The sequence below is a fragment of the Nyctibius grandis genome, chromosome 12 (assembly GCF_013368605.1).
Source record: "Nyctibius grandis isolate bNycGra1 chromosome 12, bNycGra1.pri, whole genome shotgun sequence".
NCBI classification, from domain to species: domain Eukaryota; kingdom Metazoa; phylum Chordata; class Aves; order Nyctibiiformes; family Nyctibiidae; genus Nyctibius; species Nyctibius grandis.
Window position 1 is genome coordinate 23,347,949 of NC_090669.1, and position 116,464 is coordinate 23,464,412.

At 46.6% G+C, this 116,464-nt stretch overlaps 8 protein-coding genes and 1 long non-coding RNA gene across 16 annotated transcripts; 7 read left to right on the top strand and 2 right to left on the bottom strand.

Moving 5' to 3' along the window:
• Window positions 1–3,930: 3,930 nt before the first annotated feature.
• TAT (tyrosine aminotransferase) lies at window positions 3,931–15,401 on the top strand. 2 transcript variants are annotated; one of them, XM_068411393.1, is made up of 12 exons: window positions 3,931–3,990; window positions 8,054–8,296; window positions 8,475–8,579; window positions 9,314–9,381; window positions 9,722–9,880; window positions 10,056–10,194; window positions 10,680–10,732; window positions 11,106–11,258; window positions 12,176–12,304; window positions 12,744–12,827; window positions 14,310–14,408; window positions 14,755–15,401. In XM_068411393.1, the coding sequence occupies exons 2-12, from the start codon at window positions 8,062–8,064 to the stop codon at window positions 14,896–14,898; spliced, it is 1,368 nt and encodes a 455-aa protein (XP_068267494.1). In that variant the 5' UTR covers window positions 3,931–3,990; window positions 8,054–8,061; the 3' UTR covers window positions 14,899–15,401. The 2 variants fall into 2 exon arrangements, with proteins under 2 accessions (XP_068267494.1, XP_068267495.1); XM_068411394.1 differs by lacking the exon at window positions 3,931–3,990 and adding an exon at window positions 5,924–5,962.
• Window positions 15,402–26,873: 11,472 nt separating this feature from the next.
• CHST4 (carbohydrate sulfotransferase 4) lies at window positions 26,874–31,991 on the top strand. Its single transcript, XM_068411509.1, has 2 exons — window positions 26,874–26,923; window positions 30,839–31,991. The coding sequence occupies exon 2, from the start codon at window positions 30,852–30,854 to the stop codon at window positions 31,989–31,991; it is 1,140 nt and encodes a 379-aa protein (XP_068267610.1). The 5' UTR covers window positions 26,874–26,923; window positions 30,839–30,851.
• A 4,396-nt stretch (window positions 31,992–36,387) lies between these two features.
• TERF2IP (TERF2 interacting protein) lies at window positions 36,388–38,040 on the bottom strand. Its single transcript, XM_068411619.1, has 2 exons — window positions 37,346–38,040; window positions 36,388–36,661 (listed from the first exon to the last, which is right to left on the bottom strand). Exons 1-2 carry the CDS (start codon window positions 38,038–38,040, stop codon window positions 36,388–36,390), a joined length of 969 nt encoding a protein of 322 aa, XP_068267720.1.
• Window positions 38,041–38,047: 7 nt separating this feature from the next.
• On the top strand, window positions 38,048–48,609 carry KARS1 (lysyl-tRNA synthetase 1). Of its 2 annotated transcripts, none has more exons than XM_068411208.1 (14): window positions 38,048–38,156; window positions 38,824–38,974; window positions 39,175–39,340; window positions 39,755–39,848; window positions 40,116–40,302; window positions 40,477–40,602; window positions 43,559–43,678; window positions 43,921–44,083; window positions 44,181–44,354; window positions 45,063–45,148; window positions 45,837–45,922; window positions 46,216–46,342; window positions 48,000–48,143; window positions 48,483–48,609. In XM_068411208.1, exons 1-14 carry the CDS (start codon window positions 38,098–38,100, stop codon window positions 48,567–48,569), a joined length of 1,770 nt encoding a protein of 589 aa, XP_068267309.1. In that variant the 5' UTR covers window positions 38,048–38,097; the 3' UTR covers window positions 48,570–48,609. The 2 variants fall into 2 exon arrangements, with proteins under 2 accessions (XP_068267309.1, XP_068267308.1); XM_068411207.1 differs by having other exon boundaries at window positions 38,076–38,352.
• Window positions 48,610–48,947: 338 nt separating this feature from the next.
• Window positions 48,948–75,103, top strand: ADAT1 (adenosine deaminase tRNA specific 1). 2 transcript variants are annotated; one of them, XM_068411316.1, is made up of 10 exons: window positions 48,948–49,081; window positions 49,322–49,443; window positions 49,983–50,051; window positions 51,770–51,824; window positions 52,592–52,722; window positions 54,038–54,656; window positions 57,400–57,545; window positions 60,005–60,104; window positions 62,770–62,856; window positions 70,725–75,103. In XM_068411316.1, the coding sequence occupies exons 3-10, from the start codon at window positions 49,985–49,987 to the stop codon at window positions 70,855–70,857; spliced, it is 1,338 nt and encodes a 445-aa protein (XP_068267417.1). In that variant the 5' UTR covers window positions 48,948–49,081; window positions 49,322–49,443; window positions 49,983–49,984; the 3' UTR covers window positions 70,858–75,103. The 2 variants fall into 2 exon arrangements, with proteins under 2 accessions (XP_068267417.1, XP_068267416.1); XM_068411315.1 differs by having other exon boundaries at window positions 48,948–49,443.
• A 1,602-nt stretch (window positions 75,104–76,705) lies between these two features.
• Window positions 76,706–85,462, bottom strand: GABARAPL2 (GABA type A receptor associated protein like 2). The gene is made up of 4 exons (XM_068411693.1): window positions 85,306–85,462; window positions 84,915–84,970; window positions 79,343–79,515; window positions 76,706–77,286 (listed from the first exon to the last, which is right to left on the bottom strand). The coding sequence occupies exons 1-4, from the start codon at window positions 85,337–85,339 to the stop codon at window positions 77,196–77,198; spliced, it is 354 nt and encodes a 117-aa protein (XP_068267794.1). The 5' UTR covers window positions 85,340–85,462; the 3' UTR covers window positions 76,706–77,195.
• A 97-nt stretch (window positions 85,463–85,559) lies between these two features.
• Window positions 85,560–90,630, top strand: TMEM231 (transmembrane protein 231). 2 transcript variants are annotated; one of them, XM_068411691.1, is made up of 7 exons: window positions 85,562–85,979; window positions 86,054–86,223; window positions 87,270–87,398; window positions 88,780–88,923; window positions 89,216–89,297; window positions 89,431–89,536; window positions 90,418–90,607. In XM_068411691.1, exons 1-7 carry the CDS (start codon window positions 85,838–85,840, stop codon window positions 90,605–90,607), a joined length of 963 nt encoding a protein of 320 aa, XP_068267792.1. In that variant the 5' UTR covers window positions 85,562–85,837. The 2 variants fall into 2 exon arrangements, with proteins under 2 accessions (XP_068267793.1, XP_068267792.1); XM_068411692.1 differs by lacking the exon at window positions 89,431–89,536 and having other exon boundaries at window positions 85,560–85,979; window positions 90,527–90,630.
• Window positions 86,154–100,892, top strand: LOC137669547 (carbohydrate sulfotransferase 5-like). 3 transcript variants are annotated; one of them, XM_068411690.1, is made up of 2 exons: window positions 86,154–86,223; window positions 99,477–100,892. In XM_068411690.1, exon 2 carries the CDS (start codon window positions 99,505–99,507, stop codon window positions 100,720–100,722), a length of 1,218 nt encoding a protein of 405 aa, XP_068267791.1. In that variant the 5' UTR covers window positions 86,154–86,223; window positions 99,477–99,504; the 3' UTR covers window positions 100,723–100,892. The 3 variants fall into 3 exon arrangements, with proteins under 3 accessions (XP_068267791.1, XP_068267789.1, XP_068267790.1); XM_068411688.1 differs by lacking the exon at window positions 86,154–86,223 and adding an exon at window positions 90,620–90,702; XM_068411689.1 differs by lacking the exon at window positions 86,154–86,223 and adding an exon at window positions 93,788–93,976.
• A 3,618-nt stretch (window positions 100,893–104,510) lies between these two features.
• LOC137669550 (uncharacterized) lies at window positions 104,511–108,763 on the top strand. Of its 2 annotated transcripts, none has more exons than XR_011049114.1 (4): window positions 104,511–104,553; window positions 105,902–106,067; window positions 106,795–106,933; window positions 107,030–108,763. It is a non-coding gene; the product is annotated as an uncharacterized lncRNA (long non-coding RNA). The 2 variants fall into 2 exon arrangements; XR_011049113.1 differs by having other exon boundaries at window positions 104,514–104,564.
• The last annotated feature ends 7,701 nt before the right edge of the window (window positions 108,764–116,464 follow it).

Consider the following 116,464-nt stretch of genomic DNA (forward strand, 5'->3'; position numbering starts at 1 on the left):
AATACTTTTGTTGCATTTAGGAAAACAGAGACTTTTACGGAAACAGGGTTACACCATGAGGTCTCAGACACAGTGTTCGAATATGTGCCTCGAGAGGTCCAAATTTGTCACTAAGACGCAGAAATACATTTCCTCCATCGGTAGGATTGGTGGCAACAGTAAGACTGCTTCACCCTTCTGTCCTTCCAGGAGCAACAGCAACAGCCCTATAGATTGATACTGTGAGAAGCCTATAAACTGTAGTACTTCTGCACCTCAGCACTGTAGGAAAACACTCTCCTCAACGTTTCTCCTGGCTCCACGAAGGACAGGAGATCTGAAAACTCATCTTCGAATTTACTTAGTTTGGGGATAAGAGAGAAGCAGAACAAAAGAACTCTTTGTTCAACCCCCAGTTCAGACAGAGGGGACAGGAGTTGTGTGACGGTGATAAGTTAGGAAATGTGGAGACCATAGGGAGCTTAGGACGAGGGCTCTGGAGACAGTGCCGATGCTCAGCAGTGAGGCTGTTGCACACACCTTTCGGTGTGCGTATGTTGCACCACTCATGTTCACGTGCCAGAACCCAGACCTCCTTGCTGCCATGCACAGCATGAGCGTGAAAGCTTTAGCAACCCTTTGTATAACGTTAGGATCATGGGCAGTGCCGTTTTGCTTAGCAGAGCTTTTAACTGCCGTGAGAGGGACACGAACAACTAAGCTGAATAATCATGAGTCACAAGAAGGGATGAAATAAGTGTTTCTTATGCCGTGTTGCTGCTGGTCATCCAGCAGCCTGAACTGAAGCTTTCTTTGGAACTTGTGCTGGAATTGCTTGTTCAAAGACAGAGCTGGGAAGCACTGCTCTGTTGATTTGGTGATGTGTTCAGTGTTTTACTAGAGTGTTTGCTGCTAACAAGTGAGGTATAAACTTCAAAATATTGTAGAACTGAGTCAATCTTATTCCATTTCTGTTGCTATATTGAGAATTGCTAAAAAAGTGCTTTGTGTCACTTCACTCCTGCCTAAAGTACCACAGCTGAGCTTGGTCAGCGTCGTCTTCGGAGTTCTATTCTCACTGCAACAAGCAGCAGTCGGCAGAAGAGAGCCATAGGAAGCTGAGGACACCAATATTAATCTTCACCTCTGCTTTGGTTTCCTTTTTTATTTTTTTTTTTTGCTTTGGATCTTCTATTTCTGGCTGCTCCTGATGTCACTGCTGCACTAAGGGGAGGGAAGGGCCTGGCCTGGCTTGCCATGGGCCCAGAGCTCTGACCCGGTTCAGTGCCCTCCCTGGGAACTTGGAGAGTGAAGTGGAAGGAGCAAGTCATGAACTGCCTCATATTTCTCCAGTGTGAGGCAGATGGGAGCTGCAGCACAGCCACTGCTGAACACCACAGCCAGATTTATTGACTGTCCCACATAAATAAATAATCACGGGAACAATGAGCGCAGAACGATGACGATGCAGCAGTGCCGCAGAAAAGAACTGGAGGTTATTGTGAACGACAAACTGAACTCAAGTCCACAATGTCATCCTGTTGCGAAAAAAACTAACATTGCTAGGGTGTATAAACAGGAGTGTCACAGGTAGGACACATGAAGAAACTCTTCTGCTGCCCCTTCAGCACTGGTTAGGCCTCCAGCCTTGCACACTGTGTTTCCAGAGGCAAGTGGATCAGCTGGCGGAGATCCAGAGGAAAGCAAAAGAAAACTCTAGAAATAGAACCTATGAGGAAAAGATTAATCCCAGTCCTCTAATTTGACAGAACAGGTGTCTGTCAACAACTTGCAAGCTTGTTAATAGGGAGGTGTCTTAAGAAGTTGCAAACTTGTAAAAAGCCGCTGTCAAGAGAAGGGGAATATTTTGTTGTCCCTATCTGCTGTTGGCATGGTCAGGAAGCAGTGAGCTTAGCTTGAAGCAAAAGGGATGTGATTTAGGCACCCCCACAAAAAGACAACACTTCTCCCACACACACCGACCCCACCACTTTGTAAGGAGACGAGCAGTTGTTGCTGGAGCAGATTGGTTGGGCAGGTGGTGGGTTTCCATCACTGGGGCTCAGATTCAGTCATGAGACGAGCTGTCCTGTCTGTGCTCTGAGAAGGAGGTGCCTCGTGCTGCACACCCCACTCGCTGCACGCTCATGGTGTTGCCTTGCCCTGCAAAGCCACCATGCCCCTTTCCATCCCATCCCCATCGGCTGGTCACTGGCCCTGTGGCTTCAAGGCCACCAAGGGGGCAGCGGGCACAACAAAGCACGCAACAGCTCAAGTCTCTGAAGTCATGACTCAAAACACCGGGTATGCACTCACGAACGTTTACCTGGATGTAAGCAAAACACAAGGCCGGACAAGGTGTTTCCCTTCACTGTGCCTGCGCCCCAGAGCCACTAAAGCTCACACTTTGTGGAGCATTCCTCTGAGCACCCGTAACAGGGCTTGCGAGGCCTTCACTGTGGCTGTTGGGCCTGTAGCTCACCCGTGCTTCCAACGCTCCACGAGCCCTGAGTGCGCTCCGTGTCTCAGCATGCCCAGGCTGGGCGTGCGGGGCCCTCGCAGTGCGGGACCCCTTCCCCTTGCACTGCCGCGGTGCCTGTGGCTGGGCAGAGCTGTCTGCACTGCCCGGCAGAGCTGGTCCCAGGCGGCAGCGCTGCGTTTGCAGTCGCTGGTGCTGTGGGAGGCCCACAAGATGCCATGGTCATGAAAGCATTTGGGTTTTACGTTCTCTAGTTTGCTTGACAGAGGGAAATTGCAATTGTAGGAGATAGATAGACAGTGCTGGCTAAGGCAGGTGTATTAATGCAGCTGTTCTCAGCCTGGCCCAGGGCCTGCAGGAGAGAGCTCTACAGGAGCCTAGACAGAGCACCGCTGTCCCTGCTGCAACGCCCCACATTCCTGCGCGCTGTGAGCCGCCTTGTTCCGCGTTCAGAAGTGCAGAGATCAGAGAGGCCCCAGGTGCTGTGCTCCCCTTTCCAAAGCCCAGCTCACACGGGCAGCAAGAGCACCCTGCAAACCACCTCCTGTACGCAGGCGATTTCTCCAGAACAAGGCATCTCTTCCTAGACTGTGTAAATTGCCTTTTAATGTCTTTCAGATTTTTATTTCTGAGATCAAATCAAAATTGATCCTAAGTACAGGCAGATAGGTAAAATAGCTACTGTATATTTTTGAGTTACTTGGTTACGGGCTTTGAGTCACTCTGCGTGGATTGTGCCATCTTTCTGGCTCTTAAATATAACGTTTGCACAGCTTTGTAGAACCTAGCTGAGGGGGGGAATTGAGCTGATTTTCCTGCTCTGATTATGCAAAGAGATAACAGGTGCTGTGCTCCATTTCAGGTGAATGCTGGGCAATGAAGATTGCTGGAGGCACAACCGTCATCAGGGTTTGATCAGAGACTCATGCAGATGTATGTAAGTTTGGCACAGCATCCCTGAACACACCACAGGGCAGATTTCACTGTGAATATGTGCATTTTCAGAGTGCCCAAGTGACCTGACCTGTAACAGACAAGGTTTGTCCCTTGGATTTCAGGAAACTTGCCACAGTATTATAAAGATAAATATGCTGTGGGAATTGATAAACAGTCACAAAATTCATGAGAGCCAAGGAAGTTTCATGGCTGTTTGCTCATCTAAATGAGAGATTAACAAAAAATTGATTTTAAAAAAAAAAAAAGAAAAAGGAAAAATCACATATTTGGTTATTAAAAGCTGATTCAACTGGAAATGCAGAGACCAAACAGAGATTAGGCTACACAGATATTTGTGGATACTAGCCCTGAACTGGTTGGGGTTGTACCAGTGTCAGAAAGGAGCAGACAGAAACTGCTGAAAATAAAAGCAAAATGTGAGGAGGTAACAAGTAAAGTGATTTGTTATTGACCATGGTGGGTTTTTGTGCAGAGTACCAGTTGGGTGTCTGTCCCTGGAGTGGTGCAGCCTGAGTGGAGGTGCTGGGCAAAACTCTACTGGTGCACGTCCTGCCTGCAGCCTGACGGGGACACAGGTTTGTCAGCGCAGCGATGCTCGAGCCTGTGCTCCACTCATGCAGCCGTTTGTCTGTCCTGCTGCGTAACCGTGGCTGGTCCTGGGAGAGGGAACTGCTCGCTCTTGCTGGCTTGGCCTCTGCTCACGGAAATGGGACTCTGGGCAGTCCCAGTACCAGAGCAAGGCAGCACCAAAAAACACTGAACCCATCACCGGTTTCTCCTTCCACTGGGAAGAGACAAAAATCAATTCCTCAAGCTACACAGGAAAGAGGGAGCTGAAGAGGTGTGCAACAAGGTACCTGTGGGGAAGAGCTGCCGAGACAGAGGAGCAAATTGGAGCGGGGAGGCTAGTCAGGGCTGGCGGGGTACAGAGGCCCTGACAGCCCAGAGAGCCATCTGCCGTGCTGGCAGGAGTGCATCCTGCAGGGTATGGCCGCCTCTGTCCCCGCAGCATCAAGGTGGGGCTTGGCCATATTTGTAGAATACGAAGTGCTGAGCTGTTTGCTCGTGCTTCAGCCCTGGGAGGCTCTGTGCACCACAAGGTGTTGAGGGGGGCTGCAGACCCCACGGGAGAGCATCCAGAGAAGGACTGGAGTCGTGCAGAGAGAGGAGAAAGGCATAGTAATAGCAGGAGAAACCCACTGACCGTGTTGTACACCACTGTCCTCCCCCCGCTTCTGGCCAGGTTCTCAGCCTTACGTAACTGGGTCTACCTGTGTCTCCAGAGCCACATTTTTTCCCTTCTTGGCAGCAGCTTCCCCCATGCCCTCCCCTGAACGCCACTGCTGCGTGCCGTATTACGGAGAGAGCTCTGGTTGCGTCAGCTTCTGGGTTGTTGCTAGGCAGAACATGCAGCATCGTCCTTGAGGCCTCTCAGTGCCACATTTAACCCTGGCAGGGCTGCAGCATGGCAAGAGATAGGGCCAGCTGGGGGAAGTGAGAAGATAACCTGTAGATGCTTAGAGAGGGCCTGCACGAGCCCTCATGTCACTCATGTCAGGCTTCAGTAAAAAGAGGAAAGAAAAGAGACAGGAACTGTGCAGCTCTCGGCGGGAGAGAGTCCAAGCAGCTTCAATACAAGACGTTTCTCTGCGAAGTGTTTTTGGAAGGTGCTATTCCTTGTCCAAAGCCCCCAGGGGTGGCTGCTGTGGGAGGCCTGCCAGCCAGTCTGGGGTGGGGGACCCTGGCCGGACCCGCTGGCTGCACCCCACCACCTCCCAACCTGCCTCCATCCCCAAGTCTCTGGCCCCCATCGCGGCCCCAACAGTGCCCATTGTGGCACTGTGGCCAACGGCAGGTCATCGCTGCCCAGCCCCAGCGCCGAGGGAAGGGGCCACTGCTGGCACCTGCGGAGGTGCAGCCTTATTGCTGGTGGCGTAGAGAGCAGGAGTTGAGCGTAAGTGGTCCTTCCTCCTCCCGCGCAGGAGCAGGACCGCAGTGGCCACTGGCCTCTGCAGTGAGGGTGTCAGCAGTCTGTTTGCAAGAAGATTAGCAGGATCCCTCTTGTCCCTGAGCAACTCTTTGATCTCCGGCCATTTGCTGCCAAGGCAGTAAGGGAAGACTTGGAGAAGCCCTTGGAAGGCAGGGAGGGTGCAGATGCCTCTCTTATTTATCCCAGGCCAGCAGGAGTTGAGGGACAGGAAGGTATAGATTTCATATTACTTAACCAAAAAGGCCCTTCTGGGAATGGTGTCATCTGTGCTTTGCAGTACCATCAGAGAGGGAAGAATTGCATCATTTCTGTTAGCTGCCAAAATTACGAGTTTGCTTGGGCCTTGCAGCAACCCAAAAAAAAAAGAAAAAAGAAAAAAGAAAGAAACCCATGGCAGCTTGAGCTTCCTTTAACCCTTCAGGTCCTGGTGCTGCCAAGACACTGGCTAGAGAAGTGCCTGCCTCCCTTCTGCCTATGGAGGAAGATGTCTCCTGATTGTAATGGTGCCACAAACTGTCCTTTCTCAGCTGGTGCACTGGGAGCCCAGAGCCTTCGAGGTCAGGACAGACTGATGCTTTCCGCAGGCTTTGGGGTCCATCAATCCGCTCTTGGTGCGTTACAAGGTGCTAGGGCTGGAATACGGGGACGCTGTGCGGATTCGCCCCCTCACAGTCTTTGGGGGCTGAGGGAAGTGGTGCAAAAGGGTGGCAGCCCAGGGCCTCTGTAGGCTGCCCCCAGAAAGAGTTAATGTGCAGGCATGTTCCAGGTGTTTGAAGTGACCACAGTTGCAATGGGGAGGAGAGGGCATTTTTGGGTGGGGAGGGCAGCCCTCTCTGTGAGCCAATGGCTAAATGATTCAGCACCAACGCCCAGTTTGGGGGCTTATTTAATGGGCAAGAATTTGCAGGAATTTCTTCTTAAGGGGATTTGTCCTGGATGAAGAGTAGGGACTGGACCCCCAAGCTTGTTGGTGTCTCCCTCTCTGTGCTGTAGAAGGTAAAGTACTATGCTCTGGTACCTTGCTTCTTTCAGGGGGCAAAGTGGGGAGATCTTCCCTGGCTGCCTACACTGAAGGCATCCATTGTGCCTGTCTCTGCAGCTCCCCTTCGCATGAGATCTGTGTTGCAGGGTGGTGTGAAGGCTCTGCTGGGATAGACTCTGCACTGTGCATTTGGGACTCAGCCCTGCTGTTGAACTGAGATATATGGCTCATTTTTCTGCTCAGTTTTTATGCAGCCCTGCTGCATATTTCTTCAGCTGCCTTTCTTCTGGTAGAAAAGAGACCCAGAAGGTATTAGCATCAGAGAAGCTGTCTTGCTTTGTGACCCTGTTAGATCAGCCTGAGTTGCTATAAACAGGCTGAGGCAGAGTAACTGCAGCAGCATGGGGCATCTCTGGGTGAAAACTTCGCTGAAGCAGTGAGAAATTTGTTCAGATAGCAAATTCTGCCTGAACCAGGCAACACTACAACCCTTCCAGCTCAGTCTCTGCAGCAAGGAGGGGGCGGTAAGCTGTGTTGTGAGTATCTGCGAGCATGGGGCTAAATAACTACCATCAGGAAGGGGCCGCTGTTCACTGAATTGCCTTTCGGTGGAGCAGAGATATGGGGCAGTAGAGAGAGCACAAGCAGTATATGGCAGAATTACAAGATAGTGTGCCAGTATCAGCAAGAATGGGCTTGGTGGCTCAGAAGGTCTCTGCCCGCCCTGTGCCCTGTCCCTAACCTTCTGCAAGTGGAAAGCCCAGAGTCAGCAGCAGTTCGTAAGTAAGGCTTTTGCTGGCTGGGTCTGGCTTGTGCTCTGGGTATACATGCTGGGGTGTTTAAGTCCCTTTGTGTGTGTTTTGGGGCCTAGAAGGCACCTGTTCCTCTGCTGTGCCCTGCTTGTTACCCAGCCTCGGGCAGGACTACAGGCCCTTTGCTTGGGGCAGTGCCACCTCCCTGATTGCCCTCTTGGCCGTACCAGTCTTGCTCCATTTTCTAAGCACTGCCTTTTGATCCAGGATCTCTGGGCTGAGCTGTTGCTCCCTGTTGCTCTGCTGACCGAGGCAAATGTCTGTAACCTACACCCTGCCACTGCCCAGTGGATCTTGATAACATTGGACCAGAACTACCTTTTTGGCATCTGAGATTTGATTTATACAGTGCTGCATTTCTGTCTGCAGACTGGAGGGACGTCCTGGATGTGAACACACATAGTAGGCTGATCCTTGTGGTTGCAGCTTGAGGTGCACAAGTTCATAGCTGGGGAGGAGGAGGGCGGTCACCTGACCCTTCTGTCAGTGGAATATTGAATCTGCAGTGAAGCAGTGACTACAACATGCTGCAAACTCTTGGCTGCTGGCTTTAGCAGAGCCTGTTCCTCCTCAGCAAAGTAAGTCCATGCTAGGCAGTGGTGCAGCTAGCACAGAGAGGTGCCTTTATCTTTCCCATGCATTGTGCTTTCACTTATGTGTGGGGTTTCACTCCATCCTGGATGCAAATACAGCCCTACTTGCTGCTGCTGACTGAGTTGTCCATAGACAGTAGGTAGGATCTACAGCTTTCAGAAGGTTTACTTTTGGAAAGTCATGGGCTGTGTCCCCAAATGGGCAGATCCCTTGTTTGGCATGTGTTAACTAAGCCCTGGCAACCCACTTCACACTGACAGGTCTCAGGATGGACTCGTACCTGATCCAAGTGAATGGCCATGGAGATCATGCCCCTATGCTGGATGTTCATCTCAAGACCAATGGAAACAGCATATCGCTGGGGAAGGTGAAGGGCCGAAAGCCAAGATGGGCTGTCAGGGCTTCTGAAATGTCAAAGAAGACTTTCAATCCTGTCCGAGCCATCGTAGACAGCATGAAGGTGGAGCCCAACCCAAAGAAAGCTATGATCTCCTTGTCCTTAGGTGAGCACAGTGTTGTGGCTGAAGCCTCTGGGCAGTGGGGTTGACTGTGTGGCTGGCAGATTGCAGGGCTCTGAAGCACAAATCTTGTGTGAACACCCTGGGATAGGCCAGACAACCACACAGCTCTGTGCCTGCCACAGATCAGTGAGAACTTTACTATTTTTTAATCTTCAAAAAGGAGACCCCACGGTCTTTGGAAACCTTCCCACAAATGATGAGGTCACACGGGCTGTGAAGGAGGTTTTGGACTCCGGACGTTACAATGGTTATGCTCCATCTGTTGGTAAGTTGACAAAGCTCTTCCTGTGAGAGTAGGATGAAGGCATGTGCCAACTCCTACCCCACAGCAGGTACACAGAGCCCACGGACATCTTTCCAGTAGCCCCCTGCAGTTGCCCTCACCAGTAGTCCCATGAGCACACAAGCATGTGTATCCCCCAGATACACCTGAGTGCCCTTCCCTGTGTGATCTGTTTGAGGCCCAGAGCCGCTGCAGAAGCTGTTTGCGCCCCACTCCCAGCCGTTAGAGCAGGCAGGGTTTCGGCAGGGACTGCTCTAATGTGGCTGCAGCCTAATTCCTTTCTGATCTGCCTTGACCAGGACTCCCCTTGGGCTCCCTGACTTCACAGGCAACGCGAGCCTTTTTTGCGGTTAGTGCAAAAAGCAGGCACAGAGCATAGATCGTGCCTGCCTCACAGGACACTCCGTGCGGTGACAGGGAGGGCTGCCCCTGACCTGTGCTGGGTCAGAGCGGCTCCCTGGCTACCCTGCACCCTGCTCCTGTCCGTCCTGTGCTCAGGACACGCTGGGGCCAGAGCCTGCCTCCCTGCCCAGGGCTGTCCCTGCTCCTGCCCAGCCCAGGGCTGCACCATGCTTGGCCTGAGGCAGGACAGTCTCGGCCACCCTAGGACAGATGGGCTTCCCCCAGCTGGGTGGCGGCTGTGAGCCTTGTGCTGGCAAGAAAAAGGGAACGGTCTGTAAAAGCCTGCCTTCCACGTTTGGCCTCTCTTCCCTCAGGCTACCAGTCCTGCCGGGAAGCGGTGGCCGCACACTACAGCTGCCCCGAGGCTCCGCTGGAGGCCCAGGTACTGGTGCCAGCTGAGGTACCCTGCTGCTGCCCACGCCCAGGCCCCGTGGTGTGGGGGCCTGCCCCAGCTCGCTCCCCCCGCCCCACTGTGGGACTGAAGGCTGGCCCGTGGCCTTGTCCCACAGCAGCCCTGCCCTGAGCCCTTCTCCTCCACCCTCCTCAGGCGGAGGCTGAGCTCTCCAGCCCTCTGAGGTTCCCTGCTTTCAGCCAGGCTCTGGACGTGTCTGTTTGGCTGAGAAGCTGCCACCTGATAGAGCCGGGGCATTAAGTCACTGCCACGTGGCTGAGGCGCTTCAGAGTGTCTGAGCTTCCCGCTGACTCCTGTGTGCTCTCTGCAGGACGTCATTTTAACGAGCGGCTGCAGCCAGGCCATAGAGCTCGCCTTGGCAGTGCTGGCCAACCCAGGCCAGAACATCCTGGTGCCACGGCCCGGCTTCTCCCTCTACAAGACTCTGGCACTGTCTATGGGGATTGAGGTCAAACTCTACAACCTCTTGGTAAGTGGTGGCAGGCCTGGAAGGGGCAGCCGTGACATTTCTGCCTCTCAGACATACGCTGGCCCTGCCTGGGAAGTGTGTGAAGATGACCTGAGCAACCCTGGGGACCCTGTCACACCTCACCCTGTATGGCAAGTCCAGTTCCTCAGCTGTTACTTCCCCTTCACTTCACTAGCCAGAGAAAGCCTGGGAAATTGATTTGAAGCACTTGGAGTCTCTGGTGGATGACAAGACAGCTTGCCTCATTGTGAACAACCCATCAAACCCCTGTGGCTCTGTGTTCAGCAAGAGCCACCTCCAGAAGATCCTGGCAGGTGAGCATGCCTCTGTTGTGTGTGTGTGCACCATGGCCCAGGGCTTTGCTTCTCTCCCCATGAGTGACTCCAGGTCAGGAAGCAGGGCTTGCTCAGTGTGAAGGTGTTGCCTTGTCTGGGCAAGAACATGCAGAGTGTGTGTCTTGCTCTTTCTCAAACGCTCTGTGTGGCTTGGACTGCTCACTTCTCTACTCTGGCTCTGCAGAGGGAGAGTGTTCACAGGGCGCCCGATGCTTCCTGAGCCCTGGCCTGTCAGTGGGAGGGCTGTGCTGCCTGCCCCTACACGTGAGAGCAGAACTAGGCTCAGCCAGGGCAGGGATCTTCAGTGCTTGGGCTCTCTGAATGAACAGTCTGTAGGAGGAAGATAGGGACCCTCTGCCATGGGACAGAGCTTCCCTCAGAGCCCTGCCAGGCTCTGCAGCAAAGGGCAAGTTGCTCCCGTGGAGGATGCAGGGTGGCCAGGCTGAATGCCCTCTCTCCAACAGTGGCATCAAGACAGTGCGTGCCCATCCTTGCTGACGAGATCTATGGAGACATGGTGAGTGTCAGTTGCAGTACTTTGCACCCCCATGCTGCCTGTCCTTTCTGATGCACTTGCCCTTTGGCCACAGCAGCCAGGTCTCCAGAGGTGAGCAACAGCTTCACTCCCCTGTACTGTGCCTGGGTCTATGCCTGGAGCTCACAGTCCTCTGGTGTGCAGTCCTGGGGGTACTTCTCATGTCCAGTTCCTTTCCTCTTCCCAAATGGCTCACTTTCATGGGAGTGCACTTACCATGTTCGTACCTTGAAGTTGGGAGCTTTTACCATCAATTTCCGACCACTTCCCTGCCACTCTTCTTGTGCCTCATGCACGCCCCCACAGTTCTCACAATAGGAGGCAGGGACAGCCCTAACACAGACTCCTGTCACAGGTTTTTGCAGACTGCAAATATGAACCCATTGCAAATCTCAGCACCAACGTGCCAATCTTGTCCTGTGGTGGCTTGGCAAAGCGGTGGCTAGTCCCTGGCTGGCGGATGGGCTGGATCCTAATTCATGACAGGAGAGACATCTTTGGAAATGAGGTGAGAACTGCTGAGTGTCGCTGTCACGGCAACAGACCTGCAGTGTCTTCAGTGTTTGGATCACTGGGGCTTTAACTAATGCAGGCATGTACTGCTCTTTTGCTCTCACATGGGTGTCACCCAATTGCTTACATGCTTTTCTGCACCTCCAAGCTTTTCATGTCCCTTCCTTACTCCATCTGCTCTCATACATGGCCTTCTACCCACATCTACACTGTAACACACTCCTTGTCTCTGCTGCTACTTCATATATGCCCTGTCCTTTTTGTGTGCTTCTAGTTCCTTCTCTTCTCAAATAGCTCCCATGTGCACTGAAGGTATTGCATGGCTTATCCAGCGTGTGGAGTCCATGTGTGGTCTCTATGTGCATTTATATGGTTTCTCTTAAAAGGAAGTACAAAGCACCTTGCAGTGCTGCCAGTGCTTTATCTGGCCATTTGTTCAGCTGTATTACAAGGAGAACCATCTACTGCAGCGACCTTTCCACCTAGCGGGCTTTTTGCAGAGGAAGAGGGAGAAGAGAGGACTGAGTGAGCAAAAGAGCTAATGTTGGTTGTCCTGCCTGGCTTTGAAAGTGTGGATTGTGGGCCCAAACATAAGGGAAATGCAAAATGGTATTTGGAACAGCTCTGGCTTTATTTGTATTAGCTATATTCCAGCCTGGTTTGAGTCAAATTGGGAGGCTCCAAAGGTTGTCTCTGTTGGCATTACAATCTGCAGCTGAGGAACAGAGAACGACACTGTAAATAGTCTGCAAATACCTGGCATATAGTCAAGCAAATGTTCTCTAGTACTCTGTAAGCTCACTGAAGAGAGGGGTGTGAACAGCGGTAGAAATACAGAGAGTAGGCCTTGGAGCTGTCCCTTTTCTTCAGGGAAGCACAGTGTGAGCTGCAAAAATCACCATGGTTTTTCAGATCAGGGATGGCCTTCTAAGACTGAGTCAAAGGATCCTAGGACCCTGTACAATTGTCCAAGGAGCACTGGAACGTATCTTGCATCGAACACCCTCTGAGTTCTACCACAACACCCTCAGCATCCTCAAGGTAAACAGGCTGTAACAGGTCAGCACAGTTTGTTCATGGATTGTTTGGAGGCAGTCACATCCCTCTAGCTCATCATCCCTCCCCACCCCACTTCAAGATGCAGTTCTATCTGTGACCAGGAGAGCCCAACAAATCCAATTCCAGCGGGAGACATGGTAACTGGGGCAGAAATATTGGCTGTGATAAGTTTCAGGCAGCCCAGCCATGCAGCTGGAGCTGGTGACCCAGGGGATGGGATGCGTGGCACTGACTTGCTGAGCTCAGCTCAGTCACGCCTGCTGTACTCAAGGCCATGATCACCCATGCTGTTTGCATTCGCTGTCCCTTTATTTGCAGTGGGCAAACCTGTTTATAGTCCTGGTCCAGAGGTTGGGTTCCATTTGCTGAGCTGCTTCCTGGAATTTCTCCTGTTTTGAAATTTCTCCTTTCTGCTTTTCAGTCCAATGCTGACCTTTGTTACGCTGCCTTATCAGCTATCCCTGGCCTCCAGCCTGTCCGGCCCGCCGGAGCCATGTACCTCATGGTAAGCGAGGAGAGTGACATGCCATTTCCAGATCACAAACACTCACACTAGGTCTCATTGCCTGTGCTTGTCGATGGTTTCAGACTGGTGCGTGGCACCAGGGCTCCGTTACCATGCATTTTCGCGTGACCCTGTGCAGTAGGCACATCCCTTGGTTGCTTTAGAAGGCCAGAATATGTTGTTCGCCTCTCATCTAGTAGAGGCTGGTACATTTCACCCACTTGCTCCTCCACAGAACTCAATCACTTGTACTTTGCAAGGCAATGTTGTTTTACCTGGATTTTGAAGCCTGCTCACAATGGGAAGCCCCTACACCACAAGTCAGATTATTGTACCTCCTGTTGAAGACGTAGCCTTCTTCCTACTAGCATGCCTGCCTTCTGCCTATGCTGTTGCCTCTTTTCCTGCCTTTTTCCATACCTGCTTTTCTTTTTTTAACTTCTTATGGTGTGGTGAAACTTCCTTTTTCATCTCAACAAGGTCAATTGAGACATTTAAGTCTCATTAACACATTTTTTAATCTTTTTTTTTGTTTATCTCAGTGTCTCCAGTTTTTCATCAGCTTTTAAAAATGTGGACCCAGAACTGGAGAATACTGCAATATCAGTCTCAGTCATGTTCTATAGATAAGTCTTTATCAGTTGACCCTGTTTCTGTTTTACCCAGAGCCACACAGGTCATTCTGATTATGCTCTTTGTGTAGAGGCACAGCTCTAAAATTCTTTCACACCTATTGTATTTCTGCAGTTTATCTGAACATTTATTTCAAATTAAATAATCTGGTAGAATTTTTCTTCCACTTGCTCTTTCAGAACTTCTGCATGCAAATTATCTCTCACCTGGTTTGTTTAAGAATATTTTTATGAGATGTTTAAAATAATCTTTGGTTATAAACAAATGGCCAGGATATCACTGTTCTTATGTGATAAAGGGACAGCCTCCTTCTTTCCAAATACAGAACAGAAATATTGATCAAACATTTCAGCATTTCCGAGTCATTTTACCAATTATATCATCCTGCAAGTATTTATTTTGTTTGTGATATTCTAGACCTTGCTATCTTTCTTTTTTTAAAAAAACCCAAAACATTAGTTTGTCTTTTTCTTACCATATGGGTTTCTTGCATGACAGAATTATTAATGCATATTGACTAGAGTTCTCTCCCAAGCTCTTTTTCACTATAACTTATTTATTCCTTTTCACTTCTAATTCATTACTGTATCTTTGCCATCAGATTTTTTACTAAAGTTGTCCTTAACTGAAATTCCAGCTTTAGGTAGTTAATGAATACTTCTTAAAGAAGCCCCAGTTTTCATTTATATGTTTTTGTTTGTCTCACATTCTAGTCAGCCCAAATCATGAACAAAAGTTGAGGGCAGACAGCTGCACTTGACTGGGAAGTTGTTGGGCCATGTGGGTAAGCAGGGACACTGCAGATAGTTTTGGTGCCCTTGGTTGCCATGTCACATCCCTCTGCTGCAGGTTGAGATTGAGATGGAGCATTTCCCTGAGTTTGAAAATGACGTGGAGTTCACTGAGCGACTTATCTCGGAGCAGTCTGTATTCTGCTTGCCAGCCACGGTAAGCCTAACACTGGGAGCCCCAGGGAGCTGTGGGGCCAAAGCACGGGGAGAGAAGCAATAAGGGTTTGCAGCCCTGAGCTCTGAGGACAGGTTGGGAGTTGTGTGTGCAGGGTCCATGGTCTGTAACGGTGTGTATGTGCTGGCTGTGAGCTCCAAGTGCAGTATGTAGGGATGGGGACTGGCAGCCTCTGGCTCACTAACAGCCCCCAGTCAGGCTGCCAGGACCTTCCCAGCTCCACACTTGCTCGGTTCTTTCTCAGGTTGGCAGAGCTGTATCCCTGAACCCTGTGTACCCACACACACACCCCTCCTTGCTGAAGCTGCTTCATCCTTTTTCATTTCAGTGCTTTGAGTACCCAAACTTCTTCCGTGTGGTGATCACTGTGCCTGAGGAGATGATCTTGGAGGCCTGCAGTCGCATTCAGGAGTTCTGTGAGATGCACTACCAGGGTGCTGAGGGGGCCCAGGATCTGGAGTGTGACAAGTAGCCATAGCTGGCCTCCTGCCTCTGCCAGGCTAGACCTTGTGTGAGGAAGCAGCCAGGCAGGCAGGGCTGCTTCCAGCCAGCCCCACGTGCCCCTGCCTGCAAGCAGCTGCTGTCCAGCTGCTTCACTTTTTGTGCACCACAGACCCCTCAGCACGAGGGGAAGAAGCAGCCACTTCTCTCTCCTCCTCCACTGCAGCTTGCACACCCTCTGGCAGCCAGTGCCCGTGGTCTCCATATACTCTGCATTTGTGCCCTGTGTTGGTCTGTGCTGCCTGCAAACCAGCTGCAGGAGGGGGCACGTGGCTGCTCCTGTGCCAAGCCCCACGGCCCAGGCCCCACGGGGCCAGTAGCTCCTGCACTGGCTGTGCTTCCCCTTGGGGACAGGAGATGGCCACTGTCTCGTAGGACAAGAGAAAAGTACCCACCTCTTGCTTACCTGTGTTACCTTAGGAGGCCAGAGCTCTTTATACCAAGCCCTTTGTGTGACAAAGGGAGTAAGTTATTGTGACTTTTTTTTTTTTTATTAATAAACATTCTGACATGCGAGTCTCTGCGCTGTGCTCCTCTTGTGCCAGGTCTGGCTTGGCCACTGTGTGGGTCACCCTTGCTCAGCCCATGGTGCTGCATCTGCTGTGCAGCTGGCTGGCCAGGGCCTGCCCTGTCACCCGCAGGGCCACAGTGGGAGCGCCCCAGACCCCCCAGGCACCCACCAGGCCCTGAGGGCAGGATGGGCCCTGCGAGCCTGGTGTAGACCAGAGCCGGCTGCTCCTGCCTCACTGATGCTGGAGGCTGGCTGTGGCTGTGGCAGCCTGGCCTGTCCCCACAGAATAGCCCTGTCTGCACCTGCCCCTTGGCCCTCACAGCCCCTCCCCGCCCGTAGCCCCTGATGGAGTAGCGGGAGCCGGTGCCCACTGCTGCGGGGAGCCGGTGCCCCTGGAGCGGAGCCAGCCATGACAGGTGCTGGAGCCCAAGCAGTCAAGGCAGGGGCAGCCAGGCTTTTCCTGCTGCAGCAGTGAAGAAGGGGGTGGCACCCCATGAAACACTCATACTGTATGGGGTGTCTGTGATGTGCCAGCAGTACCAAGGTTACTGATTGCTGAACACGTCAGCTCCATAAAGTAATAAGGAACTGGTGGCCTGGTGTCTGTTCATTCCATGGGAACAGGAGTGCCTGTGCAGTGAAGAGGAGCCAACGCCCATTGGGCCATCTGTTCTGGTGAGCTGCTCAGGGGCTCGAGGAGCCCTTTCTGAAACTGACAGAGGGGCAACTTGCGGAGTGCCTCACGTCATCACCTACAGCTCTGTTCACCTGTCCTCCTGCAGAATCGGGATCCACGGGTCAGCCCTGCCTCCCCAATGATGGGAAAAGTGAGCTAGCTCTAGATTACACACTGCCAGCTCTCCTGCCAGGTTCTGAGACATCTCACTGCCTCCCCTTCCCCTGCCCAGGACAAAATCTGGGTACCAGTACTCCATTAGAGGGGAGGTATCTATGTGAGAAAGATAGCAGTGTATGAAAAGGTCATTGACACAATAGCTGAGTGTCCTTGCTACATCCTTTCCCTTCAAAGAAAGCAATCCCAGAACAAAAAGAAAGAGAGGCAAGCTGGGGCTATGGGTGAATGTTAGACAGCTTCAGAGATTTTGTGCCATTAGACCTCCAATTAGAGCCAAATAACTGAAGCTGCTTAAGATAAAACATTGACCAATAATAAGTGGGGTGGTGCGTGAGGGGTCTGTTGGGCCAGAAGACCTTTAGAGCATGACATTGCTGCATTGTTATGCTGTCTTGCATCTACTACAGCTGTCAAATTTCATCTGTCTCCTTGAACTCTTCTCCACATATCTTGGATTCTGTGGATTTAATTCCCATTACTAATGAACAGTTCCTGTTTTTAGAGACAGCTGCTCCTATCAGACCGCTCTCCCTTCATGGACCCTGTATTGAGTTTGCATGGCAAGGTTTTGGTAGTGGTGGGGGGGCTACAGGGTTGGCTTCTATGAGAAGCTGCTAGAAGCTTCCCTTATGTCCTACAGAGCCAATGCCAGCTGGCTCCAAGATGGACCCGCCACTGAACAAGGCCGAGCCCATCAGTGACAGTGGCAGCGTCTCTGTGATAATGTATTTAAGAAGGGGGGAGTGAAAAAAAAAAACAACACACCACCCTATGCAACAGCAATTGCAGCTGGAGAAAGGAGTGAGAACACCTGAGAGAAACAGCCCTGCAGACACCAAGGTCAGTAAAGAAAGAGGAGGTGCTCCAGGCGCTGGAGCAGAGATTCCTCTGCAGCGCAGGATGAAGACCATGGTGAGGCAGGCTGTCCCCCTCCAGCCTGGGGACGACCCCACACGGAACAGGGGGACGCACCCAAAGGAGGCTGTGACCCCGTGGGAAGCCTGTGCTGGAGCAGGCTCCTGGCAGGACCTGTGGCCCCACGGAGAGAGAAGCCCATGCTGGAGCAGGTTTGCTGGCAGGACTTGTGACCCCATGGGGGACCCACGCTGGAGCAGTCCATTCCCAAAGGACTGCACCCTGTGGGGGACCCTTGCTGGAGCAGTTCGTGAAGAACTGCAGCCCGTGGGAAGGACTCACATTGGAGAAGTTCGTGGAACAGTGCCTCCTGTAGGAGGGACCCCATGGTGGAGCAGGGGAAGAGTGTGAGGAGTTCTCCCCTGAGGAGGAAGGAGCAGCAGAAACAAGTGTGATGAACTCACCACAACCCCCATTCCCCTTTCCCCTGCACTGCTGAGGGGAAGGAGGTAGAGAAAATCGGGAGTAAAGTTAAGCCTGGGAAGGAGGGAGGGGTGGGGAGAAGGTCTTTTTAAGATTTGGCTTTATTTCTCATTATCCTACTCTGATTTGATTGGTAATAAATTAAATTAATTTTCCTCAAGTCGAGTCTGGTTTGCCTGTGACAGTAATTGCTGAGTGATGTCTCCCTGTCCTTATCTTGACCCACGAGCCTTTTGTTATATTTTCTCTCCCCTGTTCAGCTGACGAGGGGAGTGACAGAGCAGCTTTGGTGGGCACCTGGCATCCGGCCAGGGTCAACCCACCACAGACCCCTTTCCTTTCAGAGTCGCCTCAGAGATGTCTGTTAACATGCAAATATTCTTCAATGATTAATACCGGTCTGTTTCTTCTTAGCCCAGCAGCATTTGGCCAGGGACGCTGCAAGAGCCAGAGATATAGGCATATGTATGGCTCATAAATCTCAAGATATTTAGATTTCTGCAGGCCACATCCTTTATTGCCATCTTTCGCAAACATAACACTGCCTTTTGACCACACCTAGGTTTTCCCTGCTGCCATAGCAAACTAGCATTACACCACAAATGTGCTAGTCTCATTTTTCAGGCATTATACTCACAGATGCTTTGCGTCACAGTGCGGGTGTAGCCTAGAGCACCCTGCCAGCCATACAAACTAGCCTAAGCTGGTGTTTGGAGGTGCTTTGTGCTAAAGAAAGCCCCTGCAGCACTGAGACCAAGGAAGGAGCCAAGACACACATCTGGAGCTGCTCTTCCTCAGGCGCTCGGACAAGGTCTGCAGTGCTCTGGTAGAACTCCCTCGGTGCCCCTATGGCTGATCCGCAGCCGTCCTCCCTGTCTTGGCTGGGAGCACCAGCTGTATCCCCTGGAGCAGGCTTGCAACGTGCTTCTGCTCTTCTCAGCACTGTCTGGACTGGCCGTGTTTAGGAGGAGGGTGACCTACCCCAGACATGGGGACCTAGGCAGTGAGGCAAACAAGTGCTTTCCTTGGGAAAGGAGGGAACTTCTCAGCTCCTGGGCAAATGAAGGTGAAATGTGCAAGTCCTCAGCTTCCAAAGGGGCTGGCAGCTCTGCGGGTGGGCTGGGCCAGAGCACACCTGTGAGCAGTGAGGCCATCAGGTCCCCCAGGTGCCTCAGGAACCTGGATGCAGCCCAGCCCCTGGCCCTGCCCTCGCCCACTCTCTCCTCCAGCAGTCCTGGCTGCCCTCAGTGGGGCTGCAGCCTGGAACAGCCTCCAAGAGTCTCTCTGCTATGGGGCCATGGCCCTTGGCCATGAGAGCCTGTCTGCACTGGCCTGCTTTCCACCAGCATGTCGCCGCCCTGGGCACCTGCAACGGGAAGATGCGGTCTGCGCCGAGCTGGACCCAGGACGGCTGCAGGGAGGCTGTCTGAGGATGACTGGGGAGGCCCTGGGGAGCCAGGGCCCAGCCTGCCAGGGAGCTCAGGTGAGGCTCGAGCACCGGTTGGAGTGGGAGGAGGACCCCAGGGGAAGGTGTCCATGCAAAGCTTCTTTGTATGTGAAGGCTGGCACATAACCTCCTTTTCCCAGGCTGCGCAGGCCTGTCAGAGGCCAGGTGAGCTGACCTGCTCTGGTGGCATTACCTGTGAGGGCTGGAGGAAGGAATTATCCAGCGCATGGCAAAGGGAGGCACAGATGGGTTTCCACAAGGAGGAGGAGAAGTGGACAGGGAGAGACTGTGGGTATAAGAGGAGGAGGCAGCAGTGGGCTGGGAGACAAACCTTTTTGAGGTGAGTGGGAGAGATTGTGCAAACCAGACTGTGAGAGGGTGGAGGAGAAGGAAGGCTCAGCATGGGCAAAGTATTGCTATTGCCAGGACAGCCACGAAAGACACAGTTGGCAGGGTTCCGGTAGCTGGAAGGCGCCTAAAAGCTGGCTAGCTAAGATTAAGAGCTGGTCAGAACAAGGTTGGGGTTATATCCTCTGTATCCCAGCACTGGGGAAGCCTTTTCGGGGGCAGAAGCCCTGTATCTCCCTCATGGTTTGGCTGTCTGGCACGGGCTCTCTCACAGTGCTGGGAGCCCAGACCTATACCAGCCCTTTGCTTTGTCATGTATTGTCTTCCATTAGCTTATTTGACTTGGGTCAGTGTTGCCTGAAGCCTTGCCAGAGCAAACAGGTGCTATCAATAGGACTGAACTCCTTATTTCCTGGATGCCTGATGGAAGTATCCAGTGCTAGCACAGGGTCTTCTGCATTCTAGTGCGTTGTGCGGACTATGCATGCTTCAGCTCTGCTTATTGCTGTTGTTCCTCTCAACTAATCCCTAACTCTAGACTAGCTGTTCTGGTCCAAGCTGCAGTGCATGTGCTAATTTCTGGTTTTAGACTGCCTATGTACATATAGAAGATAGAAGCTGATCAGTGAAATGAATTAAAAAGCTGAATAAATACATTTTTTTCCTTACTATTTTTCTCTTTTCTGAAATGTGTTAGTAAATTATTGTGAGACCTCATTCTTAGAGCCTTAGTTACATAAGCTTCTTTCGTTCTCTCCTGTTTTCACATTTTCTCATTCCCCCACCCCTTAAGGTATTAGAGTGCTATAGTACAATGAAGCCAATAAATGAGCGTTGCCATTGCATTATTTGGTAAGACACAGGAACATGGTCCAGTAAGGTTCTTCCTGGGTTCCAGATCCCTACTTCCTGCTGTTGAACAGACAGCTCTAGGGCAGAGCTGTCTTACTTGTCCAGGCATGGCAGAATACCTTTTTATGTCATTCTGTAAGAAAATGAAAAGGCAATAAAGGAAAAAAAATCAGTTAGTACACGGGTTGGTAGTAAGGAGAAAATAGTAATATTAACTCAGGTAATGGAAAGGTAGGTGATACTGGACACCAGCCAGGAAATGGAATAATGTCAGATGGATATGGCCAAGATGTTTGTTTACTAATGCAAGGAATCAGCAGTAAAATAGAGGAACTACAACTCCTGATACTGGTCATAGAGTGGGTGAAACTTACAGACTGCCATAGATTGGCAATCACAAATGGAACATACGTATTCAAGGACATGCATTGGTCATGAAGGGTAGAAACACAAGTAAAAGTCATGTGACAAGTAAGTAATGATGGGGTAAAAAACACAATTGCTTGTCTGAAAATCTCGTTGTAGAGAACTTAGAAGAAAGCATGATGGAAGGGGTCTTATTGTCCCTGTGTGATTACATACACAAATCTCCATGTTATTACAATGATAAATACAGTGAGGGACTGTGTGATTATGGAAGACTTTCAGCTTTTCAGGTAGAGACTGGAAAACAAATGTTACTGCTAATAATAAGAATCAATTGTTCCTGATGTGATGGGGAGATTTGTTCACTGAATTAGTGAGCTAATAGGAAGTGACACTACTTGAAAATTGTTTTGGCAAGCAGTCATCGTCTTGTAGAAGAGAGTCATGGAAAATAACCTCCAGTCATGTGAACACAAACTGGATCAGTTTAAATTACAGAGAGAGAAATAAAGGTCAGGTGAAGTGAGGAGCACAGATACCAGCATGTGGATAAGGCTTGTGACTTTCCTAGACTATAATGTATCTTCATGTTCAGCTCCATAGTTTGGAGCAAGGGTAATAGTTGTTTGCCCTCAGCAATGGTGATTTCATGGTACTTGCCAATGGCTTGTGATCTACCTTTTTTCCACTGGTCCAAACTGCTACATCCTCAACAGCAACATACATTGCTTCTATTTTCTTTCTTTTCTTTCTACAGAACTAGGGCAAAATTGTTCAGTTAAAAACTATGCTCTGTTGCCTGGAGGTTGAGCATATTTCATTATGACTTTCCTGCTGCCTACCACATATCACTCTCTAGTTCCTGATGGCTGCATTTATAATCATTTCTCTTTGCTGCATACTGGAGCCCTCAAGTCTGCGTACATGTTTTGCAGTGTTTTGTTCCTTTCCCAAACTGTTCAGCTACCCTTCTCTTTGGATGCATCTCTCTAAGGCAAGACCCATTTCACTTAAGTGTTCCTACTGCCATCTGAAATCATAAAATCATGGAGTAATTTTGGTTGAAAGGGGCCTCTGGAGCTTTATGGTCCAACCCCCTATTTACAATAGGGTTGATTAGAGCAGGGGCCTTGTCCAGCTGAGTTTTAATATCTCCAAGAATGGAGATCCTACAGCCTGTCTGGTCTCCTGTTCCAGGGTCTGACCCCCCCTCATTGTGAAAAATTTTTCTTCTTATATTGAGTCTCTCGTCATGTGCCTGTGCTCCTCTGAGCAGCCTCTCTGCACCCTCCTGTTAGGTAGTGTGAAACAGCAATAAGGCCTTCCTTTTGTGTGCCTTTCTCCCAGTTAAACAGACCACACCTCCTCAGCCTCTCCTTGTGCATCTTGTGTGCCTACCCCTGACCAGTTTTGTGGCCTCTTATGGGCTCACTCCACTAAACCAACGTCTGTCGTTCACCAGACCTAGTATTCCAGATGCAGTCTCCCCTAGGAGAGGGGAAGGCAATCCTCTGTTGTCTGTGAACTTGTTGAGAGAGGGTTCTGTCATACCACCCATGTCATTGATAAAGGGATTAAACAGTATGTGCACAAAGATATCTCTAATTTGGAATGCTGTATCACCTCCAGACTGATACATAAATGCTGTCTTTAACAGAGGCATTAATTACCACTTCTGCTTCTTGTTTTTTGTGAAAACGATAATATTTTTATCTTTCTGCACCTTCATTTTTTGCAGGGACACTTGGGAAACAAACATTTTCATTTGCTTTGATATTCTAGGCTCCACTGTTTCTTATTTGTTTCTTTTTTTTTTCCTCCTTTCCCACAGTTAAAGTGGAAAAAATAGTTTCTTCATCCAAAGCATCTTTTTAACCTATTTCTGTGCATAACCTCGGGTTTTGTTTCCATACGTGTAAAGGTTTTCACGTAGAAATTCAGTTACCCAGTTTCTCTATAACGTGTTTTCCAAATTTGCCGTTTCTAGCTATTGGTTTTATGTGTTAATCACGCTTTCTTCTTTGCTGTTGGTCTTACCTATCTCTCTGCTCCAGTGTGTTTCATTCAGCATTTGCTGAATGACAATAGAAAAGTTCCTTGCTTGCAAGGGTAACTCAGCTCTTCTGTAAAAGAATTGTTCGCAGAGAGCCTGCAACTGCAAGCAGGGTGGGGAGGGAGGCAGTCGGCCACCATCCGTACTCTTGCATGCTGCAACTTTGGGTCCTCCTGTGCCAAGTCTAGTTATCTCAAACTGTTTCTACATCAAAATATAACTTTAAAACTTACCTATCTCAAACACAAGGGAAAGGCCATAGCAACATGAGTGCAGGAGCACACCAGCCTGCCCTGGGAGAGATGTCTCATATAGGACAACATATTTGTCTCATCTTTCCTTGTTCTGGAAGCCACGTGGGGTAAGTTTTGCGCTGGCTCGGGAGGAACTTGCTCTGACTGGAATTTAGCACAGGCATTGCACCTCTGCTCCTGTGCATTGTGGTGCTTCCCTAACTGCTGCACTTCCTTTCCATCCTCTATGAGTGATGATTTCTAAAGCAAACAGAGTGACTGTATATGGCATCCCTGATAAAAAAGCTCTTTCCAAAAGCCAGAGTTCTGCTCTGCTGCCTTCATCCCTTTGAAAGTGATAAGCAATTGACATACAGACTTTTTTTTTCTTTTTGAAATTACTGCCAAGTTTCTTTTCTGCAAGGAGCAGGGTTTTCCCTGTGCATCTCAAAACACAAAAATGCAGCAGTACTCAAAATACAGTGATCAGTACAGGAGATCATACGTAGCCCTTGTGTGAGTAGCCACATCGTAGCTTTCTGTCACACTCAATCTTGCAGAGCCATAAACTTCCATCTTTCCTCTACAGCTTTAGTGGTGGCAGATAGAAACACCTAAATTCCCTCTGCTTTGAAAGGGAGATTTCTTTCTGTGGCAAGGCTTCGCCGGTGCGTAGCCACAGCGTTGACTCCTACGGCAGCTCCCTGATGTCACACCTTTGGGATGCAGGAAATGGGAGCCAGCCCATCACACCCCTCTTTCAGGTGTATTGTGACACCAGGAACTAACTGATCCCTCTAAATAAATATTAACAAACACATGAGAGAGACTCGTAGTCTCCTAAAGCTGCCTTTCTGCCAGGAAGGCAAGAAAAAGTGGCAGCCTATCAGTCCTTGTGTTTGAGAGTCTAAATGTTTTTCTAAGGTCAACATTGTGATCTGAGCCAGACAGGATGTTGCCAGATAGCAAACTTTCCTTCACATTTTAGAAGAGAATGGCCCTCTCATCTCTGCCTGGAATCCTGTCACTGAATAAACATTGCTGCCTCCAAAGGAGGGTGTTCCCAAGGGCAGGGCTCATGAGACAGAGGAGCTGATGTACTGAAGAGGGGAGAAGGATGCAGAACGTATGAAGGCCTTTCACCAGTCTGCGTCCCCTTGTATGTTGCACAGGGTAGTGATCTATCGTGCATGCGACAGACGGCTCCAGGGTTAATGTTCCTCCTCTGACTTAGTCGTGCGGGCTCCTTTTGCGTTCAGTGGCAAGAGACAGAGACTTCCACAGCAGGATTCCCATGAGCTGCTTTAGGTATCAACCTGGTATAAGACGAGTTGTGTTGTACAGGGCATATAAGAGCAGATGCTAAAATCCTGTGTTGTCTCTCTTGATTAAAAGATATGGTATTACCAAATACAGTTTTTATATTCTAGGTTCAAAACAGAGGGAAGTAGTTCTCACAACATGCAGCCGAACATATTCTCATTGCCAGGGGATACTCTCAATGCCAAAAGTATCTGTGAGTTCAAAACCTGATTGGACAAGTGAACAGAAAAAAATCTAGGCACTGTGAAATGCAAAGACAAGCTTGACCTCAACTGATTTTAGACAGCTTCAGTGCAGATGTCTACTTACAAACATCACCACTCACTCTTGTCACAGCCAACAGAAAAAAACAGGAACTTCCAGGGCATCGCTCACTAGCTTATTTTGGACACCTATGTTCAGAGAGGTGAATAGTACTCCAGAGCGTGCTGCAGGCCAGGCGAGCACCTAGGGAGGAAACATTCTGCTTGTTCTCTTCCCTCGGCATCTGCTCTTGATGTTGGTAGAAGACAGGGCATGGGATTGGCCAAACCTTTCAGCTGAGCTGGTTCCACTGCTCTAGGTATGCCTGTTTCTCTCATCAGACTGCCAAAGAGATGCCCTTAGGGAGGGAGGAGTCTTCTCTAGTGTCAGCACTGATGAGTTACCTCTAGTCCATACCTCTGACACTACTCCTCAGCCTACTCCCACTGCTACTGCACTGGGTCAGGTGTGCTCTGTGTACGTGTGCTGAGGAGCACAGCACACATTTCTTGCTTCTTCAGGGTATAAGAAATTGAAGGTCTGGCTGCATGAGCAGTTCACAGGGATCACTAGTCTCCAAGTCCCCAGAAAACACCTTTGATCATGGAAGGAGGATAGAAAGCAGCAATGTGATCAGCCATCGTGTGAGGTGGAAGCAAGGTGTAGAAGGCCAGGTGATATGGGGCTGACTGCCATATGCTTCTGCTTTGCTTCATAAAGTTTATGAGTCAGATGTACAGGGAGAATGATGTCCCTTGTTCAGGAACCAGAGGATTCCTCCTCTGCTTTCCACAAGGTGCAGGCCTCAGGAAATGCAGCGTGCCAGAACAGTAGGCCCTCCCGAGCCTCGTCTCCAAAGAAGAGTACGTTCTCCTCCTCTGTGCAACTGCTCATGCCACAGCGGCTGCCTTCTGGAAAGTTCAGCCAAGTAGTCAGAACTTGTGATCTGTGCAACTGAAAAGATCTGTTTGGCCCTGTGAGTAGAGGACTGTACGGCCATGATCAGTGCTGTCGTGAAGCCCGGATGTCGGTCCCAAACTACTAGCATGTCTTGGGCAAACTACATGCAGGTGGCAGAGGAGTTTTGATACATCTCTGTTCATGCAGCTGTTGGTCAGGGAGGAATAAGGCTCCAGGTAGAGCCACTCAAGTGGTGTGACCTTTACAAAGCAGCTTTCTAACACTTAACGACATACAGGTAAATCCTTCCCACAAATGGTGTCAGTGCAGGGCATAGGAACACGTAGCTGAAATCCGGATTGTACAGAATTGCCTGTTTCTCTCTGCAGGGGCCTACCTGGACCACTTCCAGCTTCTCACCTCGTTTCCCAGTCCAGGGTTACCAGGGCTTGACCATCTGTGTTTGCAATGCAGCAAGTGAACGGGAGCATGACCTGTTCCATTCAGCTTGTCTCTCCTGCTGGAAGGACCAGCCTTGCCCAGGCTTTTTGCTTCTGCTGTCTCCTATACTCCGCTTGCCCTCAGGGCAGCTCAGTGAGATTCTTGGGGACAGGGGACACCATCAAGAGAAGGTCTATGCCTCTCCAGACGGTGTGACAGAAACGATGAGACCTGGAATAGGAATGACCCAAAGCGATTGTCTCTGCACGGCTGCAGAATATCACGCGTTTTTCTTGAGCCCAGCGGTGCCCTGCTTCACTACCTTACCTGGCACAGCCCCACTGCAGCTCCAGCACCCTTGTGAATCATTAACAGGCCAAGTCCAGCTGCTCCTTTCACAGCTTCTCCTTTCACACAATTTTCTTTCCCAGCCCCCAAATGTTTAACTCGAGCAAGGCAGCGACAGAAAAGGGTCAAAAAGACTTTATGTGAATCTGCATCTGCCAGCAACGCGGCAAGCAGCCAGAGCAATGGTGGGTGAATACGCCCTACCTCTGCCCTCCTGGTGGGCAAGCTGGTCCTCCTCGCAACCAGGGTTCCTGCTTGTCCTTTGCTCTGACACTCTGCAGACATCCCTGTTCCTCCTTTTACGGAAAGCAGTCTCTTTTGGGGCTTGCAGTGGGACTTAACATAAAAGCAGCTCTCAGTCTCCTGGCCCTTCTCCTTTACTAGCCGTGTTTGGTCATTTGTGCCCCTGCAAGAAACAGCCATTGCCATGCTTTGCTGCTTAGCGCAGGGTGGAGTTTTCTAGTTTAAGGCTGGTCAAAGTAGGCGGGCACTGTAGAGTAGTCAGCCTTAGAGCTGGGACATACACAAATGAAGGAGACGGGAGGGAGCCGGCACAGGTGTAGGTGAGAGCTGAGTACCTGTGTACATGGGAGCCTGGCATGAAGGCGGAGTGCCCATACGTGAGTGCACAGCTGGTCGCAGGGCTGCCTGGAGGAGTGTGGACCACAGCAGTGTATGTGTGTGAGGGCAGCTTTGCTTGAAGCAGGTCTGGTGGTGCTTCAAGAGGACTTGTTAAGGTGAGATTTTCAACCATTTCTTGGTATCTGGTGTGGCTGCTCTGGTGCCCAGAACTGTATTCACTGCTTATGCTCAGCAGCCTGAACTGGGAGACAATTTTTGTAAAACACTGTAAACATACGGATGCCAGTAAACTTCTACCTGATTCCTCCTGCAGACAGAAGCTGTTGGTCTGGCTTAGAGGGTATTTCCTGCTTCTCCAGACTGTCTTCTAAGTGCCCGTTTCTCAGCTTTTCCCATTAGTGACAGTCATGCCATCTGTTGTCCTCTGAATGGGCAGATGGTACTTCCAATTCTGCAGATGCTGATCAGGCCAAATTGAAGAAGGATTTGATAAAACTATGAGCAACCATCAGTGCCATCAAAGACCAGGTCTGGGGCTTCCCTGGCACCAGATCCTCTTTGCTATGCTACTGCCACTACAGCAGTGAGGGATCTGTACCGGTCCGGAAAGCTGCCCCAGACTTGCAGAGCACTCAGCCACAGTCTGCACAGCGCGAGGTATTTTGGGCTCCACTGTCACCCCCCACTTCAGACACGCACAGGTTCAACACCCCTGTATGTTGTGGACATGCCGCCCGTGCTCAGGGTCTGTTTAGAGGGTACGTCACCCTGGGGCTGTTTGCTGCTTTCTGTAATGCTCTTTCTTTGCCAGGATCAAGCTTTTCCAAGGCCCCTACGTGTTTCTGGAAAAGCTTAAAACTATGTTCATTTTTTTAGAGACTCCAGCTGCTCAGGCAGGCAGGTCCCAGTTCTTTGCGTTCTTGTACATGTGCTGTGGGAGACTCTAACATGGTGACACTGGTTTGTCATATTTTTCAGTAGTTTCTGTTCTTCATTCTTACTGCATTGAGATTCTTCCCGTTCTTCCTGCTCTCAACTGAATACTGGCTCATCTCTGTGCCAGCAGACAGCAGCAGTGTGCCTTTTTTTTGTTCTGCAGCTGAGATTGTCTTAGTCATTCTGGGCTGATCTTTACTCTCCAGCTCTGTGAGGCCTTCATATTTCACTTTTGCAATATGAAACGAACTGAATCACTTGTGACGCTGGATGTTTGCTGTAGGAAAAATGTGGTTAAGCTTAAGACCTTAGTTTAGAAACATTCCAGCTGCCATGATCGAGAGATACAGTGGTGAAAAATAAGATTATGTAATTAGTATTTCTTTCATATTAGGAAATGTCTCATAGAACCTCCACCGCTCTTTGCTGCTCCTCTGTTCCACTTCACCAGGCACACGCAACTCATTTCAGTCCTTCTCCCCTCCCTGTGGGACAGACTGGTCAGGGCAACAATCATCACTACTTCTTGTATACGAGTGAGGAAGCTGTTGAGGCTGTGGCCTTACATTAGGCCATTTCTTGGCGAACACCAAGAGCAGTCACAGGGATGGGCTGCATATTCTGTGAAATGTCTAAAACATCCAGCTGTGCCACCCTGGTTTCATTCAAGAAAAAAAGCACACCCTTGCTTCCCCAAAAATCTGAATCCATTCCCTTTGACTCATATTCGGACTATTCACACACAGGTTTCCAGAGAAATAATGATTTCTGTGGTTTTAAATCTACCTGGGTATCTTAATGCCAGTGTTCATGTCTGCTCAACAGAGGTTTTCTCAATTAAGAGCTTCTGGAACTGGACAGAGTTCCAGGAACTCTGTCAGGAGTTAGAATAAGGACATTAATGGTGCCAGATGGAAGTGATATCATCAAAGTTCATGTGGAAGCCAGGACTTCTGGTAAACACTGCTGTATTCATTTGCAAGGAGGAAGCTGATGTATGACTTATTTTTACAACAGTCTTTGTTTGCAGCTCTTCCTAGGCTGGGTCCAAATGTTGACCTGAATTATCTTCTTGTCAGACCTGAACACTACAGTCCATTTGTATAACCAAAAAAATCAGTGGGCTTCTCGTCCAGGAGACCAGAAGCCTGGGGTTGCTTGCTAAATGCATAGCCCCATCCTTGTAAGACATTACTAAAATAAAGTTCATATTGTGGTAGTGCTTACTGGCAAAAACGAGGCTTACTGATTGGGCTGGGTATTGTCCTGGCTCTGAGAAATTATAATTGCCGCCTTATAAACACTAAGCTCAAAACGTGCACAGCAGGCAGATTAGATAAGCCAATTTATGAAAAGATGCTGGAGAGCTAGATGAGTACTGTTGCTAGTTAGTTAGCAGCAGTGGCTGTACCTGGAAATTGAAACATCAGTGCTACAGGAACTGAAATCATGGGAGGAGGCACCTCCCTGCAAGTTAGTCTGAAAGCTTCGCTGTAGAGGGAAACTGAGGCAGGGGGTAAGGAGGAGGTTAGGGAAATTCTGGCTGGGAACATTCCTGCGTTACCATGGACCCAGAAGGTGACATGGTGAGCACATAGTGGGGAAGCAGTGTCTGTGTTGTGGCCAGCTGAGCACACTTTATACCCCTGCTGCCTTAGGAGGGAGGCAGCTGCTCTACATGGGCACGGCTGCCTGCATTCAGCGCAGTCGTGGGCCGCACAAAAGCAGTGCGCAAAGCTGTAAGGAGCGCCGGTGCCGGTGCTGCTCTGTCCAGGAGTGCTTCCAGCTTGTCCTGCAGCCCTGAAGGCCCTGCTCTCTCTGTCCTGCCTGGCTATGGAGCACCTGGAAGGACTGACCATGACTGAGAACTAGTGAGGTTTTTAAATTTTAGTTCACCTTGGGAAATGCAAAGCAGTTGCACTGGCCAGAGAGGCCTGTCTCCAGTGCAGCACAGCTGAGCTGCCAGCCTGGCACACGGTGATGGGAGCACACCATGCGGCATGGGCTCCTGTGCCATGCGAGGAGCCTGTACCAGGGCAGCCAGTGCTGCACGCACCGTCAGGCATGGCTGGGCGAGGGGAGGAGAGCGCACAGAAGAGGAGCAGGTGGCAGACTATGCTTTAATGTACTCTTTTAAGACTAAGTGAACACTTTCTGCCTCGGATCCCATCCCTGATGTGTACTTCCTGCAGATTCCTGTGCCAGCCAGTACCAAGGCTATGAGTTGTCCCCAGGCAGCACAATGGATGTTTTCCAATAATGAAGTAATCCTCAACAGGCAGAATAGAGGTTTAGTGCGAGAAACGAGGAGCCAGCTTTGGCCAGACCTCTCTGTTGGACTGACGTGTTGTACCTCTTCGCATAAAAGACCTACAGGATTAGTGGTGTTATTGGGAGGGGTATCAGAAGACAGTCTTTGAAAAGGGGTTAGCTGTAGGTAAGCCTGCCTACAAAAAGATGGATGAGATAAACCCTCGTGGGCCTTTCTAGCAAAATTGCCTACGGTGCTCTGATTGCGGAGGAGATACTGTTGTGCTTGGGTTCATTAGAGTGCGAAATGACTTCCTTTGGTATGTGAGTTTTTGCCTGTGATAACAATAAACGTCGCCTGAAATTCCAAAAAAATATAAGCAAAACAAATGGAAACCTACATTGTATTTTTACAGCATTCTGGCATAAAAATAATTGTAAACAGTGGTCAGAGCAGGAGCTTAAAAGTAACAATGTGGAACTATTGAATTCTCCACAAAAACTGTTTGTTCCATCTTTCCTCCATAAAACCTGCTGGGATCATGTCTGCAGGGATTGTGTACACTAAGTGCACATTTGTGTGTACTGACATATTTCAATACACTGAACTAAAACTTTGATAAAAGTGCAGGCAAGCTTTTCAGTGATCTAAGACTGCATGAGAATGGCTTACTGACAAACAGTGTTTTTGTTACAGAAAACTTTGAGCCCTACAGTATTTTTGTCCTTTCCAAAGACACCTTGTGCTGTGGTTGTCACAGTAGCACTCGTAGTGTGGCAGCTTTCCAAAACCCTGAGCCTGCAGAGGGATGGGCAGGAGCCTGATGGACCACATCCTGCTGCCTTCATCACCCTGTGGTGCTGAACTTCCTCTGTCTCTGCAGGTCCCTTGCAACCATGATGAAGTCTAGAAGGGTACAGTTACTCCTGATTCTGGCAGTTCTGTCCTTCCTTGTGATCCACCTCTGCTTCCTACCCTGCAGCAACAATGCCCCCATGGAAGAAAAACCTTCTCCAGTCCACATCCTCATTCTCTCCTCGTGGCGGTCAGGATCTTCCTTCACTGGACAAATCTTCAGCCAGCACCCCAGCGTCTTCTACCTGATGGAGCCCGCATGGCACGTGTGGGTTAAGATGTACCAGAACAGTGCTGAAGTCTTACACATGGCAGTGCGGGACCTAGTCAGGTCGGTCTTTCTGTGTGACATGTCTGTGTTTGATGCTTACATGTCTAGCCAGAAGAAAAAGTCTGATTTATTTCAGTGGGAGACAAGCCGAGCCTTGTGCTCCCCCCCTGCCTGTGACTCATTCAGTCGCAGTGACATAATCACTGCAGGCAACTGCAAAACAATCTGTGGGAAGTACCCATTCAGCAAGGTGGAGGAGGCCTGTAAAACATACAGCCATGTTGCCATCAAGGAGGTTCGGTTCTTTGACCTGAAAGTTCTCTACCCCCTTCTCACTGATCCATCCCTGAACCTCAAAATCATTCACTTGGTCCGTGATCCTCGGGCTGTGTTCAGGTCCCGAGAGAATACAGTGGCAGAGCTGAAACGTGACAGTAACATTGTTGTGGGGTCTCAGAGGACAAAGGGAGAAATGGCACCCTACCACGCAATGCAAGTGATCTGCAAAAGCCACGTTGAGATTTACAAGGCAGGCAGTCAGGCCATTCCCAGCTTCCTGAAGGACCGCTACCTGCTGGTTCGCTATGAAGACATTGTCAGAGACCCGCTAGCAAGGGCTGCCCAGATGTACAGGTTTGCTGAACTCCATTTCACACCAGAACTTCAGAAGTGGGTGCACAACATCACCCACGGGAAGGGGCAAGGAGCACAGGCCTTTGTTATTGGGTCCAGAGATGCGCTGAGAGTATCCCAGGCCTGGAGGAAGACCCTTCCCTTCCAGAAAATAGAAAAAGTGCAAAATGTGTGCAAGGATGCAATGGACTTGCTGGGCTACCGGCTTGTTCAGTCTGAAGAAGAGCAAAAAAATATGTCGCTGGACCTTTTGTTTGCCCAGAACTCCTCTGAGTAACAAATTCTGAAGGCAGAAAAGCTGCTCTCTGAAGGCTGCAGAGTGGAGAACTGTTTACTAGAGCAAAAGAGGACAGAGGTGCACGCGCGTGTGTGTGAGCGTGAGTGCATGGATGCGTCGTGCAAGGACAAGTAACACGGGAACCCCGACTGCACTCCTGAGAGCTCTCTCAGCAGCACAGGGTCACTCTCCAAGGCCCCTGGAGACGCAGCCACAACACAGGCTGAAGAAATGCAAGTCTGTTTTCCAAACTAAGTCCATGGTTTATGCGAAAGAGGAAGTATGTGTAGGTTGGAGCAAACAGAATGCCAAAGGAATGGGACCAGATAGCAGAGCTCAAACCCCCCACAGACCACAGCTAAATACCAGTGAAACCACATGGAGCAACTACGCTGCAAAGAAAGAGGAGACATAAATGGAAGCTGAATAAAGAGAACATTATTTGTTGTGGTGCTACCCAGGATACGTAATGCCAGAAGAGACGCAAGGATGGCCAGGCATTGGTTTCTGGAAAGTTCCTTTTTTCAAAACGGTTGAGTTTACAAGCCTAGTTTTTCTTTTGCTCCATTCCTGTGTCTGGGCATCCAGCCTTGCTGGCAATGTTGGGGAAATGTTTGTGTTCACTTACTATATAATGGGAAAACAGAATAAATGAGCTATAGTTGAAAATAAAAAGTCCTCGTTTTGCATATGGGGATCCATTTCTGGCACTATGTGAATCCATTTATTTTTTCAGCTGAAATAATTGTGTCTTCTAGCTTTCAAAACTAAGAACAGTTGTTCCCCTGGGAGTTCTCACAGACCACATGTGTGACTGAGAAGAACTCATGCTAAGGTTGAGACTGTAAAGACAAGGTAAGGACACAGGTTCCATTGTTGTAAATACTGGAACTGGGAAGATAGGTTTATGGCAGTGGACTGAAGAAGCTGAGAGGAGAAAGGGAAGTTATCCTGTTGAATTATCTGGTGAGAGTATTTCCTGCCTTAGAGCACAACAAAATTATGTTTAGTAGACTATGCTGTTCTCCACCATCTCCTTTGGAGATGCCATTCTCCCACCTCCAATGGGAATATGTAGCTCAGACCTGAACAACAGAATTATTTTTACCCCTTTTTTAACAGTGTTCCATAAGACAAGGAGAAAAGCTTGTTACCAGACTTGGGGAGTGAAATGCCTACAAATACCTCCTTCCAAACATCCTCTTTCATGGGTGAATTGCAGAGTCCCTTTAACATGCATCTATTTAACAAGTGCATTCAGATACTGCTCCAGAGCTGGAATATTTCCACTACCCTGCAGACAAGAAGGCAGCTGTCCTAAGGCAGGGTCACAAGCATCAACAAGGGATGAGGCTCAATTCTGAGGAGACGCATCCTTGGGAGAAGGTGATCAAGGCAAGGCTGGGCGTTGGAGGTGATCTGAGGAGGCTCCAGGCAGGATCAGGGTGTTCAGGGCCATTGGAAGCTGTGTTCCCCTTCCCTCTCCGCCAACACTGCCCCTGCCATCCCCTGTTCACTGCTCCTGCTCCTGGTGCTCCTCGTCCCTACCTGCCCTGGCTGCAGCCCCTTGCCCCAGGCCCTGTTCGCTTTGTCCCTCGGCTGCTCTCCTCCTGCCAGTGCAGCTCTGGTGAGGTGCTCATACTAAACCTGCCAGAAGGCATTTGGTGCCTTCTACAGAGAAGTGACAATGGCTACCTGGAGGACTAGATCTCCTTTGCATGTTATTAAAAAGTTGCAGTATCTTCTTAAAAAGAGAAACATATACTGCTGAATTTTAAAATCAGGGGATATAGTGACTATGTTCATGTTTGAAGGTGTATAGGCAAGAAACAGTGTCCAGCCTCTATCTGTTGTGTGTGTTTGAAGGGTAACAGAGAAGGCTTCACCTTGACTGAATAGCAATCTCTAAGAGTAGGAAGGTGGCTCTCCTGACAAAATCACAGCAGCTGGGTTGGTTGGGGTTTTGTTTGTACCAGAGAATGAGGGGCTTGTTATGTGCTGATTCTGTTGAGGAAAGTAAGGAAAGTAACCTTACAGACAGGCACTGAGCAGTTATGTTGGGTAGCAAGAGAAGGTAGCTGCTAGCTGAAGAGTGGACCTGTGGAAGGAACCCATGAGCCATCCCGTTAGCAGTCAGCTGTCGGACCACGAAGAGGAGCAGCCTAGAGAAGCGGGAGAGCTTCCCAGCGCAGAAGCAGCTCTGTAGTCACCTCCACTGGGGTAGGCACCAGCATTCCAGATCCTGTGTGTCCCTTTTGGGTAAGAGACCATCCTGCAGCAGTTAGGAGGAGAGATGCAGGATGAAGCATGCAGCAGCAAGCGGTGAGTAGGGGGGTTAGCTGCTCCACACGGCAGCGCTAGAAGCAGAACTGGTCAGCGGTGGGAAAGGCGATGTAGGCAGGAGCCTTTCTTTCAATTTCTACTATGTTCAATATTATTGTTAATTTAGATTTCACAAGCCGGTGTTTTGTTGCATTTCTCTTACCCATGAAATTCTGTTTCTTCAAATGCCCTGTGTACACTCGTGCCCTGTACGGGGTGGGCGGGCAGGGGCAGACCTGTTACCCAGCTAGCAGGGTTTTCCTGGTTTCTGGGTGCAGGATGAGATGAATGTCAGTGTTTCTGAAGGAGCCCTTTGAAATTGTATCCAGACATCTCTTACTACTAAACAGGGCCTAGCACATTGAATTATTCAGATGCAGGAGGTGATGCATCTCCTGTTCAAGAACCTGGTCATCAGCAGTCCTTGGATTTCAAATCCAGCTGGTAAAGTTTCTAATTCTTAAAAGATGTTACTACTTTATTTGCTATGTTGTCTTGCGCTCTCTCATTAAGTGCTTGTCTGGTCTTCCACACGAGTCTCAAGTAACCAGTCTGAGCAGCATGCACGTACCAAATAATTCCCACTTTTTCAGCAGGAATGACTGTCCAGTGAGACGCTGCATAGTCTAAAACAGAGTTTTGGCATTTATTTGGTTACATTGGTTAACTCCCCAAATAATCAGCTGGTGTTTCAGGACAGTGGTTTTCTGAAGTAGCAGTCTCATTATATCAAGTTATTATTGACTTTCAATATAATTTGAATTTGGCTTAAAATTGGCAATTTCCTAATTCACCTTAATTTTTTGAGTGCCACAGTGCAATAGGGAAAGAAAAATAAAAATCAATCTTTGCTTTTACAAGCCCATTTTATTTCACCAAAGAATGAATTCCAGATTTACAGGACTGACTTCAAATAATATTAAAATAGTGACCAGAGCACACTTTCAGGCTGAAAGCGCTGAGTTATTCAGATTGTGACTGTGTACTAGCAATGGTGTTCTCTCTCTCTCTCAAACATGACTTAGGTGACAGATATCTAAATAAACTCTGGGCACTCTTTCTTAGCATGTATCTCCTACTTGAACTATTGCACGTGGCCCTGAAAGCTGGTCTACTTTTTCCAACTAGACTATATGGTCTGGTACAAGTGTTACTTTGCCTGGATTAAAGAACCTGAGACTCTTCAATCTATAGAGGTGCAAGCTGGGGCAGAGCTATTAATTGTTTTTAAAATAATGAAGCAAGATGGTAAAGTTAATGTTATTAAACAAACCCTGCAGTATTAGCACTGGAGAACACGTGCTGGAAGTGGTAATAAAAATTGAGATGTCTGTCTACCGGCCTGAGGTTTTAACTGACAGATCTCTGTAACATGAGATTGAATATTACAACCTCACCGTGACCTTTTTTTGGCCATTCCCAGTACACATGGCTACTCCAAGGCATCTCAGCATTCATTTATGAGACCAAGTACCTCATCTTCTGGCATGAATGCTCTTGATCCCTCCTTTTGAACAGTTACATTTTCACTGTTATCATCTCCAACTGCCTGCTTCTAATCGAGGTTCATTAACAACAACAAAAAAGGTGATGACAACGACTGGCAGGGCAGGTTATTCAATGATCATCCACAACAGTCTGAAGTAAGACAGATGACAGAGAGCAGGCTGCTACAGTGCACTAATAATGCTTTACAGGTTAGAGCACTTACTGTGATTCTGTCAGATTTTGGTGCCAACCCAATTCAAAATCCTTTACATGCAGCAATGTACAGGTAGGACTGTCAGCTGGTTTATATAGCAGATACACATTTTAAAGCAAATTTTCAGTGAAAAATTGATGCTGTATAGAACCTCTCTTCACCATTTTCTACTTTTAAATGTTTAGTGTACTCAGTATCGCAAATAAAAATCAAATACAAAATAGGCCTTTTATAAAAAAACTACTTAGAAGTATTTCTGAAACTTCAGAATGCTGCATCTAATTTGCGATCACATTTGCATTTCTGAAATGACACTTTTTTTTTTAGTTCCTGCCACAGTCCTAGATCAGTCATTCCCCTCTGCTTTGCTATCTAACTTTTCCTAAATGCTACCCGCTTTGCTACATTTTCAGCTCCAAATTTTGCTATCAATTTATTTCTGGCACATTCATCATCTTTTTGCAATTCCAAATCATCCTCTCTGCTCCACACAGGGTACCCATCCAAGCGCTGCCCCGTCTGCAGAAAGTATAAAGTAGTCTCCACTTCACCAGTGTTTTTCAGAAAGGCCTGTGTAACAGTGAACAGGTCCAGGTTGAACTTGTCCATGAAGTGCTGCATAGTTTTTACTACTTCTCCCACCACACTGGAAGAAGAGCAAGTGCTTGTTGGTCCTTCTTCCCTTTGTAATTGAGTGTCAGGGAGAGCAGAGTCCTCCGGTCCAGTTTTGAAACCAGATACTGTTTCTCCTGCGGACCTTCCCTCTCTGTCTTGTGTAGAAAGTTCTTCTGCAGTGTCCGAAGTGTCACCTCCTGACTGAGAGAGATGGAGTCATCAATTAGACATGGTATTTTCTGGCAAACTTTTTTTTGTTAACAAGCATATACAAGATCACAGAAAAGCATGAAATGTAAGGCAGAATTTGAACAAACTAAGTATAAAAGGCAAAAGTAAATGTTAATGCAACTGCAGGAACATTTTATGCCCGAGGTGAAAGGATGACTTCCATTTGCCAATACAGCTTTTAATGTGACAACACTGACACATTAATTTCCTCAAGTTAACTTGGGCAGGTAATCAAACCAAGAAAATACGCTGCAGCGAGGCACCATTCATCATAAGCCACGTAGTTCACACTTCACACGGAGCTCCCACTTAGCTACAGCAGAAGGGCTGTCATGGTGCAGAGCCATTTAGTAAGTTAATTACGAGTTGCTGCTGTGCCATTTTGTGACACGCAGGAAGGTCTGCTCCGAGCTGCTCGCTCCCAGTGGCAGCGCGGCGCGCAGCGGCAGCGATGCTGCTCCCCGCGCTGGCCCCGGCCGCTTACCTCCGAGCTTTCAAACTCCCGATTGGCTGCCTCGAAAAGACCCGTGCTTGGTGCGGGCTCCTCCATCCGCGGGGGCTCTGCGGGAACAGGCGGGTATCGACTGCCGGGCCGCAGCGGGGCCCAGGCCCGCGCTCGCCTCCGCGCCCATCAGCACCACCCCCCCAGCCCGCCGCGCCCCGCCGGCCGCCCCGCTCACCCCCGAGCAGCGGCCGCAGGTGCCGCAGGTAGCGGTCGCGCATGGCCTGCCAGCTGTGCCGCGTCAGGCCGCCTCGCTCCAGCTCCTTCCACAGCGCCCGGCCGCTCGCCCGCGCCGCGCCGCGCTCGCGCACCGCCCGCACCAGCGCTGCGTCCTCCGCCTCCGTGAAGGGCAGGCGGCCGCGCGGCGCGGCGGCGGGCGGCGCGGGCGGCGCGGCGGGCAGCCGGAAGGGCTCCAGCGGCAGCCGCCGGTTGCGCTCCACGCACTCCGTCACGTACTCGGTGGAGACAGCCCCGCCGGGCGCCGCCTCGCCGGGCTGCGCCAGGAGCACGGCTCCCGGCTCCTGCACGCGGCACAGCCGCCCGCCGCCCGCCAGCACCAGGGGCGCCAGGCGCAGCTTGGCCAGGCCGGGCCGCACGTAGAACCGCATCGGGCTCCCGTCGTCCCACAAGAACAGCGACCGCGAGCGCGCCGCCGCCGAGCCGCCGCCGTCCGCCATCTTGGCGCCGGGCGCGCAGACGCGGGCGCGCCGGAAGGGCCGGCCGGTGCGGGGAAGATGGCGGAGCCGGCGCGCGTGTGCGAGGCGGCGGGGACCGAGTCGCACCTCAGCAAAAAGTGAGAGAGGGCGGGCAGGTGGGGCCGGGCCGGGCCGGCGAGGTGAGGCGAGCGCCCGGCTGACCCGGGGCCTGTCCCCGCCAGGTGACCCGTCGGAGCGCGCCATGCTGAGCCCCGCCGCTGCGTGGCTCCGCGGCTGGGCCTGGAGGGCCGCGCCCGCGCTCCGGTGGCGCCGGGCACTTCATGGCCAAAGCAGGTCGGTGCTTTGCGGTCTGGCTGGGCCCGCCTCTTTCCTCATGAAGTCCCGGCCGGCGGGGGCCGTGGGGGGCCGGTCCGGGCCGCGGAGGCGGCTGCGGGAGCCCCAAGTAGCGCCTGACTCTCTTCAGTGGAGAGTTTGCCTTGTTTCACTTAGATGCCACGGGCGGTTGCTGGGCTCTTACGTTTAAAACGGCCTGCAGAAGGTCCTTGGGCACATAGGCAGGCGTCCTCGAGGTCTGTTTATGTAATGTTTAATTCAGTTTTGACTTTCTCTGAGTATCTTATAGGAGATGAACTAAAAGAGTTCAAAGAAAAAAATGCTTGAACATGCTTAAGTGTTGGCTTTTGGGCAGAGTAAGAGACATGACAGGGTTATTTGCACAGTAAGCTTTTGGCAGAATCTTGCCAAGTGTTTTCCTGTAGAAGTATCAAGAGTACCTGCTGCATCTGGTTTCCTTCTCTTTTGCAGTGAGCTGAAGAGACGTTTAAAGGCTGAGAGAAAAATAGCTGAAAAAGAGGCAAAGCAGAAAGAGCAAAGTGAAAAGCATTCAAATAAAACTTCCCTGACTTCTGACTCTGAGAATAACATTGTTACTGATGAGGAAAGCTTGGATCCAAATGTAAGCGTCTGGCCTCATGCTTATTACTGTTCTGAGAATAAATGTTATTGATTTACGTTTGATTTTTTATTCAGGGGGAACTAAATGGTTAAAAGGGGAGAAACCTACATATTCCTATGTAAGGGCAGCTGTGCTTTAATTTACAATCTGTAAAATAGTTTCTAACAAAATCATTTGCTTTTGTTTGTTTCTGGTGACAGCAATACTACAAGATCCGTAGCCATGCAGTCCAGCAGCTGAAGGGCACGAATGAAGATCCCTATCCCCACAAGTTCCATGTAGACTTATCTCTCTCAGATTTTATAGAGAAGTACAGTCACCTGCAGCCAGGAGATCACCTGACGGACATTACAGTGAGAGTGGCAGGTAAAGGCTTATGTGGGATACAGAAAGATGGTATGTTGCTTTGCTAACCCAAGTCTCAGCTGCTTTTGGTGATGGGGTAGTCTCTTTTTGAATTTTGCTGATCCCCCTGTTACTCGGTCATGAAGGCTGTAGCAGTGTTAGACTATTCAGGACTCGTCCTTTCAGACTGAGTGGACCCGTGCAGCATCCCTTAAAACTACACGATCAGATTGCAGTATGGGCTCTAGGACACAAAGTTTATATGGTCTTTTGTGCATTGGTATTAATGTTGAGGCTTAACTGCTTCTCTTTCCCAGTTAGTGATCAGTTCAGAGCTGACGATCCTTTGTCCAGGTGATAATACTGTGGCTTTTGCCCCTGTATCCTTTCTGCTAGGCACCCTTTTCCTGATGTCCTGCGTACTTTGATATTTAGGTCGAATCCACGCAAAGCGTGCCTCTGGAGGGAAGCTGATTTTCTATGATCTTCGTGGTGAAGGAGTGAAGTTGCAGGTCATGGCAAATTCCATGTAAGTGGAGGTATTCCCAGTAGCATTCTAAACTGAAGTGCATTCTGGGGCCTAGAGATCTGTATTTGGGCATTCTGTTCCTTCATCTCCTTAGGCTATTTGTGGGTTGGCTTAGGCAGCCAGGTAATGTTTTGCTTAGGTTGTTGTGGTTGGTTTCCCTGCTAGAAGAATCCTTTTTTAAAAGATTTGGTCTGGGGTGAGATGTGCAGGACAGTTTGGAATGTTAAATTTTAAACAAAACTGCTTACATTGGTTTTGTAATTACAGGCTCTACAAGTCTGAGGAAGAGTATTTCCGTATTAACAACAAGCTTCGTCGTGGGGACATTATTGGTGTAGAGGGGAATCCTGGGAAAACAAAAAAAGGGGAGCTGAGTATTATTCCTTATGAAATAACTCTGTTGTCTCCATGCCTGCACATGTTGCCTCATCTTCACTTTGGCCTCAAAGATAAGGTACTTGTCATACCTGTCACTCTTGGAGGCAATTTGATGGATAAGTCTGAATGGATGACCTTTTGTATGTGCTGATGGTGTCAGTCAACAAAGGAACGTTAGTTTTGTTTCGGTATTTTTTCCTTTGGCAGCACATTTTATCTAGCTTGTTCTAAAGATATTTATTCTTTCCAGGAAACTAGGTATCGTCAGAGATACTTGGATTTAATTCTTAATGATTATGTGAGGCAGAAATTTATAACCCGTGCTAAGATCATTACGTATATTCGGAGCTTTCTAGATGAATTGGGCTTCCTTGAGGTAAGGTTTCAGTGTTTATTTCTCTCTGCATACTGAATATGGTTAGAGCTTCTCAGCTTCAAGGGTGCTTTGTATTTGGGCTCATAGGCAAAATATTTACAGAAGTGAGAATAATTTCCTCAGCATGGTATGTTTTATCAGTTTAATGTAATGGGAGCCATTCCTTTCCTCTCTTTTTAAAGTTGACTATTCCTTAGTTGGTGAGGTTATAACTCAGAAAACTTTTATCAAGGTAGTACTTCAAACTACTGCTGTCCTTTCCTTATTTCAGTAAATTAAGGTGGAAATAACATCTTTAGAATGGTGATTTGCCTCTGGAGGTAAATGTAGGTTTTACTTCCTGTAAGTAAAATTGGTTTTATCTTAAGATCTATTGCGGAATAGCATATGAAAAAATAATAGTAGCTCTGCTCCCTCTTGCATCCAGATTCTCGGTTGTACTTTACAGTTAGCAAAAAGATGAGAACTTAATGTAGTTTCTTTAGAAGTGTTTATCAACTGAATCTGCAAAAGCTGCCAGTGGGAGTATTTTGAGAGCAGTGGGAATCCAAACCTGTGCTGTGCCATCTCTGTTGTGTGTAATGGCTTTAATGTCTGAATTTGATTTGTTTGGGGTTTTTTTCCAAATAATTCTTAATCTAGTGGTTCTGATAACTTAGTCAGAAAGGACCATAAGAGTCCTTCTCAATTTATATGAAGTTTGGCTTGTTGTTGGAATAATGGACTAAGTTACTTAGGCTTGCTGAGAATGTTGGGAACAAAATAAAAGGCAGAGAAGTCGGGGACTGGCCTGCTATACAATGGAGCGCCGTCTGGAGGTACGTGAATCGGGCAGTGCTCACCCATACCAGTACTCCGTATGGCACAGCGTAGTGTCATGCCATGGACAGCTACTAGTTAATTTTGAGAAAAATTAGGCAAACTGTCATGGGTATTGTATTGTGCTCTTCAGCTGATTGTCAGGGCTTGTTAGTTCAATTGTTATCAATGAAACTTTATTTCTGATTCTGTACTGTCTGGGATGCTGACTGCTTTCTGTTTTCTGCAGCTCAGCTTGTTTTATAGCATAGATCTGTTTGGAGAATCCCATTAAATATTTGTTTAGGGAGCTATATTAATTCATAGCCTACAAAATTTCTCTTCTAAGTTCTAGCTGTATCCTTGTTCTCTCTTTATCACACATTGACTTCTCTTTTTTTGCCCGGACCTTTGTTCTTTCATAGGAGCCCTGAGTCTCATTCTGTTTCGTAGAAGCGTTCCCCTTCTGTATGGCTATAAGTAGTTCTGTTCTGAATTGTGAAATTCTGTTGTGAATATACCTGTTTTCATGCTTCTGGGTCAGTAACGGGGCATTAATTCTTGATGCTAAGATGTGACGATATGGACAGGCATACTGAAGTTCTTTGTGTTAACATGAAAACCAAGCTGGTTTGTAAGCACAGCAGTTTAAACGTGGCATATCCCACAGAATCAATTAGAAAACTGTTTGGCCGTTTCCACCAGTTCTCTGTGTAGGGGGCCAAGTTTTGAGTTGTAAATCGTTCTGCTACTCCATTTTTCCATCATTTGCAGCTACTTTCTCTTTTTTTCCCCAAAAAAAAGTAATATTATTACAATTGTTTAGGTTTTGCAAAATTTGCATTATCCATAGCATTTAATTTCTTTCAGGATTACTGCTTTGCAGCTTTGCTACAGAGACTATCCTAAAGAATTTACAGTGTAAGCAGTGATTTGGAGAAGATACTGAGGAAGGCTGCTACTGTTTTATGAAACAGCTCACTCTCTTACCCAAGTGGATTTTATCATAGAATCACAGAATGTTTTGGGTTGGGAGAGACCTTTAAAGATCATCTAGTCCAACCCCCCTGCCAGTGGCAGGGCCATCTTCCACCAGACCAGGTTGCTCAAAGCCCCGTCCAACCTGACCTTGAATGCTTCCAGGGATGAGGCATCCACAGCTTCTCTGGGCAACCTGTGCCAGTGTCTCATCACCCTCATCGTAAAACATTCCTTCCTCATGTCCAACCTAAATCTACCCTCTTTCAGTTTAAAACCACTGCCCCTTGTCCTGTCACTACAGGCCTCGGTAAGGAGTCTCTCCGCGCCTTTCTTAGAAGCCCCCTTTATACACTGAGAGGTCGCAGGAAGGTCTTCCCGGAGCCTGCTCTTCTCCAGGCTGAACAACCCCAGCTCTCTCAGCCTGTCTTCATAGCAGAGGTGTTCCAGCCACCTCATGGTTTCCATGGCCTCCTCTGGACCTGCTCTACCAGGTCCACCTCTTTCTTGTACTGGGGACCCCAGAGCTAGATGCAGTGGTCCAGGTGGGGCCTCATGAGAGTGGAGTGAAAGGGGAGAATCCCCTCCCTCCACCTGCTGGCCACGCTGCTTCTGATGCAGCCCAGGATACGGTTGGCTCTGGGCTGCAAGCGCACATTGCCAGCTCGTGTCCAATTTTTCATGCACCAGTCTCCCCACGTCCTTCTCCGCAGGGCTGCTCTGAATCCATTCATTCCCCAGGCAGTGCTGATATTGGGAATGGCCCCGACCCAGGTGCAGGACCTTGCACTTGGCCTTGTTGAACTTAATTTTCTGCAATGTAGAGAGATGATTTTGTGACAATGCCACAGCCCGGTTCCTGGCTTTGATAACATGAACCTAGCAGGTTCACATGTATAGTAAATATGAATGATTCTTGATAGCAACAAGTTGTTTACGTAATTTGTCTTTGCTGACTGTGTGGAAGTGCTCTTTAGTTCAGAATTGTTTTCATATTTTGGAATGTCAAACAATAAATCAAATACAGAGATTTTTGATCAAAGCTAGCTGTGGTTTGTTTGCTGGGTCTAGGGAGTTCTGCTTTGGAAACAGATTAGATGAAAGCACGGCATTGAGGTAGGAGCCTGGGAATATTTATGTCACTGTTAAATTATCTTTTGTTGTTGTTGTTATTTTACAGATTGAAACTCCTATGATGAATATAATTCCAGGTGGAGCTGTGGCAAAACCTTTTATCACGTACCACAATGAACTGGATATGAATTTATATATGAGAATTGCTCCAGAGCTTTATCATAAGGTAAAATACAAGCCCCTCATGGCTAACCCTGTATTCTCCAGACTGTTGTGATCTTATTCTAAAAAAGTAAATGTAGCTAAAAAGAGGATTATGCTTGGAGAAAGGTGGACTCATTGGATTGGAGGAAACAAAATGTATCTTGAATGAGATTTGTAAGGTTGCGTTGCAGTTGTGTGTGTTTGAACTCTTTTTTAGTTCTTTTGAAAAAGTTAGTGTGTTTACTAGAATTTCCTTTTGTTTAGATGTTGGTGGTTGGAGGCATGGACAGAGTATATGAAATTGGGCGTCAGTTCCGTAACGAAGGAATTGATTTGACTCACAACCCTGAGTTCACAACTTGTGAATTCTATATGGCTTATGCAGACTACCATGACTTGATGGAAATTACAGAGCAGTTGCTTTCAGGTGACGTATGCAATATTAATTAAAAAAAGAGTAAGAATCTCTGGAAGAATTGCATATTATGTGGCATACTCTTCTAAACTTCAGGTTCCTTTTGTAGGGATGGTGAAACATATTACAGGAAGTTACAAGATCACTTATCATCCAGATGGTCAAGATGGACAGGCCTATGAGATAGATTTTACCCCTCCATTCCGGCGAATTAGCATGGTTTATGATCTGGAAAAGGTCCTAGGAGTGAAATTTCCATCAGCCGAGTGTTTTGAAACTGAAGGTTAGATGCTAAGTATGAATGTCCTGTAATTCTTCCTTAACAGAAAGAGGGCAAAAGGTCTCGATTTCTCAGCCTGCAGTCTGTCAGTGGTATTAACACATGGAATTGCTTTTCTCTGGTTTTGTCTCTTACCTAAGAGTCCAGAAAGCAGCCTTCATGCCTTGCAGACTTTGGCAGGATCTGACTCTTGCCTCTTTCTTTGTTGAGTATATGTGATGCTGTATACTCAAGAGGCATGACCTGGGGGTTCTTGATCTGTTGAAGAGACACAGCTTTTTATTTCTTCTGTCTTTTGTGCAGTTGAGTCTCCATGCCTGTGATCATAGGTTAGGAGTATGATTATTTTGGGTTTTCTTCAAAATGTGCGTATGTGCTATTTTATTCCTGGAATCCAGACCTGTAAGAAAACAAGTTCATACACTTTTTTTTTTTCCCAATTTTTTTTTTCCCCCAAATAATAATGTCCGGCATTCACGTGGGGTTGTGCTTAACTGTTGTCAAGTTTCTGAAACATAAAATAACTTATATTTTAGTATAAACTGATTAAAAACAAACAGTATTTTTGTAGATTCACATTTAAGCTCATGGTATCCATGATATATACCATTAAGATCTTATAAATCACTCTAAGACACATTGAAGTACACAGAAAGAAAAAAACATGGTTGCCTGGGTGGCTTTTCTAATTTTTATCTACAACAATTTCAGAAACTCGCAGGTTCTTTGATGACCTTTGTGCAGAGAGAAACGTTGAGTGTCCACCTCCCAGGACAACAGCCAGGCTTCTTGACAGAGTAAGTAAAGGTGGTGGTCTTATAACCCTAGTGTCTCTCGGGATCTATCTGTATCGACAGAAGTCTCTTCAAAGGAAAAGTTTAGCTGCATCTGGGAAAACATGCTGAAATGCACTTCAGCTATTTCTGTATCACAGTGAGAAAACTTGCGGTGTCAAAATCTTTTTTTGTGTTGTCTACACCAAAATGTAGTTTACGGATGCCTGCTTAATGTGAGCGCTAGAGGATTTTAGTTTCATAACTGGTCTCTTGGGGTTAAAGCAGATCCGCTTTATCTTATGTCAGTTTTGTGTGTGAGATCTGTGCATTTCTACGTACCTTACCAAACTGGTAGGCTTACCATATAGTTATTCTATCAACTGTATTAAGTCTTTTCCTTTGTACCCAAAATATTGCCTGATAGCTGCTTTTCTGCTGCTTTTCCTATTGGCCTTTGTTGTAATGTCCGAATTGAATTATATTATTATTTTTTATACAGTTTTTGCTATGTCACTTTTCTTATCCAACTAGGACACACAGTCTCTGTTAATGAACACATTACCATGATCAGGAATTATTAGTTGGGAAACTTTTCGGTTTTATGGTACCTTCTTCAGTAGTGAAGAGAGGGAAGCAGGATGTCTGGGGAAGGCAGTGCTAGGAAAGTGATACTGTACTCCACATAATGGTTTTGCTTTTGTTTTCCCAGTTAGTTGGTGAATTCCTGGAAGTCACTTGTATCAACCCTACATTCATCTGTGATCACCCACAGATCATGAGTCCTCTAGCCAAATGGTAAGAGTATGAGACAGTCAGTGTGTAAGTCTTTTAAACCCTCTACTACTTTATTAAAAAGAAAAAAAAAAAGTCACGTATGTGAAAACAGAGGTTTTGATGTTGTATGCTAGTTTGTGAATTCTGACACTGACCAATATACACATTGGTTCCTGAGCTGTGAAACCTGTCATCTAGGGAACAGGTGTGCTGATGCTTAGAAGTTTGAATTTTAGACAGCTGTTACTGCTAAGTGTGGGCAATCCTAAAAGATGTTTATTTTAAGGTATTGCTGTTTTGTCTTCTTCATATAGGCATCGCTCTCATCAGGGACTAACAGAACGCTTTGAACTCTTTGTAATGAAGAAGGAAGTATGCAATGCATACACAGAACTTAACGATCCTTTCCGGCAGCGGCAGCTTTTTGAGGATCAGGCCAAGGTATGGTGTCTTGTTGATAGTCAATCAATGATACAGGCATGTAAGCAAAGAATATTTCCTATGTCTGTTCCAAATCCGTCATTAGTCCCTACTGCTGAAAAGGGTTGTTACTACTTTGAGTGAGTATTTCTCACTCAAGTGAAACTGCCATTAAAACGTAATTACTTTTAAAGGAACCTTGCTCTCTAAGGTAAACAAGTCCAGACACTGCTGTTGATTATTTTTTTAGTAGTGCGACTTTGTTTTGGAATCTCTTCCCTTTTATTCTACCTGAAGTACTGATCTGGAAAAAAGCAAGTGTGCAAAGCGTTTTCTTTGTCTTGCTCAGGTTGAAAGTTATTTTTCCCCAGTTAAGCATTTGTGTAGCCATACAACATTATACTTCTGGGTTCTTAAATAAATTTTTGTGTCTGGTAAGAGTTTGATCGGTGTGTAAGAAATAGCCTAATTTCCTGAACTGAGTTATTACTATTTTAAGTGGGCTCACAGAATAGAGCTGCAGACTGGAAATTATTAGGCCTGCAAATTTATAGTGCTAGGTTTCTCTAGATAAGCCTCAGAAAGGAGTGACTGAAACTGATTTTATTAATTAGATATACATATCCATGAATGCATGCGTGCCCATACACGATTGAGGTCAGATGATGCAGTCTGCAGAAACAGAGTTCCTGTTCTTCCTATTCTTTCTAAGGGCTTCACAGTGCCTGAGAGGATTAAACAATTGTCAAAACCAGGAAAATAAGAGTTGTGTTAACTAATGTACTTGATAGTAAATTTCAAAATGTTCAATCACAATGAATAATATTACAGATTTCTTTCACCTTTGGTCTGTTCTATGTATGTTTGCTGCAGTTGTCTCTCATGATTATAGCCAGAGTTTGTAGACATAGGATAGTATGTACTGAATGGAAGTATGCCTGAAAATTTAATGTTAAGGTGGAAATTGAGATGAAGGATGGCAGTTTGCATTTCAGGATTTCAGACTTCGGCAGAAAAGTTTGCTTTATTGGTCTTTTGCAAAGTCTTCCTTGAAACTGTGTGAGCAAAAATGGTGGTGGTTGTTTCAACACTTACCCTTGGCATTTTGTAAATTTGAGAGGGTTGGCTAGTCTGTGTTTTTATTAGGACTTTTGGCACTTGGAGGCTTTCAGGGTCAGATGTGTTAGTTAACATCTCGGCATGGGGCTTTTTAATCTTTCTACTTGAGGGGAAAAAAACCCAATCCCTAAACTTTGTTTCATGGACCAACTGCTAATAATTCAATCATGTTTTGTAGTTGTTTCTACAAACATTAAAGGCAGGGTTGCAAGCAATAAAGAACCTGAGAAGCCTTTGGAAGCAGTTTATTCCACTGTTACCGGCTGCCATATAACCCTAGAGATAGCTTTTACGGAAGTGAAGGGCCTGGGCCTTGGTCTAGAAAGGAAACTTAACAGATCAGAAAGGAATTGAGCCTAGACCTATTTTGGAAGCACCTACACAAGTGATCTCCACAGTTCTCCAGGTGCTGAGATTCCTTTGTTTGTTACTCACTTATGCAGCCGTATAGGGCTTCGGTTTCATCAGTTACATGGCTGCTACAAATACCAATATTCCTCCTTTTTGATAGGGATTAGCTATGTACAACCCACCTTTTACTATTAATTTTATCATTTAGGCAAAAGCTGCAGGTGATGATGAAGCCATGTTCATTGATGAAAACTTCTGCACCGCGCTGGAGTACGGCCTTCCTCCTACAGCTGGCTGGGGCATGGGAATTGATCGCTTCACTATGTTCCTTACAGATTCCAGTAACATCAAGGTAAGCATTAGAAACGGCAGCGCCCACTGCTCGCTGTCAGAGAACGGGGCACGAGATTCTGCAAAGCAGGCCATCTCTGGCAGAGCAACAGCGGAGCTGTCAGAGATTCCACCGCAAAAAAGCTCTCCTTTGTTGCACTTGCCTAGAAGTCTCTCGAGAGTGTGCAGCGGCGGTCCAGGGTGCGCTCACGCTCCGTGGGGGGCCTCAGCCCCCCCCCGCACGGCCCCCGCCCCGCACGGCCCCCGCTGCCGGGAAGCCCGGCCCAGGGCTGCTCTGGCGAGACTTGCCCCCGTGCTCGCCGGCGGTCCTGGCGCCCGCTGACGGCGTGCCTTTCCGCAGGAGGTGCTTCTCTTCCCTGCCATGAAGCCGGAGGACAACAAGAAGGAGGCGCCGCCCGACCAGCCTGCCGAAGGCACCTCGGTGTGAAGCCCGGCGCGGGCCCTGAATAAACGCAGCGCTTTCTGCCGCCCGCCTCCGTGTGTCTGTGTGCGCCTGCGCAGGAGGTGCCGCTCCCGGCGGGCCGCGCGCGCCGCGGGAGCAGCTGCGCGTGCGCGGGCGGGGGATGCTGAGGGGGGAGGCCCGGCGCGGCGCCGAGGGCCTGGCAGGCGCGGCGGGCAGCGGCGGCACCGCTACCCCGCAGGGCAGGGGCCTGCGCCGAGGGCGGCGCGGCGCACGCTTGAGCGCTGCACCAGCTCCGTCGGGTCGCTGGCCGCCCCGGCGGTGGAGCTCTGCGCTGCCCGCCCGCAGGGGCAGCGCGGAGGCCCGGAGACCTCGGAACGGATGCGGTGGCGCCAGGCGCCTCAGCTGTGGTGCGGGGACGGTGGTGTGCTGCACGCTGCTGGTTATTGCTCAGTGGGAACCCATCAGTCTCACCTGCTGCTGGACTACAAGGGCTCTAGCATTGTTTTTTTTATTCCTAGCAATTTGGGAAAAAAAAGGTTTTTATTTCATATGATATATTTCTTATAAATAATCCTGAAAGGGGTGATGCAGTTAGGCCTTGGATATTGGAATCTGGTGCAGGAAGGTGTCATGCAGAACAAGGCGGCAGGGTTTGAAGAGATGGGGGTTGTTAATCAGTGTTGTGATGGAATCCAATTCTGTTTAGAACCTGCACTTGCCTCAGGAGCCATGTGGTCAGCTGATGAAATTGCTGAGCTGTGTTACCTGCATTACAGGACCAGACTCCCTAAGCAGGGGAAACCAGATCCAAACAGGGAATGGACTTCACTGGCAGCTATTGTCAAAGTGGAGTCTACAACCCAAAGAGATGTTCTTGCTAGTCCAGGGAATCTACAGGGTAAGAATGAGTTGTGGGGATTGGTGGAGGGGAGGGGAAGGGAGAGAGGAGGTGGCAGTCCTTGATACATTTTTGGTTTTCTTTATTTTTTTTTCAAGATACCTTTTCAAAAAAACATACACCCCTTCTTGTCCCATTTCTGTCTCCACCCAAGTTCTTTACTCGTTGTGATTGTAAAAGCTTTTACAGTTTCTGTCTGAAAAGGTTATAGTGAAATGCTGTTCTTCCCAGACCGTAACTAAGATGAAAGCCTGCATTTGGCTGTTCAATAAGTGATGAAAGTCCAGGCAGGACTTGAACTGCTAATGTAAACCCTTGCAAAAGTGTGTTCGGTTAGTATTTGAAAGAATCCTAGAAAGGTTTCGGTTCACTATCCTTTGACAGACTGTGTTATAACATTGTGTGTTTGTGTTAGTTCACCATTATCTTCTTTTCCCTTACTGGCACTTCAGTGTTGTCATGCAGATTGTATCCCGTGACTGCATGAGAGCAATGCTTCTGGCAATAGTTCGTTCAGTTAAAGTTGTTTCTTTTTTCAGTAATGAAGGAAGTTGTTGCTATGGGGACTGGAACAAAATGTATTGGCCAAAACAAAATGAGAAAAACTGGTAAGTGTGGTGTAAAATCCAAGAACAGACTACCTATGCTACCTTCTTTCTTGCTGATGTCGTAGAATCAATGGAAATGTCCAAGGCATCAAACTCAGACTTACAGATTGAAGCCAGAAGGGTAAGGCAGACCTCACCTTGTCAAGAAGAGAAGGGCTTAGGCAGCCAGAATGGCTGCCCTGAAAGTTTGCTGCACTTGCTGCCTTAAAGATGAATAAACTTTTTATATGTGGAGATGTGTAGTTTAGGCCCTGAGTCTACATAGCCAAAGACTTCATAACTAAAAGAAAAACGAAACATAAGCAAAATAATTGTGCTTCAGTCATCTGTTACAGTCTAGTGTTATTGTGGTCTGACGCAAAAGATACCCCTGCTGAGTTAGGGTAGGGGTGACACCAGAAAGGTTCTAACAGGCTTTTTCTCCCTTACCGTATATTCTGCAGCTAGATAGTTTTAAGTGCTTGTACAATAAATGTGTGGGATAGATACATGACTTCCCACAGCTACCATTTCTTACCATTTACTGTAGGACTTTCCTTGCTCTGCATGTCCCTTTTTTTATTCAGAATGTATCTGTCTCCTAGGAGAGGGGAGAAGCCATAGTAATTAATGCTGAAAAGGGACTAAGGAGGAAGAGTGTTTGTGAGTATGTAGGTACAGGGCTTTCTACCTTCTTTAAACTTCAGAGGCCGAGTAGAGCAAGACAGAAACACTTGCATGCACCAGTTTTAGGCTGTTTTGTGTTCTACATAACGTCCCTCATATTGAAATGAATTAGTGGAGCAAAAGAGAAGAAATTAAATTCTGTATCTTAGAGTTTTGTGGATGTTTCTTGTGACTTAACCATCTCAGAAGAGTATTAGTACAGACATCTTTCTGACTGGTTTAGGAAAGTTGTGATTAAATTGTTATACTGCTTACAATTTAGGTATTATGAGTCAAAGTAGAAATTTGACTAGGAAAAAAGTAAAGCTGGTTACTCTCGCTGTTGTTTGTCTTCAGGTATCTTAAGTTTAGAAAATATTTTCCTCTTATGATAATGTTCATTGATTTTTAAATTAACTTGGTTGGTAGGTCATGTTAATGCTTATCTGTTAGAGATCTTTTACACTTTAAACCTTTAGAACTGTTAAAGAGGACTTTTATCACCTGGCTTTTTATTCCTGAAATAAAAGCTGGTCTGCAGATACTGTTCCTTTAGATACCGCAATAGGCAGATACTGCAGGAAGTTTGAAGATGAGATGTGTAAACCTGGTAAATATCAGAATTATTTACAAGAAAAGTAATTTAATTTGTAGGATATAGTGCAACAAGAAATTTCAACCAACAGCTTAACAAACACTTGAAATTCTCTGGATCTTATACTTAATCTGAGAATGTAAAGATTTACTATTAAGAACAAACATCAGGAAGGTTTTGAAGGAAGCCAGCGTTTATTCGGCTCAGAGGATTTCAGATATCAGAAGAGTTAAAATTTGGTATTTAAACAAGTCTCTGACTTGCTGCAGAGTGAAGACTTTCATGCTTCGTTTGTTTAGACTATTGACCTTCTTTTGTAGTGACTGGAAGTTTTAAGTATCTTTCAGTAACCTAATAGCAATATTAAACCTTCAAATGCTAACAAATCTGGAGAACTGTCATCTGTTGAATTCTGTTTGCTTTGTTAGTCTCCTTTTCAGTAATGATGCATATTGTTCTCATTTGGTTGTTGCATTAGGAGACATTCTGAATGACAGTCATGCTGAAATTGTGGCCAAGAGGAGCTTCCAGAGGTGAGGCATGAAGTTCACGTGCTGTTTTTCAGTGCCACTTGCGGTTGTTTGTTGTGATACAAACGATTTTGACCTATAGCTGAAATAGCCAGATTTTGCAGCTTCAGGGATGAGAATGTAATGAAGGAGACAGTATTACTTCTGTGTAGGCAACACTTTTTCCCCCTTTGTTGGCAGAGTTTAACCTAATTTTTACACTTCTAGGTGGTGTTAAGGACATTTCACAGAGCTTGTCTCTTCCTCATTCTTGCAGAGGCTCTGTACGAAGAAGTAGGATCTGATTTCATGTGATATCAATGCTGGTCTGATGACTAGCTGTCAAGGGTAGCCTTTTTGCTGTTTTGCACATACCAGTTCTCTTGTTCGCATGGGATAAGCTGGTTCAAGGAAATGAGCCAGGAGAATAGTAATGCTACAGAAATGAGTACATTTCTTGCGGTTTGATGCCACGAAACTGGCTCTCACAGAATCAAATGAGTTGCAGTGCTGGTAAAAATACAGAGTGGGAGGAGGGGACCTTAGATATACGATCTGAGGAGATAGTTAACTCCACTGAATCCAACCCTTTGAGGTGTGTTATTAAGATTCCAATGATGTGTTTGTGTTTATGGAGTGTGTTGGATCCCATCTACCTGTAGAAGCGTAACTGATTTGCTACTTGTAGACTTCATCAGGAAAGAATGGGCACTAGTGAACATGTAATTTTTGTTGTTTTCCCATGCATCAAAAATGAAGTACATGTTTCATGAGAACTTTCTGCCTAACAGGTATCTTCTCCATCATATGTGGCTGGCAGCTTCCCATCAGCAATGCAGTATCTTTATTCCGGGAACTGAAACTGGGAAATGGAAACTCAAACCAAATATCATATTTGTTTTCTTCTCCAGTCATACCCCATGTGAGTATGCTGGAGTGAACCAATTTAGTGGCTCCCACTTGGAGAATCTTTTCTGCCCTTGTCTGTCTTTGGTCTCTCTTTGGTCCGGAGTGAGAGTGAGGCAGTAACTAATGTTATCAGTATGTGCCCTAAGATGTACTTGACTGGTCCTCTGCAGATACATTTGGCATTTTATCTCACTGAATGTGATTCATGAGCACTCAGTAAATCTGGTATACTGGTCATTATATAGTGGAGTGTTTCAGTTTCTCTTTAAACAATAATGGCTACAAAAAACCCACCACACGAAAAAAAACAAACCACCAAACAAACAAAAAACAAAAAACCAACAAAAAAAAACAAAACAAGGGAAAAAAAACCCCCCACAAAAAACCTACAAACCAAAAACAAACTCCCAAAACCTCCCCCCCAAAACACCACCCCCCCCCCAACCCAAAACTTCTTATGGAGCAGAATGCAACTTTTTGTTTTGTCATGGAAAACGCTCTTTGTGTGTTTTAAAAAAACAGCACCACAAAGATGAGGATCTATTGGCAAGATGTAGGAATGCGACCTCTTGGTCTACCAGCTTAACAGACATCTGGATGTTACCACACTCTTACAAGTGTGTTCTTCAACTGCTAGTCTGTTACCAGAGCAAAAAAATTCTAAGCACTCCCAAAATATGCCTCATCAGTACTTCACATAGGGAATTAGTTGCTCACACATTTTCATGATTTTGATGGCATTGCTGGAATACGTTATGATGGTTTTCTTCGTTAATGCAATATGACAATAGAATCGACATCTTCAAATTTAATAGCAAGAATAATTTCCTGACTGCCTTTTTCTCACGTGCCTGTCAGAACTGAGCTTCAGAATTTTGGTTTTGAGCTTGTTTTAGTGATCCAGATTAAAATTTCCATCCTTATTTGATAAGTTGTTCTTCAATTATTCTTTTGAGGTTTGTATTGTTTAGTTAGATCAGACTAGTTTTCCTGTGAGTCCAGCACTGCTTGTAGCCTGTTGAATGCCTTTGACACCTTTTGCTTTATAATTCTTGTTTTAAATTTTGCTTTTTTGATTATTTCTTAGGTTTTCTTAGGTTCGATTTCAATAAAACTTGAAATCAAACGTATATTGACTCAAAATTTCAGCGAAGTCTGATTCATCATTGTACAGGGCAACGTTGTTTGAAAAGTGTGTTCTCATAGTTAAATTTCCCTGAGTGCAAATCTTTGAAAGTTAGTAGTAGCCATAGTACTACTGGTGTAATGTGTTCCAGTCATGAGAGATGCGTTTTTGGCCAATTTTGATGTTACTACTTTTGTTCTAGGTGGAGATGCTTCTATTATTCCAATTAGTGAACCAGAGAACCAGCTTGCTAAGGCAGTGACTGGAGATGATGCAGCTGGACAATCAGCAGAGTGTAGAAGTAACCATCATCATTTGGGCCCAGAAGATAAAAGGGAATCAGAGAAAATGGCAAGTAATCATATAATCAAGAGAATGAAAACTGACAATGATGGTTATTCTTCTGTAATCACTGAAGACCTGGCTGTTCAGCAAGCATCTGTGAAACGAGAAGACGACACAAATCCAAACAGCTGTGAATGTTCTGCAGAGGTGCGAACAGCTGATAAGGAGACTGGCTTAGGGAGACCGAAGGTAGTAGATGTTTATAGAACTGGAGCAAAATGCGTACCTGGAGAGCTGGGTGATGCCCGAATACCTGGGCTAGGGTATCACCGTGTGGGATTATTACGAGTGAAGCCAGGTCGTGGGGACAGAACGTGCTCTATGTCGTGCAGTGATAAACTGGCTCGCTGGAATGTGTTAGGGTGTCAAGGGGCTCTTCTGATGCATTTCCTGCAGTATCCAGTGTATCTGTCAGCAATTATAGTGGGGAAGTGTCCATATAGCCAAGAAGCTATGCGGAGAGCAGTTATTGAAAGGTAAGTGCTCTCCTTTGGAAATCAGATAGTGTGTATGGATGCAATGAGATATGGAAGACAACATGCATCACGCAAATATCAGGACTTTGCACCAAAGTAATTTGCAGAAAATGTGAATTTCTGCAAATTCACATTTTCAGAAAGTAGCCCTGTGTAGTATGCAGAAAAGATGACTGCTGCTGATGGATGAGACTTGAAGAGTCACAAAAGAATTTCCATGAGATTCAGGATCCCCTTGGTTGGCCCTTCACGGAGTGGTGAGAAGCTGTTAGCTACCTGAGTCTTTTCTAGAAGGCTTCCAGCAGAAAAAGCTGCCGGAAGGACAAACTCAGCGTAGTAAAATTTTTTAGCATAGTGAAGCTGAACTTTTCTTGCCCTCTTCCTGGTTTTATTTCCTCAAGCAGGGTCAAGAAAAGTTTTAATTTATTCAGTTATCCATACTCCACATAGCCATTCTGAGTATCCGTAACTTCCCTTTTTATAGAATTGTGTTGGTGAGCAAAAGCAGATTTTATTTCTTGCAGGACCATTCATAAAATTTAATTAAAAAGCCCTCAAATCCATCCATTCTAAAGGCAATCTGACTGAAGTGACTCCGAATGAATGCATAGGTAGACTTTTGCACTGTGGAAAGGATGTTTTTCTGGTTGTCCTTACAAACCTTTTTATAACTTGGCCTTAAATGCACTTCTTGGTTCTTCTGAAGCTTTTGCTGATTTTAAACCCTGCTTTCAGACTTACTTTTGAGCAAGTAAAATATGCACTATTTTAAACTTGCTTTGAAGGCAATTGTAAAAACAGTTTACTTTTTGCTGTTTTCTGAAGCTTGGATCCAAACTTAAAATTTTCCAGGACGTTGATATTTGGGTTATTGCATGTATGTGCAAGTCCATCCCATGTAAAAATTCAAAATGTATTGTCAGTCCGTTCTCAGTAGAGGCTTTTGAAAACCGCTATTCTAAAGTTTTGACTGTTATGTGCCTTCAGGTGTGCTGCGCAAGCCCACGGAAACTGAGTTCTAGACCTAACGCAGAAATTGCTATGGAGTCGGTGGAGTACATTTAGGTTTAGAAAGATGAGTGCTGTTTTTTGGCAACTGGATTGAAAAGTCATGATTTCATGTCAGCACTTGTTTCTATTAGTGTTAATTGTCAGTTTGTTGCTTTTTGAGCAAAACTTTGTGCTTCTGGGACACTTCACTTGCATGCAAGCTAATATCTCTCATTGGTCTATTCCACCACTTATATTCACACTGATTTGGATGTGCAGTGCAAGCTCACCTTATTGTAGTCTTCATGCATTCTGAGGGATGCACTTCAGAATTCTCCCACGAGACTCTTGGCCTTCGGTGTCTGTAAAGGATGAGGTTTGTGGCTCTGCAGCTCTGGCTTTGGCATACTTGTTTCTTATCCTCCTCATGAAGTTCAGCAAGGGGAAGTGCAAAGTCCTGCACCTGGGGAGGAGCAGCCCTATGCACCAATATATGCTGGAGACTGCGCAGCTGGAAAGCAGCTTTACAGAAAAGGACCAGGGGCTTCTGCTAGGCCCCAAGCTGAACATGAGCCAGCATTGGGGCCTGGTAGCAAAGAAGGCTCATGGTATCATGGGCTGCATTAGGCAGAGTAGTGCCAGCAGGTCGAGAGAGGTGATCCTTCCCCTCTGCTGGCACTGGTGAGGCCATGCCTGAAGTGCTGTGCCCAACTCGGGGCTCCTCAGTACAAGAGAGACGTGGACATACTGGAGAGAGTCCAACAAAGGGCCTCAAAGATGTTTAAGGGATTGGAGCATCTCTCATATGAGGAAAGGCTGGGAGGGCTGGGACTGTTCAGCCTAGAGAAGAAAAGGCTCAGGGGCATCTTAGCAGTGTGTATAAATACCTGAAGGGTAAGCAGTGGAGCCAGGCTGTTTTCAGTGGTGCCCAGTGACAGGACAAGAGGCAATGGGCACAAATGGAAACACGGGGTTCCCTCTGAACATCAGGAAAATGCTTTTTTGCTGTGCAGGTGATGGAGCACTGTCAGATGTTGCCAAGAGATTGTGGAGTCTCCCCCTGTGGAGATACTCAGAAGCTGTCTGGACAGGGTCCTGGTTAGCTGGCTGTAGGTGGCCCTGCTTTAGCAGGGATGGGTGGGACCAGATGATCTCTGGAGGTCCCTTTCCACCTCAACTGTTCTGTGATTTACTGAAGTGGTTCAGGACACCTAGCATGTGACAGCTTGTACTGGTCAGATGGAAAAAGACTAAGAGTGTTAGACTGGAAAGGCAAAAATTATGTGCATTTCCATGGTGGTAAAAATTTGTCTGCTTCTTTGATCTGAATTACATCTGAGATTTCATTTTTCTCCTTGCTGTGAGTAGTAGAGCTCTGATATCACAACCTGTCACCTCAGGGAAGTTTATGTGAGAGGTGAAGTGCACTGCTGCTACATGAAGTATGCATCCTGCATGCTTTATCGCCATCGATTATACTAGCTTTTAACTAGACCTTTTTTAAAATCAGTTTGTTGTAGTTTTTCTAGGATGGACAAGGTCTTAATAAACGATGTGGCTTTGTTTTTTTAACAAATATGTTTTTGAAGGGAAAAATGCCCCAAACCTCCTTGCCTCTCTTCTGTAACTCATGTTCAATCCAGTTTTAATGTAACAGTAACATATTTTAGATTATGAAGGGAAATTGGACAAAATCTGCTTGTTTGGGAAGACCAGACTTAAAATCACTTGCATTTTTCCTTCTTTACTTTAGGTGTCAGCACATCTCATTTTTACCAGATGGTTTTCTTGCTCAGGAGGTTAAGCTGCTGCAGTCGAACCTTCGGTTTGAACATAGCCGTCAGGCAATTCAGGAAGTTCAAGCTAACAGCAAAACAAAGCTTGTTCCTTGTAGTGCAGGTGAGTTAACTTGGGCTAGTTGCATAACTGCGTGCAAAAGTCCAAATAGAAATTAGGTGGTTTTGGTGGTTTCCTAAAATGGAATGTCATTCATTGCCAGTGCTAGAGGCAAAGTGTGACTCATAGCAAGAAATTAATTTCAGGCCAGAACTTAATTGTTAATAATTAATAATATTCAGCTCAGCCTCTAGTTCCCTGTAGGGAGTTTTCAGACTGAGTAAACACTTGGTTGATACCATTAAGAATTTATAATCTAAACAAAGACAGAAAGTAACCAGCGAAAGCAGAAATTCTGAGGGCAATAGGAAAGCAAAAATATCAAGACTTCTTGCTTCGGTTAGTTTTGTATTCTCCTTGGTGATGAACCAAAGACTCGCCATGCTGAGTTACACTTGTAATTGCTCCAGAAATCTGTGAACGTAGAAAGAATACAGAGTGCTATAGTGTGAAGGTTTAATTGATGGAGGTTTTGGACATTGCATTTTTTGTCATGGTGATGAATGAATATGCAAGTCACGTTGTGATTTAGCAACATGGTCTCATTTGGGGAAAAAAACCAATGGAACTGCCACTGTATGTGTATGGTTAAGCAGTTTCTTTAAACTTGGACATGCCTACCTTCTGCTGTTGTATACTGTTCTGGCTTAAATGGAGCCAGAAGTTACTCTATTACAATAGAGCTGATGATAAAATAGAATGGAAATAAAGGGTTCCTTAATGGAATTCAGATTCATTAAATTGGAGTTATTTACAGGTGCCAGGAAGGAAAAGATTTTGATTCTGCAAGATAGGAAACAAAATCTGTAATTGAAAAATGGTGCCAGTTCACTTAGCAAAAAAGATCTGAAGCCAACTGTGACTAGATTCCTGTGTATGCCTTTCTTTCTGTACAGTTATTCAGGTAATTCTGTTAAAGGTGAATGATGCTTTATCACACTGTTTTGCATATCTGAATTAATGGCAAGTTGATTTTTTTCTTGAAGATGAAAATCAGAATAAACTCTAAATTCAGGGCTGTTACACTGAGTATTGAAATATGCTTGACAGGAGCATTTCAGCTGGTATTTTTAAAGAGAAAAATGTATCCCATTTAATATTTTGAAGTTTGTGGTAACTATGAAGAAATGAAATAGAAGATGTTTTCATTTTTAAGTAATTTTTTATCTGCTTGTCAGAATCTGATATCCTCTGACCAAGTGGTTTTAGGTACTCCACACGTGGAGAGTTTAATGTTTAATACCAGTTGTATGTATTTAATGTTATTTGACGTTACCCAGGATTTTAATTTAGTAGAGTGATACAGCATTGTACCTAAATCACAATGCAAGTACAGTTTACACTTAACAGAGTACGGCAATTGCAGCATAGAGTTGAAACATAATACGAGTGTGATTAACATAAGCAATCTCCATAATATGCTTTATAATATGTAGTTTTTGAGCATCTTGAATGGCAAGCTGGTATCATGAAGGAGAGAAGCTGTGACAATTGTCTTGAGAGTTAGTGCATGTGCAACTGTTTTGCCTGTTAGGAACACAGAGAAATGGGAGAACTTAGGGAACAGGAATTGCCTCAAGGCAGAAGTTAAAGGAACTGTTGTTAGGCTGTGGGGGGACAGATTGGGCATGTCAGTCTGTTCTGTTTTTGTTAACATGCTACTGGTGCTTTGCTAGTTATTTCTAAATCTATAAGTTATGGCATACAGAGTTTCAGCATTAAGAAGTTTACAGTCTAAGATGGTAATAAGGTTACCAGAATGGGTGTAAAGGATAAGGTGGTTGGCACTTGCTATCTCGTCCAACGAATTATTTTTATTTGAGTACTAGCTAATAACATTTTTCAAGTAAAGTCTACAGATATTTGATGTATGTCAGTTATCAAATGTAGAGAGAACTACTTAGAGTATACAATACACAATAAAATAATAGCACGCAATAAATTAATACGGAAAATATAAAGTGACTGGTGCAAGTAGCTTGGGGGAGTATCTCACAGCCTGATATGAAGATAAGCTGTCTGGAAATTTCTTCATGCTTTGTCTAGACAAGATGTACAAAAGAAGGTAGAATCCCCCTAAAAATGCGAGAATTACAAAGCTGGAGGCCAAATATTTAGAGGCATGGATTCTTGAAGGATCTGATTAAGATGAAAGCTCTGTGTGTGTGTATATAGAATCATAGAATGGTTTGGGTTGGAAGGGACCTTAAAGATCATCTGGTTCCAACCCCCTGCCACAGGCAGGGACATATATGTGTTTGTTTTTTTTTTTTAATTAAACAGAGTTTACCTGTTCTTTTAGGTACTGGAATCCTAGCCCTAGAGAACCATGGTTCTCTTTCTAGTTTGAATTGTTTTCGGAAGCAGCATGGTATCATGTGAACAGATAGAATGAAAGGAACGGCTAAATTCTGCTTTTGTGATGAGGGCATCTCCCTTGTTCATAATCCTTTCTTCTACAGCTATCAGTTGGAGTGCAGTCCCTGAGCAACCTCTGGATGTCACCTCAGATGGCTTCCGGCAGGGAACAACGAAGAAGGGGATTGGGAGCCATCAGAGCAGGTGTGAGAATGTTGTGGTATCTGGATGCTTATATCTTATTTGTTTGCATATGTGCCTCTGTCAGCTCATGTGATGTATAGTGCATTGTCAGAGCAGAAGGAAATCTAGGGAGTGGGGAAAAGGGGGAAAGGTAGGGAATGGGGGAAAAGGAAGAGTCACTGTAAGGGAGAGAAGGGGAGTTGGAATGACAAAAATTGAATGAGGGTTAACGAGTTTATTTCTTCTTTGTCACTGCTAATTAAAGATAAAGGTGCTGGGGGACTAGGATCCCTTTTTGTTATGAGACAGCTTATTTATTGGTGAAGTTAGCAGAATTTTTGCTTTGTGTCTTTTGGGTTGATGACTGTGAAGGAAATGTGTGTGTTGCAGGTCCTCTTTTTACAAATTTCATTTTCGGAAAGAGTCAGGCCAGCTGACCTGGATGTATGATTGTTAAAAGTGTTGCTTTGAAATATGATTTCTGCTTAAGGTTTGAAAACGTTACGAAATGCTTGCAGCAGATTCCTAACGCAAAACATGTCATCTTCCCTGTTGTCATCTTGACACTGCTCTTTAAGCAACATCATAATCTTCTGTCAGCTATTAAATGTTTAAAGAAACAGTTATGTATTTTTCTTGTGGTTGAGAGGAATTACTTGTAAACACCTGCAGACAAATTTCTCCACCTCTCTATGCTTTCCTCAGTTTAGGTGAAGCAACCAAAATTATTATTGGTCTGTGGACGTTCAGCTTGAGGGTTGGGGTCATGTTTTGGTTGTTGGCTGCTTATACTACCAATTTATCAATGGTCATATTGCTCATTTTTCCCTGGCTTTCTGGGAGAAAGAAGATAATCCTGACAGTAGTGAATAAAATTATAAGTAGAGGTTAGAGAATTCATTCACATGCCTGCGAGCTGCACATTCTGAGCTTCTCTAAGTTAGGCCTGACTTGACTGAAGTTTATCCTGGTAGATCCTAGTATTTCCAAATTTTCCCTGAAAAGAAGAGGACCAGGAGCTTTGTGGTTTGTGACCAGTATTGGTGTCTGGGGTATTGTTAGCACAGGTGACCTGGGTAACTTAGTGTGTCTTCTGAGACAGGCTTTATGTGCCTGTAGAATATTAGTTTTCAAGATGTGGTGTGTCATGTATTCCAGAAGACGTGTGAAAGATCAAACCAACCAACCAACCCCTTTTTCTCAGTAGGCTTAAATTTGTTACGTAGCATTTGTGTATCAACTCTAAAACTTTGGAGCCATCTGCTAGCTGCCGGTTTGCACAAAACTGCAGGAACTTCATTATTGTTGAGAGATCCTCCTCTCTTTTTTATATGTGCCTGAAATTCACTAAAACATTCAAAAGTTATTAGAGAGGGCCTACAAGACTGTGTGATTGCAAAGGTCTTGTTTCCTTAGGAAATCAAGATTAAAAAAAATGTCAAGGAATAAGTAAACTGTTTACACTTTTGTGCTAATCAGTCACAAAAGGAACTTTCATCATGAAAATAAGGAATTTATAGCTTTATTGCGGGAGGTGTGTTTAATAATAAATAAGACTTGTATTTCTACCCTACTTTTTTTCCCCTCAAGGAATGTCAGGGTGATTGGTGGGGGGATGATATTTGTGGTTTTTCCCCCCCCTCAGTGTGCTAGGTAACACTAAATATCAAGGAAGGTAAAGCTGACTGAGTGAAAGGAATTTGGAAGTAGATGTCTGGTATGTGCTTTTGTTAATGCTTAATTAACTAAAACACCAATATGAATGAACCATGTACAATATGAACCTTTGACAGATTAACATGAACGTGAAATTTTACAGCATATTTGTGTGCCAATTTTGGGATTCTTAAAGAACATACTAGCAAAATAGGAAGGTTTTTTTTTTCTTTTTTTTCGGTGCTTCTGGAGAATCAGCTTGCACATCTTGGAGAACTGAATCAGTCATTGTGAAGACAAGTGTATAAAGAGAACTTAATTAAATAGAGAAAATAGCTGGGGCATTCAAAAACAAGCAATGCTTTATAAGCAGCTCTTCTTGTTACCTTCTCTTTGGGGGAAGAGAGGGCTTAAAGCTGACAGAGATGCATATGGTATCTTCAAAAGACCTTTCAAACTTTGACTCACTTTATTTTTTGATGAGCCTGTTCATATTTAACTGCTCTGCAGCTGTTGCTGAATGTGTCCTCGTCACCATTGTGAAAAGGAGAGCATTGCTCCAGATATTTCTGCTCATTCTTTTATTTGTTCTGAATAATACAAAGTTTGCCAGTTTGAACAAGCTTTGGAGTCCTTCAGTGCTTTTTTGATCAGTTCTGGGACTAGTCCTTCTGGCTCAACCTTGCTGTAGTTGTGAGCTGATGACTGTGCAGTCTCACACAGATAACAATGTGGGGATGTTAAAATGTTCTCTCTGCAAACTGACGGGGTGCTGGCTGGGACAATGGGGCCAGTGCAGCTCTTTGTCAACATAACATTTAAAACGAAGGGAAAAGGCAGGTGGGCAGCTCGGATGGGGCAGGAAAAGTTAAATTGTGGAGAACTTTCTACATTCTTTGAGAAGTGAACATAATTTTTTTTTATCAAAAATGTTCAGCTTGGATGTACTACTGTGAGCTGCAAAGAGGGAGTGCATTTCTGATTTCTTTTTTCCATCAGAATTTCTGATTTCTTTTTTTTTTTTCATCAGGTCCAAGATCTGTAAAGTGGAACTCTTCCATACATTCCAAAAGCTGGTGACAAGTATTTCACAAGAGGATCTACCAGACACTCTCCAGTAAAGACATTTTCTTTCTATTTAGAAGAGTGAATTTATCTTAATGAAACTCAAGAATACTGTGAAGATACCAGAATCTGTTCATGAATCTCACTTTAGATGAGTTCATTGTTAAAATTTGGTACTTGAAAAATATGGCATGTGCTTGATGGGTTAGGAAGACTCTCTTTGGTCTTTTGGTCTTTTTAATCACCTCCTTGGAGAAACAGCTATCACATCTCATGTATTAATGACAGGCAGAATAAATTACAGGTAGTTGGTTTGTTTGCAGTTAAGGTAAGAATTTGGGGCAGATGATCTCTTCTGAAGGCTTATTACTTTTCAAGAGGGTAAACTCTGTTCCTGATCAGTAGAGCCTTCTCCTTCTCTTGCACTAGGTCTGGTGTCTGTTGGACACCTCTGTAAACCTCTTCAACTTGCTGTCTTGGCAGAAAACTCTACATTTTGGGTTTTTTTCTGAGTTAAAGTGGTCTTGTCTGAAAGTGGCAGTGGACAGCTGGGGAAGAAGGAGTGAAGAAGGAGACGAGAGAAAGTAGTATCTTTTTTGAAAATGTGAGCTGTTAGATCAGCTGCCTGCAGCACTGTACCCTTGGTGGCATTCAAACCCCCCATCCCAAAATTATTGTGGGGTTATTGATACCTAGGTGGTGTTTAGTAAGTCTATTAAATGCCACTTCTCTTGTTTCACAAGCAGGAGCAGTTTGAGTAAAAAAAAAAATTTTTTTTTTTTGTTTTTTAGAAAGGTCTAGGCTAAAATCTTTTTTCATCTAAGTGTATGATGGAGTAAGAGCTAGCAAGGTGAGACAGTGTGTAGGGCTTTTTCTGCAATGCATATATTATGTAGATGGCGACTTTCTGAAAAAACACAAGCTTTTGTCTGAGGAAGCCATACTTGGAGGTTTCTCTTACATTATTAGAAACAAGTTTGGTTTATCAGACTGGAGTTTCTTGTGGTAATAATCTGATCTGGTATTGCCTTACATGCATTACATATTTGGTGGTACTCCAGCCTGAATAGCTACCGTAGAGCAGGGCATAGTTTCATATATACAGAAACTTACCTCTCACTTTGGCTTAGAGATTCTGAGAGATGTAGAAGGTTCCAAATCTATTGCCTTGGAAGGTTTGTTTTATTTTAGACTTATTTCCAGGTATGATTTCACCAGCTCTGTGATGCAATTATACCAGCTGTTTAGTTAATTTAACTGCTTTTAATTGCTGATGGGGATGGTCCTGGAGCAGTCTCTGCTGCTACAGGCTATAGATTCCTGTTTTCTCCCTTGTATCAGTAGCACTTCTCCAGCCTCTTGGTGAGCCAGTTCAACTAGCTAATGTGGCAGAAAACAATTTCCTCATTTTCTGTGTTTTCTGTTGGACTAATGAGCTGAATTGGCTCATGGGAAGCTAAAACGGATAATAAAACCTGTGCAAAGGAAGTAGGAGGTATGTGTGGCTAGAAGTGGGGGAGATAGGCCATTTCTGCCTTTCATGGTACCAAGACATTAGATGAGATGAACTTAGCCAAAGTAAGTGCACCCTGGATCTTTAATTGTTAGATCTTGCTTGCTTTTGAGTTTTGTGAATTAAGGATTGCAGTTACCTTCTGTGTCCGTACAAGGGTCTCATAACGATTTTAAAGTTCTGATGTCAACATGAGCCATGCTATTGCTGAAATGGTTTCAACTGATTCTATAAGTAGAGATAGACTTTCTCCTTAATTCAGTTTGAAATATAAAATTATTAGCCTCTTTTGGGTGGGAGTTTGTCCTCACTTGTTCAGCCATCATAATTTCCTCAGAATAGAGTGTGAGCTGGTGCACTGTTGGGTAGGTGACTCATTGTGCTGATCATGTGCTGCTTACATAAAGTCACTTCACCTCAGGGCTTTTCTAGACTCCAGTGGCTTTGTAATTTCCTTTGACTTTTTTGTCCTCTACCATTTTTCTGTCTGGACTTCTCCTGACACAGTCCAGCTGATTCACAGATGTGGCATCATTTTTAGGCTGCAAAACCTCTATACTGTAGAGGTGATAGCTCACCAGTCAGCTTGTCCAGTTGCTTTCCTTTTGCAGTCTTTATTTTCCTAGTCTTCACTTAAAAAGCAATATAAAAAATGTCTTTGCATTGCTGTTTCCTTCTTCCCTTTCTACACCATATTCTGATGTGTTTTCTTCTTTTTTTTTTTCTTCCTTTCCTCTTTGTAGTCTGAGTTTGAGTGGACTTCAGATAAGAAATCCCCCACACTCAAATTGTTTCCTCTAAACTCCCTTGTATTTAACTGTTACCCAGTTTTGTATTTTCTGCCCATTCAAATGTATCTTGTTATCTCCTCCCACAAGTGGTTGGCTGTAGTGCTACACTGTCGCCCAGTTTCCTTTTCCCACTTTGCTCCTAAGTTCCTGCCCTGCCTCTTCTAGTTCACTTTTTGGTCTCTCGCCTCCCATCCTTTCTGCTCCATCACAGGAATTTCATTCTGTAGTCCTTTCAGATTTGCTGAGCAGCTTATCCTGATAGTTGTAGGGTATGTTAGGACATGGATCATTCTTTACTTAACTCTTCATCTACTGTTGTCCACTGTCAGACCCAGGATACTGGGGCAGTTAAAGCTTTACATGGAACTAGTATACTGTTTCTGATGTTCTTTTGTTTTCTTCTGGCTCCTGTGTCTAAAGCTGCTTCTCCTGCTTTGTGTGCCTTCCTTTCTCTTTCATTCTTCACTTCTCTCCAGAGGATCAGTGCGGGCACTGTTAAATTGGAACAGGTGGAGAGCCTACTGGGGGCAGAACATTGCTGGCTCTCTTAAAAGGCAAGTTTAGGGATTTGTAGTGGTGTAGCTCAGCTAAGATGCTAAGCATAACATTCAGCAGTTGGGTTTTTTTCAGGATTTAGTTTATTTGCTTTCAGCTGAGACTGTGAGAGTGTGGTGGTGTTTGGCTGGCATTAGCTACTTCTTCACGAAGAACCAGATAGTGCTGTATTGTGCTGTCCCACTTTCTTTCTTCCTTTCTGATAATTCCTATGATCTCTGTCTTCTGTGCCTTACTTAAATTCTCACTCATCTCTTTAGGGAGACTATCTAAAATGTTATTTGTTTCTTTATAGGCTCTTACCTCCACCTGCCATACTTCATTCTCTTCTGTTGACTCCCTCTCACATGTTGTTTCGTGTTAATGTTTTGAAATTACTGGTACCTAAATCAATTTTTTTTTTCTTTGCATGTTTTCCATGCTCACTGTCAAAGGAATTATGACACACCGTTGGGCAGTGTTGTGCCATTGCTAATCTGAATTGTTGTGTAAAAACCTCTGCAGTATTATTGTTGTTTGCAGATCACTTAGTGGTAATATGGCAAAGGAGTTTTTTTGCATTGTTGTTTTTTTTCCCTGCTGGTAGAAAAAAAACATGCCTTGTTCATCACCTGAGGAAGTAAAAGCCACCTTTTGTCATACATTGGCATCCACCATACCGACTCACCAGGCATGGCTGTTTGTACAAGGCGTGGCTGGCTGCACAACCCTTTGTCTGAATCTAAGGGAGACTTCGTAACATAAATCTGACCTGAGTTTCTTGATGGGCTTGTTAAATGGATGACTGATCCTCTTTTCTCTTAAATTGTAGCCAGGAGCTGTCACAATTGAGGTTATGCTTTCTTCCTCCTTCCCATTCAGTCTGCAGTATGGACGATTCCAGTTCCAGTGACACCTAATTGGAGGGGGTGGGCTGTTGTGCAGAGGAGTGCAAGGACTTTCAGATGGCTTTAAGATTTAAATATCTAGACTAAAGTATAGAACCTTTGCCTGGGCTTCATGTTTAAGATTTTTTGGCAGTGTTCATTTGTGAAAAACAAAAGGATTCTGCTAGGTGACTGCTAAATATTTCCTGCTGGAGTGACTGAGGGTGATTGTAAGGAAGTGTCACCCTAATGAAAGTAACTGTCATGGGAGAGGTGCAGTTTCATTGTTACTGCAGTTCTCCAATTAAAAAAAAAAAAAGCACATTTGGCAAGAATTTTGTTGCAATTTTCTAGTCCCTTTTCAATTTTCTTTTTAAAGTTTGTACATTAACAATTCCTGTGATGGTCCTACCACTGCATAGCGGCCTGCGGGACAGTTAGGTCTTCTGATCTAACCAAGAAAATCTTTTCTATACTGCACATTACAGATGCTTGTTGTGTCTTTGCCAGATTGAAGAGCCTTTTATTAAGTAGTATTTTCTGCCCCATGAAAATACTTATCCATCATAATTATCTCGACTTGATCTTTTTTCTAATTAGTCTATTGAGCATCTACATCTTTTCCTCTGTGTGATTCATTTTTTCCACATCTCGGATGACATCAGAAAAAGCCACAAAGCTCATTTTCCAATTTTTCAATAATGTTTTGAAAATCTGGTATCCCAAGCTAGACACAGCAGTGCAGTAACAATCTTCCAAATGCTGCAAAACCTTACGGTACTGCTAAAACTTGCTGTATTTGAGTGGAACTCACTTACTGAGTTAGCTCACTCTGTGACTGTGTTCTGTATCTTCTTAACAATTGGTGTCAATTACAAAGTTTGTCTGCAATGACTGCATTTTATCTGAAGCATTGAAGAAGATACTAACAGAATCAGGCCAAGTATGGTTTCCCGGCCCCCTATCATTATGGAATCACAACACTTTTTTATATATTGAAGATCTGTGAGCTTTTGCCCTCTTAGATGCGATTCATTAAATTTTGTGTAACAGTAATGTTTTGGTTGATACCTTGTGCTTACGTCAACATTTTTCATGTGCAATATGTCTAATCTCAAAAGTGCATTATGGGTTGAATGTATGTGTTTGAAACTGAATATGGGGCTAAAGGTAGGGTCTGTTGCTGCAAAGAAAGTATGGCAGCAGTGTATTGCTTTTCTTTTCAGGCTGCCTTGCTTGTGAGCCCGTTTCTGCTCAGCTTTGCATGTGGCTGAGCACGTGAATGTTTTCAAGCATAATGGTGATTTGTGTAAGGCTTTTTCCAAGAGTGTGATACCTTTCAGAATGAAATCTGTGGATCACCTCTCATGTCCCTGGCACACAGCCATCAGAATCACTCTGTCTCTCTCTTACACGGAAGTGTAGGGACAAGATTGAAATAGTAAAGGGAAACATAAAAGGAATGTAGTCAGGCAGAGCTGGATAGGCTGGAGATCGTATGATTGTACTGGACTTTGCCTGAGGCAGCAAACTAGCGTTCACTTCTGCCAAAAAAATGTCGAGGTTCTTCATTGCTAATGCTCAGAGCCTTAATGGCCCAACCAAAGCTGAGATACAGTCAAATTATGTGAGGTTTTTAGGCAGATGTAATGTACTTTGAATTTGAAAGCATTTTTCCTGTATATATGTTGAAAATTTCTTAGAAGCTTAATGCAGAAGTTGAGCATGAATTAAATCCGTTTCATTTTGGCAGCTCTCTGAGGAAGCTCTTTAAAATGCAGCTTTCTGTTACATCCACTGTTAAATCTTGTAGTGATGTTGTCTCCTTGGAGAATGAGACCCCAAGAGGCTGCGGTCACATGTGCTCTTGTAGCCGCTACAGTGGTGTGGAAATACTGAACTGCTCCTTTCTGTCCATCCTGCTTCTGTGCTAGCTATGTTCTCCCTTACTGCCTACTGTAACAGTTTCCAAACAAAGGTCTGTCTGGGTTAGAAAAATCCCAATTGTGTTATAGTTAAATTGAATCAGACTGCCAGATATGAGGTGAAGACCCACTGATTTGCCAGCAGATTCAGGAAAAAGAGCAACATTTAGCAAGGAAGAAATGAACAGCTAAGCATTGGAGTCTTTCTCTTGGCTTAGTGGCATGTGGAATCTATCTATCTATGGATCTATATCTATATATGTGCATCCACAGAAAATGCAAGAAAAACAGCTGTTTCACCTTTAACAAGATTGAGCCAGTCCAAATATCTGTGTTGTATAATTCTTTTTTGATCTTATGATCAAAATGAGGTCACATTTACCCTAAATGTGACCTCATAAGTACAAGCAGCTGTGTTTTGAAGATGTAAACAGCATCTGATATTAGCTAGTCTACGATAAAGGACAAATATAAGTCATTAGATGCATTTATAGTAAAGAAGGGCAGTGTCAAAGTCTTAAACAAGTATGTCAGATGTACTTTAAGTGCAAGAAGTGTGCTAGCATGAGAGTGTTTCATCCCAAAGAATGATTCAGTCATTATCGCTGAGTGTAAGCATGCATATTGTTCCCCAGAGAATGGTTTTGAGGTGGAGGAGAAGGTGCAGGTGGTTTGTACCATGTCTGAGGTACACGCTGGAGTACCTGGGAGAAGAAGAGCATGCCTGTGCTAGGGATTTGGAGCTGGTTGTGGTGGAGCTGACCTTGGCCCTTCTTGGACCTGTGTTGTTTCCCGAATGCTGCCTATGCAGATAGTTGCTGGTCTTTTGCCCATTCAGTGATGCTCCTAAACTGTGACCCACCATTGCTAATGGGGTTCTGTGACTGTTCCACTGGCCAGATGGAGGAGAGTTGCAGCGGGCCCTTCCACAGAACTTTCCAGAGCAGCTGGGAGGTTAGTTTCACAGTTTGATTAATGTGAAAGAGTTAAAGAAGGCGAAATGGATTAGCTGTGACAAGAGTGCAGGCAGGTTTTTAAGAAAGCATACATCTCCCATATTCAGCAACTGCATAGACAGGTTCTCCACTCTTGCACTTTCTGAACCTAAGGTCTGCAGGATAGATAATACCTCATGGCTTGCTATGCATGTCACAGTGTTCTAGAAATACACTTAGAATGCTGAATGCCTGAAATACAGCTTCTGATGGTCTGCTGTTATATTTTTGGGGTTTTTTTTGAGGGTGGTGGTGATCAGTATTGCCTTTGAGCATGAAAGCCTGTTCTGGAAGTTAGTGCAGTGGTTCTCAGGCTTTTTAGATTAGAGTTCCTGTAGTAGTTTGGCTCTTCCTCTTTCTTGATGAAAGTCATGTTGCCTGTGATCTTCCCTTCATTTGGGTCGAATGTATAAACGTTACGTGCCACATGTGGCTGACAGATTTTGGCAAAGGGAGATGAAAGAGGCTGGGAAAGGAATGCAAGGAAAGGAAAAAAGTCTTGATGAAATTGTCCTAGAGGCACTTGTGTTCAGATACTCTAGACCTGAATTTCACTACTTTGAAAATCAATGGTATAATGCACTCAGCAGAGTGACCAATGGTTCTGCTGAGATTGTGGGGAGCAAGTGCTACGTGAGGAAGGGGAACAGAGCACCAAAACTGCCGAGTCTTTTGCTTTAGGGAGAAAAGAAAAAATATTTTCTCCTTTGTCTCACTCTTCCCCATTGTGTTGAGAAAGAAAAACTGTCCTGTTTGTCCTTGTCCCCTTCCCTTCCAGCCAGCAGTTGTATCCATTCTTCTAGCAAAACAAGGCTACTTCCACCCAATTCAAAGCACCTATCTCTAGCCACCTTTTCTGCTTTCACAGATTCACAGAATGGTTAAGTGTTGGAAGGGACCTCTGGAGATCATCTAGTCCAACCCCCACTGTGACATGCTTTGCTTCAACATTTTTTGCTGTCATGGAAGTTTTCTGTAACCTATTGTCACACAGTCAAATGCTGACACTTCTGTTGCTGCACAGTGTGTATGAAGCATGGTAGAGGAGTTGCTTTGCTTCCTTTTGTAAGACTGCTGACAGTGTCTAGATGCGGTAGCTTCACGGCCTGGGCCTCTCCAAGTCTCCCTAGAAGCACAAGAGAATTTCATTTAGTAGGATGAAAGAGCTCGTAGGGCATCATCATGTTCTTAGATGTTTGATTGCTTTTTTCATTTTGTGATGTTACATCCAATAGGATAATAGAAATGTTTTCATTGTTGTGCATTTTCTTTCAGGATGAAGACTCTAGAAACCTACTGGGACTACAAGGAAGCTGCAGTAAATTATCAAGAAGCCTGGAAAGTGCTGCGTACCCAAGCCCTGCCGGGTTGGGTCAAGAATGCCAAGGAATACCTGCACTTCACATGAGAATACATACGGCCATGTAAATGCAGCATTAAGCCCTGGTGCACAGCAGATGCCTCTGCAGTTCTAGGACCAGGAAAAGATGTCCTCTAGTTCATGGGCTGTAAGGAGAGAGGAGTGAAAAGGAAAGCAATTTAGAGAAGTCTTTATTTTGATTGAGTTGAAGCCCCCTTTTTATTGAAATATAGAAAAGGCTCATTGCAGACTTGAAGTTCTGAGCTGTGTGAAACGATATGCCTCCAAAAGAAAGGAAGCAGTGATGTGCTGAGGATATGATCTATCAGCCATAGTCCATTGCAATGGAAGTAGTGTCAACTGAAATTGCAGCAGTGCTATGGAAGAAAGGCTGTCACTGTAAAATTTTAGTGCTGCTTTTTTCTTCCACTCTTCATAATGTTATGGTTGGTTTGTGTTGCTGGGACAACCCTAATGTATAGTAAGTAATATTTTTATAACTCTTGGCTCTTGTTGTCTGGTGTCTGGAAGAATTTTCCGTGTCCCCCAGCCCCATTGCTTCTAACTGGAAATACTAGGTCTGTTAAAGGGTCTTTTTTCTGAGAGTCCTGCATATAAGCTTCTATTTACTAAATATAGCCAAAGCAGAAGCAAAAGAGTGCTGGGGAGAAGGCTGTGTCAAATAATACCACTTATGATATCCCGTGTATCTCTCTCAATTTCAGGACTTTGCCAGATGCCCCTTCAACTGCTTTGCTTCTGTGAGTAGGAAAGAAACCTCCTGAATTACCTGGTTCAAACCTGTCAGTCCTGTGTAATTCCAGGCAAACAATTACCTAGTTTTCAGCGTTTCAGGCACGGTCTATCCCCCTGCCCCCTGCGTGATACATAGTTAATTAAAAGCAGGGATGCCTTAGCCATTTATGTCACTGTTTCCTGGCAAGTGTTCATTAATAGCCTGGCAAAGGTGGAGATGCTTTGGGGGGGACTGGAAGTTGTCTCTGGCAGTCTTTGCCTGTATATTTTATTACCAAATGACGTGCATGGCAAAACAGCCAACATTGTGAGCTGGGGGGAGCAGCAGGTAATCTTCCTTAAACTTTCTGTCCCAATTACTGCCTTCTGTGAGCAAGTTCAGGACTATGTAATTGCCACTGAGCACACTCCCCTTTTGTACTTTTTCTGTTGTAAACTACAATTCATAAAATACTTGGACAAGGCAATGGCAGGATGAAAGAAGTGGATAATTTGGAACTTAAGAATTTTTTAGTGATCTGAGTTTTTCTGTCTTTGGTATCTTACTATAGTTTTGGATTGGAAAAATGGGCACAGCAGTTCTCCAGACAGCCTTTACGGCCAACCTACTGAGCTGTATACGAGACTGAACGGTACATACCATGTTACAGTCTTGAGAATCGATTACAGCAAGACCTTTTACTTCACACTTGGGTTGACTTGTCAAGTAAGAATAGTTCTCTTGTACTTGTTCAAGAAATAACAAAGAACTTGAATTCTGTGTGTATAAGCCTGTCCCCTCAAATCCAGCACTAATATGCAGAAGGACCAGTTGTATTGGTGAGGGGGGAGTCATTGTACGTGTTTGTAGAGGGCGGGGGATTACAGAGAACAGTGACTTGCATTAGTCATCAGAGGATAAAAAATGGCCAGATGCCATTGCAGATGGGCTACAGGGTGAACTGCTGAAGAGAAATGGTAACAGTTATTGTAATTGAGCAAATAGCATTCCGAGGGCATAGTCCTGTAGTGTACCTAAAGAGAGAACCAGTAAGTTTCCAGGCTCCTGAAATTTACCTTTGTCCTCCTGAAATCTTGCAGAAGCTATACCTTAACATACCTAGTTTCCCTTCGTTAATCAACAAGGTCTGTAGTGAACCTGCTGACCAGACCGGAATGTTCCCATTTCCTACCCAGCTGCAATATTAAAATGGGTTACATAAGGTTAGTTGTTCTGTAGTCTTGGCATCAGACTAGTTTTCAGATGAGCAGTTATATGATGTAAATTCTTTTAACTCTTTCCTAAAATTTGAGCCTGGCTGTTAGGAGAGATTGTTGCTGGTAAGGTTTTCCTGTGCATTTGTGAAATACTTGTGAACTGTAGACTGCTGCTTTCTGCTACTTGTTGGGTTCAAAAGTAGTTTTAGAGGTGCTGAACAGTGATGTTAACCTCACTTTTTTGATGGAGTTAAGGCATATTTAAGCCTAGAGTGAGTCAATGAATATGCAAAGAGAGGGAAGGAGCTAAAACAAAGCAGCATTTAAAAGGCTGAGGGGCTAAGCCTGCAGGATCTTCTACTCAACTGGATGGCGTTTCTGGGATTGAAAATAAGTATTTAAATGCTGCATCTGTTTAATTCCAAAATGTCAGGAAATGCTGTAGGCAGTACCGAGAAACCGCTCTAAAAATCAGAAGGGAAAAACGAAGAGAGAAGAGCTTTTGGAAGAGGTAGCAAACTAAACTTTCGCCATTGACAGCAGATCTTTGGAAAAATTGCTCCTGGAAGGTAGCAGTTGATGTGTTCCAAGCTTGTATCACTCCTTTGCACTGGAATAGCTGACACATGAAAAACAGAGACAGGCAAGGCATAGGGAGGACAGTAGAATGCAGAGACTCTGCACAAGGGAGCAGAGTTGGGGCAGTGAAGTAGGGGAAATGAAGTGCCCACGTTTCATGGTTAATGGGGACAACCCAAGCAATTGGTAATGGGAGCACCAGAGCATGTGAGGGCACTGAGATTCCCAAGGCATGAGTAAAATGCTCTACAAGAGCATATTTGTATTACCCAGATAGGTCCTTGACTTTCCCAAACTACTATGGGGGCCAATGGTCCCTATTTGCCAGAACAAAGAAGCTGTAGTCCTTATTTTGAGCGGGATGTCTTTAACAGCTCCACTATTGAAGAAATAATTCTGTTTTCAATCACAGTAAGAAGGCACGGCAGACCGCCTGCTTATCTTTAAGGAAGTCCAAACCAGAGCATAGAAACAAGTGTTTTTGTCCAAGTGTAGAAGTAAACAATGTGGACTGGAGGCTGCAGTTCCATGAGACAACGTGCTCGCATCCCACTACCTTTGAAAAAGCAAAGTTTTGATCTTTGCAGTGTGCTTCCACTGCTCACCTTACACAGGCTGGAGCGCTTACTGATCTCAGGAAATTCAGAGTAAATGGAAGACTATTCAAATTACTGTCTTTGTAGAAGAACAAACCATGAGCCCAAAACAAAGTGTAGCTTTTCACTATGAGTTAAATACAGCTTTGCAATAAGCCCAGTAAGCACTAGAGGAAAGGAGGAGGCAGGGCTGTGCTGCTGAGGGCAGACGAGGTGGAGCCAGGCTTCCTTTCACTTGTTACAAACTATTAGCTGGTTATGAAACCACACCTGGAGAAGGTGCTTGAGGTGTGAGTACAGAAATGAACTCTGAGTTACTTCTGGGAAGCTACTGTTGGTAAGGAGGAAAGAAGGGTGTTGGAGTAAAATTGGGAGCCAAATGTAGTTGAGGGGCCTAGCAGTTTTCTCTCAAAGCATAACCATCTCGAGACTGATAATGTCATTATAAGAGGGTTGCAGCAGTGGTTTACAGGTGGAAGCAAGATAATTTTTGAGGAAAGACCATTGAAATTCATCTAGTACTGGTGTAATTATATCGGAGATGGCATTTCAAGTTAGCTTAAAGGTAGGTGATGTAGAAGCGTTGCCGTAGGAATAGTGCGGTATTTCTTTGTTTTCTGTTCAGTGTATAAACTGAAATGCCTTCCTGGTCCTGAAGGGTTAACAGAAAGTGAATATCATATGGGACCCAAATGCTTTTAATAATTTTACAAGTGACTGTACTATCTAAAGGGATGCATTTCATCTGTGCATTTCAGCAGGAAATCTCTTGATGTTTTATTGCCACTTTAAATGCATCTGCAGATGAAAAGTAAAGTTACTGCTGTAGAACATTTAGCCTTGCATTCTCTGGAATTACTGGTGTACCTGGGCTCCTAAATCTAAAGTAATAATTACAGAGATGTTAAAGAGAGTAGTTATGTGGGTTTTTTAAAGGCTTATGAAGGGTGTTCCAAAAGTCACCTTGATCATAACATTCAGAATAAAACTTCATCTTTCCTTGTTTTGTTTAGATATATCTATGTGCTAGCATGTAATTAGCTTTATCCAGCAGTTGTAAGTTACATTTCTTACTGTCTTGTTAACAGCTAGCAAAAAATATTACTTGATAACAATAGACAAACTGTGAAGTTTCAGCTTAAAGGAAACAGAACATTTTACAGTAATAAAAGGTATTAAAAAAATAACAGATGAAACCACTTTTCTTCATTCTGAATCAAAAATTCTGTTAAGAGTAAACATAAATACTAAATGCGTGGAAAGGAAGGGTGGAAGGAATTCACGATAGAAGCAGTGATGGAACGTTTACTAAAGCAGTGCTATACATTGCAATGCTATTCATAGAATCATACAACCATAGAATGGTTTGGGTTGGAAGGGACCTTAAAGCCCATCTAGTTCCAACCCCCCCCCTGCCACAGACAGGGACACTTTCCACTAGACCAAGTTGCTCCAAGCCCCATCCAACCTGGCCTTGAACACTGCCAGGCAGGGGGCAGCCACAGCTGCTCTGGGCAACCTGTTCCAGTGTCTCACCACCCTCACAGGAAAGAATTTCTTCCTAATACCAAATCTCAATCTCCCCTCTTTCAGTTTAAAACCATTCCCCCTCATCCTGTCACTACACGCCCTTGTAAAAAGCCCCTCTCCCGCTTTCCTGTAGCCCCTTCAGGTACTGGAAGGTGCTAGAAGGTCTCCCCGGAGCCTTCTCTTCTCCAGGCTGAACAGCCCCAGCTCTCTCAGCCTGTCTCCAGAGCAGAGGGGCTCCAGCCCTCTGAGCATCTCCGTGGCCTCCTCTGGACTCGCTCCAACAGCTCCGTGTCCTTCTTGTGTTGGGGGCCCCAGAGCTGGACGCAGCACTGCAGGGGGGGCCTCACGAGAGCAGAGTAGAGGGGGAGAATCACCTCCCTTGATGTGCTGGTCATGCTGCTTTTGATGCAGCCCAGGATACAGTTGGCTTTCTGGGCTGCAAGCCCACATTGCTGGTTCATGTCCAGTTTTTCATGCACCAGTATCCCCAAGTCTTTCTCCTCAGGGCTGCTCTCATCCATTCATCCCCCAGCCTGTATTGATACTGGGGGTTGCCCTGACCCAGATGCAGGACCTTGCACTTGGCCTTGTTGAACCTCCTGAGGCTCACATGGGCCCACTTCTTGAGCTTCTCTAGGTCCCTCCGAATGGCATCCCGCCCCTCAGGCGTGTGAACCGCACCACTCAGCTATACAGTAAAGCCGTTCTTTCACGCACTTGGTTCTGTAATGTCCTTGCAATATCTACAGAATTTTTACTTGGAAAGGACATGTATATTTATGTAACTACCTGTAAGACAACTACTACTCTTTTTTTTTTTTTTTTTAAAAGCTGCTCATGCAACTTTTAATCTGAACTCCTTACCAATTACTTCTCTCTCTGCAATAATGCATGTACAAATTATACCTTCCAGTTCTCCAGCTCTCTGGTCTCCTGTTTGTATCATTCCTTCTCCTAGGTGCCCTGTCCTTATATGCTATGCTTTTGTCACCTAGGTCCTGCTTTCCAAAGCACATGGTATTTACTCCTCCACTGAAGGCCTGTGGGTAAGCATAGCTCTTCTTCTGATGAGATCTGGCAGCTCTGAAGCGATTGGTTTTGGAACCTACAGAAAGCTCCTTGTTTCTTCCTTGTATCATCATCCACATGCTAAAGGTTGAGAAGCTGTACAGTGTCTAGTAAATGTGATGTATACCTTTCTGGCCAAAATTAAGGTAAAGAAATGACAACACTGCCTGTTTGTGACAGGAAATTTTATTATACTTGTTTGTTAATTGAGAAAAAGGAACATATTAGCTCAGTTCAACATGATCAGCATCTTACTCCTGCTTAGGATAAGCTAGCATATCCAGTGTTCCCAATACTAATTTAATGTTTTTACTTTTTCTTAAACTAACACCTCAAGACAGAAAAAATGCGTATTCTTCTTTTCATGGTTTAGTAGCCCAACTACTTTGCTTTATTATTTAATCATCAATGTCATCAAATGGATCCCCCAAAGGTGTGAGGCTCTGGGAATTCATAGCCATGAGAAAAATAATGCACAAAAACAAAACTTTTTTTTGATAATTTAACAGTCTAATAAAACAAGACCTATCAATATATTAAGAAATAAATCCAGTTACAAAGGCATGTATATAGAAGGAACTTCTGTGGATGTCAGAACAGAAAATGATCAGCTATTTACAAGATACACAGCAGGATGGTATAGTAGCCAAGACCCACCATTCAGAAACCAAATGTGTTCTCTCCACTGTAGGCAACATACAAGAATCCATCCTCATCCTTTTCCTTCTCATAAAGTTGTCCCATAGTTAAGCTTGAAGGGGGGAAAAAAGAGAAACGGTTTGCTTGGATTGTGACAGTTGCAAATGCTAACAGAAGCTCACATAAACAAGGATTCATAAAAGCTAAAACTTGTCTGTGTCTAAATTAAAATACAAAAACGAGGATATATGAAAAGCAGTTGACTCCTGAGTTAGCAAAATGATCCCGAGCTCTCTGCAGAATGTCTAGGTTTTTGTTACTTCTTCACAAATGCATTTGTCAGAATGCTTCCTTATTTTATTGGAAATCAGTCACTGAATGTATTTCAGGTTCTGAATCATCCATTACTGATGCCGCGACTAATACCAGGATCAACAGGCTGACAGCACCTTCCTTGAATGCAGCTGCATTACAGTCTTGCTTCGTGTGTGAGCAGCCTCATTCCTCCCTCCACCTGGTGTAGTTGTGAATGTTCAGCTGGCCTCGAGTCTATCAAACTTGTGCTTTTTGGACTGTTTCTTTGAGGTCCAGGTTGTTTTGGGGAGTAAAAGCTTTGTTTTCTATGTTGTTAAGAAGTGATGAATTAAAATAGTGCTAGTATCAAAATGCATGGGCAATAAATTACAAGTTAGCTACAAGCTAGTGCTTTTTTCAGTGGATAAGGTTTTGAATGTTTGATCAAACGAAAATTGTCTTAACCTGAATAGGCATGTTGCGCTTCACAGTCTAAGCAGCTGCGGTCTTTGGGGCAATGCGTGTATTTTGAAAACAAAAGAAACCCAAGCAATTACTTGGCCAGTACAACTGCTCCAACCATCTATCTACAGATGAAAGAGTCAGTTGCACAAATGACACCTCCTTAGTTCGCCTTTCTCTGACTTCCCAAGACTGAGAAAAGGCCAGGGAACTGAAAGATGCAGGCTGAATGTAAGGGATAGGGAAAACCATCACAGCTTTTTACCCAAGAGAGGAGCTGAGAAGAGTTGCAGGCAGTACTTGAAATAGAAGGGAATTGTTGAGTAGTAGGTAAACTTCTGGATGAGGAGAGAAGGATGTCAAGACTTAGTGATCTATGTAATAAACTCAGCCTACGAGAGGAGCAGAGCCATTAACATCAGATTTTTGTTTATCTGTTAACAAGTTACCATTTTTGCATTAATATCGAAGGTTCAGGCCCTGTTTTTCCAGCAGAGATGTGACATCTCATCATGAACATGTGAGATGAGACAATGTGCCCTTTCTTTTTCTTTCCTGTTCCTAGCAGTTCTACAGCACTGTTAAGAACATGACATATAGTAATCCCTAATACTCTTAGAAGAAAGCAAGCAGAAAAAGATGGTTCTCTCAGGTCCCTATTGTGTATCACAAAGTAAATAAAAATATGCCTGAGTCTGAAAGGGTTACCTGGAAGGACCGTTACTGTTACACAGGTAAGGATTAATAAGAATAATATTATATCTAAGCCATGTAACATCATGACATACTTTAATAGTATTTGAGGAAATAGTATCTCGTATAGAAAGCAGTCGTAGTAGCTGCTTCTGCTGTACGTTATTCTGTATGTAGCAGACAACAATGAAACTTATCCTATATAAAAGCAATATGAAAACCTTTTTTATAGTCATTTTGCATTTTGTGTTTATAGAAGAAAATAAGTAGTTTTTAAAACAAGTAACAGCAACTAGTCGGTAACATCATAGTTTCTTTGTGAGCTGACAGGTTAATGTTTTTTCAGAATAATTTACGGTGTTTGCTTTTGAGTATTTGCCACGCAACTTCTTTGTTACATTGAGAATGAATTTTTTTTTTTTGCATTGATGATGTATATGTTCTTGCACTTAACCAAAGATATCGTCATAACTCCAGAGCTCACCCTCTTGCCATGGAAGTAAATCATAATATATTTTTCACTCACCTTTCCTTTCAGCCTAGCTCAAGAAATAACATGTTTATCAAACTCATGAGAAAAAACTTATCACGGTGAGATTAAGATGTAACCAAACACCTCCTAAAATGACCAAATAAGCCTCAAAGAGGGGAGTTGCTGTCCTTCTGATACACACAGGCTTGCTGAAATGGTTCTGAATACCAAGTGAACAAGCTCTCACCTGGATTGTGGGACAGTCTTGTCTACAAAGAGGAATATTGCTTTCTCAGATGGCAGTTGAATCCTCTTCCTGATGATCCACATGAACTGGGCCACGGTGATGTCAGATGGAACTAAGTACTTCCTCTTGTCAATATCAACAATCTGAGATCCTGAGACCTTCTCCACTATGACCTGTAAAGCAGAGGTGTGAAGGTCAGGGTTTTCAGGATTGGTATGAACAGACAGCTTCAGTAAATCACTTACTGGTACAGGCTTACAACAGTGAGCAGAGGGGAGGAACAAAAAGGGTTCTTGATCACAACCAAATGAGAGGTAGGACTGGCTCGGCACTGTAAAATCTGATTTTACCACTGCACTGAAGCCTACGTTCATATACGCAATGGCTCAAAATGTCCTATGCCCAAGGTTGACAGTCACGGGGTAAAAAGATGCAATATGCCCAAAAGAAACCTGTGACAGGAAAGTATACACATCTTTTTAAGGTTTTGTACACCAATGATATGAAATTACTGCAATGTAGACCCCAAGCTGAACATGAGCCAGCATTGGGGCCTGGTAGCAAAGGCTCATGGTATCGTGGGCTGCATTAGGCAGAGTAGCGCCAGCAGGTCGAGAGAGGTGATCCTTCCCCTCTGCTGGCACTGGTGAGGCCATGCCTGGAGTGCTGTGCCCAGCTCGGGGCTCCTCAGTACAAGAGAGACGTGGACATACTGGAGAGAGTCCAACAAAGGGCCTCAAAGATGTTTAAGGGATTGGAGCATCTCTCATATGAGGAAAGGCTGGGAGAGCTGGGACTGTTCAGCCTAGAGAAGAAAAGGCTCAGGGGCATCTTAGCAGTGTGTATAAATACCTGAAGGGTAAGCAGTGGAGCCAGGCTGTTTTCAGTGGTGCCCAGTGACAGGACAAGAGGCAATGGGCACAAATGGAAACACAGGGGGTTCCCTCTGAACATCAGGAAAATGCTTTTTTGCTGTGCAGGTGATGGAGCACTGTCAGATGTTGCCCAGAGAGGTTGTGGAGTCTCCCACCGTGGAGATACTCAGAAGCTGTCTGGACAGGGTCCTGGTTAGCTGGCTGTAGGTGGCCCTGCTTTAGCAGGGATGGGTGGGACCAGATGATCTCTGGAGGTCCCTTTCCACCTCAACTGTTCTGTGATGCTGTGATTTATTCATACCAGGACAGTAATATCCTATTGTGTTTAAATATGGCTAATTTTCAAAATGGTCTGAAGTTCCCCAGGTGTGCTATCTGAAAATAGTGTATTTTGCAACAAAAGCCTGGGGGCAGGGGCAAGAGAGGAACTGGCATCTACTGAGACAGGCGAAGCACGGGCAGCTTGAAAACTTCAGGTTTAGGAGTGGCTCGTCTGCACTACTTCCCTTAAACTAACTGGTGATTGAAGGAAGGAGTCCAGTACTTCTGTCCTCTCACTTATTCCAGTTGATAGTAACAAACTGAGGAATCCATTTAACCATATTCTTTCCTTGCTCAATTCAGCTGTAGTGGAGTCATGAAAAATTCAACTAGACTGCAGTGCTGGTACCTGAGCAATGCCAGGTGATCTGAGGAAGTGCATTCCCTTTGTAGAGGTGTTGCTTATTTTGTTTTTGTCACTATCACAATGTAAAAAGAAAGCAAGGGATATACAACTATTATCTAGTCCAACTGCCTGACCACTTCAGGGCTGACCAAACATCAAAGCACGTTGTTAAGGGCATTGTCCAAATGCTTCTTAAACACTGACAGGCATTGGGTATTGACCACCTCTGGGAAGCCTGTTCCAGTGTTTGACCACCCCCTCAGTAAATAAATGCTTCCTAATGTCAAGTGTGAACCTTCCCTGACGCAGCTTTGAACCATTCCCATGTGTCCTGTCACTGGATACTAGCGAGAAGAGATCAGCACCTCCCTCTTCAGGAAGCTGCAGACAGCCATGAGGTCGCCCCTCAGCCTCCTTGTCTCCAAACTAGACAAACCCAGAGCCCTTAGCTGCTCCTCATGGGACATGCAAGTGCGACCATCATTGCTTTAAATCTTGTGTCACACTGAATTCTAGTTTGCAACAAGCATGCCCTATGCTCTTTTAAATTGTCATATGACTAAATAAAATCCCACAATATGAAGAAATACAGGTTTAATATACACACCACCTCCACCCTTCCAACTCAATTATCTTCTTTAAACAATGTCCCAAGTTGCTCCTAACAGGTGACAGAACCAACTGCCTTGATATGGCATATAGCAAAAGAAAAAAAAAAAAAGAAGAAATATTAGAAATAAATTTCAGTAACATTGAAGCTAAAAAATCAGTATTTAGGTAAATGGGAGGAAGAACCACCAGCCCAGTCTAGTATCTAATCTGCCATTTCACCTGCTGCGCACAAGCCAGAGATGCCAAAATGGCCTTCGGGCTTCCATCTAGAGCATTAGAGTATTCATTAATACTTCCCCCCGCCCCCGAAGTCTTTTGTATGCATCTGTGCAGTATGCTGTACCATTACACAACATGTACCACTATGCCAGAAACTGTCATGCTAAGTAGAGGCACATCCATGCTTCAGGTAACTCAGTGCAGAGCTGAAAACGCCCATGTTATATCTGAACACAGTCAAAACTCTGATAAGAGCTGCAGCGTGAACTGCAGTGTAACACAAGGTTCTAGCTGGCCATAGACCGCATGTTCATTTTTTTACAGTGCTTTGCAGTACTGCTTTTGATTTGACATCCATGCTCTCTGCATTTCTGTAATTAATCCGGCAATGATTATTGACTTCCCACAGCCAGCCACCAAGCACTTCAGCCAGGCTCAATAATGCCTCAAGGAAGAGAAATGAAGCATGGCTGCAGTATGCTCTGGAACACCAGTTGGCCTGCCAAGGATGCCAGTTGAACACCAAATCACCAGAAAGGTGCTGTGATGTGCTCTTGTCTGCGTGCCTCTGCTGTACCAGATTTATACTGCCAGATAATCCAGCAATGTATGCATCTGATATTAAAAACTATATAATTACAGCTTCAGTTGATTGGAGGAAGTTACAGGATGACAGTGAAGCCATACTAATAAGGTGTAGGTTTTAGCTATGTATGAATGAGAGCCAGATGGGATATGTAGCCTGTAAGGAAAAAAAAAAAAAAAAATAATCAAAGTAATCACAACCCATGCTTATGCTGCTTGGCCACCACAGGCACTTGGCTATCAGCTCTGCCTACACCGGGAGCGTTTGGTAACAGAAAGCAGGCAGGAACCCAAGCAGAGATGCCTAGATAAGATGATGTTTGCAGCATCAACAGGCTTTTGTTTGCAACTTTGAAAAAAATCCTGCCTATGCTAATCACCATTTTAGGATGTCTGTAGACTCAGGTCTGCAATAACATACTAATTGTATCACTGGAAACCAGAATTTTTTACTGTGTTATTCTGAATATAGGTGCCCTCTAAGGTATATTGTTTGTTCCACCAAGTTACTGTTGCCAAGGTATGACTCGCTGATGCTATTCTCTGCTTCGTATTATGCTGAACTGAAATCAGAGTATCTTACTTTATATATTAGGAAATAAGAAATTTACTACAGGAAGGAAAGATGGCAAGGTGGCCACAAACAAAACCAAACAAAAAGCAACAGGTATAGGAGGAAGGAGAATTAAGTATTACTTGTGGAAAGAACCTGATGCTTATTGTTCTACACAGGCTAGTTCTTGAAAGAAGAATAGAGCACGTGAGAAAATAAGGCTTACACGAGGTTCCAGTGTCTCCATTAGTTAGCTCTGCATTCTCCATTGCTACAGCATACGGGTAATGCTCAAGTAAATTTACAACATATGCTATCTTATGATCTGAGAGGGTTTTCCTTACAATTTCTTCAGCTCTGCCTACAGAAACAGAAGGAGGGCATAGTAGCTGCCCCTTGCAATTTAGTATGAGGGAACTGTAAAGAGGACCAAGCACAGCCTGAAAGGAATATTGAAGCCTTAACAACTGATACTTCTTCTTTAAAGATTACAGTAACACAATAGGCATTTTAGCTTCATAATGCAGAAACTGGCATAACTGGAAGTCAAGGCTATTGATGAACTGCTTCCAGTAAAACCTACAGATACCTTTAACCCTTAGGCCACTTGATTCCCCAGGCAAATTTAAAATTGCAGTGCTTAGCAAGCATAAATTTATTTCACCTCCCATTTTATTCCTGAAAGGTCTAGCCTAGGACAGAGGCAGGCTGTTCATATATTATCTTAATAGGTTTGAACCACTGGAACATCTCTAAATCCAGGTAGACAGATATAGCAGCTGAGAATTTAAGTCACTTTCACCTATGTCACTCTGGAAGCAGGCTATAACCTGGAAAGCAGGAAACATACATTTAAGTCTGAAAAACAGTTTTGACTGTTAAATGCCAAAAATATATTTGATACCAACTATTTTGTGAAAGGTATATGGCTCAATCTGAATCATCAAGCAGAAAAAATGTATTGGCCCAGACAAAGCATCACACTGCAATTTAATTCCTGTATCCATCCACACCTTGCTGTCCATTCCTGATACAGCATCATGTAATTCTGACTCACACTGTGAGTTTCAATGTCTCTTTTTCTCCTAGGGCTATGAAAGATATTCTTGAAATGGACAAACGGATATCTGTGGGGATGTACAGTCATTAGCATGTTACAGTCTATATATGAGGGCGTAGTTAGCCAAGCAGAGAAGGGCAAGGATTGGATCAGCTTGCCAGACTGCAACTGGAGAAGATGCTGTGACCAAGTGCAACTCAGGAGCAGAGAAAGTCAATGGGATTAGAGATTCTCCTCTGGCCTGCACCGTCTAATGGATAAGTTATTTACCAAGAGGTCAGACAGGAGTGGCACTAACTGGCGTGCGGTCAGATGGGATGTGGGAAATTTTACTCACAAGCAGGTAAGTTGAGAACGTGGACATGTTGCTAGCTGTTACATAAGGAGGTGAAGTGTTTTCATTTCACTGACTGAAACATGGTAAAGGGATTGCAGAGTGAAAAAATATAGGTCATTCACTATTTAGCAGGTAGGTAGGTATTAATGCAGAAAGGAGGGGTCAGCACTTGCACGGGCTTTTCAAACAACAGGGTTTGCACAGGGATATTCACCACAGTAAGACTGGATACAGGCATGGAATACATGAGGGAAAAATCACCTTCCTCATATAGCCAGGATGGAAGATTGTCAAGGTTTAAAGAATTTATGATCTTTCTTGGGATGAGGCACAACATGAATCCTCAAGACACAGCAAAGACACTGAAGGTATTTGCTGGGATATAATTGCCATTAGAAGAAACCAGGACACTGATAAACCATAAACATGCCTGGAAAGTGTTCAGAAAGTCAGGCACTCTTGCTTACTTGTCCATATGCACTGGGGTAGAGGAGGGAATGTTGGATTAGTTAGATGTGTTCGGGGCCTCTTTAAAACATCTAAGGACACAAAAGGGAAGATTAATTTACTTAGTAGGATCTGATCAAAGAAGAGAGGGCAGGATGGAAACATCTTATGCACTTTTGCCTCTAAGCACTCAGATGAAGCTGGCCTGGTTACTCACCGGGACACGGTCAGGGTATTTGGCTCGGATTTTTGCCGACTCGACACATCTGTGCTCTGTGAACAAAACTCGTAATTAGTCATTGAACAGTAATAGTACCGCCAGTGTCCGAGGCAGAGAGGGCAGCTCCCTCGCGGACGGAGGCCTGCGGCGATCGCGACCGTCTTGCCCGCCCCAAGGGGGTCTCCAGTCGTTCAGGGAAGCCGACCCCGGGCATCGCACCCCCCTTGGGCGAGGGCCGCAGTCGGCTGTCCGCCCAGAGCCAAAACGGCCGGCTCGGGGAGCCGACCGGGGCACGCAGAGTCGGGAGGCCCCGAGGCAGATGGCGACACGGGAGATGGAGGGCGGCAGGGCCGCCGGCGGCCAGCGCCTGGCACGGGCCCACCCTTACCCAGCGCGTGGTCCTCCTTGAACATCCACTTCATGGCGCGGGCCGGCGGGCAGCGGGGCCGGCGGTGGCGGGGCCCGGGTGCGGGCGGGGCGCGTGCGAGCGGCCGGGCCTGTCGCTGTCACGGTCCCTGTCACAACAACGACGGCCGCGGCTCGGCGGGCGGGACTTCCGGCTCGCCCGTTCCCTAGCAACCACCCGAACCGCAGCGCTTCCGGCCGGGGGGGCGAGGGGTGGGGCTGTAGCATTCGGGCACGCAGTCACGGGGCGGGGGCGAGGCCCCGCGCCGGCCCCACCCGAGGCGTTCCCGGGGCGCTCGAAGCTGCACCCTGGGCTCCGCCGCCGCGGCAGGTGCCCCCGCCTCCGTCCCGCTGCCGTTCCCGGGCGCTCTCCCGCCTCAGCGCAGTCGTCGGTCCCGGAGTGCAGCGGTGCACGCTCATTGGCTGGCGCGCTCGTTCCCCCTCGGCGTCCGGAAGTGCTGATAGGCGCGGCGCCCCGTCAGTCCGGCGGCCCGCCGCTACCACCGTGAGGGCGGATGGCGGGCGTGGAGCTGTTCTCGCATCCCGCGCTCCTCACGCGCTACCGGGCCGGGCTCTGCTCCGCCGCGGCGCTGGCGCTGTTGCTGCTCACGGTGCTCACCTATGTGCCGCCGCTGCTGGTGGCCTACCGGAGTCACGGTGAGCGCTACTGGACCCCGCCCGGCCCGGCCCGGCGCGGCGCGGTCCTGAGGCCTCGCGCTCTTTGCCCGCAGGTTTCTGGCTGAAGCAGAGCGCGTACCTGGAGCAGCCCACTGTGCGGTTCCGGTACGAGGTGCTCTTCGTGGCCACCATCGGGCCCGGCCCGGGCAGCTTCTTGGCGTGGAGCACGTTCCCAGCGTTCAACAGGCTCCAGGGAGACCGGCTGCGCGTCCCGCTCCTGTCGGTAGGCCTGCCCGGGGCGGGCCCGGCAGTGGCGCGGGGAAGCGGGGTTGGAGAGCGGGGCAGGGGGATGAGCGTTGGTGCCTGTGAGCAGGCTGCCTGTCATGCACTGCTGCCTTGAAGTAGCAGCAGCTTCACGCATAGCCTCACAGAAAAATTCCCTGGGGCAAGCGATTTTTAACCAGTTCAGTTTTGCTCTCTCTCAGCGTTATAGAATCAGAATCGTTTAGGTTGGAAAAGACCCTTAAGATCATCAAGTCCAACCGTTAACCTAACACTACCAAGTCTGCCACTAACCCGTGTCCCTAAGGGCCACTGGTGGTTTGCGTGAACACATCAGTTTACTTCTCTCAAATTAGTTGTGCCCCCTCCCCCCTGCCACATGGCTTATCATGATCTGAAGTTTGCAGGGCTTGGTAGGTAGCCCCTGGTTTTGAAAGCAGGTGTGTGCTTTCTAAAGCATATAGCCCCTGCCCTGCAGCCATTGTTCCTTTTGGGACTCAACAGCGGCAGTTATTTTTCTGTGTTACCTCTGTTATGAGTCCTGTTATGCTTGCAAATAGCTGAAGTACTGGGCATTTGTGGCACAGAAGTGTAGCAAGCCTTGCCTTACAACCAGGAATCGGCACACAGAGGCCATTAAGAGGCAGGCTGCAATGGCAAGAGGCAAAAGCCTGACCATCAGTCACGCATTTGCACAGGGCGTGACACAAGATCCAGCGCTAAGGCATGCTTTGTACCATGCAGGGGAGATGGTTGGAATGGCATAGGGCAGAAGAGACCTTGAAGAGTCTGATGAGCTTCCCCTCCCTGGGGGGCATATGAGACATTGTATAACAGACAAAATTGCTGGCTTCCTGCTTGTTTCTAGTCCTGTGTCTTATTATAAAGTCAAGCAGCTTTTTTTTTGCTTTCCTAACTATGCAGTTTGTTTGCTTCCTTATTATATGCATGCTGTGGTTGTGGAGATCCCCTAGGGTTTTACCTTTTTCGTTTTTCTTTCTAACAGAAGTTCCTGTCTTTAAAAAAAATTCTTATTGATTCTTTTAGACTAGAGAAGAAGACAAAAATCAAGATGGCAAAATGGATCAGTTGCATTTTAAATTGGAACTTCCACTACAACCTTCAGAGCATGTAGTTGGTGTTCAGCTGATTCTACTCTTCTCTTACCAGCTTTATGTGAGCATTTTTAGTTTTATTTGTTGTGCCATAGACCCAGTGTAATATTCCAGTAGTGGTTATGCAAAGGATGAAAGAATCTTTTCACATTTCAAATTCCTATCTAAAAGATTTATTTTACTAACAAATATTTAATTTTCTTCTCCTCTTCTGGGTCGTTCCTAGTCTAGCTCAGTTGTGTATTTTGATATGTTGAGGTAGATTTTTTTTTTTTGAAGCTGTGTATTCTCTTGGGCTGTAGTGCGGCATAGAGGACAGAGAAGCACCTCAGTGGATATCAGCATGGGTGGCATCACAAAATAACTGAGAGCCTTGCAGCAGGCAAAAGGATGTGCGTTCTTACGTACTGCTGTGTCTTGACATAACCAGTTAGTTTTCTGAGGTGGAGGGAGCAGGCTGTTGCCGCAGCTTAAAACTCCATAGATTTTGCTTACTTAACAGCTCTTGAAGCAATTAAGCAATTAATCATCTGCCAGGATCTTCTGTATCTTGTAACTGGGAAGGGGAAAAAGGTGTTATAGGGAGACAGGAAAATAAAATTCTGCTGCCATTTTATCTCAAGTGGCAGTGCAATTAATACCTAAAGCAGTGAATAAAATGCTAGTGCACAGAGAACCCATGGATGCATCTGAAAGGAGCAATAGTATAGAGCTCTGTTGGATGCAGCCACACAGACAAGAAGCTGTTTTACTAGGGAGATTAGGCTTAGTTTATCCAAGAGATTCTTGCTGATTGCAGATGGACAAGTTTAGCAAGCATAGCTGTGTGGTGTAGAAAACATTCTTAAAACCTATGAGGCCCAGAGTAAAGGTCCAACAGTCCTAAATTTGTGCTGAAGTATTAGGTCAGTAATTAATATCACAGAGACTTCCAATATTCACACCACCTTTGTTTTACAGCAAATGTGAATATTTTCCTTCAGATTGAGTGGTTGATAAGGGCTAAGGAACATCCTTGTTTGGTCCTTATTGCAGAGCAGGAGTCCTTAGCTGGCTTTGACTCCTGAGTATTTTAAAGCGTGTCAGGTGTTTAGTCATCTTGCTGCTTTTCACGTGTTACGGGAAGTCAGGTATTTCCATCATTAGCCACAGACTGCTGGACTTCACTGAATTTCCTGTGGAATTTTGTTTGGTTTATAAAGTTAGTTAACTAACAACTAAGGTAGTTCGCTTTAAAAAAAAAAAAAAAAAAAAAAAAAAAAAAAAAAAAAAGGAATTCACATTATTTGGTATTCCCTTGTTTAGACTAACATGATGATCTGAAACTTGAGAGTCGGAAAAAAATCCAGTCCATGCAGAAAATCTGTGCATAGAAAGAGGTAGAAAAGTGTGTTGTGTTCCCCCTCTCCCTAAATTCTCTTTTCTCATGTTCACCATTTCAGAGAATGTCCACATTTGTGATGCAGAGCATGGCTTTTCTTCAGTTTTTTTCTCCTGTACCAGGGTCTCAGCTTTATATGAATGGAGACCTGAAACTGAACCAGAGGCAATTACTTAACCATTGTGGACTGGATACCAGATACAATGTGAGGAAACGTTTTTTTCCTTCCACATCAGTTTCCCCCCCTCTTTATCCTCCTAGTACTATAGGTGACACCCTAATTATTTGTACTCCTGCACAGAGTAGACCCTAGAACTTTGGAGCTGGTATTTTCTTGCTAGGCTGAAAGGTGGAAGAGGTTATTTATTCTGCCAAGATGTTCAGTCTGGTGTTTATGTGCATTCCTTCAAGGGCATGGTTACTTTGCATAAGAAACTCGGTAGAATTACTTTCTTGAAGAGTGGACAAATAATGCAAGTATCTCCATGTTGTAACAGGTGTCTGTGGTCAATGGCACAAGTCCTTTTGCGAGTGACTATGATCTAACAAACATCATTGCAGCATATTGGGATAGAAATGGTAAGCCTGAATGTATAGCTGAGAATTACAAAACAACAGTAGTCAGCATATTGGCAGCTGTTCTGTGAGGATTTCAGTTCTGTATTAAGACTGAAAAGCCCCTTAACCTGGATGTTTCCTTTCCCCATTTTAGTGACAACAGTCTTTTCAGATCCCAACCCTGTTTGGATGGCTGGAAGAGCAACAGATACACCTTTTATCATTAACGCCACTATTCGTTACCCAGTGGAAGTTATCTTATATCCTTTGAAAACTACATAAACTGTGACATAACTGGGTTGCATTACTTGGACCTTCACGTATAGGCCAAATGAAAACTGTTTTCTTCTAGACTTGTTGCTAAACTTTTCCTTTGTTAGCTAAGCAAATACTATAGTTCTGGAGTTAAGTTAATACCTGTTTCCCTGTTCCTCCAAATGGTTCTGCTTGCATAACCAGTTTTTGCCTTTCTCTGTTGGGAACCTGTGTTGCTTTCCAGCCTTATTAAACTGGCCTTTAAGGCAGTTTCTTAGCCGTTCACAGTGAATATCCTTAGTAAGCCTTGCTTTGCTCCTGCAGCACCTGCTGTCCCAGTCTGTCATGGATGCCACTAGCAAAGCATGGTGCTGTATTTTGTGACCTAAAGCAAGTCAGTAGAAATCTGTATGCAAGGTAAGCTCACCAAATAATAGCCCCTGCAGTGGATGTGGCAAATCTGTTACAAGCGCTGACAGACCCAGAATTATTTTTTCTACAAAATAATTTTTCGTTCATTATGTTCTTTACTCATTCGGACAAGAAAAAGCCTGTGTTTAAAAGAATCTGTATGGAGCACATTTCTTACAAGGTTTGTTTACCTGCCTGAGTATTACCAATAACTACTTTCTGGTGAGTTGGGGACGAAATAGGCACCTTCCACAGAATTGGTTTAGATGTCTTCTGGTGCAGACATTCTCTGCAGCTTTTGTTACATACTATGGTAAAAGGCTTTTAGGGGTTTCCATGGCTCAAAGGCTTTGCATTTGCCACACAAACTGATGTCTAATGAGTTTTGTGTCTTACCACCTCTGAGTTCCTTTGTTTAGTTATCACAGTGGTAGTATCAGAAGCTTCTTCATTAACACTCCTTGACTTTCTTTAAATATCAGCCAGGATTTTGGGAAATGATTAAATTTGCCTGGATCCAGTATGTCAGCATTCTCCTTATCTTTCTTTGGGTGTTTGGTAGGATTAAAATGTTTGTGTTCCAGAATCAGGTGTTGACTACAACTCCAGTATCACCAATTCTGCCTGTGTCTCCAGTACTGTCCTACAAACAGCACCAGTCCTGAGGAGATGCCTGAGAACACTTTAAAGAAATGCAGTTCAAAAATAGATACCTGCTTTTATTCTCTATACACTTTTTACTTTGGAAGATCAGAACTTTGTAAGTATGTTCCAAGTATGTTCTGTTCATGCTTCTTTTTTAAAATACATGTTCGTCCATCTGTTTCTCTGGGAATGCTGCTTTGGGACTGAAAAATTTAATATTTTTGACAGTTAAAGAAGAACCTAGTTTTTTTTGCAACTGGGACACACTTCAAAAACCAGTAGAAAGCAATGAGACTGTTTTTGCATAATCTTAATTTTGCTAAACCTTGAGGACTGAAAATAGTATGCTAACAGCAACAAACCATTTTTACTGTTTTTTATATTAATTCACTGCTGAGTTAGAGTTCTGTCAAGAGCTATTTGTACAGGTATTTATGTGCACTATGAAAGGAAAAAATGTAAGGAATGTGAAAAAACGCATGGATGAATTAAGGTCAGAGACACACTTCTGTAACTGTGGCTATATGTGCTCGCCGATTTAGTTATTAAATTGGATGATGGATAAATTCAAGGTTGATGTGAGAAACTAGGTTGTGGGTGATAGTGTCTGCAAGGTTTGCACAATCATTTACTATTGGCATTATTACTGTAGCACTAGACCATTAATTGTGGATTGGGAATAGTAAAACAGAGAAGCCTGGTATTCATTTAAAGGAAACTAACAAAAAAAAAAAATCAGAGAAGCTTCAGAGTTCCAAAGCAAGTGAATCATTACTTTCAGAACTTAAATAATAACTTAGAACAGATGAAAATTTAAATCAGTTATAATCACCTGGTAAGCCCTGAAAGACTATGTCCCTCATTCTTTATGGGGTTGCTGGTAGTAGGGAAGATTATTTAATTTTATTTTCTTTTTCTGGACTTACTTTTTATGCCAGACAAGCTTAAAAGGGAAAACAACAAAATTTCCATTATGTTTTCAGTTTTGTAGTTAAGATTTAATTCTAGCAAAGCAGTGTTATGGCAGGAGAGAATCTAAAACAATTCTAGATGCTAGGTAACAAAATTCTAAGTGTCTTTGGTTCTCTTTGAACTCCTTAAGACATGGTGCAGCTATGAAATGTGAAAGATCAATTTGTACAGCAGTACCCCATCTTTTGGCTATTGTCCTCTAGAATTCAACATCTTGGCAGTTTGGAGACCTGCCTGTTCCATTTTCTTTTCTCCCTCTGAAAATGGCCAGCGTTTTTTTGAACTTCTGTTTCAGTTTATTTTAAACTTTGTAGTCTTGCAGCGTGCATTTCTCCCAGCTTTTACATGCTGGATGAACTCCAGCCTATTCTTCAATGCAAGTGAAACATTAATGTGGGGAGCCAAGTCTTGGTTATTCAACACACTTCTGTGCTTGTGAAACTTATGTGCTTACATGTGAATTGCAAATTATTGCAAGGAGCATTTGCTGTATATACATACATATATTTTGGTTTGAAATGTCCAATTTGCTCTTTGATCTTTGCAGCCTGTACAGTACCTGGCGGCCTAGGACTACTGATAATTGGCTTTGTATCAGAGTGCACACAGTCAAAGCAACTGTCTACTGCTTTTTAGTGTTCCTAGGCACTGCATAGGATGAATGAAGGGGCCTGTGAGCTCGTTTCCCCAATATCTCAAGCTGACGTACGTTGGGTCTGCTGTAGTCCCAGCTCTTCTCCCTTGCAGTGGTGATAGTGCTTGTGTGACTGCATGAATTAATTCAGGGAGGTCATTGTGGTGAAGATCATCTTTGCCAAATATACTCACTTTTTCAGACAAGTCAGTTCCCGGAATGAATGTGGTATGTGTCTGCACAAGCATTAGGGTGGGCATAAGAAAGGGACAGAAATCTCTGGAGAGACCATAGAACCCCATTTTAAGGGGTTGAGCTGTTGTACTCCCACAAAAATGGAATGCTTAACTGGCCTCCAAGCTGAACAGAAGCCCGTTTAAGGTAGCAACTGGAATGTGAAAGAAATGCCAGAAAACAACACTAATACTGTGAGACTCCATTATCGCTGTTTCACTTTTATCTGCTATTGTGTCCTTCCACATTAAGTTATGACAAATGATGCTGCTCAGAGCAACAGTTCAGTGAATGCATGTGCGATAAGGAATGGTGAATAGGTCTGGCTCAGGAAATACAGAGAAAAATATCCTTATGTTCTATTTTCCTTTAGAAGGAGAAAGCTGGAAAAAATCCTCTACAGTAATTTAAGAGGAGAACGATTTAAGTTAAAAGGAGGAAATCAGAAAGAGTTAATTGCTTGCAGGTGGCATGTAACTGTTTAGTATGACCTGAAGCAATCCCTCCATTTCTTTTGAAAGAGGCATGTTTCATGACTGGGACTAATAAGTGAATGCAGTGTAAAAGGAGCATAAAGGCAGATGTGGCTACAGTGCAGGGTGGGGGGAAACTTCTTTGTGATACTTCTGCTGTGGTAACTTCCTGGATGACTTTTATACTCACCATAGTTCTTGGTTTGTAGTTCTGACTCCTTTGTCAGGCTTGGAGAGGCATTCTACTTCTGTAAGTACCCAAGCAATAGAAAAAAGATAGGTAAGATTTTACAGCTGTAGCAATAAACTGAAGTACAAGGAAAAAAATATACCTGAGAATCCACTGCAACTAGCATTAAAGCAGCTTTAGGAAGGAGTCAGTCTTGGAAGGCTCCCTGTAAGGACTCTTCCTTCAGCTAGCTAAGCAACAGAAAATAAAAAGGCAAATAAAAATAACCACTGCAATCTTCCGCAGTGCTACTACACAGATCTTCTGTGTACACATATGCTAGAGAGTGATCTACATGCTGTTCATTGAGGAAGGACGCAGAGGCACGTAAGGATTAATGGGATTTCTGTAAGTGGCTCTGTAAGAGGATAAAGTAAGTAGCTGGTTAAAAGTCCTGTGCGTAAATAAAAGTGGGAATGTGGACGTGTAAGAGCCGTGCTTCAGGAGTTGCTAGGGGGATGCTGGGGTGAAAGAAACCACCTCTATGCTGATTTCTTAACTGGCCAAGCGGCCTGTTTGGGCGGGGCGGGGACCGTTTAGTTGATGCAGGCAGGGCGCGTCTGCGGCTGGGCCGGTGAGGCTGCCGGGACCCGGCGGGTGGGCGGGCGCTGGCAAGGGGCTTTCCGCTTCCGCTGGCGCGGCTCCGCGCCGAGCCGGCCCACTCGAGCCGGCCGGGGGCCGTGCGGGGCGGAGCCGGCGGGCGGGCCGCCTTTGCCCGGGGATGCTCCGCGTGCGGGGCGGATCGGCTCCTTCCACGGCTCCTCCCGCTGCCGCGGCCACGTCTGAAAGCGGCTCATTGTCTCTGTAGCAGCTCGGAGCCGCGGCGGTGCCGGGAGGCGGCGGGAAGGTACGGGCGGGCCGGGGCGGGGGGTCCCCCCCAGGGCTCCTGGTCGCGGCCGGCGCGCCGGGCGATGACAGGCCTTTTCTCGGTGTTTGTAGTCGGTTGCAGTACGTTTCAGGGGTGTTTTCAAGCCGTTCGCACGCGCTCCCACCCGCGCTGGTGAAGTGGCGGTTATAGCCGGTGCGGCGGCGGCCCCGCGCCGCTATGACGCACCGGTGTCGCTCCGCGGTGCCGGCCCCGAGCCGGGCGTTACTTGAGGTGTAGTCAGCTGTTGGCAGAGGTAAAGCTGGTGAAAATCAGCCTTTTTTCCTTCAGCCACCCCCCGCCCGGAACACGGCTAATTCAGTTTAAGGTGCGTTTGTTTGCTGGAGTTAGATGGTGAAATCAGGTGTTTTAGAGAACATTTCCCGTCATTACGGGAAATCCCTTCTCATTTTTCTACTGCGTCCAGCCTCTGTTTCTAGGTGAAAGTGACATACTGGACCAAAAAATTTGTCGTTATTTCTTAGTTGCAGCGGTTGCTTCAGTGGGGCAGTCAGGGCAGAGTGTATTTGTCCTCAGACTCTGAATGTGGGGACACTATTGTACTGCTGCAGGTGAAGTCTCAAGTGAATAGCATTCAGTCGCTGTGAGTGTCTCTGTCACCCCAGTTTTGCCATCCTTAACCTAACAAAAATTGCAACTGAGCAGACCTAATTTCTTGAACACCGGTAATTCTAGTAGCGAAAACCACTTTGTGATCTTCAGCTGCATTGCATGGAGAAATAGGTGTTGTAGGGCTATTCCTCGACACTGCCATTTGTTCAGGCTGGACAACTGTCTTAACTCCAAACAATACAAAGAAAAACAAAAAGCCCAGTACCTTTTTTTTTTTTTTAATAATTTTTATGGTTGTATCATGAAATCTATGGTATGTTTCACTGTATTATAAAGTATTTAAACCTGATGATTACCTGGAAGCGACTCTTCCAGTCTCATTTTTCCACTAGATTGTAAAAGGAAGTATGTTTTCAAAAGCTAAATTAACAGTCAGCTGAAATGTTAATACAATGTCAGAATTCAAAACATCTGATTACAGTACATTTACTGTACTTCTATTATTTCTGTTGCAGTTTCACTGTTGTATTAAAAAATTAAGCAGGCTTATTAACTCTTTCAATTATTTAGGAATGCTCAGCTATTGGAAAGACTTTTAACTCTTTTTGAAGTACCAGTGGTTATAGAAGGCACACTCCAAACTAATTTTTTCTTTTACCCATTCAAAGACCATTCTGCATATTGTTGGTGATACAGTAAGCTTTTGCCTTGTGAAGATGTGTCGTTTCTAGCTGTGGAAGAACACTGGAAAGTACTGTTTTGTCAGCTGGGCGATTTAGAGCAAGAATTACTAGTAATATTGTCGTGCATTTTTCTCGGACCAGCTTGGTCATGTTCCTGCATTTCACTTTTTTGAGCAGCAAACTATGTTTCTAACGTTAGCTCATAGAAGCCATTCTGGTATCGTTTGCATTGATGTGATGTCTTATAGGTGAAGTATGTAGTGAGTAAACTTCTCCATAAGGTACGGTAGACCTCCAGGTGGTCTTTGCTCTGTTTACCATGCCATGCACAAATATTTTCCTATTAATTCTATAAAACACATGATTACATTTACCATTATCATTCTTTTCACAGTCAGTACTGAGGTGTTTTGGTGAATTATAAGTACATAAATGATTCTTACATTCAGCTCATATGATTGCTCTGACAGTCGGCATTTAGTATCCGACAAGCATACAGAACAAAATATTTTTTTGCTAGCAAAAGGTTGAGCACATAGTATAGCATTAGATATTAATTTTTCAGTGGAAGGCATCAGTATGTCTATGTGTATTTTTGCATTTGGTGGAAGTTTAAGTAATTTCTTGTAATGACAATGGCTTTAAAAGTGCTGCATAAACTGTTTTCAATTAAAGTGTGCTGGAAATTTTTCTCAGACACAAAATGGCTGGGGAAGATTTTGACAAAGACAGCTAAGACTCAGTTGCTCGGCAGTCCTTTTAGGGGAGCAGGTACTTGTAATTCTTCTCTCAGTTGTTTTCAGTTCTTTGCTTTATTCCAGCCAGATTTTCCTGTCTTCCCACAACAGACCTATACCTGTTTGTTCTGAGGGAGTCTTTCATCCCAGCCTTTTGTCCCAAGCTCAAAGAGAGCCCATGTTTTTTTACAGCTCTAATGTGAAGCAATCTCTTTCTGTCTTTCTACAATCTTGTTAATATCCCAGAAAAAAATGAGCAGCATAATAGGAGGGGCTTTTTTTTTAAGATAGAAATTTTATTTTTGTTAATTTACTAGGTCTCTTAAGGTTGAATTCTGTACTGAAAGGAAGTTCACTGAGCAATTGTGCTCCTTTCAGTGCTGACCTGCAGAGATCTGATTACTCAGTTCCAACGTTGCTTGTCTTATATGATAAACAAAAAAAAGTCCCTGAAGGCAAAAGCTAAATGATCATCCACTGCATAATTTATTTCTTTCCTCCTCCATTCTTTCCTGCCATTCTGGGTCTGAAAAGTGCTCTGTTTAGAAAACAGGCTTTCTGGGATCAATACTACTGCTCACTGTATTTTTACCCTGCCTGGTAAAACTGGATAGCTTTCTGTAATGTATCTAGTCTCCTGGCAAGCAGTGGCAGATGCTAGTGACCCTGCAGCTCAGCATTCTATCAGAGCCAGTTTAAGTGATGAAGAAAGTCATTGCTCTGTTGGCCAGTTTGTATAATTAATTTCCTTTGCACAATCTGTAAGAATAGTTTTTCTGGGGCAGCACCAGGGTTCATCTACTGCAGGATCTTGTTTCCATTAGTTGCCGTTAGCGGACAAGCCCAGTGACAGAGCTTGACTCAGGACTGTCAACTAGACCGTATGTGCAGATGCTTTTCAGATCACATTTTGGGCATTTGTGTTGGCTTGTGAAGAGATGATTCTGCCCCAACGACTTGTTAGAATTAGACTGTTGATGATTCTGCTGTTTGCCAGAACTCTCCCTGAAGAAACACTATCACAAAAATAAGTAATACTATCACGGAAAAGGAGTAACACGGTAACTGTTATTAAAATAATTTGTGCCTAGCGGTATTCATTATGTACAAAAGCATGCATTGTGTTACCACCAAGTATTGCAATACTGCAAACGTTCTCAGCTGGGAGATGCAAAGGTGTTGGAGTGCCCTGTGCTGCAACTTGATGTCCCTCACGGTCTGTTTTTCTGCCTCTTGTAGCTCCCTCGCCGCTTCTGGTCAGTCTGATGTCATGAGTCGAGGAGGAGGCGCTGGCCAGAGGGTTTTGTCACTGAGCCTGCAGCTGGGCAGGCAGTAACGCTGACTTCTGGCCCCGCTGGTGCTCCTCCCTGTCCCGCCGTGCTCCTGCTCAGCGGGCCCGCTGGTCGGGCGGTGCGGCCCCGGGGATGCGCTGCGGTGAAGGAGGGAGGGAGGCGGGAGCCGCCGCCCCGAGCTCTCCCGGGGGGAGCCGGGGGCAGGCAGGCAGTGCCGCTGGGCTGTGCGCGGAGGAGAGGAGGCGATGGGGGGCGGCTCGCAGTGTTCCACCGCGGGGCTGAGGGATTCTGGCGCGCCGCCTCTGTGTGCCGAGGAGCGAGCTCGCCCCGCAGCACCCTGTGGTGGGCCCTGGCGCGGGCCGGTCCCTCGCGGTTAGCGCAACGGCAGCAGGTGATCTGTTCAGTAGATTTATAAATATGTATCTATGTGTATATATATTCAGCGACTTTATGAGAAGGTGGTTCTTCAGGGTATTGAAGAACTGGTCTCTGCCTCAGCTGACATTTGTCAGAAATCGTGAAAGAGCTTGGTGGGTTGTGAAGTTGCACATTAAAGGGGTGTGAGTTTAACCCCAGGCTGAAAGCACCTTAACTGCAGAATGCAATTGCAAATGGCAAAAGGGTATTTACATGCAAATAGACTTACACGTGCCCAGTGTGAGAAATGCGGAAATAAAAGGCTGTGTTTACAGAGGAAATCCAGTCAACTGGATGTGTATTTGGCCTCATGAACTGGAAGCTGCCCCAGATAATGCTCTTACAGATGCTGCTTTAGTTGTGTAATTACTCATTTCTTTGCAGTGTCTCTGTGTGTGCATATTCCTTAGAAACATCCCAACTTTCCTAAAAGGGTAGAAGACGAATCTTAAATATTGAAAATGTGTATCTACTTAGTGCTTCACGTTGATATCGCACTTTCTTGCAGTTTATATCATATAGAAGAGTAGGGAAATACTGTAGCTACAGTCATTTTACATATTATTTGTAGTGCTTATGGTGGGCAGACTAGTTCAGACACAAATTACGGACTAATACTCAATGTTAGCTGTTTTTTTGTTGGCACAGTGTTGTCTGCAACAGTACTTGGGTGGGAATCAGAGCGAGGAGAGGTCCAAGAGGCAGTCAAGGCAGATGTGAATTTAAAAAAATGGCTTTTGATTTGACATCTGCATGTTTTTATTCCTCACTCCCCCCACCCCTCGCCAATAAGGTATAAAGAACAGTTAGTGTTTGCATTTCTGCTGAGTGATCTTGATTAGTGTGGAACAGCAGTTCTGTGTAGCTAGACTAGAAACATTAATTCTTTAAAAAGCATAATAGGATCTCTAAAAGCTATGTAATGGATTAGACTGTGAGGAGCTGCAGAATGGTCTTAGTGCAGAAAATGGCTAACGTTTTGCAGACAAGAAAAAGATTTTAGGTAGTTATGGCTGGCTGACTTTCAGGCGTAGAATCTGTTTCAGGAAAACTCCTTGAACTAGCAAATACAACTGCTCTTCCACTTTTGCTTAGGTTCTTTTGTGTGTTGATATATGTACCTTTCACTGTAACAAGAAAAAAATTGCCTAAATGCAGCTAGATAGCAAATGCTTATATGTAAAACTCTCAAGATGATCTTCATACATGAGTATTCTTATTTTCGTAATACCGTGCCTGCTAACATATGCTGACTGCTTACAAGTGGAATCTGCAAAAGTGAGAGCACAGAGGGGTAGGTGACAAAAACCTCTAGTAAAAAGTTAGGAGTGCACGTGGCTTGAACTTTGACTTCAAAGTAAAACAGAAATCCATTTGGGGTCGACATACCTAAAATTTTCCAGGAGCGATTCAGAAAGGGTTTTTTTCCTCGGCAGTATTTACCAGAATTCAAATAGAGGGCTTTGTGTATTTTGTAGACTTTTTTTCTCTAACAGTTGAGTTGCATCAACCCAAGGTTTCCTTCAGCATCAAACATTTGCTCCAAACTTATATCTGCTCTGATCTCGCTGTCACGCATTACTTGCTTTCAGTTTCAGACACCTGTCACCTGCAGATGATCATCTCCCAGTGCTACTGATTAAGGAAGCAAATAGTGCCAAATACATACATGCATAATTGAAGGAAGGTTTTACTAATGCAAGAGTTTGTATTGTGTAAGTTTTATCATTATTGTGCCACAGGAGCAATGATTCACCAGCATTTTCCTTCTCTTTTTCAGCTTTTTTTATTGCTTTTCCTCGGTGAGAATGGCAAGGATTCGGATTCCTAGCACAATCGTTATACTTTTTGTTACGGTTCAGACTGGATTCTTACTCTTCATGTATGCCCGGTACAGTAGCTTCATGCCTCAGTCTGAGGAGAAACCATCTCAAGTCCACATCCTCATTCTCTCCTCCTGGCGGTCAGGATCTTCTTTTGTCGGTCAACTTTTCAGCCAGCACCCCAGCGTCTTCTACCTGATGGAGCCCGCGTGGCACGTGTGGGTTACGATGTACCAGAATGGTGCCAAGGTCTTGCACATGGCAGTGCGGGACCTTGTCAGGTCGGTCTTTCTGTGTGACATGTCTGTGTTTGATGCTTACATGCCTTGGAAAAGAAACTTATCCGATCTTTTCCAGTGGGCAGTGAGTCGGGCTCTGTGTTCAGCTCCTGCTTGTGACTCCTTTCAGCGTACTGACATAACCAGTGAAATGGCATGCAAGACTCTTTGTGGACGGTACCCATTCAGCAAGGTGGAGGAAGCCTGTAAAACTTACAGCCATGTTGTCATCAAGGAGGTTCGATTCTTTGACTTGAAGGTCCTCTACCCCCTTCTCACTGATCCGTCTCTGAATCTCAAAATTATTCACTTGGTCCGTGACCCCCGGGCAGTCGTCAAGTCACGGGAACAATCGGTCAAAGCATTAGCCCGTGACAATGGAATTGTTTTGAGTACCAATGGCACTAAAGTGGAAGACAGCAAATACAAAGTAATGCAAGAGATTTGTAGAAGTCATGTTCAGATTTATGAAACGGCTACTCTAAAACCACCTAGTTTCCTTAAAGATCGCTATTTAATGATCCGTTTTGAAGATCTGGTAAGAGATCCGTTGTCAGAAATCTCAGAAATGTATAAATTTGCAGATCTTAGTTTGACCCCCACGCTCAAAAGCTGGATCTATAATATCACACATGGACAGGGACCAGGAAAAAAAAAAGAAGCCTTCAAAATCACATCTCGAGATGCAGTTAGTGTTTCACAGGCCTGGAGAAATGTTCTTTCCTTCCAGAAAATTAAGAAAATACAGGAAGTTTGCAAAGGTGCTATAAACATGCTTGGCTATCAGCTGGTGGATTCAGAAAAAGAACAGAGAGATCTGTCATTGGATTTAGTGTTGCCAAGAAGACAAAATCAATTCAGTTGGTCATCATTTAATTCAAAGCACGGAGACATTCTTTTTGAGAGATCTGGGCGGCGCGGGTAGATGGTTGAGTATTTGTCTACTGTGCAGCATATAGGTAATTTGAAAATCCTTGGTTGATGAGTTTTAGTATCTTCCTGTCTGCTCTTTTTCCGTAGCAGAAGAAGGTTTTTGTCTGAGTTTCTTACACTGCAAAAAAAAAAAAAAAAGCATGAGAAATGCTGTGAGATACTTGTCAGATTGCAGATTTACAGCTGAGCTGTGCTGTTCTGAGCATTCTTTTAAAAGTATAATTTATCTACTTTCTATTAAAAGATGAATTGTCAAAGATTTCTTTGTTCATTGATAATAGTTCACTTCTGTTTTCATGCTTTAAATATTTAAGAATCTTAGTTCTTAATTTGTATAAATGGAACAAAGTAGAAACTAAATTCCTTCACTTTCTTCCGGCTTGACTTTCTTCTTTTGCTTTAAAGTTGTTGTGAAGTTGTGTATTTTTCTTAGACTTCTCTTGATGTTTTTAACATAAAAGTTCTCCAAGAGCTGGGGCAACCGCAGCAGTTCTGTTGTAAAAGGCTTAAGCAGGAATTTAATTTATTGATAGATTTCTTAGTGCTTTCCCTGTAATGGCAAAGTTTGCAATCATATACTTGAATGCAATGTTGGCATGGAGTGCAAAAAGCTAAAGAGATGAAGAAACTTTGGGCAGAGTCACTGTGGAAATAGCTTGTTAATGCTGCCCCAATCGTGCATTCTAACACTGCGACATAGAGTAGGCACACACTTGCTCCTGCAGCGCGATTCATACCGTTATCCTCTCTCTTCAGAACTACAAGTTGTTGTTAATGAAGATCACTGAGAAATTTAAGGTGCCTTGGAAATCTGCATATTGATTATACTGCTGTATGGAAGTGATCAAACAACTTCGATAGCAGAGATGGACACTTGTGTATGGGATTTTTGCTTGGTTTTATTTTTATTTTTTTTAATACAGCACATCTCAAGATGGACAGTCCATGTTTGATCGATACTGGATAATCCTGTTAGGGCTAATTGAAGAATGTCGTGCTACAGCTCATTTAGGATGAGCACAAAAGCTCCTCAGTGCTACTGCTGTGATCTGCTGTAGGAGATGGATGTTCCTAGTGCTCTAGATGCTGGGAGGTGGGCCCATTGACACTGTGTCTTCCTGGGAGGGTTTTCTAGGGCCACACCCATTGCTTCTGTGGATTTTTCTAAGTGTTCCCAGAGCTATTGTGGAGCCTGTGGAGCCATATCTTTTTGTCTTGGTGGCTTTTCCAGCAACTCTGAGGTTGTGCTGGCATCTCTGGTGCATTCCTCAGTTCTTTGGGGGCCATTTGCTTAGTCAGGTTATCTGGGGGGCTTCTTCCCTGTGTCAGGGAATCTGAAATTTTTGGGTGTGAAGGGTATCTGGGCTGTTGTCTGTAGCACAGAAGGTCTTTTGGGCTCTGCAGTGCAAGAGAGTCACAGACATACTGGAGAGATTTCAGTGAAGGGCCACTGAGGTGATGAATGGATTGGAGCATCTCTCACATGAGAAAAGCCTGAGAGAGCTGTGACTGTTCAGCCTGGAGAGAGGGCGGCTCGGGGCAGGGGATATCTTATCGATGTATATAAATACCTGAAGGGGGGATGTGAAGAAGACGGAGCCAGGTGCTTTTCAGTGGTGCCCAGTGACGGGACAAGAGGCAGTGGGCACAAATGGAAACACAGGGGGTTCCCTCTGAACATCAGGAAAATGCTTTTTTACTGTGCGGGTGATGGAGCACTGTCAGAGGCTGTCCAGAGAGATTGTGGGATCTGCCACCTTGGAGATGTTCAGAGGTGCCAAGGGCTGGTGGGTGCTCAGTGGAGTTGATCAGCAGTGAATGGAAAGTCCTGATGATCTGACACCTTTCCAGAGGTTTTTGTTGCTGCGGCACAGGGCTGTGGATGTGCACTGCGGGAGCACCAATGGGCCAAGATGCTGTGGGGAAGGTACAGCTGATACTGAAGAGGCTTGTGGGGAAGGTGTCAGGAAGATAGCTCAGAGTCTCCAAGTACTTGGGTGTTAGGGCAGGTGGCTGTAGTAGGGTAGTTTGGAGTCCCTGTTACCATCTGTCCTCCACATCAGTGAACAGGCTGTCCTCCGCACAGGCTGTTACTGCCTCTTGCTCGCCTGTGTGCAGACGCTGTCACGTGTTGCAGCTTGACTCATGAATATACCGGCATAGAGCCTGATTTCCTATTGGATCTGTCTTTATGTAAACAGGTATCTTCCTTGCATCAGCCTCATTCTGCTCCTCTTCCACCTCTCTGCAGCAGCAGCTTGCACTTGACTCGGCCTTTGGGCACGCTGTTGAGTCACAGGGCTTTCTAGCGCGATCTGTTTGACTTGAGCTACTTGTGTGTGTTAGACAGCTAGTGGAAGTGATGCGAAACCTTGCTTCTCTCATTGTCCTGACTCCAGTCTGTTTCCCGTTAGCTTAGTCTCTCTAGTGCGTGGAGTTTCAGAGGCTGCCTTCTGAATGGTCTGGATGAGACCAAAAAATTCGGATGCCATGGGGGTTGTGTAAGCGAAGAAGTGTAGGTGGGGTGTGGGAGAGAGAGGTGTGGAGTGTGGGCTGGGTACCTCGCTCAGATGAATGAGGGGGGTGTTTCTGGTGGCAGTGCGCTGAGTAGGCAGTGCTCTTGGGCATGGCACTGGATGGTTGCTTGGGAGTCTGAGAGGTCTTAGCATTCCTTCTCTTGCCTGTGTTGAATGAGAAGGCAGATAGGTGAGAGGGCTGCTTGTTCCCCCTTGCTGTGTTACGTGTTTTTTCATGCCAAGTAAGACAAACACGTCTAACATTGCAGTGGCTGTCCGTGCTGCAGTTTCCCTGAGGAGTACTATCTGCCAAAAGCTGAAGACAGCTGGGTGCCTGAGCAGTTAGGTAGCTTGGACTAGAAACGCTCACAATGTGGTTAATAGGCTAAAAACATGTCTAGTTTACATCACAAATATTTCCCTGGCTGTAGTGTTTTATCCTCATTCTGGATAGCCTGGATAACACACGTTTGTTGGTACTGCACATGAATTAGTGTGCACAGTGTGGCAGGTAGGTTCAATGGAAGTGTAGCTCAATACAATCCCCTTTTTTGGGGAGGGGGCGTGTACACGCGTAAATGGCGTCGCTAAAGTAAGGAGGTGGCGGTCAGGGCTGTTTCCCTCCTTTAGTGCGTGTTTTTGGGGTGAATGAAAAGCGGGGAGGGGTCTGGGTGGTGATGACGTCATTTGGAGCACCCGAATGTCACCGAGGCGGGGCAAGGACGCAGCGGAGCGGCAGGTAAGTGGGGCACGGGGGGGTCCCCCAAGGAAGGGGGTGTCAGAGCGTAAAACCGCGCGACAATCATCAGTGGGAGAGGCGAGGCGGTGGCGCCCCCGCGCGTCGGGAGGGCGGTAGTGCAGCTCGGGGGCCGCGCATGCGCAATGGAGGGGCGCCCCGGCCGCGCTGGGTGCAGCAGCGGTCGCTTTTTACGTTTTTTTCTCGATCTCCCTTTTAGTTCTCGGGAGCTATTTTCTTAATTTCCTCCTTTTCTTAATCACGGTCGCTTTTAAAAAAGTGTCGTCGAGGCTGCGTTTTAGTTGGCCGCCGCTGCTTTTGCCGAGGGAGCGGTGCTTAAAGGGGGCGGGGGCGGTAGGTCCCGGCGTGGCGCGGCTGCGGCTGCCGGGGCGGCGCGGTGCCGGTGCCGGCCCCGGCGGCAGGTCCCGGCTCGGCGCGGCGGCGTTTCCCGCGCGGCTCCCGGCGGGGGGGGCCCGCGGCGGGGGCGGGTCGCGGCGCCGCGCGGGGCGGGGCGGGGGGTGCTCTTACTGGCGCAGCTCCCGGTGCGGCGCGGTGCCGGTCCCGGCGGCAGGTCCCGGCGGGGTGGGTGCGGGGGGGGCGGGTCGCGGCGCCGAGCGGGTCCTGGTGCCCGCACGGGGTGGTGGGGGGGAAAGGGCCCCGGCTGCTGCCGCCGAGGGGGTCCGCGCTCCCGGGTCGGCTGGGCCCGGCTCCCCGCGGGGGACTTTTGGGCCTCGGGGGGGTTCGGGGGGCGGGCGCGGCGGTGCAGGAGATGGTGGAGCAGTAAAGCCTGCGAGAGCGATAATAAAGCGCCGGCCGGGCTGCGGTGGTGCCGCCCCGCAGGGGCACGGGGCCGGGCCCTGCGCGGTTCCCGAGCGCTCCCCAAAACTGCCCGTGGGTCCCTGGGGGCGCAGGGCTGCGGGGTGGCTGCAGCCCCCCCCAGCCCTCGGCGTCGCACGTGGGGGCTGCAGGGGGGGTCAGAAAGCAGGCGGGGTGAGCTGCTTTGGGGCCCCAATAACGGAGGCCAGGTGTTGTGTTCCTGGGGCTCGAGAACGGGCTCCCGCGGCCGCTTCGGGGGGCTCAGAAGCGGATGTGAGCGGTGCGTTTTTCGGGAGCTGACAGAGGGGACTCGCTGGTGTGGTTTTGGGGTCGGCAGCAGAGGCCGAGCGCTGCGTTTTTGGGACTCGAGAGCAGGCTCGGCAGCTGGGTTTTTGGGCTCCGCAGCGGGCGCTCCGTGAGCTGGTTCGGGGGCCAAAAGCAGAAGGCAGATGGGCCGTTTGTGCGGGGGAGCTTCTGTTAAAATTCCGCTAACTATTTCAGTTGCTCTTTCATCTCTCTGTGTTGGCCCAAAAGGGAGCCGCAGTCAGGAAATCTCTATTTGAGATCTCTAGACTCTTCAGGGGGCCTCAGGTATTGAGCAAAGAAGAAATTAAAAGGCAGTAGTAGGGCATCTGGCTGCTGAGAATTAGCAATGCAGAGGTAGATGTGCACAAATGTATGATATCTCAAAATGACAGCTACCTTGATACAGCATTTAAAACAGGAATTGATATTTAGAGCCTGCCTCGAGAGTAACAGCACAGAAAAAGCTTTAGAAAGCGTTATCTTCTATCAGATCACTTTGTTCTGATAAAGGAAAAAAGAACATAAAGTGGTCATAAAGACCAGGCTTAAGTATGTTTTTAGTAAGGTGCTGTGTGGATCTGTAGATTGGATGTGATCTTTCACACGGGGGGGTGCGGAAGGAAAATTTGCACTCCTTCGTAAAAAGCGTGGCAAACGCTCGCTGCAGGTTTTTGCTAATTTTTTTTTTATTATTATTATCTGATGCGCTTTCCTGCAACTGTTCAGTTTTGTAGAATAGTTTTACTGGAATCCGTGCATATGCTTATGGCTCTAAAAACTGTCTTGTTTCGTTGAAGTTCACTTCCTCCAGAGTGCACAGAAGTCCGTTCTTCGCCGCCGGTCAGCTGATCTTTATCTTCTGGTTCCGCTTGGGCTCCGCTCAACACCCCATCCTCGATGTTCTCGCCGTGACCAGCGTCCCGTCTTGACCAGAGTCTGCTTTGCACTGCCGGCGTCTCCTAAGTATTAACCTAAACCTTATTTCTACTACTTCTTATTTGTAAGTATTTGGGGCGAGCGGAAAAGAAGGCAGGGACTCTGCGAGGGAGGAGGCGAGGGCTGAAAGCCAAAGGCCTCAGGCTCCTTTATTGCTGTTCTACTGCCCTAGTGAAATGCAGGAGCGGGACTGGGCGGTTCGAGACACCGTCAACGTTCACAGGCTGAGCGCTCATCACCCCTTCTGGGAAGAGCCACGGTGCTGTGGGCTCAGAACATCAACAACCGTTCCTTGTTTTCAGTTCTGTCTTCAGAACTGCCCTTCAACACACACGTTTACTTCTTTCACGCCTCAGAGGGCCCCGTGAACTGCTCAGGGCTCCTTTATCTTAAAAGGGAGCGAGAACTATTCTCAGTGCAGCCTTCCCCAGGGAATCCCCTGCTCTGCAAGTAAAGCACAGCTGTTTGCGGGCTGATGGTCTTCCACAAGTATTCTGTATTCTTTTAAGGTAAAAAAGGTTAAGCGTCCATCCTTTTTACTGGAATCGTCAGAAATTAATACTTGTCGGCCTAGTCCTGCGTAGCTGCTCATTAAGCTTTGACTGACGATCGGTTTAGTCACGGGTCAGGATTGTTGTAGAAGTTTTCACATAAATTGTTACAGAAGTTCTCATGAATTAAGAATAGAATAAAAAATACAAGTCAATCTGATAAACACGGGTGGGCTTTCACAATCCATGAATGTTGTTCTCAGAGCTCCTTGTGTAATCCTGACCGTAGAGAGGGTGTCCCGTAGAGACCGACCTCTAACAACGGTGGAAGAGACGGAGCAGAAAGACCGGAGCGTCCACGTTCTCGCTGTGAAGTTTATGGATCGAGACTCTGGGATTAAGGTAAAGAATGAGGGATTTATCACAGCTAAGGTAAGTGGCGTTGCTATTAAGTTCTTAACAGATACCGGTGCGACTTTATCATTGTTACATTTTCAGGTGTCACAGCTATCTGAGGAGTTTGTAAAGGTTACTGGGGTTTTGGGTGAAGATAAGTTACCACCTTCCCTTCCTCTTCCTGTTGTTTTTGATGATCATTTGATACGGGGTCGATTTGTTATCTCGCCAGCTTCTCCTGTTTCACTGTTTGGGAGAGATTTATTGCAAGAATTGGGAACGTGCCGAGCTTTAACTCCCAAAGGAATTCGAGTAATCGTAACGGGAATACAAACTGTAGGAATTCGAGAAGGCGAGCTTAAAATCCCGAAAGAATTGAACGATGCAGCTAAAAAATTAGGGAGTCTCTCCGGAGATGATATTGGACTGTTAAAATCTGCAGAACCAGTAGCGATTAAAACAAAAGGAGGGACTCCTCCTTCTCTTAGGCAATACCCAGTTGTGGCAGAAGCCATCCCAAGTATTGGAAAACAAATAAAATCGTTCTTGGAAAAAGGGATTTTAAGGAAAAAAAGTCAAAGTTCTTTTAATACACCTACACTCCCGGTTAGTAAACACCGATTTGAGAAAAAGATGGGGATCCAGAATATAGATTTCTACAAGATTTAAGAGCAGTAAATGGATTTGTAATCGTTGCCCATCCAGTTGTACCTGATCCAAATTTGATTATGACTCAAATACCTATTTGGGGAAAATTTTACACTGTATTGGATTTGACGGGAGCTTTCTTTAGCACAGCTGTGGCTGAGAAAAGCCAGCACAGATTTGCCTTCACTTGGCAAGGGAAGCAATTAAGCTGGACTCGGTTACCCCAGGGATTTACAAGCTCGCCAACAATATCCTCCCAAATTTTGAAAGGAGATTTGGCTGATTTGTTTTTTCCACGCAAGTCTGAATTAATACAATATGCAGATGATTTATTGTTAGTATGTCCTTCAAGGGAGGATTGTATTACAGACAGCATAAAGATCAGCTCAGCAACGGAAGAGAAGGGACTTTCGTGGACTCCTGACAATGGACTTTTGTGGACGCTTGACGAAGGAAGAAAGAGGAATGGAAATAGTTAGTGGATTTTTAACAGAAGCTCGTGAGAAGTTTGTGATCTAACTGCTGCTTAGTTTCTGTATAAACCGATAGTGAATTTGAGTCAGGTACCGTTCAGCGCGGTGGCGGTCCAACTCCGAGTTGCTTCAATGAAGAGTCGGCAAACCTGGAGACCCGGACTCTGCCGATTTTCTTTAACAAGGATTGTACAAAGGAGCTTTGAGAAGAATATTGAAGGGTTGTGAAAGCCCACCCGTGTTTGTCAGCTAGACTTGTATTTATTGTTCTACTCCTAATTCTTTTTCACCTCTACTGATTCTTACCTGCTGAATTCGTGAGAACTTGTACGACAACTTACGTGACAGTTTCTACAACAGCTTTTATGTTAGGAATGAGTTGAAAATGGTGTCCGTGAGTCCCGATGCTGATGTTAAGTGTTCAAACCGCTCAGGCTTTTAAAGGCTGTGTTGTATTTCGAGCTGACCTGTTTACCTAGAGTCCTCCTTTAGCTCAACTGCTCTCCTGGCTCTTATCCTGACTGCGTTCCTCTACTTTCTTCTGTGCTGTTTTTTGCCCGTGCCGGAGTCTAACTTGGGAGTTCTGTTTTTCAGCTGCCTTGTCGTAAGCGTGTCGTGAGGCTCGGCGGCTACCCCCGGCGCAGGTTTGCCCGCAGGTCGTTAAGCGTTTGTGAGGGTGAGGGACCGGCGCGGTGTGCGGAGGCTCCCGGCTGTGGGGGCAGCGAGGGGCGTCGGGTGTGGGGGGCCGAGAGGGGCCGGGGGCGTCGGTGGCCCTGGGGAGCCCGTCCCGGTGCGGGAACGAGGCGGAGCAGAGGCGGAGGGAGAGGCGCGGCACCGTCCTCTGGCACGGCGCCCCTGTGCCGTGGGGCGTCTGCCGGGGGGACAGGCTGCGGGATGGGGCTGGTGACGGGGCAGCCGTTTGGAGGGGCGCCCTCCCTTTACTTTTCTAGCAGAGCTCCCCTTTTTTGGGGAGGGGGCGTGTACACGCGTAAATGGCGTCGCTAAAGTAAGGAGGTGGCGGTCAGGGCTGTTTCCCTCCTTTAGTGCGTGTTTTTGGGGTGAATGAAAAGCGGGGAGGGGTCTGGGTGGTGATGACGTCATTTGGAGCACCCGAATGTCACCGAGGCGGGGCAAGGACGCAGCGGAGCGGCAGGTAAGTGGGGCACGGGGGGGTCCCCCAAGGAAGGGGGTGTCAGAGCGTAAAACCGCGTGACAATCGGTGGGAGAGGCGAGGCGGTGGCGCCCCCGCGCGTCGGGAGGGCGGCAGTGCAGCTCGGGGGCCGCGCATGCGCAGTGGAGGGGCGCCCCGGCCGCGCTGGGTGCAGCAGCGGTCGCTTTTTACGTTTTTTTCTCGATCTCCCTTTTAGTTCTCGGGAGCTATTTTTTTAATTTTTCTCCTTTTCTTCATCGCGGTCGCTTTTAAAAAAGTGTCTCCGAGGCTGCGTTTTAGCTCGCCGCCGCTGCTTTTGCCGAGGGAGCGGTGCTCAAACGGGGCGCGGGCGGGACGTGGTCGGTGTTCCCCGGACAACCGCGCATGCGCAGTGGCCGGCTCTTTGCCGCCCTGGGTGCCGGGAGTGGGCGTGGCCGTGCCCCTGCGGGGGCGGAGCGGAGGCGTGGTCTCCTGCGGAGCCCCGCCCCGAGGGGCTGGACGGGGCGTGGTTTCCTGCGCGACTCCGCCCCGAGGGGCAGGACATGGGCGGGGTCCCCTGGGGAGCCGCGCATGCGCAGTGGAGGGGCGCTCTGGCAGCGCCTCCTGCTGCCGCCCTGTGGTCAAATTTCGGTACTGCAGCCGCCGCTTTTTTACCTTTTTTTTTTTTTTTTTTTTTCTTTTTACTTCTTCTTTCCTCGCCCTTCGCCGTTTCACTTTCCCGGGGCTTTTTTTTAAACTTTCTCCTTCTTTTCTTAATCACGGTCGCTTTTAAATTTTTCTGCCTATTTTATCCCGTTCGCTGCCTTTATTTCGCCGTCTTTTGTGTTACTAATTGGTCTCTCCTCGGCGGCGTCGCGGGGGGGGAGGCGCTGGCGGCGCCAGGTGCTGCCACCCTGTGGTCAAATTTCGGTACTGCGGCTGCCGCTCCCTGTCCTTATTTGGTTGCTATGACGCCATCCTGGTTGCTAGGCGGCCATCTTGGTTGCGAGGACGCCATCTTGGTTGCTAGGCGGCCATTTTGGTTGCTAGGACGCCGTCTTGGTTGCTATGACGCCATCTTGGTTCCTAGGCGGCCATATTGGTTGCTAGGACGCTATCCTGGTTGCTAGGACGCCATTTTGGTTGCTAGGACGCCATTTTGGTTGCTAGGACGCCATTTTCGTTGTGAGGACGCCATCTTGGTTGCTAGGACGCTATCCTGGTTGCTAGGCGGCCATCTTGGTTGTGAGGACGCCATTTTGGTTGCTAGGACGCCATCTTGGTTGCTAGGCGGCCATTTTGGTTGCTAGGACGCCGTCTTGGTTGCTAGGCGGCCATCTTTGTTGCTAGGACGCCATCTTGGTTGCTAGGACGCCGTCTTGGTTGCTAGGACGCCATCTTGGTTGCTAGGCGGCCATCTTGGTTGCTAGGACGCCATCTTGGTTGCTAGGACGCCATCTTGGTTGCTAGGACGCCATCTTGGTTGCTAGGGCGCCATCTTGGTTGCTATGACGCCATTTTGGTTGCTAGGACGCCATCTTGGTTGCTAGGAAGCCATTTTGGTTGCTAGGACGCCATCTTGGTTGCTAGGACGCCATCTTGGTTGCTATGACGCCGTCTTGGTTGCTAGGACGCCATCTTGGTTGCTAGGACGCCATCTTGGTTGCTAGGACGCCATTTTGGTTGCGAGGACGCCATCTTGGTTGCTAGGACGCAATCCTGGTTGCTAGGCGGCCATCTTGGTTGCTAGGACGCCATTTTGGTTGCTAGGACGCTATCCTGGTTGCTAGGACGCCATGTTGGTTGCTAGGACGCCATTTTGGTTGCTAGGACGCCATCTTGGTTGCGAGGACGCCATCTTCGTTGCTAGGACGCTATCCTGGTTGCTAGGCGGCCATCTTGGTTGCTATGACGCCATTTTGGTTGCTAGGACGCCATTTTGGTTGCTAGGCGGCCATTTTGGTTACTAGGACGCCGTCTTGGTTGCTAGGCGGCCATCTTGGTTGCTAGGACGCCGTCTTGGTTGCTAGGCGGCCATCTTGGTTGCTAGGACGCCATTTTGGTTGCTAGGACGCCATCTTGGTTGCTAGGCGGCCATTTTGGTTGCTAGGACGCCATCTTGGTTGCTAGGCGGCCATCTTTGTTGCTGGGACGCCATTTTGGTTGCTAGGACGCCATTTTGGTTGCTAGGCGGCCATCTTGGTTGCTAGGACGCCGTCCTGGTTGCTAGGCGGCCATCTTGGTTGCTAGGACGCCATCTTGGTTGCTAGGGCGCCATCTTGGTTGCTAGGACGCCGTCCTGGTTGCTTGGCGGCCATCTTGGTTGCTAGGGCGCCATCTTGGTTGCTAGGCGTCTCCCGGGCAACCGCGTATGCACAGTGGGCGGCTATGGCCGCTCAGTCAGTGCTGGCAATGGGCGGGGCCGTGTCCCCGTGGGGGCGTGCCAGGGGCGGGGTGTGCTGCGGAGCCCCGCCCCGAGGGGCTGGACGGGGCGTGGTTTCCTGCGCGACTCCGCCCCGAGGGGCAGGACATGGGCGGGGTCCCCTGGGGAGCCGCGCATGCGCAGTGGAGGGGCGCTCTGGCGGCGCCTCCTGCTGCCGCCCTGTGGTCAAATTTCGGTACTGCAGCCGCCGCTGTTTTACCTTTTTTTTTTTTTTTTTTTTTCCTCGCCCTTCGCCGTTTCACTTTCCCGGGGCTTTTTTTTAAACTTTCTCCTTCTTTTCTTAATCACGGTCGCTTTTAAATTTTTCTGCCTATTTCATCCCGTTCGCTGCCTTTATTTCGCCGTCTTTTGTGTTACTAATTGGTCTCTCCTCGGCGGCGTCGCTTTTTAAATGTTCTTTCCGTGCCCGCTTATTTTCCCGCTCCCTGCCCTTATTTTTCTTTTAACCGCGTCTGGCCTCTCCTCGGTGCCGTTGCTTTTTAAACAATGTCTCTCGGCGGCTGCGTTTTAGTTCGCCGCCGTTTTTTTTTGACGAGGGAGCGGCGCTTAAAGGGGGCGCGGGCGTGAGCGGGGTCCCCGGGGAAACTGCGCATGCGCAGGGGCCGGCTCGGTCAGTGCCGGGAGTGGGCGTGGCCGCGTCCCTGTGGGGGCGTGTCAGAGGCGTGGTTTCCCGCGGAGCCGCGCCCCGAGGGGCGGGACGGGGGCGTGGTCTGGTGCGGAACCCCGCCCCGGGGGCGGGGTATGGCGGGGGTCCCCCTGGGCGGCCGCGCATGCGCAGTAGGGGGAGGCGCTGGCGGCGCCAGGTGCTGCCACCCTGTGGTCAAATTTCGGTACTGCGGCCGCCGCTCCCTGTCCTTATTTGGTTGCTAGGCGGCCATCTTGGTTGCGAGGACGCCATCTTGGTTGCTAGGACGCTATCCTGGTTGCTAGGACGCCATTTTGGTTGCTAGGACGCCGTCTTGGTTGCTAGGCGGCCATCTTGGTTGCTAGGGCGCCATCTTGTTTGCTAGGACGCCATCTTGGTTGCTATGACGCCATCTTGGTTGCTAGGACGCCGTCTTGGTTGCTAGGCGGCCATCTTGGTTGATTGCGGCCATTTTGGTTGTGAGGACGCCGTCGTGGTTGCTAGGCGGCCATCTTGGTTGCTAGGCGGCCATCTTGGTTGCTAGGGCGCCATCTTGGTTGCTAGCCGCCATCTTGGTTGCTAGGACGCCATCCTGGTTGCTAGGCGGCCATCTTGGTTGCTAGGACGCCATATTGGTTGCTATGACGCCATTTTGGTTGCTAGGACGCCATCTTGGTTGCTAGGCGGCCATCTTGGTTGCTAGGACGCTATCCTGGTTGCTAGGACGCCATTTTGGTTGCTAGGACGCCATTTTGGTTGCTAGGACGCCATCTTGGTTGTGAGGACGCCATCTTGGTTGCTAGGACGCTATCCTGGTTGCTAGGCGGCCATCTTGGTTATGAGGACGCCATTTTGGTTGCTAGGACGCCATTTTGGTTGCTAGGATGCCATTTTGGTTGCTAGGACGCCGTCTTGGTTTCTACGACGCCATCTTGGTTGCTAGGACGCCATCTTGGTTGTGAGGACGCCATCTTGGTTGCTATGACGCCATCTTAGTAAGGAGGTGGAGGTCAGGGCTGTTTCCCTCATTTAGTGCCCTTTTTTTGGGGTGAACAAAAAGCGGGGAGACGGCTGGGTGGCGCTGACGTCATTCGGGGCACCTGAATGTCACCCATGCGGGGGCAAGGATGCAGTGGAGGAGCAGGTAGGTGGGGCGGGGGGCATGTGTGTCTGGGGGGGCGGGTGGGTCCCCCAAAGCAGAGGGCGTCACGGCGTAAAAATAGCGACAATTGGTGGGAGAAGCGAGGGAATGGCGCGCCCTGGGGTCCGGGGCGCGGTACTGCGGGTGGGGGGCTCTGGCCGCGCTCGGTGCCGCAGCCGTCGCTTTTTACATTTGTCCATCCCCGTTTTAGTTTTCGGGGCCTACTTTTTAATTTTCTCCCCTTCTTAATCGCGGTTGCTTTTAAGAATGTCTCTCGGCGGCTGCGTTTTAGTTCGCCGCCGCTGGTTTTGCCGAGGGAGCGGTGCTTAAACGGGGCGCGGGCGGGTCAGGAGCGGGGGGGGGGGCGTCTCCCGGGCAACCGCGCATGCGCAGTGGGCGGCTACGGCCGCTCAGTCAGTGCTGGCAATGGGCGGGGCCGTGTCCCCGTGGGGGCGGGGTGTGCTGCGGAGCCCCGCCCCGAGGGGCTGAACGGGGCGTGTCCTGTTGCGGAGCCCCGCCCCGAGGGGCGGTACGGGGCGTGGTTTCCTTCGCGACTCCGCCCTGAGGGGCAGGATATGGGCGGGGTCCCCTGGGGAGCCGCGCATGCGCGGTGAAGGGGCGCTCTGGCGGCGCCTCCTGCTGCCGCCCTGTGGTCAAATTTCGGTACTGCAGCCGCCGCTTTTTTACCTTTTTTTTTTTTTTTTTTTTTTCCTCCGTTTTTTTTTTTTTTTTTTTCTCCGCGGGTCCCGGCGCGGTTCCCGGCGGGGCGGCGGCTACCGGAGCGGAGGCTCCCGGGGCAGCGCGGCGCCGGTCCCGGCGGCAGGTCCCGGCGCGGCGCCGGTCCCGGCGGTAGGTCCCGGCGTGGCGCGGCTGCGGCTGCCAGGGCGGCGCGGCGCCGGTGCTGGCGCAGCTTCCCGGAGCGGCGGGGGCGGCTCCCGGTGCGGCGCGGTGCCGGTCCCGGCGGCAGGTCCCGGCACGGCGCGGCGGCGGTTCCCGTGCGGCTCCCGGCGGGGGGGGGCCCGCGGCGGGGGCGGGTCGCGGCGCCGCGCGGGGCGGGGCGGGGCGGGGCGGGGCGGGGGGGGCGCGTCCTGGCGCGGCTTCCGGCAAAGCGGCGGCTTCCGGCGCGGCTTCTGGCGCCGCGCTGGTCCCGGTCCCGGTCTCGGTCCCGGTCCCGGCGGCAGGTCCTGGTGCGGCGCCGGTCCAGGTGTAGGTCCCGGCGCGGCGCGGTGGCAGCTCCCGGTGTGGCGCGGCGCCGGTCCCGGCGGTAGGTCCCGGCGTGGCGCGGCTGCGACTCCCGGGGCGGCGCGGCGCCGGTCCCGGCGCAACTTCCCGGAGCGGCGGGGGCGGCTCCCGGTGCGGCGCGGTGCCGGTCCCGGCGGCAGGTCCCGGCTCGGCGCAGCGGCGGTTCCCGCGCGGCTCCCGGCGGGGTGGGGGGGACGGGTCGCGGCGCCGCGCGGGTCCCGGTGCCCGCACGGGGTGGTGGGGGGGAAAGGGCCCCGGCTGCTGCCGCCGGGGGGGTCCGTGGGGGCGGGCGGGTCCGCGCTCCCGGGTCGGCTGGGCCCGGCTCCCCGCGGGGGACTTTTGGGCCTCGGGGGGGTTCGGGGGGCGGGCGCGGCGGTGCAGGCGATGGCGGAGCAGTAAAGCCTGCGAGAGCGCTAATAAAGCGCCGGCCGGGCTGCGGTGGTGCCGCCCCGCAGGGGCACGGGGCCGGGCCCTGCGCGGTTCCCGAGCGCTCCCCAAAACTGCCCGTGGGGCCCTGGGGGCGCAGGGCTGCGGGGTGGCTGCAGACCCCCCCAGCCCTCGGCGTCGCACGTGGGGGCTGCAGGGGGGGTCAGAAAGCAGGCGGGGTGAGCTGCTTTGGGGCCCCAATAACGGAGGCCAGGTGTTGTGTTCCCGGGGCTCGAGAACAGGCTCCCGCGGCCGCTTCGGGGGGCTCAGAAGCGGATGTGAGCGGTGCGTTTTTCGGGAGCTGAGAGAGGGGACTCGGTGGTGTGGTTTTGGGGTCGGCAGCAGAGGCCGAGCGCTGCGTTTTTGGGGCTGGAGATGTTATAGAAATTTTCACATAATTAATGTAAAAGTTCTTATGAGTTAGAGAGACAAGAATCAATAGGGGTGAAATAGAATAGTGAATAGAATAATTAATATAAGTCTATCTGAATAAACACAGGTGGGCTTTCACAATCCATGAATATTGTTCTCAAAGCTCCTTGTGCAATCCTGACCTAGGACTGAACAAATCATCAATCAAAGCTTAATGAGTAGCTAAGCAGGAGTAGGCCTAGAAGTATTACCTTCTGATGATTTTAGTAAAAGGGATGTATGGTTAACCTTTTCTTTACCTTAAAAGAAATATAGGACACTTAGAAATAAAAATTAGTATAGATAAGGTTTTAAACATAACTTCAGTTGTTTTTAAGGTTGAATGTTTAGGAGACACTGGCGGTGGGAACTGGACTCTGATCAACCTGGATCAGGACGGGACACTGATCACGGCAAGAACATTAAGGACGCCGATCACAGCAAGAACATTGAGGACGGGGTGTCGGCCGGAGTCAGAGCGGAACCAGAACATAAAAATCAGCTAAACAATGGAAAAGAATGGACTTTTGTGGACTCTTGATGAAGGAAGAAAGAGGAATGGAAATAGTTAGTGGATTGTTAACAGAAGCTTATGAAATGTTTATGATGTAATTGATTATTAGTTTCTATATAAACCGATAGTGAATTTGAGTCAGGTACCATTCACTGCAGTGGTGGTCCAACTCTGAGTTGTTAATAAAACCAGCAAACCTAGAGACCCGGACTCTGCCAATTTTCTTTAACAACCTGCTGTGAGACTGATGTGCAATTTGGGTCTACGATTGCCATATTTAAGTTGCTTATGTACAGAACAACACATCTTACATCAGAGAACGCTTTAAAAGGATTCTTCGTAATTGGTTATAATGATGAAAGTGTTTCATGTCTCACCAGACAGCTTGTAGGACTACTTTCAGCATATATGCTTTCCTGGCATCACAGATTTTTGTTGATTCTCACCATTTGATATCTTTGCCCATCTCTACTGTAATATCTTTG

Excerpts from the sequence above, each read along its gene's own strand:
- TMEM231 (XM_068411691.1), top strand. The coding sequence starts at position 85,838 with ATGGCGGGCGTGGAGCTGTTCTCGCATCCCGCGCTCCTCACGCGCTAC. Across the intron at positions 85,980-86,053 it reads GGTGGCCTACCGGAGTCACG|GTTTCTGGCTGAAGCAGAGC; the intron begins GTGAGCGCTACT and ends CTTTGCCCGCAG. Across the intron at positions 87,399-88,779 it reads TCTTCTCTTACCAGCTTTAT|AGAATGTCCACATTTGTGAT; the intron begins GTGAGCATTTTT and ends TCACCATTTCAG.
- TAT (XM_068411393.1), top strand. The coding sequence starts at position 8,062 with ATGGACTCGTACCTGATCCAAGTGAATGGCCATGGAGATCATGCCCCT. Across the intron at positions 8,297-8,474 it reads TATGATCTCCTTGTCCTTAG|GAGACCCCACGGTCTTTGGA; the intron begins GTGAGCACAGTG and ends ATCTTCAAAAAG. Across the intron at positions 9,881-10,055 it reads TCAAACTCTACAACCTCTTG|CCAGAGAAAGCCTGGGAAAT; the intron begins GTAAGTGGTGGC and ends TCACTTCACTAG.
- LOC137669547 (XM_068411688.1), top strand. The coding sequence starts at position 90,635 with ATGCAGTTCAAAAATAGATACCTGCTTTTATTCTCTATACACTTTTTA. Across the intron at positions 90,703-99,476 it reads CTTTGGAAGATCAGAACTTT|CTTTTTTTATTGCTTTTCCT; the intron begins GTAAGTATGTTC and ends TCTCTTTTTCAG.
- CHST4 (XM_068411509.1), top strand. The coding sequence starts at position 30,852 with ATGATGAAGTCTAGAAGGGTACAGTTACTCCTGATTCTGGCAGTTCTG.
- ADAT1 (XM_068411315.1), top strand. The coding sequence starts at position 49,131 with ATGCAGTTAGGCCTTGGATATTGGAATCTGGTGCAGGAAGGTGTCATG. Across the intron at positions 50,052-51,769 it reads AAACAAAATGAGAAAAACTG|GAGACATTCTGAATGACAGT; the intron begins GTAAGTGTGGTG and ends TTGTTGCATTAG. Across the intron at positions 62,857-70,724 it reads GATCTACCAGACACTCTCCA|GATGAAGACTCTAGAAACCT; the intron begins GTAAAGACATTT and ends ATTTTCTTTCAG.
- TERF2IP (XM_068411619.1), bottom strand. The coding sequence starts at position 38,040 with ATGGCGGACGGCGGCGGCTCGGCGGCGGCGCGCTCGCGGTCGCTGTTC. Across the intron at positions 36,662-37,345 it reads GGGAGTTTGAAAGCTCGGAG|TGTGGTGGGAGAAGTAGTAA; the intron begins GTAAGCGGCCGG and ends CTCTTCTTCCAG.
- KARS1 (XM_068411207.1), top strand. The coding sequence starts at position 38,261 with ATGCTGAGCCCCGCCGCTGCGTGGCTCCGCGGCTGGGCCTGGAGGGCC. Across the intron at positions 39,341-39,754 it reads CATTACAGTGAGAGTGGCAG|GTCGAATCCACGCAAAGCGT; the intron begins GTAAAGGCTTAT and ends TTTGATATTTAG. Across the intron at positions 44,084-44,180 it reads TACAGAGCAGTTGCTTTCAG|GGATGGTGAAACATATTACA; the intron begins GTGACGTATGCA and ends TTCCTTTTGTAG.
- GABARAPL2 (XM_068411693.1), bottom strand. The coding sequence starts at position 85,339 with ATGAAGTGGATGTTCAAGGAGGACCACGCGCTGG. Across the intron at positions 84,971-85,305 it reads CAAGGAGGACCACGCGCTGG|AGCACAGATGTGTCGAGTCG; the intron begins GTAAGGGTGGGC and ends TTTTGTTCACAG. Across the intron at positions 79,516-84,914 it reads AATACCCTGACCGTGTCCCG|GTCATAGTGGAGAAGGTCTC; the intron begins GTGAGTAACCAG and ends TCTGCTTTACAG.